The sequence below is a fragment of the Oncorhynchus mykiss genome, chromosome 10 (genome assembly GCF_057628025.1).
Source record: "Oncorhynchus mykiss isolate SJ-2025 chromosome 10, ASM5762802v1, whole genome shotgun sequence".
Taxonomy (NCBI): Eukaryota; Metazoa; Chordata; class Actinopteri; order Salmoniformes; family Salmonidae; genus Oncorhynchus; species Oncorhynchus mykiss.
In genome coordinates this window covers 44,960,251-45,066,114 of record NC_143031.1, presented here as the reverse complement: position 1 = coordinate 45,066,114, position 105,864 = coordinate 44,960,251, and the positions used below count along the sequence as shown (strand labels likewise).

The 105,864-nt window shown below is 45.3% G+C and overlaps 1 protein-coding gene across 6 annotated transcripts; it reads left to right on the top strand.

Annotated features, from left to right (window-relative positions):
- The first annotated feature begins 3,276 nt into the window (after positions 1-3,276).
- LOC110534017 (spectrin beta chain, non-erythrocytic 1) lies at positions 3,277-99,082 on the top strand. 6 transcript variants are annotated; one of them, XM_036990411.2, is made up of 39 exons: positions 3,277-3,961; positions 35,246-35,436; positions 71,345-71,496; positions 71,759-71,932; positions 75,363-75,454; positions 75,866-75,946; positions 77,002-77,117; positions 79,727-79,839; positions 79,914-80,101; positions 80,249-80,366; positions 80,669-80,827; positions 81,200-81,502; positions 82,196-82,349; positions 82,556-82,950; positions 83,069-83,332; positions 83,585-83,796; positions 84,124-84,261; positions 84,607-84,826; positions 84,996-85,532; positions 85,621-85,914; positions 86,077-86,223; positions 86,338-86,601; positions 86,732-86,962; positions 87,060-87,149; positions 87,232-87,522; positions 87,652-87,782; positions 87,938-88,142; positions 89,973-90,347; positions 90,666-90,910; positions 91,022-91,160; positions 92,024-92,108; positions 92,232-92,428; positions 92,566-92,681; positions 92,783-92,858; positions 93,255-93,344; positions 94,199-94,374; positions 94,678-94,851; positions 94,963-95,005; positions 95,097-99,082. In XM_036990411.2, the coding sequence occupies exons 2-39, from the start codon at positions 35,280-35,282 to the stop codon at positions 95,313-95,315; spliced, it is 7,161 nt and encodes a 2,386-aa protein (XP_036846306.1). In that variant the 5' UTR covers positions 3,277-3,961; positions 35,246-35,279; the 3' UTR covers positions 95,316-99,082. The 6 variants fall into 6 exon arrangements, with proteins under 6 accessions (XP_036846306.1, XP_036846304.1, XP_090042918.1 ...); XM_036990409.2 differs by having other exon boundaries at positions 94,657-94,851; XM_090186792.1 differs by lacking the exon at positions 93,255-93,344.
- Positions 99,083-105,864: the final 6,782 nt, after the last annotated feature.

The following is a 105,864-nucleotide window of genomic DNA, read 5'->3' as shown; positions in this document are numbered from 1 at the left end:
TAGAATATGTGGACAACTACAAATATCTAGGTGTCTGGTTAGACTGTAAACTCTCCTTCCAGACTCACATCAAACATCTCCAATCCAAAGTTAAATCTAGAATTGGCTTCCTATTTCGCAACAAAGCATCCTTCACTCATGCTGCCAAACATACCCTTGTAAAACTGACCATCCTACTGATCCTTGACTTCGGCGATGTCATTTACAAAATAGCCTCCAATACCCTACTCAATAAATTGGATGCAGTCTATCACAGTGCCATCCGTTTTGTCACCAAAGCCCCATATACTATCCACCACTGCGACCTGTACGATCTCGTTGGCTGGCCCTCGCTTCATACTCGTCGCCAAACCCACTGGCTCCAGGTCATCTACAAGACCCTGCTAGGTAAAGTCCCCCCTTATCTCAGCTCGCTGGTCACCATAGCAGCACCCACCTGTAGCACACGCTCCAGCAGGTATATCTCTCTGGTCACCCCCAAAACCAACTCTTCCTTTGGCCGCCTCTCCTTCCAGTTCCCTGCTGCCAATGACTGGAACGAACTACAAAAATGGAAACACTTATCTCCCTCACTAGCTTTAAGCACCAGCTGTCAGAGCAGTTCACAGATTACTGCACCTGTACATAGCCCATCTAAAATGTAGCTCAAACAACTACCTATCCCCCTACTTTATTTATTTATTTTGCTCCTTTGCACCCCATTATTTCTATCTCTACCTTGTACATTCTTCCACTGCAAATCTACCATTCCAGTGTTTTACTTGCTATATTGTATTTACTTTGCCACCATGGCCCTTTTTTGCCTTTACCTCCCTTATCTTACCTCACTTGCTCACATCGTATATAGACTTATTTTTCTACCATATTATTGACTGTATGTTTGTTTTACTCCATGTGTAACTCTGTGTTGTTGTACAGTATGTGTCAAACTGCTTTGCTTTATCTTGGCCAAGTCGCAATTGTAAATGAGAACTTGTTCTCAATTTGTCTACCTGGTTAATTAAAGGTGAACAAATATATAATATATATATATATTTGGCCAACATACCACAGCTGTATCCAGGCACTCCGTGTTGAGTCGTGTATAAGAAAAGCCCTTAGCCGTGGTATATTGGCCATATACCACACCCCCTCGGGCGTTATTGCTTAATGCTATAATTTCATAATTTCTACATGAATTAATGTTGAACAATAATAATATCTTTGCATTCCGTGGTTCCGGCCAGGAGCAATCAACCATAGCATTTCAACCATGGAATCCCATTCTGTGAGAGCCCTCAGTTGAGGATGCTCATTCTTCTGGAGTGAATCACGCACCGGAGGTAAGAGCTGAGAGAAAAGGCCAGCACTAAGGAAGACGAGGTGGGACTGATGTTGGAAATTGAGGTAGAGGGCCGTGTGCTTTCTGCCACAGGCTGCAGAGGCCTGTTCTGTTTGATCTCCACCCTCTCTGGGGTATACTCCCTCCCTCCCTAACTCTCACCTCCTGTGTCTCACTCTCTCTATACACATCCACCTCCTCCCCTTTCCCCTCTCCCCTGGGGTTAGCTACAGCAGTCAGGCCCACATCAATGGTAGCAGGGTGGTGGGCCCCGTAATGGAGTCACATGTATCACATACCCTGGCTGAGGATGGGATTATCAACCGCAAACACACATACTCACAAAGGACAGACGCACTCATTATGAGAGCAAACCATGCGCTGTGATCATGGACAACAACATAAAAATGGTGTGTAAAACAAACCGTCAAAGAGACAAACAAATAATGACTGATTTTGACTACCCCGACCCCACACCATCCCTCACACTTGTGATGCCCTCCTCCCCCTCTAGGCCCTGTCCATAGTGAGTGGACAGAGGGGGGTTTAGCTCAAACTGCTGCAATCTGCAGAAAGCACCCCTGTGTAAGCAAATGTGCTGGCCAGAGTCTGGCTGCCAGTAGCACCCTGATATCATGCACTCAGCTCTTTCCCTTTGTCACAGTGGATTGTGGATTGGCCGTCTGTTTAAAAGAGGGGACCAGGTAGGGGCGGGACAGGAGCGGAAATGGAATGGAGGGGCTCTGGGGGGATGGGATGCTCTATTGAACACTGGTAAAATGCTCTAGCTTGTTTCAGTCTACCACAGATAGAGAGCGAGAAACACAGAGTGAAAGAGAGATGAAGTTTGGAGGTAGAACAGCATGGTTGTTCAAAGTGGGTTGGTGAGACATTCCCAAGTTCCCAAGGCAGAGGTATAGACAGTTTGTTAAACATAATCTGCGACACACACCCACACACACCTATTCCCGCTTCAGATAGATGAGTGGACTGGGTCACTCTCTCTGACTCAGTGTCAGAACCGTTAATGTGAAGGGAGAGTCCAGATGGTAAATGTCTAGTCCTGAGGACTTACCCTGGACCGACTGGTAGATTTGACTCTTCACCACCCCCTGTCAGATTTCAGCCCCCTGTCGAGCACGGCACACACGCCAACAGACAACCGTTTGAGCCATCTCTCATCTCCTAATCACTGCACTATATGGCTCATAGAACGGATAAAGGTGGGACAGACACACAGAAATATAGAGTGCTTGGGGGGGCACAGTGACCAACATAGCAACACACAAGAACAATAGCGACGAGTTTGATCATTGTTTTGTTTAGACCATTTTGGCTACACTGACACACACACTCATCTGTAATGTAGGTGTGCTCTGCTTCCTACTAGAGTCATTATAATGTGTTCCTAGTCTATTTGTCAAAAGCATAGGTGTAACATTTCTTATAACTTTCACTGTATAAATGGAGCAAGTTCTGCCCCTCTCTGTCTGCAGTCATTTTAAGACTGTATCATAAAGGTGGATGCTCGTGTTCTGAGTTAAATACAGTGACTATCCTGCCTCATCCCGCATACAGGCTCCTGTGTGACTGAGATTGTTTTCTGTGTGATTGTTTCCCTGTGCAAATAAACTCAACTGGAGAAAAAAAAGTGTTTTACTGAAATGCATAGGCCTTGGAGGGCAACAGGTTTGTGTTTAGGCTACTGTTCATTGACACACTATTGGGGAGTGTGCCGCTATAATCACACTATATTGATCAGTTGCTATTTCTATGGAGGATGGAAGGATAGATAAATAGCCTATGGTCCGATTTAAAGAAAAAAAATCGATTTGCCAGGAGGATCATATCGATGTAGACGCGTCAGAATGACACGTTTTGCGATAGTTCCAACACGTGATTCACATACGTATTTTGATCAATTTAGTCACTGGTATAGGCCTACCTGACTCATTACACACAATGTTCAATATTCATCCGCCCCCATAAAAAAAAATAAAAAAAAACGTTTCTCTGTTCACATTTGCAGAAAGCCGTGTACCGTGTATGCATGGGGTCCACAAAGGAGCCCAATATTGCGACTAATAAACGGAAATTGTTGGGTTGGAATCAGGCTGAAATTATGAACCAGGGACAGCACCACTCTGGAGGCTTTGCGTGTCTCCGCGGTATGAATGTGATTGACTGAGCGTACTCATCCCCCCCCGTATCATTCATTCTTTCTTTCTCCCTCCCTGTTGAACGAACGGAATTAGGGGACGACCGTCGGAGGTTATCTAGGAAACTGCGGACATCTCTCCGATGCTAACTTATCAACGATTTCGTATATCCTTGCGAGTAGCCTACCACCATTGCTTTGCCTTTACTCTGTCAAATGTAGAGGACTGCCTATGTTTCTGTCAAATGTAGAGGACTGCCTATGTTTCGTATCACGCCGTGCTGCACAAGCAGCGTGAAAAGATCTGACTCAAGGATGCGGATTTAAACAGAAATACGCTGCCAACTGGGATTTGAAACATTCACATTGAATTAAGTCACTAATGCCAGTAACCAGATACTCTATGTTAGTTTTATATTTGATCAGTGACGCGGTAAAAATATCGAGAGCCAACCACCAACGAAGATAAACCGCGAGAACGGGTAAGCGTGCTTTTTTTCTTCTCTCTCTCTCTCTCTCTCTCTCCAACACAGCATCACCTCCGCCACCCAGAACCAGCTAGCTAGCAAACGTGGGCTAATCCTAATATTCAGGTAAAGATGTTTTTGGGGGTACCCTTTGTCATTTTAAAAATCGACCATTGTCTAAAAAAAATATGAGCCATACATTAATAAAGCATTTGCTCTCAACTTGGCTATTTAATGTGTATTCTATTGGCTACCTCGCCATGCTGTGTTGCCTTTGTTTGAGTCGATGTTCGCCAGTTAGCTACTAGCTTGATAGCGCCCCTCATCTTCTCGGTCGAGTCCGCCAGCCATCCAACCTGACCATATTGTCCAACCAGGCGCTGTGTGACTACCCGGCGTCCCACTGAACATGACATTAGCGTTGGGCAAGGTATCTCGCCCTCAATTAAACTGTGTATGCATACCCGACTCAAATTATATGAAGCATCTTCATCAAATATTTGTTTGCATAGCTTTGTAAATGTTCTACTGAGCGAGCTTCGTAGGAGTTTTGATATGTCATCGTAGCTATGGGTAAACCTGGCTGTTGCGCTGTCTCACGACGAGACCAAGGAAACGACACGATCGTTCTTCTCTGGGGACACGGAGGTAGCCAGCATCATCTGCTGCTTGCTCACCATTGCAATGTTAATTGCCTGTGGATATAAACTACAACCGTTATAATTTCAGATGGCTGGCCTGTTTTAAGATCATATCTGTAATGCATAGCTAGTTAAGTGGTGTATTGATGTCAACCTCCAAGTGTTTTTTTTTCTTTCTTCCTTGGACAGAGCCCGTGTGGCCTGTACGAGGAGGATCAGTTTAGATAACTTGGATGAAAACACCACGTTGTATATGATTTAGTAGGAAACTAAACCTGTGTTTTGTCAGCTACGGTTTAGTCACCATTTGAGGTATGATTATGACCAGTGGAGACCTGGCATTCAGGGCAGGTTGTGAGCCCTACCCGTTTAGTGTGTGTGTGTATATATATGTGTGTGTGTGTCTTCAAAAGTTTGGAGTCACTTAGAAATGTCCTTGTTTTTGAAAGAAAAGCATTTTTTTTGTCCATTAAAATAACATACAATTGATCAGAAATACAGTGTAGACATTGTTAATGTTGTAAATAACTATTGTATTAGTTATACCCAACTATTGGGTTTGATTACAGGCTAGAAACAAAACTTTCTTCTGAAACTCGTCAGTCTATTCTTGTTCTGAGAAATGAAGGCTAATCCATGCGACAAATTGCCTAGAAACTGAAGATCTGGTACAACGCAGTGTACTACATCCTTCACAGAACAGCGCAAACTGTCTCTAACCAGAATAGAAAGAGGAGTGGGAGGCCCCGATGCAACTCTGAGCAAGAGGACAAGTACATTAGTGTCTAGTTTGAGAAACAGATGCCTCAAGTCCTCAACTGGCAGCTTCATTAAATAGTACCCGCAAAACACCAGTCTCAAAGTCAACAGTGAGGAGGTGACTCCGGGATGGTGGCCTTCTAGACAGGGTTCCTCTGTCAAGTGTCTGTGTTCTTTTGCCCATCTTAATCTTTTCTTTTTATTTGCCAGTCTGAGATATGGCTTTTTCAAAAGCATCCCGGAGTCGCCTCTTCAATGTTTACGTTGAGACTGGTGTTTCTGGCCTTTTTTGAGCCTGTAATCGAACCTACAAATGCTGATGCTCCAGATACTCAACTAGTCTAAAGAAGGGCAGATTTCTTGCTTTAATCAGAACAACAGTTTTCAGCTGTGCTAACATAATTGAAAAAGGGTTTTCTAATGATCCTTTTAAAATGATAAACTTTGATTAGCTAACACAACGTGCCATTGGAACACATGAGTGATGTGATCCAGCCTGGATTCGAACCAGGGACTGTAGTGATGCCACTTGCACTGAGATGCAGTGCCTTAGACCGCTGCACCACTCAGGAGTGAACATTTTAAGAGGAAATTATAGATTAAATGTATTGGTGCGCATTGGACATTAACATTACACAATAAGTCGTAAAATCGCAAATTCACCAATGAGTGGTTTGGAAGGAGTCAGTGGTTAACTGCAATCACTATTTTGCTTCCCCTGCCTGCTATTTGGTGGTGGGGGGGGTGTGTTTGGTCCAAGTCTGGGTTTAAGGATTTAAGATGTCTGTCTGAAAGGGTCTATTTTCCAAGCTTAAAAGGATAAACATTTACACTCGCACACCATGGGCCAGAAAATGTTGAATACATTGGCAATGCTGTCAATCCAGCATGACTTCTGCTGGGTTCAAAACAACTGTGAACTGGGAAATCTCCGGCTTCGGTGCGTTCAACAGAACTGGGAACGAAGGAAAAAAATGAGCTCCGACTGGGAAAATACATTTTGAACAGTCATCCAACTCGGAATTCCAAGTCGGGAACTCTGGCCTCTTTCTAGAGCTCTGACTTCCAACCTGAAGATTGCTGACGTCATGATTCGACCTAGTTTTTTTCTGAGTTCCCAGTTGTCTTGAAAGCACCATAAATCCATAGAATGCCAGACTTTGATGACAAAGTTTGCACACAAGAAGAACCGCCGTGGCACCTTCCTGTTCAAGTATAGCAGTGCTAAAATACGCCTATGTCTTGTAAGCTGCTGTATAAATGATGTAATATGCCAGGGATCGATGTATACTGTAATACTATGTGTATGTTGTGTAGTAAGCTGTTAGTAGCCCATGCCAATTTGGTCTATTTGCACCTCTTAATTTAGCCTATTCTGATTTGGTGGTGCACATGTAGCCTATAGGCAGTCTTGGATTAATGTAATCATTGAATATTGTAAAAGCCTTCTTTGTCTCCTTGTATGCCCCAGTTATTTATCATACGTTTCTAACTTGGTGTACAGGGAGAATACTGTAAGAATCCGCAAATGTTCTGAAATCTGTTGCTGTACATTTCAAAGTGCTGAACAAATAGTTATATTGACTACGTCCGTCTTAGCTCACTCATTAATGTCATAATCGAAATTACGGCTTGCCTCAAATCCCCTCATCGTTCCCATGTGTCGTAGTTTATACTTCTCATGTCAGAGTTCGTCATTATTGAAGGATGCGGTTTTTATCGAGTTACACAAATCCACAAGGAGTCAGTAAAAGCCATATTTATTTAAGCAAGTCAGTCGTATCAGCTATGGTTTTTAAAAAGGCAGTAAATGAGGCTTAATGAACTGTTTCGCTGCCAGACAAGGCTCCGCTGATAGCCAGGTGTAGCGGTGGTAAGGATTCACTTCATGGTGCTGAAAACAAAGCTCTGATGTTGGGACCGCTTTATGTGGGCACCGTTTTCCACCATTATAGTTACATTTATGTATTGTTTAGTGTTGTGTAGTGGCTTTGCTGGCATGCATCTAAAGAAATTGTTACGTTTGCCCCACCAAGATTTACATGCTAAAATCGCCACCGATTATGACTGAATGACCACTTACGGAGAACCTTAATGGGCCAATGACAAAAACGATCCTATCGCAAAGCTGTCTTATATCTTTCAAAACCATACCCACCCTTGTGCTCCCCCAGCCTAGACAGACCCACTATTTTCCACTAACATTTTTATGAGTACAGTATTGCGAGCTCTAGATGGATGTAGTCCAGCCATTGGTGTACTGGTGTGTTAATCAACAGGATTTGTGAAATGTAAATGTTTGCATGGTGCATCAGCCTAATTGCCGATGTTTATTTTGTTTGAATGTCTTACCGTCTTGGACGTAGCCTATTAGTCATGCTGTTGGGAACCTGTTTATCCTTTACATGTACAGTATATGCTGTTGAGAGGGGTATTGACTAAAGGTCGACCTATTAATCGGCATGGCCGATTTCATTGCAATCCACGAGGAGACTGCGTGGCAGGCTGACCACCTGTTACGCGAGTGCAGCAAGGAGCCACGGTAAGTTGCTAGCTAGCATTAAACTTATCATATAAAAAACAATCAATCTTAACATAATCACTAGTTAACTACACATGGTTGATATTACTAGTTTAACTAGCTTGTCCCGCGTTGCATATAATCAATGCGGTGCCTGTTAATTTATCATCGAATCACAGCCTACTTAGCCAAATGGGTGATGATTTAACAAAAGACCATTTCTTCCTAATTAACCGTAATAATTTTTCCAGAATTATACCATTTGAAGGTTGTGCAATGTAACAGCAATATTTAGACTTAGGGTTGCCACCCGTTCGATAAAATACGGAACGGTTCCGATTTTACTGAAAGAATAAATGTTTGTTTTTGAAATTATAGTTTTCGAATTTGACCATATTAATGACCTAAGGCTCGTATTTCTGTGTATTTATTTTCTATAATTAAGTCTATGATTTAATAATTGATAGAGCAGTCTGACAGAGGTGACAGGCAGCAGCAGGCTCGTAAGCATTTATTCGAACATCACTTTCCTGCATTTGCCAGCATCTCTTTGCAATGCTTGAAGCACAGCGCTGTTTATGACTTCAAGCCTATCAACTCCCGAGATTAGGCTGGCAGTACTATAGTGCCTATAAGAAGAACATCCAATAGTCCAAGGTTTATGAAATACAAATGGTACAGAGAGAGATTCCTATAATAACTACAACCTAAAACTTCTTAACTGGGAATATTGAAGACTCATGTTAAAAGGAACCACCAGCTTTCATATGTTCTGAGCAAGGAATTTAAACGTTGGCTTTTTTACATGGCACATATTGCATTTTTACTTCTCCAGCACTGTTTTTGCATTTATTTAAACTAAATTGAACATGTTTCATTATTTTAGACTATATTGATGTTATTATTTATTATATTAAGTTAAAATAAGTGTTCATTCAGTATTGTTGTAATTGTCATTATTACCGATTTTTAAATCGGCCGATTTATATATTTCTATCAGCTTTTTTTGGTCCTCCCAATAATCGATATCGGCATTGAAAAATCATTATCGGTTGACCTCTAGTATGGACTACTTCAGATCTATGGATAGACTATTGGACGGGTTAGCGAGTGTCTTCAGTTGTTGACCCTAGGTGGGTGAGGAATGGATGGATGTTTGGAGAGCGCAAGTTATGGAGGCTGGGGAATGCAATTGTGGGCCCCCCCCCCCATAGTGCTGATGCTCAGAATCCCTTCCATACAAGCTTGTTTCAACTCCGGCCACTCACAGGATCATTGTGCTGCAGTCATCCATGTCAGTTAAGCTAAGTCATGCCATTATCACTAACAGTGTTATTGTTCTTATCAGATGTGCAGGTCCTGATGCAACAACTCATTTAAACTTTATTCTGCCATTGAGATAAAAGGCAAATAGCCTTCAGTTTTTTACCCTTCTGTTTCTGCCTATTCTTTTTTTGGTGGGTGTACAGTATCAACTCGAGCACCTCTTCACATTTCACTATTGCTCTCAGTCTCTTCAGCAGGATTAGTTTGATCTGCCCAATGAAGATTAATGTTATGACATCTCAATATTCACTTTAGAAAAAACATTTTGTTTTTTACAAGGTTGAATACGAAAGTTCCAATGTGTTGTCATTAGTCCACACAGCTAATTGAAACATTGAGATGGACCAAAATGAATGCCATGGTCTACCTGCATGCTTAAGCTACTTGAGGACAGTGATTTCCTCATTGTCTGGGTTTTGTATGGAGTATTTGAATTTCTGGGCTGTTTATAGTGCTTCAATAAATTGTCCTCTGGGCAATTCCACGTTAACGGACTCAGGTTTTTCACTTAAAATGTATTTAAAAAATAAAATAATTTCAAAGTATAACAAACCATAGAACTATGCACGATGGCTATTTTTAACTCGGGGCTCTACAGTGCAGTGCGACCATTTTAAGGATTCTAGCATTAATACCTCAATTTCCTTTGTTATTTTGTGTTCGCCAACGTTTTTCAACTTAGGCGCACTTCAACTTAGGCGTGTTCCTTGTAAAAAATTGTTTAAGAAAAAAGTTAAGCGTAGAGCCCTGTAACAATTTACACTGAACATTTTAAATAAACCGATGCAATGCTTGGTAACTGAATTTCGGTAAAATCTCCCTCAGTTGATGTGACCATGCTTTCCAAAAACTCTTAACCATCTGCTCCGAATTAAGATCCACCGATTTGGCTGAAACTACGGGGTGTCAGCTATGACATGACACCTTTTCAATTTGAAATAAATCTTTTTTGCAGTGTTTTCCACAAGTACATAGAGTAGCCAGCCAAACAGAAAATGCACTCTATTTTGGTGGCCTCTGGAACATTCTAATGACTTGATTCCATCTGTAATACACAGCGAAATGATTGAATAATTATTTTCTTTACCTCCCAGGTTGGAAAAATGTGTTGTATTGTCTAGAAAGACATGCCTTTACCATTTAAATGACTGACCATTTATGAATTCAGTGTATTGTTGTTTTGGATATTGTCTTGGCCTATATTATCTGTGCCGAACCATAAAGCATCTCAGTTTAGGAGTGCTGGTCTAGGATCAGGTCCACATCTGTCCATATAATCGTATTCATTATGATCTAAAATATTAAACTGATCCTCGATCAGCACTCCTATTATGAGACACATTGTGGATATGGGCCCAGGACTTTCTAAGGGACCTTTTTACATTTAGTCATATTTACAGTTTTACTACACAATATGAATTGCTGCTGATGTTTGTTCACATATTTTATTAAAACAGAAAAATGAAGTAAATAGCCCACATCATGGAAAAGAAATGAAAGGTTGTATTGAAACAATGTAAAGGTTTTATCAGTCTTAAGTATTATCTTTCTGATTTTACGTAGCCCCAATTCATGAAAAAGTATTGTTAGGTAGGGCTCTATAAAACCCGTAATAATTTTTGCCTGATTTCGTTTGGTTCTTTCCCAAATTCAATCCATTTTTAAAATAAAACATCCAATCTTGTTGTTTTTCTAAGTCCACACCAATGCTTAAGCCATGTTAGGAGACCACATGAGGTCTGGAAAAAAATCAGAGAAATGTTCATTTTGGTGTGTAATTACCATTTAATTCAAGTACGCACCTAGCAAGAGACAGTTGTTTAGCTGTTTATTTGTAGCGCACTTGTCATTGTAGTTTGCAAAACAAATACCCACTGGATTGATGAAAATAATCATGATATCATTCGGCCAGGTAAGCATAGGCTACTTTGTAGTTCCTATTTAATTGAGAAGGTTTTTGGGAAAGGCTATCCATCTACCAGAAGACTGTTTTCATTAGCATCTTCGCTAACGGCTTCACAAAGTGGAAGACGCGTGCACCGCATGCAGACGGGCATTCTCGTTGCTTCTTCAGAAAGTCGTAGTTCATGCAAATCACTGAGTCATTGGGTTCATGTCTTATGATAAACTTGAGCAATTTCATTACATTAATAAAACATTTTTTTTATGTTTAGTTGATTCCCTAAGGTCAATACATTTTTGAATATTGTTGAATTACGTTTTAATTCCTGGATTTCGTGAAGGCCCTAATTATCATATTTGGACCAGAATGAGGCTCTCCACTGCCTATTGTTTCTGTAGTGGTGATTCACAAACTTCATGGAATGTTATCTGCCTAGGCCTACTTGTAACCTATGCAAATTAGGTAGCCAAATGAACTTCTCTCTCACCGATTCGGTAGTCTACATTGACTGACGAGAGGAGTCACTCACTTGTCATTCATTAAGACACTAACAGCTTACAGACGGTAGGCAATTAAGTCACAGTTACGAAAACTTAGGACACTAAAGAGGCCTTTCTACTGACTCACCAAAAGAAAGGTTCCCAGGGTCCCTGCTCATCTGCGTGAATGTGCCTTAGGCATGCTGCAAGGAGACATGAGGACTGCAGATGTGGCCAGGGCAATAAATTGCAATGTCCGTACTGTGAGATGCACAAGACAGCACAGACAGCTGATCGTCCTCGCAGTGAAAGACCACGTGTAACAACACCGACACAGGATCGGTACATCCGAACATCACACCTGTGGGACAGGTACAGGATGGCAACAACAACTGCCCGAGTTACACCAGGAATGCACAATCCCTCCATCAGTGCTCAGACTGTCCGCAATAGGCTGAGAGAGGCTGTACTGAGGGCTTTGTAGGCCTGTTATAAGGCCGGTCCTCACCAGACATCACCGGCAACAACGTCGCCTATGAGCACAAACTCACCGATGCTGGACCAGACAGGACTTGTAAAGTGCTCTTCACTGACGAGTTGCGGTTTTGCCTCACAAGGGGTGATGGTCGGATTCGCGTTTAAGGTCGAAGGAATAAGCGTTACACCGAGGCCTGTATTCTGGAGTGGAATCAATTTGGAGGTGGAGGTGCCGTCATGGTCTGGGGCGGTGTATCACAGCATCATTGGACTGAGCTTGTTGTCATTGCAGGCAATCTCAACGCGGTGTGTTACAGGGAAGACATCCTCCTCCCTCATGTGGTACCCTTCCTGCAGCCTCATCCTGACATGACCCTTCAGCATGACAATGCCACCAGCCATACTGCTCGTTCCGTACGTCATTTCCTGCAAGACAGGAATGTGAGTGTTCTGCTATGGCCAGCGACGAGCCCTGATCTCTATCCCATTGAGCATGTCTGGGACCTGTTGGATTGGAGGGTGAGGGCTAGGGCCATTCCCCACAAATGTCCAGGAGCTTGCGTGTGACTTGGTGGAAGAGTGGGGTAACATCTCACAGCAAGTACTGGCACATCTGGTGCAGTCCATGAGGAGGAGATGCACTGCAGTACTTAATGCAGCTGGTGGCCACACCAGATACTGACTGTTACTTTTGATTTTGAACCCCCTCCCCTCTGTTCAGGGACACATTATTAAATTTATGTTAGTCACATGTCTGTGGAACTTGTTCAGTTTGTCTGTTGTTGATTATTGTTATGTTCATACAAATATTTACACATGTTAAGTTTGCTGAAAATAAAGGCAGTTGACAGTGAGGGCTTCTTTTTTTGCTGAGTTTAGATAACACAAACACATCGACGCAGCAGTCTAAGGCACTGCATCTCAGTGCAAGAGGCGACACTACAGTCCTTGGTTCCAATCCAGGCTGTATCACATCCGGCCGTGATTGGGAGTCCCATAGGGCACGCAATTGGCCCAGCGTTGTCTGGGTTTGGCCGGGGTAGGCCGTCATTGTAAATAAGAATTTGTTCTTAACTGACTTGCCTAGTTAAAGGTCACACACCACACTGACCAAAAAGGTATTTGATAGGCATTTACGTATGTCCCCATTACCAGTAAAACATAATGAATACCCAATGTTTCAATGTACAGTTGTTCAGTCATTTCATTCTCAACCAGGATTTCTATGGAATGCCGTTTGGGTATTTGCATGTCAAAAAAGACATTGTTATATGACACTATTTAACATGTTAAATAAGCTTGTTGACCAATCAGGACCTGAATACGATTGCACGTCATATTTTAACGCGTTCATAAATTTATTTACGTAGTTATTACACATTGATTGCACATGTCACAACGATTCATCGACACTACTACTATGATGCTGGTAAAGTTGTCTCGCGCACTTAGTGCTGGTCATTTAAAAACAGCTAGCTAGCTCATGGATGCAAACAATGTTCTTCCCCAAAAACATAGCAAAACGGTGTAACGTTTCAGTAGTTTTTACAAATGTATTTTATTTAACCAGGCAAGTCAGTTGAGAACAAACTATTATTTACAATGACAGCCTAGGAACAGTGGGTTAACTGCCTTGTTCAGGGGCAGAACGACAGATTTTTACCTTGTCAGCTCGGGGATTTGATCTAGCAAACTTTCGGTTACTGGGCCAATGGTCTAACCACTAGGCTACCTGCCGTTAGCTAGCTATATAGCTAGGTGTCATCATGTAAAATAACCCTGATTTACAAGAGTTTTTATTTGATTAATGGTGGTCGGACCCATCTATGTGAAGCTAGCCACAATAAGGATTAGCCACAATAGTGGACTTTGCGGTTACCCTTCAAAGTAAAAGTATGTTATTGACAGGGATGCAAATGAATACTAATAGTAGAATTATGCCGTAATTGAATAGATCATGCTAAACGAGGTTGGAATGTTATATCAAATCAACAAAATACAATTTTGTTAATTTGACAAATATGTTGAAGTCACACTATGTATTCTACTTTAGGATTGCATTGGGGTCATACTTATTTCACTGTACCGCCTTACCTATGGATTGTGGATCAATGACATGGGGTATCAGTCTACTCAGTGACACCCAGAGAACATTAGCATTGTAGCTCTTATTGTGGGACTCTGAAACAACTGTGAATTGAGCCACATTTATTGTCAACCTATGTGTATTGAACACTATTCCAGAGGAAAATCAACGCAGTATTGTTTTTCGAGTCTAACTCTGAGGACATTGGTAAAGATGTATAGAGTAGACTGTTACCCCATTTCATTGCTCCACATTCCAACCTTGCTTACCATTATCTAGTCTAAATATGGCATGATTCCACCAATTTGTAACCTTCTGCATCACTTTTAAATAGGTACTTTTATTTTGAAGGCAATCCTCAAATTCCCCTATTGTGCTTAATTGTTATTGTGGCTAGCTTCACAACGCAACCCGGTCAGGTCGAGCCTCACTAGCCAGATGAAGCTAGCTGGCTGCTTATAACATTAGCTTTGGGCGACAGGGTTAACTTGTTATGGCTGCAATCCCACTAACGGGATAAGTGTCATCAACAACCGCTGAATAGCATAAATATTACTACAAATATTTATATTCATGAAATCACAAGTGCAATATAGGAAAACACAGCTTAGCCTTTTGTTTATCCACCTGTCATTTTGAAATTATGCTTTACAGCGAAAGCAATCCAAGCGTTTAAGTTTATCGATCTCACAACAAAACATTAAGTACACTTAGCATCAGGAAGCTTGGTCACTAAAATCAGAAAAGCAATCAAATTAATCGTTTACCTTTGATCTTCGGATGTTTTCACTCACGAGACACCCAGTTACACAACTAATGTTCCTTTTGTTCCATAAAGATTATTTTTATATCCAAAATACCTCCGTTTGTTTGTTGCGTTATGTTCAGAAATCTACAGGAAAGAGTGGTCACGACAACGCAGACAAATTCCAAATAGTTTCCATAATGTCCACAGAAACATGTAAAATGTTTTTTATAATCAATCCTCAGGTTGTTTTTAAAATATATAATCGATAATATATCAACTGCAAATGTCTTTCACAGTAGGAGAGGGAAAGGCAATACCTATCCAAACTGTTGCGCGAGCAAAACTCATGTGACCACTTGACACAATGTTATTGTTCTGGCTCATTTTTCAAAATAAAAGCCTAAAACTATGTCTGAAGACTGACACCTCGAGGAAGCGATAGGAAAAGGAATCTGGTTGATATCCCTTTAAATGGAGCAAAGGGAGGCTATGGAACATGGAGTTTTCAAAATAGAAGCCACTTCCTGTTTTGATTTTCCTCAGTTTCGCCTGCAATATCAGTTCTGTTATACTCACAGACAATATTTTGACAGTTTTGGAAACTTTACTGTTTTCTATCCACTACTAATAATAATATGCATGTATTAGCAACTGAGACTGAGGAGCTGGCCGTTTACAATGGGCACCTTTTCATCCAAGCTACTCAATACTGCCCCTGCAGCCATATGACGTTTTAAATAGCTGACTAGCTATTTATTTTCATGAACTGAAGTTCAATTTCAATAGGCGGGCAACAAGTGCCTACCTAGTTAATACTTACTCACAAGGATTCCTAAATCGTTGCTAAGAATAATGAAAATGACTGCAGTTTCTACTGCTCATTGTTTTCAGGCTGGTTGTATTGGTGCTAGCTAGGTACCAAGCTAAAGCTAGCTACCCCAGAAGTTGCAAATAAAATCAAATTTTATTTGTCACAAATAATGCTTTATTACCAACACGGTATTGTAAACGCATCGTTCGTGGCCAGTGTTTGCTTGTTTGCTGATTTATTATTTTTTTGTATGGCTTTGACAGTGCTACTGATAGCAGTGGTGGCGCTTGCTTGCACAGGCAAGTTCAGAACACACAACATTCTATAATAGAACTGTTATTTGACGTGTCAAATGGTGTTATTTGACGTATCTTTTTTGACACGCAAAGACCCATGCGGCGTTCTATAGTATGTCGTGAAGTGACGCTATAACTCCAGTAGGGCAACATCTGAACAATAGCACACTTGGTAACGTTAATGTGTACCGGTGCTCGACAAGCCGCGAAAGCCAACATCACCCACGACAGAGAACGGTTGATTGTCAAGGGCAATGAATTTCATTATCTTGGAGTTAATGGATTTCGCCTTTGAATTATCTCGCTGAAGTTTTCTTAGTCTTTCAAATGACTGCTCGAATTTTTGACTGCTCAAGCCACACAGCAGACATTGTGGACTAAGTTAGGAATGCTGTGTTGCACGTCGCCATTACGTCAAATACCTACGTTATATAGGTATGCACCTCAGCTTTGACATCGGTTTTTCACATCAGCGTTAATCTAGACATCGGGCCGATACCGATGTTGGCCTTTTTAGCTATTATCGCCCGATTCCGATATGTTCACCGATTTTTATATCGTGCATCCCTAACAAAATGTGGAAAAAGTCAAGGGGTCTGAATACTTTCTGAATACACTATGTTTGGTCTCATAGGCTGTGAGTGAGATCCTCCTTTCTTTAATTAGTAGTGCTGAAACAACTTCTATTGAAGGCTGCTGCCGTAGGGGAGAGAGTAGGAATGGGCTGGTATTATATTAACTGTGTTTTTAGAGATTAAATGGTTAGGTTTAAGCAATTCATAGATGTTGCCCCAAATTAGATTGTATTACGTTGTTGTTTTGCAATGTTTCTCCTGTATTGAGAAATGCAGTTCCCTGGCAATTTGCTCTGTTTTGGAGATGGTGATAAGTTTGTCCCCCACATCATCCGACCAGTTACCCAAGGCAGACAGGAGTTTTGCCGCCCAGGATAGAGGGGGTGGGGGATGTTTTGCAAGTTGTGGAAATATCCATTTGCCCTTACGCCTCCTCTGGCCTTGTGAGTCCAACATTTGAACATGTGTTCCTAATTTTTCCCTGTAGAGTCCATGCTGGGCTTTTGGAATTCTTCCTCACCCCACCACCCCCCACAAGTCCGCCAGAGCTCCTTTTTGAGCCATCTCAAGTAAAGAAGCAACAATTTGTTGAACTGATCGGGCGTCCATCCATTGCCTTAAATGGAGAATGGCCTAAGGTTCAGAGTTTAGGCTGGGAATGATTGACTGTAAGGAAATCTGCTGAAAGAACCCTATGTTGGGATCTGTGAGGTTTTCTGTGACCGTGAGTAGGCTGAAGGTCTCTGTTACCCAAGGGGAGCGCCGACCATGAACTTTCTCCTACGCCTCATGACCCAGGCCCTGTGGGTGGCGTTTGTGCTGCAGGTCATGAGTGCAATGGAGTACATTGGAAGGCTCACTTCTGCCAGTTTGGCTAAATTACAAATTCTAACCGAGCACAATAAAAGGGAGGAGAATTGAGAGGATGAGATCTTCTGCGCTCATAGCTTCATACTAAACTTGACTCTTGTGTTAGAATGTAGCCTAGATGGAGATAACACACAGATGTTGCCCTTATTCCTGGCCAGTCACGCCATAATTAGCCTATTGCACAGTCATGCCATTTCTGTTACCCAGTGTTGAGTAATGAAACCTAGCTTTAGTATAGTGTTCTTATTGCTTGTCCCATGTGGAGAAATGGCTTGTGTGATTATGTCTATGTATAGCCAGGCCCATCCTGTACAGTATCGATTTGCTCCGGTCTCCCTTCTCTGGGCATTTTAATAAATTGCAGTTGATGTTCTGTGGCTGTAGCCGTCATGGTCTTTCACATTTGTGATTCGTTTCAAGAAACTAGGCGTATGTCACGTGTCATTACTTCACACAAATATGCAGACTGAGTCGAAAAGAGAACAAACAATGATTTTGTATAAAACATGCATATTACATCTTCAAACTAAGGGCAACCATGGCATCCATGACAGAGGGAAGAAGCGTCCATCCATGTAAACTGGTAAGAGTCTAGCTAGATACATTTTCAGATATATGTTTAGAATTTTGTCAGAAAGTTGTTTTCATTTCAAGCTAGCGTATTGTTAGCTAGCTACCTAACGTTAGCTGGCTCGCTGTCTAGTTGACGTAACGTGTATGATCAGTGTAGTAATATTATTAGTATCTCAGAGCCATTTGCACTGCTAATTATAGGCTAATGTTAGCTAGCTAACATTTAACCTGTTGACTCTAGGGGGCACTATTTTCATTTTTGGAAAAATAACGTTCCCAAAGTAAACGGGCTATTTTGTCAGGACAAGATGCTAGAATATGCATATAATTGACAGTTTAGGATAGAAAACACTCTAAAGTTTCCAAAACTGTAAAAATATTGTCTGTGAGTATAACATAACTGATATTGCAGGCGAAAGCCTGAGCAAAATCCATTCAGGAAGGGACTCTTATTTAGAAACTTCTGCGTTCCTATGCGTCCCTTTTGAGCAGTAAATGAGATATCAACCAGATTCCTTTTTCTATGGCTTCCCTATGTGTCTAGTGTCACAATACATAGTTTCAGGCTTTTATTTAGAAAAATGAGCCTGAACGTCAACATTGCGTCAGTGGTCAGCTGGAGTCTCTTGAGTGTTTTGTGCGTAAGAGACAAATGCGGCCGTTGTTTCTCTCTTTCCTACTAAGAAGCCATCTGTCCCGGTTGATATATTATTGAATAGATATTTGAAAAACACCTTGAGGATTGATTATAAACAACGTTTGCCATGTTTCTGTCGATATTATGGAGATAATTTGGAGAACTAACGGAGTTATTTCGGCTACAAAAATAATCTTTTTGGAATAAAGGAACATTTGCTAACTAACTGGGAGTCTTGTGAGTGAAAACATCCGAAGCTCATCAAAGATAAACGATTTAATTTGATTGCTTTTCTGATTTTCGTGACCAGGTTGCCTGCTGCTAGTTAGGCATAATGCTATGCTAGGCTATCGATAAACTTACACAAATGTTTGTCTTGCTTTGGTGGTAAAGCATATTTTTCAAAATCTGAGATGACAGGGTGATTAACAAAAGGCTAAGCTGTGTTTCAATAGATTTCACTTGTGATTTCATGAATATGAATATTTTCTAGTAATATTTATGTCCGTTGCGTTATGCTAATTAGTGCCAGTTGATGACAACGCTCCCGGATCCAGGATGGGTAGTTACAAGACCTGGTTGGTTAGCTACTTGCAGATTCATGCAGGGTAGTAACGCTATGAGTTGGGATTATGGTTCATTGATTAGCTAGCTAGCTACCTACATGTCTTAATAAAAGACTCCACTATGCAAGTAACTATTTCAATAGAATGTTTATGATGTCACTGTGACAACGGTCGATAGCCAGAATGAATTTACCAGCTACGTCTATCTACTCAGATTTCAGAGCACTCTGGTCTGAGTGTGCCAGAGCGCAGAATAACTGACAAATTTACAAACACTCAACACCTGCTGAATATGACCGGTGTCAGTAAACGTTGGCAAAAAAGCTGAATAAAATCATTGCCATCTGCACAGTTGCAGTCGCCGGAGCGTCCAGTGTGCGCTCTGAACACTCCGTGAGCGAAACGCTCTTCATTTACGAACGGGCAATCTGACAACGCTCTGAGTTTACGAACGCCCAGAGCACACTCTGGCACTCCATTAAATTTACGACCACAACCATAGTATAAGCCAGCCTTTAGTCTTGAAAACTTAGCCTCGTGTGTGAATCTTTAAAGAGATGGTTGGGGATAAAGCTGAAGAGCGTGCGAGCGATGCTGAATGGGTGTAGACTAAGAAGAGCTTTTCATTAGGTACCAAAACATTTAAGGGCCATTTTTTCAAAAGTGAAGTTAAAAGTTTATCAACTTTCAAAGCAGAATTACTTTCCCATTGTTCCTTGACTGTAGTGCATGATATACCATTTTCTACCTCTGAGTCTCTACTTTTATCCAATGTAAAAAAATAAATAAAATAAAAAACATTCAAATTTTGCTACGTAAGACCGAATCCAACCTGTCGGTCACATTTTTGCTAAAAAGGTGTTCAGTTTTAAACACAACTGAATTTGAGCTAGCCACAAATGAGAGAATAGGCCTAAAAAGTCTCTGGTGTGTCACATTACATTACATGTATGCCTATAAGAAACTGTCTTTAGTTGTCTGTGAGTGTCTGAGTGTTCCACTAGATTAAGCATGTAGTAGATTGTTCCTGTAGAGGTTTATGTGGGTGGTTTTATATGGATAAAAGCCTTGAGCGCCTGGTACGCGTGTTCCGCGGGTGAATGCATGACGTGGGTGAGCGCAGCAATGGCATGATGAGTGTCGTTGTATGAGTGAATCAATCTGGCTAATGAGAGTGGGTTTGAATGGCCACTGATGGGGAAAACGAAACAGACGTTTCTTGGAGAGATGTGGGGGTGGTAGAGGTGTTGAAGTGATGGAGAGAGAAATAGGAGAGTATGTCATGGAGAGGGCGTTCTCTCTCTGGAGGACTCTGTGTTGGTGAGCATTCTGGGGTGGGGAGGGGGGGTGTTTGATGAATGCGACGCTACAGGCTTGACAATGGGCCGCCGCTGCTCTATTCAGAAAAGCATTCAGGGCTGGATCAGCGCCTCTGTGAGTGGCCCTCTGATACATGTGTGTCTCTGGCCACCTAATTTCTGCAAACAGGAAAGGCGTGAGCTGCTGGCCCCTTGTTCTGCTGACTCCTCCATTGTGTCGGGCCACTGGCGAGATGGGCTTTGTGCTGGGCTTTTTGGGGATCTCGCCCCTACCCCATCTGAGCTTGACTGACTGAGCCAGAGAGGGGTTACCCCCCGAGGAGAGGCTGTGGGTAGAGGGGTCTTGTTGCAGTGATTATAATTCCTGATTATTAGCATATAGGCCTAGAACTCAACTCTGGACCTAGAAGCCAGTTTGACTGCATCTTTTCATTGTGCCCCTCTAATCAGGGACTGATTTTAGACCTGGGACACCAGGTGGGTGCAATTAATTATCAGGTCGAACAGAACACCAGCAGGCTCTGGACTTCATAGGGTAAGAGTTGAATACACCTGGCATAGAGAAACATCATCCAGTGCTGTGGGGGGTTTGTCTGGGTGGTCATGCAGCCTCCATCCTTATTTTCCACAGTTCAGCTCTGGGACTGGCAGAACTAAATGATTTGATGAGCGGTGTGTGTGTGGTTCCTATAAGACTGTATTCTCTGTCTGACAAAGCAAGCTTAAGTATTGTTGTGGTGTTGGGGGGATCGGATGCATGGCCAGGCTTACAGCCCGTCTGTCTGTCTGGGTGAGGGAGTGAAGTGTGGCCCCATCCCCCGGGCGTAGTGTGGCGCGTGTGCTCATCTGGCATGTTGTGCGCTGGGGTAATTCCCTCCTGGCGACTGTGCTGGGCTCCATTTCTCCCTGATTAACTGGTGCAGTGAAAAACAGACCAGCTAGCGGAGAGGAAAGAAGGTCAGGGAGGGAGGGAGAGAATGGAGAGCGAGGAAAGAGGGGTGGTGATGCTGCCTGTGATGCTGCTTGCTCTGTCCTGCTTTCCCTCGTTCTTCCAAGCTCCCATCGTTCTCCTGAAGGTGATGCCCTCTCCGTGCCAGAACAGCCACCAACACTAGTCTTCCTTCTAGAGCTGGGCCATGTGGACAAATATCGCGATAAATTGCCTGTATTGATGCGATAATGATAAATACGTTTATAGCATTAATGTGGACCAGTTTTTTTTTTTTTTTACTACTACTAATTTGATGGTTGTAGCCATCGATTGTTAATGACACAATCACCCATATTAGAAAACGTATTTCATTTCAAACATCACATTTCTGTTGAATAGGCTACTTATTGTAATGAACGATATCAAATCAAAATTTGTCATGTCCCGAATACAATAGGTGTAGACCTTACAGTGAAATGCTTACTTACAAGCCCTTAACCAACATTGCAGTTTAAAGAAAATACCCAAACAAAAAAAAGTAAGACAAGAATAAAAAATAATTAAAGAGCAGCAGTAAATAACAATAGTGGGGCTATATACAGGTGGTACCAGTACAGAGTCAATGTGTGTGTGGAGGGGGTGGGCACCGGTGTCGAGGTAATATGTTCATGTAGGTAGAGGTAAAGGGACTATGCATGGATAATAAACAGAGTAGCAGCTGCGTAAAAATGTGGGGTGGGGACAATGCAAATGGTCCGGGTAGCCATTTGATTAACTGTTCAGCAGTGTTATGGCTTGGGGGTAGAAGCTGTTAAGAAGCCTTTTTGACCTAGACTTGCTCCTCCGGTACCGCTTGCCGTGCGGTAGCAGAAAGAACAGTCTTATTACTAGGGTGGCTGGTGTCTTTAACAATTCTTTGGGCCTTCCTCTGACACCGCCTGGTATAGGTGAAAAATAAATAAAAAATAGAGGTCCTGGGTGGCAGGAAGCTTGGCCCCGGTGAAGTACTGGGCCATACGCACTACCCTCTGTAGTGCTTTGCGGTCGGAGGCAGAGCAGTTGTCATACCAGGCAGTGATTCAACCAGTCAGGATGCTTTCGATGGTGCAGCTGTAAAACTTTTTGAGGATCTGAGGACCCTTGCCAAATCTTTTCACTCCTGAGGAGGAATAGGTTTTGTCGTGCCCTCTTCACGACTGTCTTGGTGTGCTTGGACCATGTTAGTTTGTTGGTTACGTGGACGCCAAGGAATTTGAAGCTCTCAACCTGCTCCACTACAGCCCCGTCGATGAGACTGGGTGTGTGCTCGGTCCTCCTTTTACTGTAGTCCACAATCTCTAGAGGTCGACCGATTTTAATTGGAATGGCCGATTTAATTAGGGCCGATTTTCAGGTTTTCATAACAATCGGAAATCAGTATTTTTGGACACCTATTTGGCCGATATTTAAAAAAAATGTTTACACCTTTTATTTAACTAGGAAAGTCAGTTAAGAACATTTTCATTGACAGCCTAGGAACGGTGGGTTAACTGCCTCGTTCAGGGGCAGAACGACAGATTTTTACCTTGTCAGCTCGGGGGATTCAATCTTGCAACCTTAGTTAACTAGTCCAACGCTCTAACCACCTGCCTCACGAGGAGCCTGCCTGTTACGCAAATGCAGTAAGCCAAGGTAAGTTGCTAGCTAGCATTAAACTTATCTTATAAAAAACAATCAATCAATCATAATCACTAGTTAACTACACATGGTTGATGATATTACTAGTTTATCAAGCGTGTCCTGCGTTGCATATAATCGATGCGGTGCGTATCGTTGTTCCAATGTGTACCTAACCATAAACATCAATGCCTTTCTTAAAATCAATACACAGAATTATATATTTTTAAACTTGCATATTTAGCTAAAGGAAATCTAGGTTAGCAGGCAATATTAACCAGGTGAAATTGTCACTTCTCCTGCGTTCATTGCACGCAGAGTCAGTGTATATGCAACAGTTTGGGCCGCCTAATTTGCCAGAATTTTACGTAATTATGACATAACATTGAAGGTTGTGCAATGTAACAGGAATATTTAGACTTATGGATGCCACCCGTTAGATAAAATACGGAGCGGTTCCGTATTTCACTGAAAGAATAAACATCTTCTTTTTGAGATGATAGTTTCCGGATTCGGCCATATTAATGACCCAAGGCTCGTATTTCTGGGTGTTATAATGTTATAACTAAGTCTATGATTTGATAAAGCAGTCTGACTGAGCGATGGTAGGCAGCAGCAGGCTCGTAAGCATTCATTCAAACAGCACTTTTGTGCGTTCGCTAGCAGTTGTTTATGACTTCAAGCCTATCAACTCCCGAGATTAGGCTGGTGTAACCGATGTGAAATGGCTAGCTAGTTAGCGAAGTGCGCGCTAATAGCGTTTCAATCGTTTCTCGCTCTGAGACTTGGAGTGGTTGTTCCGGGCCGCCGCGGCTTTTGTGGAGCGATGGATAATGCTGCTTCGAGGGTGGCTGTTGTCGTTGTGTTCCTGGTTCGAGCCCAGGTAGGAGCGAGGAGAGGGACAGAAGCTATACTGTTACACTGGCAATGCTAAAGTGCCAATAAGAACATCCAATAGTCAAAGGTTAATGAAATACAAATGGTATAGAGGGAAATAGTCCCATAATTCCTATAATAACTACAACCTAAAACTTCTTACCTGGGAATATTGAAGACTCATGTTAAAAGTAACCACCAGCTTTCATATGTTCTGAGCAAGGAACTTAAACGTTAGCTTTCTTACATGGCACATATTGCACTTTTACTTTCTTCTCCAACACTTTGTTTTTGCATTTATTTAAACCAAATTGAACATGTTTCATTATTTGAGGCTAAATTGATTTTATTGATGTATTATATTAAGTTAAAATAAGTGTTAATTCAATATTGTTGTAATTGTCATTATATACCGATCGGTATAAGCTTTTTCTAGTTCTCCAATAATCGGTATCGGTTGGCGTTGGAAAAAAATCATAATCGGTCGACCTCTACTAATCTCCTTTGTCTTGATCACGTTGAGGAAAGTTGCTGTCCTTGCACCACACGGTCAGGTCTCTGACCTCCTCCCTATAGGCCGTTTCATCGTTGTCGGTGATCAGGCCTACCACTGTGGTTTCATCAGAAAACCAATGAGTGAACAGGGAGTACAGGAGGGGACTAAGCACGCACCCCTGAGGGGCCCCCATTTTGAGGATCAGCGTGGCGCATGTGTTATCAGCAAAATGCCTGCGTTAAGTGATCAGTATGGTCGGGGGTGATAATCTTCGGTTTATCGTCCTAGCTCTACCTTCCTCCAATTCTGGAAAGAATAGCCTGTCCTAGATCTAGCTAGTAGCTCATTTAAGAGAACAGGTGTTCTGTCACTTCCCCTTTGCATCACCATAGCATTGCAAAATAGTATCCTCTCCTTCTAACTGTTGAAGCAGGGTTTTAATCTGGGGTTTTTCTTGCTGGCAGCAGAGCAGGATGACCGGTTTGGGAACATTAGGCAATGTAGCTGGCTACTTGTATATTTTTATGATAAATATTCAAAATGTGATGGCCATGCATCATTTTTGCGAAAAAGTTATTTTTAAGCTAATTTGCTTGTGTGGCTGCTAGCCGAATAGCGGTGCCCTTCTGTCTGTTGTTTCTGCCAAATGTATTGCACTAATGTATTTTTTGTCAAGAGAAACTATAGTTGCACGCCCCTTATCGCTTGAAGAGAAAGAACAGACTTTCAATATAAAACACAGGCGAAGTGGTTTAAAATGCAGATTTTGATTGTCTGCGTTTTTGAAAATGCTGATTTCTGAAAGCTAATGCGAACCCTGCATATTTCAGTCAGTTTTTTTTCCATCTCAAGATTAGAAAGCTAAATGTCCCCTTAAAGTAATGTTAATCTGTAGTGACCTGAAGACGCACTGATCTGTTGTGATCTCTCTCTCACACACGCACACTCTTGAGACAAAAGCCCGGTTGACAGTTTTTCATGGTGATGAATGGCGTGTACAGGAAGAGTTCCACAGCGTTCAGTATCTACGCACTCCACCATCTTAGTACCCCATTCTAGCTGTGACATCTTGTTGGTTTATGACCGCCACACTCTTTTTTTTTTTCTCTCTCTCTTTTTTTTCTCTCCTCTGTCTCTGTTAAAGGGTCACAAGGCGATTTTTATCCAGGACAACCTTGGCACATTTAGTACATCATCCATTTTGGGTTGAGGCTCATAGGTTTGTCCCGTAAGTCCACTGCAACAGCTCGGCAGACGTAAACATGCTCTTCCACCATAATGGCTGTCAACACGAGGCAGGCGCACAATGACGAGTAGAGGGGGAATAAAGCTGATATGATTATTACGGGGTCAGCTGCACTGCAGGGAGGAGTGTCACCCAAATTGTCTATACATCATACATTAAGGGTGATTAGGGAGGTGGTAGCGCTTTACACTTGTACCCTTATATACGGGTTGACAAAGCGTCTTAATTGGGACGCAGTGGCTGTACAGTAACGTGCTATACATGACATCAGAGCTCGGGGTCTCCGCTTCACAACGCTGTATGGGATAATGTCTGACAGCCGTTCTGAACTTGAGCACCGTGCGACAAAATGTTGCCCCCATCCCTTCTGCTAATTTAGCAAATTTCTTTTGTCGTCTGAGGTGAGGGGGGAAAAAGCTATAAATTACGAGGACTCGATGTATTTTGAAAGATGAGGCGTTGAGGATTATAATAAATGCTGCTTTGACGGCATATAGAGAAAGTCAAACACCTGTGAGTCTAAAGTTGCACTTCACATTTCCATATGTAATATCGTGTCATCGTTTATGATCACTATGTTTGATGTACAGTTTCAAGAGGACAATGGTGTCATACCCTGGGATGACCTAACCAGAATGAGCCCATTTGTTGTATTGTGAAGAAAATTTGCCATAGGCCACACACCTGAATGTACTCATGACTCATGCTTTTCTGAATTGCCTTGTGAAAGCTTTCGTTAACAACACATGTGGCAAAGTACAGTAAATGTAAAATGCTCATAAAATCAACATTGTAATGTTTGCATTCAGTCTTGTCAGGTGAACTGTCAATTTTCTGAACAGGAACTGAATAATTTCCCCATAATCTACAAACTGTTCCCTTTTAATTGCTACCAGGGTTTTTTGTTTATTTGGATCCCCATTGAGCTTTTACGGAAGCAGCAGCTACTCTTCCTGGGGTCCACTAATTAGGCATTACATATTTCTTCATTAAGAAACATTTCAATTTAGCCCTATCCATATAGGCCGGTTTCCACGAGTGTAAGGGGTTAATTTGCTAAGATGGGGTTGGTTGGTGTGTGAGTCGGAGGACGTGTGTGACGGGAATGAATATGTGCATAAAGGAGGTTATTTGTTGGTATGTAGTTAGTGTATTAAAAGACTGCATGTGTGAGAAAGCTGTAGGCTCTCTATTTCTGGCTTGTGTGTATGGAGCAGACAGTCCCAACAAAGCCCTGTCACCTCATCCCCTGAAGGCAGACACACTCCTCCTGGGTCCTGTGTCTGGCCCTCCCTCCCCAGCTCTAAGCCCTATTGATTTATATCCCCTCCAATTCATCACCTTCATCAGTGACCAGGGGAATATTGTAATTCACTCATTAGATATCAGAGAAGGCCATTTTAAACTGTCATTTTTTAAACTTTATGAATTGCACTTTTCTAAGGTTGATATGACTAGTGTGATGACGCGTTTTGGAGGATAGAGGTGGTGGTGACAGCCAGGTATCATGATGAAACATTTCATCTTTTTGCCTCATTAACTTTGTAGAACAATATTGTGGGATGCTGTTTCGGAGGAGGCTGTGTTCAGAGGTTGTGTGTATTCTAGGCTCAGTGGGGAGGCTGGCTACTTTCGAAGCGGTGTCTATTGGCTAGTTTCGAAGCGGTGTCTATTGGCTAGTTTCGAAGCGGTGTCTATTGGCTAGTTTCGAAGCGGTGTCTATTGGCTAGTTTCGAAGCGGTGTCTATTGGCTAGGTTCAAAGCGGTGTCTATTGGCTAGGTTCAAAGCGGTGTCTATTGGCTAGGTTCGAAGCGGTGTCTATTGGCTAGGTTCGAAGCGGTGTCTATTGGCTAGGTTCGAAGCGGTGTCTATTGGCTAGGTTCGAAGCGGTGTCTATTGGCTAGGTTCGAAGCGGTGTCTATTGGCTAGGTTCGAAGCGGTGTCTATTGGCTAGGTTCGAAGCGGTGTCTATTGGCTAGGTTCGAAGCGGTGTCTATTGGCTAGGTTCGAAGCGGTGTCTATTGGCTAGGTTCGAAGCGGTGTCTATTGGCTAGGTTCGAAGCGGTGTCTATTGGCTAGGTTGTGTCAGACGGAGGCTGTGTGTCGTAGGCTACGTCATAGGCTGGGTGTATCGTAGCATGTGTGTTGTGCCCTGTATTGGAGGCTGTGGAAGTGTGAGGGTCTGTGTCATAGTGGGTCAGGGGATTGTGTGTCTGATCCAATCAGGAGTGATTAGTCCAGACACTGAGCCCCAGCTCTTCCTAGCCATAGCAGGGATACACCCCCAGTCCCCTAGTACCATCTCCTTCCCCCTATTCCCCTCTCCCCCCCCCCACCCACCCATCACCATTCCCGTCATACCCCTGCTCCAAGTACAGGAAGTGGTGGTAGCCATGGCCGCCCGTTCGTCCGGGGAACGCGATGTCCTCCTCTTGTTGCGTTGGTTCCAGGTACCAATGACCAAAGCTCTTCCAGGCTCTAGCAGGGGCCTGGTCAGTCAGTCATCCCCAGAGGGCCCATCATGGCTGCCTGTCTGTGGGGAGGTAACGGGATCGGCGGGTCGCGGGGGTGGACTGGAGGGAGGCGTTGCCGACGGTTCCTCCTGTCTTGCTTTAATCCAAGGATAATGACTGAGTTTCTATTCTGAGCCACTTCCTAATCTGACTAATGGGATTTACCCTGCTTCTTCTTCTCGTTGTTTTGTTAGGAGTGGAGTGCCGCTCGCGCCTGTGTTACGTTATGTGCTGTAGCAAGGCGTCTGTGTTCCGTCCCCCGTCTCCGTTCCGTAGGCTGACTCATTGGGGCGGCAGAGTTGCCTGGTGGTTAGAGCGTTGGACTAGTAACCGGAAGGTTGCAAGTTCAAACCCCGAGCTGACAAGGTACAAATCTGTCGTTCTGCCCCTGAACAGGCAGTTAACCCACTGTTCCTAGGCCGTCATTGAAAATAAGAATTTGTTCTTAACTGACTTGCCTAGTTAAATAAAGGTTAAAAAATGATTTCAAAATGGGATTTCACTGTAAGGCCCTTGATGAAGTATGTTTTAGGCAGTGGAATAGATGGTCCTGTGAGATGTTATTACAGACCGCTTTATTCGGTCCCATCAATCTGTCACAAAGACTCACTGCCCTGGTCCATGTTCATCGAACATATTACATCACTAGCTAAGAGTTCCATGAATGCATAACCGTACACCTCACTAGTGCCGCATTTCCATGGAGACTTACCCCCACATCAGCGTGTTGCCAGTGTTTTAAGTTAATATAAGCTCTATAGTGTTGTTGTGGATCCATTAGGCGTGTGACATGAAACACACTGAGACTCTCGCTGCCGATAGGTATTTATCACAGTGGGAGGCCGTTCCTTTTATTACTAGAACAAAAGCGGTACCTGCTGCGTGCCAACCCGGGTTGCGACGAACTTGCCATTTGTACTTGTAGAAGATCCCAGACATTTTCCATACACACGCACACAAAGCATATTTCTCCCAAATGTTGTGCATACATTTGTTTACATCCCTGTTAGTGAGCATTTCTCCTTTACCAAGATAATCCATCCACCTGACAGGTGTGGCATGTCAAGAAGTTGATTAAACAGCATGATCATTACACATGTGCACCTTGTGCTGGGGGGACAATTAAAGGCCACTCTAAAATGTGCAGTTTTGTCACACAACTCAATGCCACAGATGTCTCATGTTTTGAGGTAGTGTGTCGTTTTTACAAAAGTTTGCAGTACATCCAACTGGACTCACAACCGCAGACCATGTGTAACCACACCAGCCCAGGACCTCCACATCCGGCTTCTTCACCTGCGAGATCGTCTATGGGGGAGGGGTGCTGAGGATTATTTCTGCCTGTAATAAAGCCCTTTTGTGGGGGAAAAACTCATTCTGAGTGGGTGGGCCTGGCTCCCCAGTGGATGGGCCCATGCCCAGTCATGTGAAATCCATAAATTAGGGCCTAATTCATTAATTTCAATTGACTGATTTCCTACTATGACCTGACTCTGTAAAATCTTTGAAATTGTTGCATGTTGGGTTTTATTACTAGCGTTAGCACAATGACTGGAAGTCTATGGGTATCTACTATCATGCTGGCAGATACCCATAGACTTCCAGTCATTGTGCTATCTACTATCATGCTGGCAGATACCCATAGACTTCCAGTCATTGTGCTATCTACTATCATGCTGGCAGATACCCATAGACTTCCAGTCATTGTGCTATCTACTATCATGCTGGCAGATACCCATAGACTTCCAGTCATTGTGCTATCTACTATCATGCTGGCAGATACCCATAGACTTCCAGTCATTGTGCTATCTACTATAATGCTGGCAGATAGCACAATGACTGGAAGTCTATGGGTATCTACTATCATGCTGGCAGATACCCATATACTTCCAGCCACTGCCAGTCACACTTCATATGCAATGTAGGCTATGGGATGGCTAAGTGCACAGACGCAATGCTGTGCACTTAGGATTAGGTGGGGTTTAGCATAATTATGACTTTGTGGCTGTGGGAACTAGTGATGACCCTGATGGGCAAACTTTGATCCTCTCAATCATGTGAGACACATTTGACAGAAGTACCGGACGTAACAAAAATTCTAGTACCAAACTGTTTTTTTTTTTACCGTGCAACACAATAGATTAGATTCCATGAAACAGCTGCCGGATTAGTGCAGTGTCCTTAGCTAGCTAGCTATGTCGCGCTAACTAGAGAATATGCTAATGTTAGCCAAATGTTTAGCTAGCTAGCTATGTGCTGGTACTGGCAGTATTGGATTATGGAGAGTGAATTAAATTGTTTCTTCGTTCTCTTGCTAGGTAGTTATCTAGCTGTGGCCATCTGGCTAGTATCAACAAGGGATTTCTACAAAATAGCAACATTAGCGCAGCTAGCTAGACCGACATTGGAATGTAGACCACTAAGCAACACACACGGACATGCATTGTCAAACAATGCTACTGCCACCTTCTGGTTTGGAGTATTTTAACAATGCTGAGTGGCTGACGACTTCAAGGTCTTGGCTGTGTGAACACAAAAGAGATTCACTGCCGATCCTGTTCAGACGTGCTAAGTACAGTTTGACAATCCTACTCTCTGAGCTATAAGAACTCGGGAGAGTAAAATCAACAACCTCTGCTTCGTCAAGACTGTTGCTTTGTAAGAAGGTGTTAAAGTACCGTTGGCCTGGCTTTGGCCCCAGGTAAAAGCAGGTCCACTGGAGCCATGGACCAGTGAGACACGGATGCCGGACCGCATAGATGGAAACAGACAAATCTCACCCTTTTGGGTAAAACACTGGGGTAAATCCAGAATGGAAATGCGCCGTAGGAGTGTTCTCTGAGCCCCTACAGACATCCTGCCCTGTCTCACATATAATATATCTTGTTTTAACACCCCATCCTCCACAAGGTGTCCCCTTTTATATGAACTATTTCTGTTCTCTCCATTCCTGGCCTCTGTCTATTGTCAGTTTATTTGGACTAGGGACTGGGAATGACAAATGTTCTTTCATTGGAATATGTCCACATTTCTTACCTTGATGCTTCCTGCTTATTAGAGGGAAACCTTTTTTGATATAGCCGAGGGAAGACAGACTCAGGAGAAGAGACAGAATACTCCATGTGAGACTGAATGCTCAATACTGCAGGACATCACATTCTGCTGGATCTGCTGAATATATGAGACTTAAGTTCCTCTGTTTTTCCCAGACGGATCCGTCTGTATTAATGGTGTCATTCTTGGAGTATGGATTTAGGCTAGGCCTAATTGATATGTCTAAATTAGGGGGTGAGTTAGTGTGTGCATACTTGCCTGCATGCATATTTACAACTATTTTGAAAATGACTCTCGTAGCAGGTCAACTCTCCTCTGGCAGGTCTACTCTTCCCTATTTCCCAGTTCATGTGATAGAGTAGTGCTGACACTAACTCAGCGGATGAGTGGTCTCCTATAGCAGAGCATGGAGCAGCAGGAGCTGTCTATCCTGGTGGAGGGAGAGCGGCAGCATGCTCTGCCCCCAGCCTTCTGGATTAAGACAGCCTCCTGCAGGGAGAGATGGAGCCTGGAGCAGAAGGCCTGCCGGTCAGCCTGATTTGAGGACAGGGGAGCAGCCTCGCTATCGCTTTGACATAAAGACCCCAAGCCTTAAGGCGTGCTTCCCATTCGAAACAGTTCGGAACAGTTTGTGCATATATTATGTCGATATTTTGTGACGTTTTTGTTCATTTTGGCCTTAGGCAAGGTATTTAAAAAAAATAACTTTTGGCCTTTCGGGAAGCCGAAGCCGACGCCCTTTTGTCTGATTGGTCAACAGTAGGGATTCTTCAATGTGTTTGTTGTCATTTAACGGTAGACGGCACGTTTTCGTGCACATTTTTCACTTGAGAAATAATGCACCAAACATCTTAGTTTAGATGTCAAGTTGTGCAACTATGATCTCTGCAAAAAACGTAAACATTTGTGACCGACGTCTTGGGTTATTTACGGCATCTCAAGATGGACAAACGGTACTATTGGTGCTTTCGTCTTGGTTTTTAAAGCCCTTTTAAGAGTGTATGCGAGCACACTCGTTCGCTTTGCCTAGCCGAGCTGAACCGAAGCATGTGGACGGCCTTTACCACAGCAGCCCTACTACTCAACCCCCACCCCTAGATCCCACTAAGAGCCTTACGACAGACACAAAGCCAGACACAACAGAACAAACAAACATGGCCTTGATAAACAGACAGATCCGATCTGTTATCTGTCCTCATAAACAAACAGGCCGTGTCTAATGGGCCTTTTTTTCTAATGGGCCTTTTTAGTTAACTGTCTGGGTTTCAATCTGAATAGATTCCCCACGGGGAGGGGAGGCCGTATAGCTGTCAGAGAAGATAGAGGGGGTAGTCACTTTAGCCAGGGAGAAACCTGAACCCACCTACCCCCCCACAGTTAACCCACTGTTCAACGGGCCCCGAATACGTGGATGTCGATTATGGCAGCCCCCCCCCACCCCCCCCACACCTCTCTGATTCAGAGGGGATTGGGTTAATTGCGGAATGCACATTTCAGTTGAATGCATTCAGTTGTGCAACTGACTAGGTATCTCCCTTTCCCCTCTCCATGGTGGGGCTTTAACTCTTACCGTGCCACAGCTTAGTCAGAACACAGGGAAAGGAAGGAGAGGTTCTGGGAAGGAGCAGTGCATGGCTGTGGCACTTCTCTGTCCTCTCCTGGCTCCTGAGTTCAGTCATTACCCAGAGATCTACTTCTGGACAGTACATGGACGAGTTGGTCTAGTGCACCCACCCACCAACTCAGTGCCCTGTGATTAGTGTCCGCCCTGAGATTGAAAGGTTGGGAGTTAGATCCTCGGCCGAGTCATACCAAAGACTGTAGAAATGGGACCTGATGCGACTCTGCTTGACACAGATTTGGGGTAAGGCACTGTGGTAGACTAGCGTCCTGTCCGGGCGAGTGTACTTGTACATCAAGCTGCCTCACGCTACAGAAACAGGAGAGAGACTCCTGCCCCTATGAGCTGTTCCAGCTTGCACAACCCAAGGCTGGTGCAAGGCAACTTACTTACCCACCCATCCCGCTGTATCTAACACCGTATTTGATGTCTGGATTTCAGATCCCTTGTACTTTTTACCCTTTTTTCTCCCCAATTTCATGATATCCAGTTGGTAGTTAGTCTTGTCCCATCGCTGCAACTCCTGTACGGACTCGGGAGAGGCGACAGTCGAGAGCCATGCCTCCACCGAAACACAACCCTGCCAAGCCGCACTGCTTCTTGACACAATGCTCGCTTAACCCGGAAGGCAACCGCACCAATGTGTCGGTGGAAGCACCAACTGGCCACCGTGTCAGCCTGCAAGCCCCGGTCTGCCACAGGAGTCGCTAGAGCGCGACGGGACAAGTCCATCCCGTCCAGTCAAACCCTCCCCTAACCCGGACGACGCTGGGCCAATTGTGCGCCGCCTCATGGGTCTCCCGGTCGCGGGCCGGCTGCGACACAGCCCAGGATCGATAACGGATCTGTAGTGACACCTATAGCACTGTGATGTAGCGCCTTAGACCGCTGTACCACTCGAAGGGCAGTTTTTCCCACTTGGATTCTGAAGCTGTTGGTGATGGTCAATGTTTAACGATCAATCAGAAGTCAATTAGGTTTCGGGGAGGTGCTAGAGCTCGGGCGACATGGATTTTTTTTTATATTGTGATATCTATTTTGCTCGAACAGTAAATACAACCATTTTTATATTTTTTCTGGGCAGTTACTTTACATTCATGGTAGGGCTCTAGAATTTTCTCCAGTGTCAGTAAGACAACTGAGGTGGTAGCCTATGATGAAAAGTAAGCTATTTCATCTAACATATTGAGAGAATGCATGCTTGATATTTTAGGATCCAGAATGATCAGATTTTATTTTTTGGCTCTTCAGAGAATTTGACAACATCTTTGTGCATATCGCCCTATAGTCTATATTATACACCACCTGAGGAAATGGGAACTCAAAACACCTAGCTAGATTGCCTCTAAGAGGGGAGAAATAAATGATCTACTCAGAGAGAGCTGCGACTCTCCCCTCTGTAACTAGAACAGCAACGTTGCTTTGAAAACTGTATTTGTCCCAAAATAGCATTTTTAAGCAACGGTCATATGCTTGTTCTTGTCAGAATGTATCTCTCCCTCTTCCATGTCACAGTGGGGAGAGTGAGTGATGGCTGCTGTGTGAACGAGCCACTAACAGCCAAAAGGGGACAGGCAGATACTTTCATAGCATTAATCAACATAATGCATAGGTTATTACTGTTGACCAAATAATGGTTTTAGAACCATCTACAGGAACGTTGTGTAGCGGAAGGTGGAGCCGGTAATTTTCAGTTTACTGTCCCAGTTCTAGGTGACATTGACCCTTGGCACCAGGCCAGAGTGGCATCAGAAATTGGTGTGTGTGTGTTGTGAGACGTGTGCGTCCTTCAAACGGATTTCACTGAGAGACATCACGGTTATACAGGTATCTGCTCCTCGCTCACGTGTGTACGTTTTTGTGCGCATACGAAAACCATAGGACTTTCTCATGAAGCTGCTCCTCTTGCCAAGTTGAGATAATACAATCAGTTTCTCTGGTATATGAGAGACAATGGCAATTTTAAATATTTATCTTAAGTAAACGGCCGGTTGCATGGCAGTTAAACTACAACAGGTGCCGTTTGTACCAAGCCACCCCTCACCTTTCTCCGTCTCTGCTTGGCTTCATTTTCACTATCTGTCCCAGCTGATATTTGCATCGGCCTTGTCATACCACGCTAGAAAATGTGGCAAATGAAAGTGTGAGACTATCAGTCTGCAGCTTACTGCGGGAGGTGTTAGAGACTGAATTAAGGGTTCTCCAAAGTCGACGAGGGACGGGCAGATCTAAAAACTTGTTCGGGTGGGAAAGTACCTCCACGCGGTTTCAAGGTACCTCGACTGACCTTTCTCCCCCCCTTCTCTGTTCCCCTGCAGGTTGGATGGTTTTCCCCCAGCCCCGGTCACCATCATGAGCACCATCTCTCCCACCGACTTCGACAGCCAGGAGATCCAGCAGCAGTACAATGACATCAACAACCGCTGGGACCTGGCCGCAGAGACCGACTGGGACAATGAGAACAGCTCGGCACGCCTCTTTGAGCGCTCGCGCATCAAAGCTCTGGCAGGTAGGACAAGGCCCCAGGTGTTAGCGCCGGCATCTGCGTGTGTGTGTGTGTGTGTGTGTGATTGTCGGTGTGTATGACTAGTGTGTGTTCCCAGTCCACCGTCCTGTTGTGGAACATGACCAGCCATGCTGGTTGCAGTAATGTGGAGGCCCAGCAGAGGGAAGCACCAGGCAGCCAGAGGCAGCATCGGCCACCTCTGTTCTCACTCTACCATTTACACAGACAAAATCTCTCTGTGGTCACACATACATACACGCACCCCTCCCCACCCCTCAATGCTGGAGGCAGAAACTGACACCACGACTTCCAACTGTGGTATGTGATAGTATAGTGCTGAAGCGAGAGCGCTGTTTAAAAGTTTAGCCTCATCACACATTGAAAAGCAACCATTCTCCTTGTGGTAACAGACTCATTCAGACTGTTGGCTGTTTGTCATCTACAGTAGGTCACACTGAACTGACTAACAAACTAGTGTGACCTGAGTAGTGGATGGGACTTTTCATATAGTATTTGACAACATGTGTGCGTGTGCTCTTTACTCATCTCCTGGGAATGCCACTGATACCATCTCCTTTTGGCAAGTAGGAGCTTGATGTGCACATTCTTTGACATGCTGCAGCAGTTGAGGGAAGGAGGCACTCCTAGGCCATGGCAGGAATCAGACCGGTAACCAGAGTGCTGCTGTCTCTGTCTCTCTCTCTCTCTCTCTCTCTCTCTCTCTCGCTCTCCTTCTACACTTGTGTTCTGTTCTTTCATTCTCTCGCTCCATTCATGGGATTCCCCTCTGTGTTCTTATCTGTTGACTAATCCTCTGCTCCCCCTACACAGCGAAGGAGGTGCTAACATCCCCTGTGCTCAGGATCATTTGCATGGGTTTCTCCCTCGTTTGTGTAGACTCATCTATGCACAGCTAGCTCGAACTGTCACGTCCAGGCCTCCGTAGTCTGAGGATTAGAGTCCTCTATGTCAAGTGTAGTCTGTATCTACGGACTACCAGAGCACAACAGCACTGTGACTCTCATCAGCAGCACTCTGGTTACCGGTCTGATTCCTGCCATGGCCTAGGAGTGCCTCCTTCCCTCAGCTGTTCATTTGAATACTTCCTGCTTGTGTGTTGGTGTGACTCATCCGTGTGTGTGTGTGTGTGTGTGTGTGTGGCCTAGTAAGATCTGACGTCCCGCGACGTCTTCACAAACCTGTCTGGAGTGTGAAATGCCTGGAAGGTAACATGGCAGGTAGGAACCAGGGTACGACACACTGACAGACTCGGGCAGAGAGAGCTGTCAGAGGGACGGGGAGTAGGGAACACAGAGGGTGTAATGAGGCCCTGTGTAATGAGGCCCTGTGTAATGAGGTGCCAGAACACTGATGCCACTGCACCCCTGTCTCACTGGGCCATGGCTCCGGTGGACCCTGCTCTGACTTGGAGCCAAAACCTTAAGTACTTTTCAGTTGGTATTTACAGAACAATGGCTGACTGAACTAGATCACCTTCTCACAAAGCAACAGTCCTGAATGATACTGAGGTTGTTGATTCTGCTCGCCTCAAGTCTTTAGTGTCACACTCCTGATGGAAACAACACTGGAGCTACATTAGCATAAAACACTGCCGGCCCACTGGTGTGGTTGGAAAAGCACCATGACAGCCTCAACTCTAACACCGTGACCTGCGGAGAGAGGCATCTGGTTGTTCTTTCTCTATCTCTTGCCCCCTCCACCACATATCCTCACTGAGAGGAATGTGCAGAAGACGAACAGAATAGACCCTCTAGCAGCATCAGTCTACAGGCCTGTCTGAGTGATACTCTACATCCTCCTCTATCCTCCATTCGGGGGTTTTAGTATGACCTCTGTGTGCCTTTTGCAGGGGCTGAGCTGCGTGTGGGGAATGTTCCCGGGAGCCTCTCCCTGCCTGTGTCTTTGCGGAGGAGTTGCAGGATGTGGAGATGTTTACTCTCAGCTCAGCCCCGCCAGTGGATCGCTCCTCTGCTCCCCCCCCCGCCCCCCCTCACATGGTTCACTCCCCCTCTCCTCTCACTACTCTGCCCCTCCTCACATGGTTCACTCCCCCTCTCCTCTCACTCCTCTGCCCCCCCCTCACATGGTTCACTCCCTCTCTCCCCTCACTCCTCTGCCCCCCCTTACATGGTTCACTCCCCCTCTCCTCTCACTCCTCTGCCCCCCTCACATGGTTCACTCCCCCTCTCCTCTCTGCTCCACTGTCTTGCTCATGTCCGTAGACCGGGCCATTATCTGTAATTGCACCGTGCTTCATACAGGAGCACCTGCCGAATGCTTCCTCGTATACTCCCCCCTCTTTTAGTTTTCACAAGTTGCAGAAAAGGGTTGTTTATCCAGCCCTCTGTACAGCAAGCGGACAAGCTGTTTTCTAGAGGAAGGAAGCTTATTTATCCCGTGGCGTGAGCACAGTTACACACACACACACACACACACACACAGACACACACTCAGAGACCTGCACTCATTACAGGCCTGCATGTTAAGAGGGATGTTTGGTATTTTGTCAGGACAGCAATGAGCGCACCACCGAGCTCTCCTCTCATCACCCCCTGGTGACAGCGACAGAATCCCTCCCCCCCCCCCCCCCCCCCCCCCCCCTCAGTGAGAGGCCTGCGTCTGTTCTCTGGGCCTCATTAAGCTACTTCCTTCTATAAAGTGCTGGTCACTCTGAAAACCCTGGCCCCCTAGATCTTCTAATGAGAGTAGGCCGCAGGGCTCCTGTACTGTACAGCCTTAACCCAACCAAACCCAAAGTAGCCCAAACACAGCTTGTAAAACAACAGATCTGAACACGTGCCCCATGGACAGGGCAGGCTGTACCCTTACCTCACCCTCACACCTTAGCACTCACCCATTCATGCTACACACACACACATCACAACCGCTCTGACCGGACTCTGATTCTGACTTGCTAAATACCACACAGTTATAATCACTTGAACCCCAAATCCCCCCTTTCCCAAAAAAATAAATATTGAACTATAAATTCTACCTTCCTGTGTTATACTTAAGATACAATGTTTTATTCTATTCCACTCAGCCGTTTACTTTGTGTTCATAGTCTTATCGGTTCTCATTTCTTATTGTTGCATTGTCGAGAAGGAACCCGCGTGGAAGCATTTAGTTAGACGGTGTGTACCACGTGTATCCTGTACATGTTTATGACGAATACAAAACTTCAAATTGGTATCCTAGGGGCTCCTGTATGATTTTAGCACAGCCACTTGCTCTGACCTGACTTGTCTGAAAAGGAGAAGGGTTTACCCCCCCCCCCCCCGCCCCCCTCCCCCGACAGTTCATGTAAGAAAGCTCATCTACTTTGCTTCTAGTGAACAACACGGCTCTGGTGTGTCATATCAAGGTCACTGGAGGACAAGCTGCCGCTGGAGCTAAGTGTTGAGCACAGTACCGAGAGCACTGCAAACGGCTGTCATGTCCACTTATTTCTGAGGAATGCATCAACATTTTTATTTTGGTAGCGTTAAGTCGTTGTGTTCATGTGTATGAAGACATGCGGGAAATCGATGCTTAGACTTTTTTGATTGGGTGGGCCTCAGTGGACAGTGATTGAGCGCACACACACACACACATTCTCTCATCACACTCCGCTGCTCAGGCAGGAAAGAGCGTGTTGCTGCTGCTGCCAGTTTCTCAACTACTTCCTTCCTGTCTTAACGCCTTATTTTAGTCCCGTGAAGCAGAAAGAGAAGAGAGTGATCGCGTAAGACTGAGACAGAGGATGGGAGAACAACAACCGTAGACGCTGGCTTGTGTGACACCTCACTGGCTGACCACACCTCCTACACTACCACTGTGGCATTGTGAAGGATTGGAATGATCCATCTTCTGCCTCTCCCTACTGTACCTTACTGAATGGTTAAGTCCACCTCACCACTCCTCCAGCCGCCCCCCACTGATCCAGCCCATCCACCCGCTCTTTTCTCAGGCTCCTCCCTAAAACACACCTTATGCAAATGCCACAGCTTTCCGTGAGCAGCAGGCTCTGTTTACACAGCCATCCGACCACAGCCGGTTCTCCTGTTGTGCTCAAACAAGGTGTGTGTTTTATGTGTGTGTGTGTGTGTGTGTGTATGAGGCGGAATGCGCGCTCAACGTTTTGGAGGGAAGAGCCAGTGTTCATTTGACTCTGAATGTGAAGAGGAGAACTTCTACTGCTCTAAAGGTTTCTACTTTGCTCAGAGAAAAGGAGTGTGGCACAGATTCCAGAAGAGGTGAAAGAGACGAGAACATTCTGCTCTTAGTTTTGTTTAGAAAAACTCCTGCACCTCTGTGAAAAAAGGGGGAGAGAAAACAAAGGAGGATATTTTTTTTGTACGTGGGGGATAGCATGGCGTGCTCTGCTCATAATCTCTGCTAGAGGAGAAGGACTGGGATTTTACGAGGGAAAACGATCCATAGAAAAGCACATTTTGAATCTAACAGAACTTTCCTCAACTAAAGCCTGTAGCTTCTGTAGTAGAATCTACAGGTAGATAGCTAGCTCCTGTCCTGTGGACAGCCCTGCTGGCCCTGTGCTATGCTGGAGAGCCCACTGGCCCAGCCACGCTGCAGCGCTCCATACCTGAGGTTGATTTAGGCTGAGAGGGAGGGAGAGAGCGCTCCAACATGGAGCTGGACCACCAGCGAAACAGGGAGCCCTGTCTCTCCCCGGCGGCGTTTGTTAACCAGGTGCAGTACTCCAACATCCTGGAGGGGAGATTCAAACAGCTGCAAGGTAAGAGCTTACTAATAGTCTGGCTCTTCCCTGGGGCAGGCTGGATTAACACTTATTCTGGTGGCTTCCTAAACCTGCTGGAATAAGAAATGGAAAGTCTGTAGAGCTTTTTGGCTCCTGATGTAATGTATGTTATTCAGGGTTAGAGTGCAGAAAGTCCATCCAAAAGTCCCCAGTTCAGAGAGATGAAGAAATTACTCCCTCAAATCGTTATTCCTGTTGTGCGTGGTCAGCTCTGGCCCCACACCGCGTGTCCGTTTTGTGTGGCCTGTGTTTGAGTATAGCACAGGGGGCAGTGTAGCTCCAGGCTCCTGTCCCAGGTCTGGCCTGTTCCGGGGAGTTAGAAACACTGGCTGGCCCGACAGATCAGCTCCAACTGATCACCAGGCCACCTGGCCCTCCATATCCAATTACAGGCCTCCGTCAGTGGCCTAAGCCATGCGTGGTCATGGGCACGGAAGTCACCGTTGCCATAGTAAGAAACACAATCAGACGAGTACAACCCAATAGCTGGTTCAAATTGTTCAGGGTAAAGGTTTGAAGTGTTTACCCAGCAACGATCCATTCCATGGGGCCTCCCCTTGTGTAGATCTGGTGATCCCCCTTTTCAATAGAGCCATTATAAGGTTGAGGTGCTATAGCAGACTAGCAGTAAGGATCAGTATGGGTTACTGGGTATTTGGTTTGTTTATTTTGTCTATCTGTGTGTGTGTGTGTGACCAGGTGTGCCTGGCTCCTTTTGAGCTGCACACCTCCCTAGCATGGGGCCATTAGGCAGGGTTAGATTAGCAGAAGTGCGATGCAGTCAGTCAATGAAGTTATCACTAAAGAGCATTGTGTTTCATCTGTTTGTTTTTTTTACTCTTAAAGATTTTAAGAAACCCCGTCTGGGATGGAGCATTTTCAAGGAGTTGACTTGTGGTGCAAGTCCACACACCCTACATGTTTGAAATTCTTTGTGCTCGAACGATATTTCACCTCCCGGATTGGGCAATCTGCCCAGTGTCACTAAGGCAGACGCGCAGGGTTTCGTTTTATTTGACTTGAAATCCCCCAGGGTGTCACAACCTCCTTGACCTCCTCCTTCCACTGTTCAGTCTGTTTGAGGTCACCCCCCTTTTTTTTACCAGCCAGTAGGATCTTTCTCCATGATAAACCTGTTTATCTGTTAGCTTCTCGTGTTCAAAGGAAGTGTTCTGTGTCTGTGACACTCAATCCATCTGCTGGTAGGTGCTGGTGTATCCAAGCTAAGCTTTAGGTATAGGGTCTACACAATGGTGGAGATAAGAGTTATGTAGTGCACGGTGGGGGTATACTATCTTACATGCCCCTTCACTTGAAAAGAGGGAGCCTAAATCCCACCAATCGGTGTGAAGTTCAGCGTTAAGGAGTGGTAGCTCTGCGCCTAGCAGGATCCTCCTCTCTTTCAGATGGCTTGTGTAAAGTCTGAAATTAGCCTCTGAGTCTGACCTTTTTTTTGTCAATCATCTCATCTCCAAACAGGAGCTCAGTCTGCTGATGCCAGACGAGATGTACACATCACTCGCATACCGCTCGCATTCACTTCACCCACATACCCAAAGATATGACGTGACCGCATTTAAGTCAACTGTTGACAAACCATTTATTCTCTTAACAGAGCAGCCTGCAGTCTATAGCAAGGCTGATCAGCCCCCCCCCCACGACCCCCGTCTTTCTGACGAAATGTATGAATGGGTTTTCTGCCTTGTCCCGATCCTTCCCACTCTGCCTCCCCATCCCACCTCACCAGTCCTCTGTCTGTCCATGGCATCGCCACCACCCACCCCCTGTAGACACACTTAGGCACCACACTAGTAATTCCGGTCTGACTGCACTTGAGGCTTATGCTTCTTCCTCCCTCTGTTCTTCTCTGACTGGGGACAGGAAAACTGGCCTGTCTGCTGGGAACGCAGCAGTGTGATAAGACACAGCGATATATTTGATTGACATCGGTACACCATAGTTATCGTGTTAATAAAGGCGCCACTGAAGTGATAGGTATGGTATGCTAAAGAAACGGAATGTTTCCTCATTCTTGTTGCGTCACCGTCCCTCAGGCGGTGTGTTTTGCGTTTTAACATGGGGATCAGTAGGCCGTAGGTCACACAGGACAGGAATGTTCGAACCAGTGATAGTCTTTGAGAATTATTTTTGCCACCGTCGTCATTAGCCAATGTAGCAGGGCACATACAGTGCCTTCGGAAAATATTCAGACCCCTTGACTTCTTCCACATTTTGTTACGTTACAGCCTTATTCTGAAATTGATTAAATAAAACATTTTCCTCAAACACAATACCCCATAATTTTACAAATGTATTAAACATAAAAAGCAGAAACCTTATTCACGTAAGTATTCATACCCTTTGCTATGAGACTCGAAATTGAGCTCAGGTGCATCTTGTTTCCATTGATCATCCTTGAGCTGTTTCTACAACTTGATTGGAGTCCACCTGTAGTAAATTCAATGGATTGGACTTGATTTGGAAAGGCACAAACCTGTCTATATAAGGTCCCACAGTTGACAGTGCATGACAGAGCAAAAACCAAGCCACGAGGTCGAGATAGGATTGTGTCGAGACACAGATCTGGGGAAGGGTACCCAAAAGTGTCTGCAGCTTTGAAGGTCCACAAGAACACATTGGCCTCCATTTTTAAATGGAAGAAGTTTGGAACCACCAAGACTCTTCCTAGGGCTGGCTGCCCAGCCAAACTGAGCAATCTGGGGAGAAGGGCCTTGGTGAGGGAGGTGACCAGGAACCCGATGGTCACTGTGACAGAGCTCCAGAGTTCTTCTGTGGAAATTGGAGAACATTCCAGAAGGACAACCATCTCTGCAGCACTCCACCAATCAGGCCTTTATGGTAGTTGCCAGACAGAAGCAACTCTTCAGTAAAAGGCACGTGACAGCCTGCTTGGGGTTTCTCAAAAGGCACTTAGACTCTCAGACCATGAGAAACCAGATTCTCTGGTCTGATAACACAAAGATTGAACTCTTTGGCCTGAATGCCAAGACGCGTCTGGAGGAAAACTGGCACCATCACTATGGTGAAGCATGGTGGTAGCAGCATCATGCTGTGGGGATGTTTTTCTGTGGCAGGGACTGGGAGAGACACGTCAGGCTTGAGGCAAAGATGAACAGAGCAAAGTAGAGATCCTTGATGAAAACCTGCTCAGGACCTGACTGGGGTAAAGATTCACCTTCCAACAGGACAACAACCCTAAACACACAGCCAAGACAATGCAGGAGTGGCTTGTCCTTGAGTGACCCAGGCATAGCCCGGACCTGAACCTGATCGAACATCTCTGGAGAGACCTGAAAATAGCTGTGCAGCTGTGCAGCAACACTCCCCGTGCAACCTGACAGAGCTTGAGACGTTAGGTTAGTGTGTGTGTGTGTGTGTGTCTACACTTTGTGTAGCTGTTAGTGATGATGCTGATGATAACCTTCTTATGGTAGAGATCTGAAGATTTTTCCAAAAACCTTTTTATTTAAACGTTAACTACAAAGTTGCATGAATTTGCATGAATCCAGTGGCTATGTATTCTTTCAAACTCAACAATAACATGAGCGCTACAGAAACATCGCTAACCAAACAACAGTCTCTTGCTGGTGCGCACTTGCATGAACTTCTTTGGGGTACCCCCCTCCTCAATTTCCGCCTAAAGACATACCCTACCCATACCTGTAGCTCAGGCCCAGAGGCAAGGATATGCATATTCTTGGTATCATTTGAAAGGAAAGGAGAATAGGAGAATATAACACAATAGATCTGGTAGAAGAAAATACAAGGGAATAAACATACATTTTCAGTTTTTTATTGTTGCTGCATCATCTTTCAAATGACCAAGAACAGCCAAACATACTGATAGGATCCTGTGGATGATTTGAATGAAGAACATAAGATGGCAACAATAGCTGTGCAAAGTTTTGGACAGAACTTCAAAAATGAGCGAGCTACATGACATTGAGCATGAAGTCCCACACAAATGGGACACAAGTGGCCGAATTGGTACAGTGATACATTTTGAAGGAAATAACTATATACAAAATAAATAAATGCTATTCTAACACCCCCCCCCCCCCCCCAAAAAAAAAAATAGAAATAATAATAAAACAAACAATTAACAAGGGTAACTATTTACATATTTTCTATTTACAATATTGTGAAGACCCTCAGTCCTCTACACAATATTGTGCTGCTGGTGCCATGGCCCATAGCAGTCTCTTTCTGCTGTAAAGCAGAGGCTTATTGAACAGGTGGTGCAGGTGATGGGGCATTTCCTATGACAAAGGGCACAAAGACGTCTCCCCACTGTGCCCTTTTTGCCCTGAGGCACATTCATGCCTGCAGAGATGAATCTGGGCAGGTGAACACCACTGGTTGGAGCAGAAGGGACAGAGGTAGAGGGGACAGAAGGTGCTACAGTGGACTTGCTGTAGCTAGCAAGCTCCTGGATGAGCTGCTCCCTGAAGGCTAGCTGTGAGATGGGGGGGGGGGGGGGGCTGTCCACAGCTCTTAGCCATTTCCTTCTGGAGGATGAAGGCATTCACCACAGCAATGTCAATGAAATGATAGAAAAATGTATTCTACCATTTCATGGTCTTGTGGAGAACATTGTAGTATCCTATCAGCACATCTGACAGGTCTACACCTCACATGCCCTTGTTGTAGTCCTTTACAGCAGCAGGAATGGGGAATTTTTTTGTGGTCCATGCCCCGGCACCGTCCTTCACACGCCTGACTACGTGATCTCCATTGAAGGACTTGTGGATACTGGAGCACATGACCACCTCTCTGGTGTCCATCCACTTCACAAAGAGCAGGCCATCTTCACGAATCCATCGCATGGTACCCCGCTCAGCCCGCTTAGGCATGTCGTTCACCTTTGTCTTTGGAAAGCCCACTCTGTTAGTCCGAATGGTGCCACAAGCCCACACATCCCGCTTCCTCAGCTCTCTAAACAGGGTAGGGCTTGTGTAGAAGTTCTCCACAAACAGTTTGTAGCCCTTTCCCAGCAGTTGAAAATCCAATAACTCCATAACAGAATCATAACTCAGTCCATTACTGGTAGCAAAACTGTTTTTCCCCTCATAAACAAAAAAATTGCAAGTGTAGGCACACACAGAATCAACCAAAACAAACAGTTTTTTAACCCCATTTGGTTGGTTTGTTACGCATGTATTGTTTGAGGCTGATTCTGGCCTTTGAGGCTACCATCCTCTCATCGATGGACAGGTTCTGGGCGGGCTGAAAATAGGTCTTGCAGGCCTCAACGATGTTGGGGTAGAGAGGTTTGATTTTTGCACAGCCTATCAAACCTCGGTGTGCCTCTCTTCTTGTCATTCTCCCCATCAACTTCTGGGTCACTGATGTGAAGCGCCCGTGAGATAGTCAGAATCCTTTTACAAGACATGACAGTCATGGGGAAAGGCAGTTGATAGAGAGCTGACGTTTTCCAGTAGTCCCTTAGAGTTTTCAACTTCACCAGCCCCATGTAAATGACCATTGGAAAGTAGCAGAAAAGGTCTGACATGGAAATGATCTTCCATGCCTCTTTCTTTTCCTGCCTACACCCATACTGGTGTTCGCCACCAGGGAATCAACAACTGACGAGGTGAAAAACAGTTGAAAAAGTTGAAGGGGGCTGTACTTTGCAGTCATGTCTAGTGGAGGTCCTGGCTGCATTTTGGGTCTAAAAACTGGTGGATTTGGTTCCACATCATCTTCTATATATTGGAAATAAAATAAGAATATTTTAAAAAATCTCAAATTAATAATATTTGATATTATTAATTTTAAAAAATTACATTAGCAGTAGAACTTACCAATTCAGCATGGCATCCTCGCCATGCAGCAACATGGGAGTCCGCCTGGGAGTCAAAACTAGCTTCGCTGAAAAATGATTCTTCCTGAAGCAACTCGGTCTCTCTGTATCTATCTATTTCCTCTATAATTTGGGTTAAATCTGTATACCTATACTTTGTTTTAGCTTTTCCTGATTTTATTTGGCATATTTTAAATATAGAAACTTGTTGAAAATACTATTGAATATGTACTGCTATGCATAAAACCCGTGACTCCATCAAGTAGGATTTGCAATGGCGAATGAACCTCTTTTACGCCAGAGTTTACAACAAAGGCTGGTCTTCAAACGTATAACCATTACATATTGCCGTTTACCTCAGCTCATTGGCTATCTTCCAAGCTAGATTTCAAGATGATCATTGGGCCAAAATACAGTCAATCAACGATAGACTGGTCCTACCATTGGTGCGCAATGATGTCATTGATTGGTGTCTTCAAATCGGTTTGTTTTGGTCAATACGTCCCGGGAAAAGAACCATCAAGTATGGTTGTGTTACTAACAACCAGAGGATTGCAATTGAAACCAACCATGACTGGATAAACGTTTGTTTAGTGTGTGTAATTACCACGAACTCATCGTCCAAAGTTGAATGAGACGGAAATCATGACGCAAGCGGTTTACAAATGTTTCGTGTCAGGTTATAAAAATGGATTTTATCAAACAAAACGAACATTCACTGTGTAGTTAGGATACTTGGCATTGCCACCAGAGGAAGATCTTCAATGATAAGCAATTTATTTCATTGATATTTCTAACTTTCATGACGCTAATGCTTGGTTGGAAAATGCTAGTAATACTTGTGTGTGCGGGATGCCATCCTCAGATGTTTGCTTTCGTAGTAACAGCTTTTTGAAATCTGATTAAGACGTTCATCTTTTAAATGACGTAAGATACATATATTTACAAGAATGTTTACTATAACAAATGGTGTATTTGGAATGTAGCTCTCTGCAGTTTCACCGGATGTTGGCCTGGTGGGACGTTAGCGTCTCACCCTTTAACCGCTCTAGGGTAGGTATCTACACTTCTTCTTTTATTATTTTTTTTCTCCCAGATGTCAAAAGTTGTGGACTTAGAACTTCAAATGTTGTTTTTCTATGTATGAGGAGAAAACGGAATTTGGGGAGAAACTCAAACGGAATCGGGTAAAAAAATCAACTGATTTTCTAGGGCCCTATTTGCAGCTGTTTCTCACCACAGTACAACACAAATCTGGTGAACTGTGTGTTCATAATCATAATTTACATGGCAAACACGTCTTCTTTACTTGGCAAACAAAATCATCCAGTTAAAAGCCGTACTGTAACCAGCAGTAAGTCAGCCTTAAGCCCTGTTCAACTGGAGATGCCAGTCTGGGCATCTAATGGTTTCAACGCAAACACACAGGCTAAAGGATACAGTCCATCATCACTGCCTATCTCATGTTGCCATGGTGATAGGCATGGTGAATTTGGTTAGGTAGTGTGTCCGGGTCCAAAGGGTCACTGTCCCTGGTGCCAGTCACCTCTGCCTGCACTTCTGAGTAAACACTGATGTGTGCTTTAGGAGGGACTGCTCAGTAGCCATTAGTAGTGTGCCTCTATTCAACCAAAAGAAAAATAACATATACACTCATTTTAGACACCAAGACACATCTGTTGTTTTTTTTGGGGGGGGGGGGGGGGGGTGACAGATCTGCATATTTCCGTTAGGGGACACCACCTCTGAGGTGGGCGTGTGCAATAACCCAATTTGCCTTCTAAACAACTTTCTTTTTGAAAAACTTTTGTGATGGGTAAAGTTCATACCAGATTTTAGTTTTGGGAACAGAAAACTATTGACATCAAACGTTTCATTGATGAGAAAGTTTGCAGAATCCTGGCCAAAATCCATCTCGTTTCATCTTCTCCGACCCTATTTAGTAGTGAGTTGAAACCCCAAGCGAATGCTTCACATTTATACATCTGGTAAAATGTCTGTCTCATTGTGCTGTCTTTGTATATAGGCTGGATCTGGCCTACCTGATTTTTAAACACACATGAGCCACACGTCAGGCAGATGTTATCGGAGCGCGAGGTCTGATACCAACAGGCTCAGAGAAGGTTTCTATCTACAAGCCATCAGACTGCTGAACACTTGAACTGGACTGACCACCTGCTCTGATTCTCCACACCTTAACACACACACTCATTCATTCATGCTCATTCATTCATGCTACACACACACACAAACTCCTGTTATTATGAGGGCACAATTTAACTTCTTGCTCCTACCTGAGACGCAGATGTCTCAACTAGGCACCTGGAAATGCAAATGCGCTACGCTAAATGCTAAATGTACTCGTTAAAACTCAAACGTTCATTAAAACACACATGCAGGGTATTGAATTAAAGCTACACTCGTTGTGAATCTAGCCAACAAGTCAGATTTTTAAAATACTTTTCGGCGAAAGCATGAGAAGCTATTATCTGATAGCATGCAACGCTCCACGTCTTGAAATCATGTTTGGGAAATCTCTCTTCCAAGACGTCCTGTCGGAGACCGGATGGAATGGAATCTCTCTCCTTTGTTTGACCAAGAAATAACTCTCAGGAAAATGACAAGACTGGCGACATCGTGTGGAAGCTGTAGGAATTGCAATCTCGGCCCTATTTAATTGTCCCTTAAACAATACATGCAAGTGGCTGTTAAGGTCATACCAAGGATCATTTAGCTATTTGATTTTGAATTGTAAGAACCCTTGAAGTATTACAAAAATATATTTGAATAATTATTTGATGAAATATTGAATTTTGGCCTTACTGCTATAAAACCAGAAGAAAAAAATATATTCTCAACTTTTAACAAAATCGGTGATTTGTCACATCCCTAGTTGGTAGGGCAGAGAGAAGCCATTATTGTGGTTCACTTTGTTCACAGGCAGCCTGTTGCACTGTAGTAGTGTTATTCTAATTTAGATACAGGTCACGTGGCTGTCACCCAATAGGGATTGTTCCTATCCGGAGCAGGTGTAAGTGTTGAGGGAATAGAAGACTTGGTCCAGTCTTCCTTCCTCGGGTCATTGACACGCTCCATTTCCTCAGCCTTTTGTTCCTTTACTTTTATTTAAGAAGTGACACTTGAGGAGATCTATTTCCCATTTATCGGTCACATTACAGGTGTAGTATAAGGCTCTATAGTAGGCTTATCTCTGGATTTACTAAACCTAGTCCTAGAGGCTTCCAGCTTAGATTCACATTTCCAAGGTTGGGATTTACCCTACACACACACACACACACACGATACCTTTAACAAGGATGCTTTTGTTGACACAGTTTTTATTTTCAGTTTCCTACTTGGGAAAGCAGCAGAATACTCCAGCGTTGGGGTCTTGAGGGGTTATTAGCTGCTACCTGTTGACGCCCATTCTGTGTCCAGATGTTATGACTGAGGGGTGCCTCTGCTCTGCCTCCATCCCAGGGGACTGGGCCTTAGCTGTCTTCATCTTCTCCCTGCAGCAGCTGCACAGAGAGCGAGAGAGGCCTGGGTAGGGTCCATACCTCCACCTTCCACAGTCAGCGGGGAGACAGGCTTAGAGACCCATCCATACTTTACCGGTTACCCACGGATAGAGGTGTTCTCTAGAAGTCAAAAGTTAGCACTTTTGCTATAAATTGCCCTTTCTGTTTGCCTTTCAGTGTATTTATTGAGGTTTACATGGCCCGAGCTGGCACCAGATCAGGTGACACACTCCATTTGTTTTTATGCCTGTGCCCACAAGCTGTAAAGAACACAAAATAACCGGCGTCACACGTGGCTAGTCTGTGGTTGAGCAGCACTGAGGGTTGGGTCACATCAGCCCTATTCTCTGAAGTCTTCAGCTGTTTGGGCGGTTATGTTATTGTAGAGAAAAGGAAGTTTGCATGTGTGGTTTTGTGCCCTTCTGCATTTTCTCCTTCAGCTTGCTGTCCTTCTGCAGACATGTCAGGAGCAGTCATGTCAGGGAGAGTCCTTGCCCTGGCGCTTGTAGGATAAATATGACAGCAGCACACACTGCACAGCCATTTTGCTGTGCTGTCCTTGGCTAACCCACAGAGGACAGGTGAGCTGTGGCTCACAAAGATGTAGCGTTTTTACTGACGGGCTACTATAAATGGTTGCCGAAGAAACATGCTGTCAGTTGAATTGATTCCCTGTACCAATCCGATTTTGCTTTTGCATTTCTTACAACCAGTCTTGCTCAGATACTCTGTTTTGATGTTGCCTGTGTGGCAGCTGCGTGTTTCCTTCTGAAGCTGTGTGTGGTCTGACCTGCGTTTTGCTCTGACGTCTTTATGGATTAGGGATGCAAATTTCGGTCACTTTTGCTGCCGACTAACCAAATCACATTAACCGGTCTACAAACAGTAAAATGATGTGACCAACAGAAAACATGCATACAACGAACAGACATATTTCATTAAGAGCTTAATGAAAACATTCAACAATAGCAAGCCTATTATTGCACGTGCAACTGCTGTGATGAGGCAGCTAATAAAACATACTTTTAAAGGGGGGTTGCATGGTAGTGGCTGGTCTTAGCGGAACTCTTGGCAGCAGAGACAACATTTTGCTCATTTCCTGCAATTTTACACATTTTGCCATGGGGCAGAGAAAACATTAGTTTTTTTAATGAGTAACTCTCAATTCCAAATTTAGCATAAACTGGCTATGTGAACCAAACTGTTGCTCAACCTAACTTTACATTTTCAAATGTGTTTCCCCTTCACAGCCTTTCTTTTTTTTTGTATTACATTATTATAGGTGTCGGAATTAAAATGGACAAAATATGAGGGTTACATCTGTTAGATAAGGAAGTGAGGGATACAAGACACGTGTGTGTGTCGGTGTCATCATGCATGACGCATTTGTATTTACATTCAGGTACAAAATGATTGTCCCCCTATAAAGCTATTTGGCCTCGCACACCAGTGGTGGATTTGGCATCGACATAAGGATGCATAAGCTGAAAATAACTCCGTACCTGCTGTGAAATATGGTGGTAGATCTGTGATGTTATGGGGCTATTTCGCTTCCACTGGTCCTGGGGCCTTTTGTTGAGGTCAACGGCATCATGAACTTTACCCAGTACAAGGACATTTTAGCCAAAAACATGGTTGCCTCAGTTGGGAGGCTGAAACTTGGCCGCAAGTGGATCTACCAGCAAGACAATAACCCAAAGCACACACAACAATTCATAAAGAAATAGTTAATTGACCACAAAATCATCATCTTGCAATGGCCATCTCAGTCTCCGGACTTGAACCCCGTTGAAAACCTGTGGTTTGAACCGAAGAGGGCAGTCTTCTGTAAATGCGCTAGGGGTGTGCCGAGTAGTCGGACAAAACAAGTAAAGTAACGGATATGGGCAATTGTCCTGATATGATTATGGTCAGAGTCATTTTTTGTTTGATATAATCTTATTTTTTTCGGTGCCAGTGTTCATATTTCAATTAAGTGCGAGGTGTTATGTGGTCTAAGTAACTCAACTTGCTAGTTTGTCTTTATGTATAGAGAAGGGTGGGCTGTACGTTGACCCTGCGGCTCTGATTGGATAGAGCGAAGCCTTATTTCTCCGTTCACTCGCTTTGCTTCATTCACCCAATCACTTATCCTTGCAAGTTTCGGTTGGTTCATTTTAGATTGCTGCTGGCTCCAGTTAGCCTGCTACTTTGATAAATCAAATGCTGAGGACGTTTGCTACAAGGTACACTTGAAGTCGGAAGTTTACATACAGTTTTTCACAATTCCTGACATTTAATCCTAGTAAAAATGTCCTGTCTTAGGTTAGTTAGGATCACACTTTATTTTAAGGATGTGAAATGTCAGAAAAAAAGTAGAGATTTATTTCAGCTTTTATTTCTTTCATAACATTCCCAGTGGGTCAGAAGTTTACATACACTCAATTAGTATTTGTGGTAGCATTGCATTTAAATGGTTTAACTTGGGTCAAACATTTCGGGTAGCCTTCCACAAGCTTCCCACAATAAGTTGGATGAATTTTGGCCCATTTCTCAGGTTTGGAGGCCTCCTTGCTCGCACACGCTTTTTCAGTTCTGCCCACAAATGTTCTATAGGATTGAGATCAGGGCTTTGTAATGGCCACTCAAATACCTCGACTTTGTTGTCCTTAAGCCATTTTGCCACAACTTTGGTAGTATGCTTGGGGTCATTGTCCATTTGGAAGACCCATTTGTGACCAAGCTTTAACTTCCTGACTGATGTCTTGAGATGTTGCTTCAATATACCCACATAATTTTCCTCCCTCATGATGTCATCTATTTTGTGACACAGTCCCTCCTGGTGCACAGTCCCTCCTGCAGCAAAGCACCCCCCACAACAGGATGCTGCCATCCTTGTGCTTCACGGTTGGGATGGTGTTCTTCGGCTTGCAAGCATCCCCCCTTTTCCTCCATACATAACGATGGTCATTATGGCCAAACAGTTATATTTTTGTTTAATCAGACCAGAGGACATTTCTACAAAAAGTACCTTCTTTGTCCCCAAGTGCAGTTACAAACTGCAGTGGCTTCTTCCTTGCTGAGAGGCCTTTCAAGTTATGTTGATATAGGACTTATTTTACTGTGGAAATATATATATATATATATTTGTACCTGTTTCCTCCAGCATCTTCACATGGTCCTTTGCTGTTGTTCTGTGATTGATTTGCACTTTTCACACCAAAGTACGTTCATCTCTAAGAGACAGAACGTGTCTCCTTCCTGAGCGGTATGACGGCTTGTTAGGAATTTTATGAATACTGACTAAACAATATCTACATTTAAAATAGAAATATAACTAATTAAACTTATACTTTGTTTTATGATATCTGATTAACAATATGAATTAACAAGTGAGGGATTGTGGAGCCTGAAACAGGGGGTAATTACATTTAAATGAATACCATTCCAGCCAGGTTGGAGAAGATTGGAAGTGTTTTTTTTTAAGTAAGCAGAAAAGGTCTTTAAACTATGGTTGAACCGACGAAACTTAGCTCTGGGATGTTTTAGATAAGGCAGTGAGGGTTTTCCGTTAACTGGAACTGTCAGCTAAGTGGAGATCGATAATGGTGAGGGGTCAAGAGTTAATTCAGTCATATTGTGTGTCCTGTGTGTGCGCTAGTGGGTCGGAATGAACTTTTAAACTTGCTTTGTCTTGGTCGGGAGGAGGAGATTCATTCTAGACCCAATGACGTCATATTTTGTATACAAATTGTTGTTCGTGGTTACATGGGAGCGTGCTCCGAGAATAAATACTATTATCTAATTTTGATAAGACTGGTCTCTGTCTATTTGTTGCAAATAAGAATCTTACAAATTCTCGTAAAATAGACTAAGTGAATTTAATTATTGAAAACATATTGGAATAATGAAAATATACTAACACGGCTGCGTGGTCCCATGGTGTTTATACTTGTGTACTATTGTTTGTACAGATGAACGTGGTACATTCAGTTGCTTGGAAATTGCTCCCAAGGATGAACCAGACTTGTGGAGGTCTACAATTTCTTTCTGAGGTCTTGGCTGATTTATTTTGATTTTCCCATGATGTCAAGCAAAGAGGCATTGAGTTTGAAGGTAGGCCTTGAAATATATCCACAGGTACACCTCCAATTGACTCAAATTATGTCAATTAGCCTATCAGATGCTTCTAAAGCCACAGCATCATTTTCTGGAATTGTCCAAGCTGTTTAAAGGCACAGTCAACTTTGTATGTAAACTTCGGACCCACTGGACTTGTGATACAGTGAATTATAAGTGTATGTAAACTTCTGACTTCAACTGTATCAATGTGCTTAAAACATCTAACACGCAGTGTTAGTGTAAGGGAAAAATATGAAATGCTGATGCGCATTCTGACTCGGTGACAGCAAACTTCTCTACCCGCTGCAAATTGATGACAGTCTCTCACACACTTTGCGTGCTGCTCCGAATCTGTAGCTTTTTGGGTCTATAAACGTGCAGTATTTTGCCAACAACTAGCCTATTTAGGCATATTAAAACGCTTCCGTGTTTTCCGATTCAATCCAACTGTCAATCTACTGATACAGTTACGAATATGAGTATGGCCCGGTAGGTACTCCCCTAATATGCGCAGATGAAGAATATCAAGGATCTGGATAGATTCTGTATGGAAGAATGGTCTAAGTCAAGAACCCTCCAATTCGATTAAACCCTGTTTTCTCAGGGTTTCAAGTCCTCCGTAACACTGTACAAAACATTAAGAACACCTTCCTAATAGGGCGGCAGGGTAGCCTAGTGGTTAGAACATTGGGTCAGTAACTGAAAGGTGGCAGGTTTGAATATCTGAGTGGATAAGGCTCTGTCAATGTGCCCTTGAGCAAGGCCCTTAACCCTTATTTGCTCCAGGGGCACCGTACTACTATGGCTGACCCTGTAAAACAACACATTTCACTGCACCTACCTGTGACGATGAAAAACATGTTTTGCCCTCGGAACAGCCTGAATTCGTCGGGCATGACCTCTACACGGTGTCAAGCTTCCCACAGTTGTCAAGATGTTTGGATGTCCTTTGGGTGGACCATACACACAGGGAAACTGAGTGTGAAAAACCACAGGAGCGTTGCAGTTCTTGACACAAACCGGTGCGCCTGGCACCTACTACCATAACCCGTTCAAAAATGTTTAATACAAAAAATATGAATCATTCAGGACATCATTAATGTGACAAGGCAATGAGACATTAACAGACATTCAGAGACATGACTTTTCCAACTTTTTAAGTTTCACAAGTTTGAGAGATTTATAAAATTGTAACAGTTGTAAAGAAAACTAGAAAATAATGATTTTTTTCCCCCACCCCATTTACATTTGTGAATATATTATTTGGCTAAGAGAATAATAATGGAAATAAAATAGTTATGATTCTAATTACATGCATAAGCATAATGCCATTTAACATCAAATGTAAACATAGGTAATTCTTATTTCCAAGGTAATCTACAGAATGTCGGCGTTTATCCCTTACTTATACCGTGACCCTGTTGAATACCAGTTTCTGATTGGCTTGAAGGACATTCTAGAGCATGCACAGCATATTTGCATGGTAGAATTCAGTAGCTATAGTTTCTTACATGTTCTATGTTTGGGCTGCTTTTGAAAGAAGTCGTCGAATTGAAGACAACATTGGCATTGTTGAATTCGATTTTCATAAAAGCAAGCCAGGACTGATGGTTTAGTTAGCTAAACTAGCAAGTCTGGTTGGTTACCAAGGGAACTACTGTCACTATCTAGTAAACTTGCTAGCTACTTCAGTGGACGTTGAACACATTTCTAGCGGCAGTGTGTTTTAAGTTATGGCCATGGTATAAAATGGATAGTCAACTTGTGGCTCATTGCGTTCTCTGGAAAATAATGCAACTCCGTGGAAGGTCAGTTCAACTCCGTTAGCGTGTCTTGGAACACACCTTCCACGTCATTCCTTATTTTCCATAGAACGCGTAGCCTCTTTATTATCCCTTACTTATTTTATAGTATTTTTTTTCCTGCGTGTGGGTGGGTGGGTGGCTGGCTGGGCCAGTGTTAATGATTACCCTGGCTCTAGACTCTAATCACAGGCTGTATTGCTTGAGGGAGCTGGCTGAGAAATGGATCCGTAAGCCCAGTTTAGCGTTGAATTACAGAGCTGAAGGAGCAGCGTCTGACTGCACTAGCAGTGCCCTTTTGATGAGGGTATTACTCATGCGCAGTGCAGGCACACACACACTAATAAACAAACCAACATACGGTAGGCCAATTGTCACCTTGCTTACTCCTCTCACACATTCACACTCCTGGCCTAATAAAAACTCTTCCTACGGTAGGTATTGATCACGTTTATGCTCCGTTTACATTACACTGTTATCTAGAGCGGATTACAAGTAAAGGTACATGTTTAATTCCGAGTTGAACATCCACATGAATACAGAATAACAAGCAAACGCATCCGAAAGTAAATGTCACTACGCCGAACGTCATTACAATAAACAGAATTGAAATTCAAATAAATGCAGAATAAAGCCTCTAGCAAACCGATGGCATCAGTGGAACATTATGTTGTGGTCGTATCTGTCTACATAAATAATAGACAGATTCTTTCTCTCTAGGTACTAGAGCTGAATTTATAAGTCTGGCTCAGAGAGGGCTGTCAGGTAGTGGGGGTGTTTGTAGTGCCCTTGGGCCTTGGACAGGATCCCCATAATAATCCTGTATCAGTAGGTGAGTGTGTGACAAAAGGCCGTAAAGGCAGGCAGGCAGAATGACTGACTGATGCCGGTAGTTTCCTCATTCTTTCTCAGGACGAGGTGACTGGAGGCGCTGGTGCTGGTTACTCAAGCAGGCAGCCCAGTGGTGGTGATACGAGGGAGGGCAGACTTTACAGGGTCAGAGGTAGTGCTGTGGCGGTCATGACATTTTGTCAGCCGGTGATTGTCAAGCAAATAACTGTCTCACGGTAATTGACCGTTAATTAACATAAACACATTTAGCATCTCCTGGCTTCCACGCAGCCTACAAGCCACTGATGTTGACTTTTGGAACATCTACATGTTAAGAAATCCATGTAATATAGCCTACACCTTCACAATAAATCATTTATTTATTTTAGACAGGTCTAAAGAAGCATGATGTATTTTTATTTCAGAACAGAATAGCATACTTTTAGTTGTCCTGATCTGGCTATACCAAATGGCTGTGGGCTACACTAGTTCATTTAGCAGATAAGATTTGCTTAGAATGTATTATTATTTTATAGTATGAAGAATACAATTGAACGAACGATTTGAGGGAGTGCGCACGTGTGGCCATTCTTGTGGTGTTCGGTTAACAAATATATATTTTTTTTATGCTTAATTTGGAGTTAATGTAACTTTAGTTCTACAAACGTTGGGCTATATGTTTTTTGATTTTTAATACATTGTAAGGCTGCATGATGCGACCCCTAATGATGATTTGAAAAAGCTCTGCTTTGTTTCTTTGCGCAGGATGTACACACTTTATCAGTCTCGCAATCATTCACAATTTGACAAGCACTTGATAATGCCTTGAATTTCACGGTGGCATCCCCTTTGTGTGACCGTAATGCACCCTAAAAAAGATTGGGCCTTTCTCACAGGCTACAAGTGAAGACAGACACGTCGGGGATGCAACTGCGTGCATCCTTATCCAATTCCAAGGTGCGTATTGAAGATATTGGAAGAGCTGTCCACATTTGACTTTTCATCAGCCAACAAGATGAGTAGGCCTAACGAACAAAAGCAAAAGCACTAGCCTATGTCAATCTACTATCCCCCATAGTACAACAGACTACCTATTTTGTGCAATAAATAAATATTCCAAACATAGTCTGGGACAGTTGTAGGATGGTTTACACCGTTCCAAATGGTCAGAAAAAATATAGTTTTGTGATCTAACAGCAACTGTTGGCACACATAATACTCAAGAAATGCTTGATCCTACAGTATATATCTGCAGTAGTCTCCACAACTAAGTCAAATGTCTTCCACAGAACTGACTTCCCCTTTACCTCCTGAGCAACCAGTAAACATACGCCCATTTTTAGTTTCTTTTTTTCACATCCTGCTTATCCATTTTGCTGTTGACATTATTGTGTTTGGACATTATCATATTATTTTATTATTTATATATATATATATATATATATATATATATATATATATATATATATATATATATTTGGACAATAAACACTTGCTGTGGTGCCTTTTCACTGCAGTAGGGAGGAGAGCGAGACCATGTGCGCCAGCCACACTGTCATTCCTTTTTTTAAGATAGTGTGGCCGTCGGTCTCTTTCTCAAGTCATTTTTGTCTCAATTATTTAATCGAACGGTGTGCTTGATCCAGCATCAGGCAAGCTCAGTGCATATGTAGTTCATTTTATTCAAACACATAGGGTGTGTCTATATATGGAAAAAATAAGTTAACATTTCGAACTCTTCTTTTTTTGTATTTTCGGGAGAGACGAAAGTCGAAAGTCATGCGTTCTCCGAAACACAACCCAACCAAGCCGCACTGCTTCTTAACACAGCGCGCATCCAACCCGGAAGCCAGCCGCACCAATGTGTCTGAGGAAACACCGTGCACCTGGTGACCTTGGTTAGTGCGCACTGTGCCCGGCCCACCACAGGAGTCGCTGTTGCGCGATGAGACAAGGATATCCCTACCGGCCAAACCCTCCCTAACAAGGACGACGCTAGGCCAATTGTGCATCGCCCCACGGACCTCCCAGTCGCGGCCGGCTGCGACAGAGCCTGGGCGCGAACCCAGAGTCTCTGGTGGCACAACTGGCGCTGCGATGCAGTGCCCTAGACCACTGCGCGACCTGGGAGGCCCCATTTCGAACTATCAATTGCTCGAAAGAACAGGATGACTCTCGGTCGACCAAAATTTGTTTTTAGTCAGGGACAGCCCTAACGTAAATCTATTCTACCATGTGGTTCTCCGATTTTTTTCCCTTCTAGTCAGTACTTGTTTTGTTTGTGGAGGAAAAGTAAATGTGGACTGTTCCAGCATTTTCAAATTGCATAAAATTACATGGCTGCAATGAATTTCCCGTGGAATATCGCAACAGCTAAATGACTGCAGCGGAGAAGAGATGACAGGAGGGGGAGTGGAAGGGGGAGAAGAAGACTCGAGAGTAATGATTAGCAGACGGCCAACACCAGGCAGCCTGGCCAGATGCTTGTTCATAAACCCTTGGTTATGTGCGGTGGGGAATGTTGTGAACCAATTCATCTGCAGAGAGCACTGGTCAGTGGTAGGAGGAAAACAGTAAACAGGAATGCATACACACAGGCATTATTCAGTTCTGACGAACTGCTCCTATTGTGTCTAGATATCTATTGCACCACGTTTGTAATCCTATGTCTCCCTCTGGCCAAAGCCCATTCTGTGTCCTGTCCTCAAGTTAGCCCTGTGGGAGCCATGAAGTGGTGGGAGGTGCCAGGTCTGGAGCAACACATCAGTCAGCAGAGATACCTGGCACAGGACTGTACCACTATATGTTCTACTGCACCTGCCGCTGCATGACTGACTGGAGAGACTAGAACTGATAAGCCATGACATGGAGTGGACTGTAGAATACAGGAGGATTACTTGTATGAAGGGGCAAAGGTGGACATGTTCAATTAGAGGCACAAGGGCAAAAAAACACATCAATCATCTCTCTGGTAGATGTGACGTAATCATCACTACTGGCACAGGGCTAAAGGACTGTTCTGACACAGAGAGCGTGTTGTGTATACAGTGCCTCAAGTTTGCTGTCAATATGGTGTGAAGACATTTTTGAAGTGACACCATCTTAGACAGTCATGATAATAGCAGACCCTGAAGTGTATGCCCTTGATGAAGATGCTAGAGATCAGTTAGTTAGTAGAGCTGCTGTCAAGCATCCAGACCCAGCATGTAATTCGCCATGAAGGCGGTCCTAAAGCGAGACCGCTTCATGTTCCATGCCAAGGAACCAGGGGGTAGGGAACTTTTCTCTTTTAAATGATACACCATATCAGTGCAGTCAAGCATCATGTTTTCAAGTGGACCCACTTCCTCAACAAGCCGTCAAAGGACCTGTTGCCCTCATCTATAACTGCCAACTGTCCTTGTCACGGCTTGTCATTATTTCCCCCTTCCACCATTGCTCTGACAGTAGATGACATACAGTAGTGAAAGGTCATGGCATACTCAAAGGGGTCAAACTGTATGTTAGGTAGGCTACATGTTACAATGCCGTCTACTGTAGCTACCTGCCAGGGAGGTTCACTATCTGCCCATCTGACCTGAAGTCTCAAGCCAAGGCTAAGCCTGCATGGGCCTCACAGACACAAGATTAACACTGGCTGCATTTCTGCCGGGATTACCTTCAGATCACCGTTCGTATCAGTGTTTCAGCACAGATACCATCCGATGTTGTTGGGGTTAAATTGGAGGGTAGCAGGTCGGACTCAAGAATGTTGTTTTTGTGTGACAAGATGGTGCTGATAAACAAGGTAGCGCTGTTTCTTTGCAGTACACTGAGTATACTAAACATTAGGAACAACACTGAGTTGCACACGCCCCTTTTCCCCGCAGAACAGCCTCAATTTGTCAGGGCATGGACTCTACAAGGTGTTAAAAGCGTTCCACTGGGATGCTGGCCCATGTTGACTCCAATGCTTCCCACCGTTGTGTCAAGTTGGCTGGATGTCCTTTGGGTGGTGGACCATTCTTGATGAACACAGGAATCTTTGGAGCGTGAGAAACCCAGCAGTGTTGCAGTGCTTGACACCAAACTGGTGCTACTGGCACCTACTACCATACCCCGTTCAAATGCACTTACATCTTTTGTCTTGCCCATTCACCCTCACGTACACAATCCCTGTCTCAAGTCTTAAAAATCCTTCTTCAACCTGTCTCCTCCCCTTCATCTACACTGATTTGAAGTGGGTTTAACAAGTGATATCAATAAGGGATCATTGCTTTAACCTGATCAGTCTGTCATGGAAAGAGCAGGTGTTCTTAAGTTTTGCATACTCAGTGTAAATACACTGAACAAAAATAAACGCAACATTTAAAGTGCTGTTCCCAAGTTTCATGAGTGGAAATAAGAGCCCAGAAATGTTCCAAACTCACAAAAAGTGTATTTCTCTCAAATTTGTTTACATCCCTTTTAGTGAACATTTCTCCTTTGCCAAGATAATCCATCCACCTGACAGGTGTGGCATATCAAGAAGCTGATTAAACAGCATGGTCATTACACATGTGCACCTTGTGCTGGGGACAATAAAAGGCCACTCTAAAATGTGCAGTTTTGTCACACAACACAATTCCACAATGTCTCAAGTTTTGAGGGAGCTTGCAATTGGCATGCTGACTGCAGGAATGTCCACCAGAGCTGTGGTCAGAGTTGAATGTTAATTTCTCTACTGTAAGCCACCTCCAACATCGTTTTAGAGAATTTGGCAGTACGTCCAACCGGCCTCAGTCGCAGACCACGTATTACTGCACTGTTTGTGCTTGAGAAACAACATTTTCACTGCAACTGCGATAACATCTGCAAATCTGTGTACACGCAACTCAAAATTAAGATGTTCTTAATGTTTTGTACATTCAGTTTACATACACACTTTATAATGCGTGTGAATACCATACACACTTTATAATGCGTGTGAATACCATACACACTTTATAGTGCGTGTGAATACCATACACACTTTATAGTGCGTGTGAATACCATACACACTTTATAGTGTGTGTGAATACCATACACACTTTATAGTGCGTGTGAATACCATACACACTTTATAGTGCGTGTGAATACCATACACACTTTATAGTGCGTGTGAATACCATACACACTTTATAGTGCGTGTGAATGCCATACACACTTTATAGTGCGTGTGAATGCCATACACACTTTATAGTGCGTGTGAATACCATACACACTTTATAGTGCGTGTGAATGCCATACACTTTGAATACAGATCATTTTGAGTCATTAAGACAGGACAGTGGTACACAGCTTTTACACAGCTGATGAAGTGCTTGTGTATGATGAGCAAACACAGCAGAGATGTGTGTATCCTCCTGACTGGGTCTGCTATTAGGAGACGTGGGACAGGGAAGGGTTGAGCCTGGTTTCTGTTAGCACCCTGTTACCACCTCCTCCGCAGGGCTGGGTGCTGTCACAACATGACCAGCATCAGGAGGAATGTGCCTCCCCCCCTCACCCTCCCTCCCAGCAGTGTAATCCACCTCAGGTGGCTCATTGACCAGGCTTCCTCTGCAGCGCCCCGGCTTACCTCTGGAAAGGTAACCGCACGCTCAGCTATGAGGGAAAACCACACGCTATTGTCTGGCTCTTGTTGTGTGAGAGAGAAGCAGCAGCGAGAGTGAAGCGGCTATTATTACTGGTTTGTTTTTTGGGAGCGCCAGGGCAGGTATGATCCCCAGAGGAGGTGGGTGGGGTGTATGTGACATGGCAGATGTTCTCACAAAGACCCATGACAAAAAAAGCACTGTCAGCGAGGCTGTGGCGTCCTATGAGGAAGAAATGCTATTTTCTGACATCTCTGAACTGTGGAAGCCATAGAGCCATTATTGTGGTGTAATGCCATATGTTTCTATCCCACCAGTGTTTACCTTGAGTCATTAGGAAGTGTGTGTGTCCATGACAACGGTGAGGGTTAAGAACCTTGTGGCTGGGCCTTGAGGAAGACCTCTCTATTCCTGACTCCAAGTCTCCCAGTACAGCTATTTCTACTCAACCTCATCTGTTTCCTTGAGTCAGGAATAGTGTCGGGAGATACAGTGCCTTGCGAAAGTATTCGGCCCCCTTGAACTTTGCAACCTTTTGCCACATTTCAGGCTTCAAACATAAACATATAAAACTGTATTTTTTTGTGAAGAATCAACAAGTGGGACACAATCATGAAGTGGAACGACATTTATTGGATATTTCAAACTTTTTTAACAAATCAAAAACTGAAAAATTGGGCGTGCAAAATTATTCAGCCCCTTTACTTTCAGTGCAGCAAACTCTCTCCAGAAGTTCAGTGAGGATCTCTGAATGATCCAATGTTGACCTAAATGACTAATGATGATAAATACAATCCACCTGTGTGTAATCAAGTCTCTGTATAAATGCACCTGCACTGTGATAGTCTCAGAGGTCCGTTAAAAGCGCAGAGAGCATCATGAAGAACAAGGAACACACCAGGCAGGTCCGAGATACTGTTGTGAAGAAGTTTAAAGCCGGATTTGGATACAAAAAGATTTCCCAAGCTTTAAACATCCCAAGGAGCACTGTGCAAGCGATAATATTGAAATGGAAGGAGTATCAGACCACTGCAAATCTACAAAGACCTGGCCGTCCCTCTAAACTTTCAGCTCATACAAGGAGAAGACTGATCATAGATGCAGCCAAGAGGCCCATGATCACTCTGGATGAACTGCAGAGATCTACAGCTGAGGTGGGAGACTCTGTCCATAGGACAACAATCAGTCGTATATTGCACAAATCTGGCCTTTATGGAAGAGTGGCAAGAAGAAAGCCATTTCTTAAAGATATCCATAAAAAGTGTCGTTTAAAGTTTGCCACAAGCCACCTGGGAGACACACCAAACATGTGGAAGAAGGTGCTCTGGTCAGATGAAACAAAAATTGAACTTTTTTGGCAACAATGCAAAACGTTATGTTTGGCGTAAAAGCAACACAGCTGAACACACCATCCCCACTGTCAAACATGGTGGTGGCAGCATCATGGTTTGGGCCTGCTTTTCTTCAGCAGGGACAGGGAAGATGGTTAAAATTGATGGGAAGATGGATGGAGCCAAATACAGGACCATTCTGGAAGAAAACCTGATGGAGTCTGCAAAAGACCTGAGACTGGGATGGAGATTTGTCTTCCAACAAGACAATGATCCAAAACATAAAGCAAAATCTACAATGGAATGGTTCAAAAATAAACATATCCAGGTGTTAGACTGGCCAAGTCAAAGTCCAGACCTGAATCCAATCTAGAATCTGTGGAAAGAACTGAAAACTGCTGTTCACAAATGCTCTCCATCCAACCTCACTGAGCTCGAGCTGTTTTGCAAGGAGGAATGGGAAAACATTTCAGTCTCTCGATGTGCAAAACTGATAGAGACATACCCCAAGCGACTTACAGCTGTAATCGCAGCAAAAGGTGGCGCTACAAAGTATTAACTTAAGGGGGCTGAATAATTTTGCACGCCCAATTATTCAGTTTTTGATTTGTTAAAAAAGTTTGAAATATCCAATAAATGTCGTTCCACTTCATGATTGTGTCCCACTTGTTGTTGATTCTTCACAAAAAAATACAGTTTTATATATTTTTGTTTGAAGCCTGAAATGTGGCAAAAGGTCGCAAAGTTCAAGGGGGCCGAATACTTTCGCAAGGCACTGTAAGTCTTTCTGTTTCTAATGTTAATATGTGACTTTCCAGATTCTCTCTCTTTTGTGCTCTTCAGGATTTCAATCCTATGTGTCTTGATTTGATTAAGTTGTTGGGTGACTTATCCCCTGAGTTCAGAGGAGTTTCTTTGACTCCTGGCTCTGTTCAGAGAACACTGGGTTTTGGTTAAGTACAAGCAGTGGTGGGAAAAGTAAAGATACATTTTTTTAATAGAAAATGACTCAAGTGAAAGTAAAAGTCACCCAGTAAAATTATACTTGAGTGGAAGTCTAAAAAGTATTTGGTTTAAAATATACTTAAGTATCAAAAGTAAAAGTATAAATAATTTCAAATTCCTTATATTAAGCAAGCCAGATGGCACCATTTTCTTGTTTTTTATTTCCACTCCAACATTCAGACATCATTTACAAATGAAGCATGCGTGTTTTTAATGAGTCTGCCAGATCAGAGGCAGTAGGGATGACCAGGGATGTTCTCTGTTTAGTGAGTCCACCAGATCAGAGGCAGTAGGGATGACCAGGGATGTTCTCTGTTTAGTGAGTCCACCAGATCAGAGGCAGTAGGGATGACCAGGGAAGTTCTCTTGATAAGTGTGTGAATTTGACTATTTTCCTGTCCTGCTAAGCATTCAAAAGGTAACGAGCACGGTTGGGTGTCAAGGAAAATGTATGGAGTAAAAAGTACAATATTTTCTTAAGGAAAGTAGTCAAAAATATGAATAGTTAAGTACAGATACTCCCCAAAAAAGACTTTAGTTCTGTAAAGTATTTTTACTTTACACCACTGAGTACAAGGGTGGGTCTGTGACTGTTTTTCTATTCCATTCAAGTTCTGTGTTTGTGCGTAGATGCATACGTGTGTGCATACGTGTGTAAGTGCACTCAAATGCTTGTTTGTGTGTCAAGTCCAGGCCATAATCGTCCTTAAGCCGCAGATATTCGATCTGTGTGTTTTGATGGGCTTCTGCTGACTGACAATCACACAGCCAAGCCTATCTTTTATTTAACCTTCATTTAACTAGGTAAGTCTGTTTTAGAACAAATTATTATTTAACTAGGTAAGTCTGTTTTAGAACAAATTATTATTTAACTAGGTAAGTCTGTTTTAGAACAAATTATTATTTAACTAGGTAAGTCTGTTTTAGAACAAATGTATTATTTAACTTGGTAAGTCTGTTTTAGAACAAATTATTATTTAACTAGGTAAGTCTGTTTTAGAACAAATTATTATTTACAATGACAGCCTACCCCGACCAAACCCTAATCCGGGCGACGCTGGGCTAATTGTGTGCCGCCCTGTGGGACTCCCAATCGAGGCCGGTTGTGATACAGCCTAGAATCGAACCAGGGTCTGTAGTGACGCCTCTAGCACTGACCTACAGTGCCTTAGACCGGTGTTCCACTCGGTAGCCCACTGTCCTACTCCTCTCAATCTTTGTCAAGCCTTCAGACACGCAGAAGACGGTGGGGAGACCGAGCAGGAGAGTAAGTTGTACCTCCATTGTTACACAAGCCTATGAAACCCAACACTCATTCACCTAAGCCAGGGGCTTCTCAAGGGTACTAACTTAGGAGAGGAAAGAAGATGCTTTTGCGGCTGGAAAATGTCACCTCGAACTGTCATTATTCACACCTGAATTAGAGTGAGTTATAGCAGCCGGAGGGTTTTTAGACTGATGTGTGGACATGTCTCATAGTCTGTCATTCCTGTGTCTTTGCTTCTGGTGCCCCGGGAGATGAGGAGGCAGTGGACTAGCATTTCTAATGCTTTTTATCCAGATTCAATCCCAAACGTATCACACTCCTGTTACTCATCCTTGTCATTTAGTTTTTCTGGCTGAAAAGTCATTCAACAATAGAGATGCTTTTACCACCAATTTGTTTTAGTTTTTAGGGGGGGGGGGGTGCTCACGAGACACTAATTTGTTCCATGGCTATCTGTCTCTGCAATCTAGCTGAAGGGTGTGGTTGCCACTGTCATCTTCTTTCCACAGTCATGAGCTCCTTGGAGGAACACTGTGTTTGTTGGGAGATGGTGATGATGAAACATTTATTTCTGTCGTTGTCCCTTCGGCTTGTTTATTGCAAAGTCTGTAACGCAGGAAAAGGTGCAGTTTTCCTTTCACAACAGCAACGGTCTCGCTTCATTCAGTATAGAGCCTTGACAAGAACCTACTCAGTCTGTCCAGGATTCTACGATATAATTTTTATTTTGTAATTCCCCGCATATTATGCAAGAGCTTGCAAATTTGACCAATCACCGCATAAAACGGTCAAATCATCAATGTTATCGCATAAAACGCGCCCATCACCACAGTACAAAAAGAAGGCTCGCAATTTCAATCACTGCAATTTTCCCCCTCAGGTGACTGAAAAGATTTGGCATGGGTCCCCGGATCCTCAAAAAGTTCTACAGCTGCACCATCGAGAGCATCCTGGCTCTCGATGAAACCTGAAACCTAGAGAGGAACCAGGCTATGAGGGGTGGCCAGTCCTCTTCTGGCTGTGCCGGGTAGAGATTATAACAGAACGTGACCAAGTTGTTCAAATGTTCATAGATGACCAGCAGTGGTTGTAGAGGGTGAAACAGGTCAGCACCTCAGGAGTAAATGTTAGTTGGCTTTTCATAGCCGATCATTCAGAGTATCTCTACCGCTCCTGCTGTCTCTAGTTGAAAACAGCAGGTTTGGGACATGTAGCACGTCCGGTGAACAGGTCAGGGTTCCATAGCCGCAGGCAGAACAGTTGAAACTGGAGCAGCAGCACGACCAGGTGGACTGGGGACAGCAAGGGGTCATCAGGCCAGGTAGTCCTGAGGCATGGTCCTAGGGCTCAGGTCCTCCAAGAGAGAGAGAAAGAGAGCATTAGAGAGAGCATACTTAAATTCACACAGGACACCGGATAAGACAGGAGAAATACTCCAGATATAACAGACTGACCCTAGCCCCCCGACACACAAACTATTGCAACATAAATACTGAGACTCCAGTCGCCCAAGTCATAGACTGTTCTCTCTGCTACCACACAGCAAGCAGTACCAGTGCCAAGTCTAGGACCAAAAGGCTCCTTAACAGCTTCTACCCCCAAGCCATAAGACTGCTGAACAATTAATCAAATGGCCACCTGACTATTTACATTGCCCCCCTTAACTGGCCAGCAGTGTACCGAGTCCAGATGGAGTGGCCATCCTCTGTTTTGATATTCAGACAGTCGTTGTTTCTGACCCATCCCCCTGAGAGAGGCTGTAATGCTGTTGGCTGGAATGATTCATGTTTTTAATTTCCTTCTTTCTAGGACACTTTATAACATTCATTTACCACTCACTCTACTGCAGCACACCTCTGGGCAACACCTTTAGTATGTTTTAGCTGTTTGGATATGACTTCTGTATCAGTATCACAGTTAGACAGTAATATATTATCCACCCAGACCATGGAACATATTAATTTATGATGGCCATTCTACTGGAACACTCCTGTGAATAATTCAATTTTGAAAGTGGTCTAAGGCACGACATCTCGGTGCTTGAGGCGTCACTGCAGACCCAGGTTCAATCCCAGGCTGTGTCACATCCGGCTGTGACTGGGAATCCCATAGGGTGGCGCACAATTGGCCCAGTGTCATTGGGGGAGGGTTTGGCCGGGGCGGGGGGGGCTTTACTTGGCTCATCGCGCTCTAGCGACTCCTTGTGGCTGGCCAGGCGCCTGCAGTCTGATTTCAACAAGATCGAAATTGGGGAGAAAAAGGGGGTGAAATACCAACAAAATAGAAATGTGAAGAAAGACTCTTCCTCACTTTGTTTGAAGGTGATTAGCTCACAAGGAGCATTTATTTGAACTGATTGTTCCCATTTGAGTGTGTGTATAGTACTGTGCCCAGTTTCTAGCTGTTGACAGCTGCACACCATTTTGCATTGCAAAGCAGCCCTTTCCTGACAAAACAGGTCACCACTGGCACTGCATTGCATTGCACACGTGGCCCTTCTCTCGCTCTGTGCTCTGACTCTGAGTGTTTTCGGCCCCAACCTGACCGTTGTATTTCACAGTGACCTTGTTTAGATCTCTCTGCAGAGTACATTCATGTCCACCATTTCAAGTTTTCACCTTCTGAGCTGTGGATAGTTTGTTCTATCAACACGCAGGGGATTTATAGGAATGGCACTTGGAACAGCCGATCATCATGTACTGAGGTGAAGTGAAGGCCACTGTCTGTCTGTTCCACTCCAGCCAGGCTTGGCCCAGGACCCTGAAGCTGTCAAGTTTGCCAGGCACAGACTCAGTCCGGGAGGGAGAGGTTATCCTCTCCTTTTTGTGCTAGATAACAACCACTGGTTCTGGTCACACACACGCAGGCACGCACACTCGAGCCCCCCGAAGATCTCTTCCCAAGTCCCAGATAACTTGAGCAAGTGTTCTGTTGCATGAGCAGCCAGATTCACAGCCGTGGAATTCCATTTATTTGTTAATTGCTCTCTTTATCTCGTGTTTAACAATTTATGGACGTCAAACATCCCATTATAATCCCAGCCCGTCAAACAGTGACATACTGCTGCGCTTCCCCTGTACCCCCTAGCCATGTTTCTAGAGGGAGAAGTAACATTTCAGTCCTTGTCAGGTGTAGTAGAGGGGTACAGGGGAGGTCAGAGCTGCTTCACAGGGGTCACAGGTCAAGCTCAGAGGGGTTTAAGGGAATTTATTTGGGGCGAGCTGGAGCAGATTTCCTCGTCAACAACCAGAAGGGCAGAGGGTCACGCTGGGGATATTTGGTTATTACTTTGTAGCGAAAGAAAAATAGAGAGAGACATTCCAGAATGGGTCCATTTTTATTTGGTGTCCTGGGATCAAGTTGACATGGGACAGTCAACGTTTCAGTTGTGTTTTGTCTCGTGTGGCTCCAGGGCGGCGACTCGCTGAACTGGTTTCTTACTAAGCTCTCCCCCCTCAGATAAGACGTTTAGCACGTCGCCATGGGACGCGCTCATTAAATAGGGGTTCCGTTAGATGGAATGGTCCGCCATTATCGCTTGGGCTTTCCTGTATCTGGTCTGATGAGAGCAAACCTCAGTCTGTCTCATTAGAAGTAATCCTGCTTACTGTAGAACCCAACAATTACATCCAACAATAGGCTGCTGCTTAGACTGGCGAGGAGCTTCTATTACACTCCGCAGCAGAGCCTTTGGGCATATTAATTATATATCTACTATGACATGGTTTAAAAGATACGTTTGGAGTATTTGACGTGTGGTTTTTCTTGAAGTTTGTTTTGTAAGAGTGTAGAGTCATGTTTATCGAGTTAGCCAGGCCTAACTCATTATGCCAACCTCCTTCTACCCTCCATAAATAAAACCGCTGCCACGGCCAGACTCTCTGAGATGGTATTTGATGAGTACATGTAGAGCGTTTCAAGTTGAAAACTTGCCTCCTTCCCTAAACGGGTACACCCATGCCTCACTCCATCCTACTGTCACCCAAACGGAGCTGGCAAGTCTGCAGGCTGTCATCTCGGAGTGACCTGCTGCTGCCTGCCTTTCAATGTCCCTCCCTCTCGCCGCCACCCTCCTCCTCTCCTGAAAAAAACCCATTAGCGTTTGATTGAAAGGATCCTCAGCAGGGATAGGGGGGCTTCCTTAAACCTTGTAAAGTGGCCACCTAATCCTTCAAGTACTGCCATAAATCAGCTCAGGAAAACCATCACTCTGCCATGCAGCCAGCTGCTCCCCGGCCCGGTCGCTGTGCCTGTCATCGGGCAGGGCACCAGCTGGCCACTGGCAACGTGGTGCTGCCTATCTCTGACCCTCGCCCCAGTGTAGGGAGCTGTTAGCCTGGACCCAGGTGGGGCACAGCTCAGCCTAATGGACCTCCTGCTCCAGGGGTGGGTGAGGCGTGAGACAGCAGGGTAGCGTCCTGGCCAGATGGAGAACTAGCTTCCTCGTCATTTAGCCCCTAGTCACAATGTGACATAACTTTGCCTTGAGGAGAGGTTTTCTGCCAGACAACCTGAGCCTAGGTCACAAGGAACATGGTCAATTAGCATGAGGAGTGTATATCACACATGAGACATCTCACCCGGAGCTTTCCCTTCTGTGTCTCACACAAATTCTCTCTCACATGGACATCCATTTCACTGGGTCTTGGAGATGGTTTCCGTAACAACGTGAAACGCAGCAGCGTGGCTTTGGTTTTTATACACATAGTGAATTTTAAGATTGTGAAGCCATTACTTTTTTCCTGTTAGGATTTGAAGAGGCTTTCATCTTCACCTTAATTACTACAGTCAATTTCACACGACTTCAGAAGTCATCTGCTTTTTTACCTCGCAGCCGCAGGATAGATAGTCTGATTTTATTCCGTTGTGTCTACATTTTATAGTTTTTGTTTGGACAGTTAATTGTGTCCCATGATGAAATCGTAAAAGGGATTGTGGATCTGTCTCCGTCTGTTCGTTTCTTACATAAGTCACCTGCGATATCTCAGACACAGCTGGCCCAATTTTGACAAAACTTGGATGAATTATGCATCTTTCCATAGAGATCTGGCATTTATTTGCCCTAGGCGGAAGCTATAGTAATTGCCAGAAATGTGTTACACGCAATATCTGTTGACCCAAGGGGGGGGGGGTTTGCCTTGTTTATTACGTGTGTGGGGTCCCATAGCTACTAGATCTAGCTCACACAGACCATGTGACCTAGAATTGAGGTCACCTTGTTTTGGAGGCAGGTTCGGAGTTTTACTCCTCCTGCTCCATATCTCTGCCACTGCTTCATGGCTTCCCCTTTATCTTCCTGGAACGTTCTAGTGACGTGTTCTCCTTTTTTAAAACCCAACGCATTTCATCCCGTCTTCCTTGACCCTCCTTCACCCAGGGTCTGTGTTTGTTTTAGCCACATTGTGAGCCGTTAGCGTGGCTGTTCAAGGCCGGTCTCCCATCCAGACTGTCCCAGGCCGCGTCAGCAGCCCAGTCACGTAGGTTCAGTTAGGGGCCTAAAGAACCTTCTGCTAAAGCTGTCTGTCAACTCGACGATCCCAATGACCTAGTGGCATAGCTTATCTGTGAAATGAAGTGCTGCGTACCGGAGCTCAGGTACCCATGAGTTACTGACCCTGTCACCAGTCTCGGGTGATTCAGGCTTTTGAATGGCCTTATACGACTACATCAGTGTTTGTCTTGCGAAAAATTGCATCCCCTCTATGCATTTGCCTGACAGTATTGGACGTAGGTTATTACAAAGCAATGAATGACTTCACACTTGCTTCCCAGTCACTATGAGCTGGCTTAGGATTGGTTTACCCCCCCCCCCCCCGCTGTAACCCACCGTTCCCCTCTGCTCTCCTCTCCAGATGAGCGCGAAGCGGTGCAGAAGAAAACCTTCACTAAGTGGGTGAACTCTCACCTGGGCCGTGTGACGTGCCGCATCGGGGACCTGTACACTGACCTGAGAGATGGACGCATGCTCATCCGCCTGCTGGAGGTGCTGTCAGGAGAACAGCTGGTCAGTAACTCCCTCCGTCCTCCTAACTCTGACTCCTGACCCTAAGCCTGACCTTAACCCTGACCCATCACTCATGACTCACCTTGTTGGTCCTGAACAAACCCCTCTCTCATTCCTTCATTCTTTTCCTCATTTGAGCCATCCACCCTGCTTAACATGACATCTGTCTTCATTCCTGTACGCCCTTCCTCTCCCTCTCTGTTATCCATGTCTCTTTCCAGCACTCTCTCACACAACCTGACTCTCCCCCGTTTCTCTCCAGCCGAAGCCCACCAAGGGGCGTATGCGTATCCACTGCCTGGAGAATGTGGACAAGGCCCTGCAGTTCCTCAAGGAGCAGAAGGTCCACCTGGAGAACATGGGCTCTCACGACATCGTGGACGGGAACCACCGCCTCACCCTGGGTCTCATCTGGACCATCATCCTCCGCTTCCAGGTACCGTGTGAATCCTTGTAATGTTCTATACAATGCCTTTCTGTATGCCTTTCTAGAGAGTAGAAGGTGCATGTGAATATTACCCCCCCCACCCCCCCCTCGGCCAGTACTGCCCTGTTCCTCACCTCCACCACTCTTCCTAGTCCTATCATGTTCCTTACCCCCACCTTGGGCACCCCACCCTGCCAAGTCCTGTCCTATTCCTCTACCCCACCTGGGTCACCTCACCCAGTCCTGTCCTATTCCTCTACCCCACCCTGCCCAGTCCTGTCCTATTCCTCTACCCCACCTGGGTCACCCCACCCTGCCCAGTCCTGTCCTATTCCTCTACCCCACCTGGGTCACCTCGTCCTGTCCTATTCCTCTACCCCACCTGGGTCACCTCGTCCTGTCCTATTCCTCTACCCCACCTGGGTCACCTCGCCCAGTCCTGTCCTATTCCTCTACCCCACCTGGGTCACCCCACCCTGCCCAGTCCTGTCCTATTCCTCTACCCCACCTGGGTCACCTCGCCCAGTCCTGTCCTATTCCTCTACCCCACCTGGGTCACCCCACCCTGCCCAGTCCTGTCCTATTCCTCTACCCCAGCTGGGTCACCTCGTCCTGTCCTATTCCTCTACCCCACCTGGGTCACCTCGTCCTGTCCTATTCCTCTACCCCACCTGGGTCACCTCGTCCTGTCCTATTCCTCTACCCCACCTGGGTCACCTCTCCCAGTCCTGTCCTATTCCTCTACCCCACCTGGGTCACCTCTCCCAGTCCTGTCCTATTCCTCTACCCCACCTGGGTCACCTCGCCCAGTCCTGTCCTATTCCTCTACCCCACCTGGGTCACCTCGCCCAGTCCTGTCCTATTCCTCTACCTCACCTGGGTCACCCCACCCTGTCCTATTCCTCTACCCCACCTGGGTCACCTCGTCATGTCCTATTCCTCTACCTCACCTGGGTCACCCCACCCTGCCCAGTCATGTCCTATTCCTCTACCCCACCTGGGTCACCTCGCCCAGCCCTGTCCTATTCCTCTACCTCACCTGGGTCACCCCACCCTGCCCAGTCCTGTCCTATTCCTCTACCTCACCTGGGTCACCCCACCCTGCCCAGTCCTGTCCTATTCCTCTACCCCACCTGGGTCACCCCACCCTGCCCAGTCCTGTCCTATTCCTCTACCCCACCTGGGTCACCCCACCCTGCCCAGTCCTGTCCTATTCCTCTACCTCACCTGGGTCACCCCACCCTGCCCAGTCCTGTCCTATTCCTCTACCCCACCTGGGTCACCCCACCCTGCCCAGTCCTGTTTTATTCCTCAACCCCAACTGTTATGGAATGCTCTTCCACCAAAGGTTACTCAGGCAAAATATATTATTATGTATACAGTTGAAGTCGGAAGTTTTACATACACTTAGGTTGGAGTCATTAAAACTAGTTTTTCCACAAATTTCTTGTTAACAAACTATAGTTTTGGCAAGTTGGTTAGGACATCCACTTTGTGCATGACACAAGTCATTTTTCCAACAGTTGTTTACAGACAGATTATTTCACTTATAATTCACAGTATCACAATTCCAGTGGATCAGCAGTTTACATACACTAGGTTGACTGCCTTTAAACAGCTTGGAACATTCCGGAAAATGATGTCATGACTTTAGAAGCTTCTGATAAGCTAATTGACATCATTTGAGTCAATTGGAGGTGTACCTGTGGATGTATTTCAAGGCCTACCTTCAAACTCAGTGCCTCTTTGCTTGACATCATGGGGAAATCAAAAGAAATCAGCCAAGACCTCAGAAAGAAATTGTAGACCTCCACAAGTCTGGTTCATCCTTGGGAGCAATTTCCAAATGCCTGAAGGTACGACGTTCAGCTGTACAAACAATAGTACGCAAGTATAAACACCATGGGACCACACAGCCTTCATACCGGTCAGGAAGGAGACTTGTTCTGTCTTCTAGAGATGAACGTACTTTGGTGCGAAAAGTGCAAATCAATCCCAGAACAACAGCAAAGGACCTTGTGAATATGCTGGAGGAAACGAGCCACTGCTCCAAAACCGACATAAAAAAACAAAGCTACAGTTTGCAACTGCACATGGGGACAAACATCATACTTTTGGAGAAATGTCCTCTAGTTGGATAAAACAAAAATAGAACTGTTTGGCCATAATGACCATCGTTATGTTTAGAGGAAAAGGGGGAGGCTTGCAAGCCGAAGAACACCATCCCAACCGTGAAGCATGGGGGTGGCAGCTTCATGTTGTGGGGGTGCTTTGCTGCAGGAGGGACTGGTGCACTTCACAAAATAGATGGCATTATGAGGTAGGAAAATTATGTGGATATGTTGAAGCAACATCTCAAGACATCAGTCAGGAAGTTAAAGCTTGGTTGCAAATGGGTCTTCCAAATGGATAATGACCCCAATTATACTTCCAAAGTTGTGGCAAAATGGCTTAAGGACAACAAGGTCAATGTATTGCAGAGGCCATCACAAAGCCTGACCTCAATCCTATAGAACATTTGTGGGCAGAACTGAAAAAAAGTGTGTGCGAGCAAGGAGGCCTACAAACCTGACTCAGTTACACCAGCTCTGTCAGAAGGGAATGGGCCAAAATTCACCCAACTTATTGTGGGAAGCTTGTGAAAGGCTACCTGAAACGTTTGACCCAAGTTAAACAATTTAAAGGCAATTCTACCAAATACTAATTGAGTGTATGTAAACTTCTGACCCACTGGGAATGTAATGAAGGAAATGAAAGCTGAAATAAATAATTCTCTCTACTATTATTCTGACATTAAACATTCTTAAAATAAAGTGGTGATCCTAACTGACCTAAACAGGGAATTATTACTAGGATTAAATGTCAGGGATTGTGAAAAACTGAGTTTAAATGTATTTGGCAAAGGTGTATGTAAACGTCTGACTTCAACTGTATGTGAATAATGTGTAAATCGTATTTTTGTTGTCTCTTGGTGTCTTTCCTTTATTACTCTGTTTAATTTAACGGAATCCTATATTTTGTCTTCCTCTTCCGTACTTTGTCATGTATTTGTACAATTTATGTGGAGTTAATGGGGTCCCTAAGAAACGTAACTAAACCTCCATTCTGTTGTATTCTGGGACGACTGTGGTTTCAGATTATGTAAATATTCGAATTAAATTTCAGAGTTCAATTTCTTTCCTCTTCTTTAAAAAAAAAAAAGACATAATTACAAAAAAAAACTCAAATGAATCGGCCCTAATCTCTGCTCTCTTGTTAGACTGATTGGATTGTGATTTATCATCAAACCTAATACAAAGCTGCATGTAAGACTGATTTCAGTGAAGTCTTAATTTCCCAGAGAGCGAGAGAGAGAGAGAGAGAGAGAGAGAGAGAGCGAGAGCTGGCTGAAGTGTTAAGCAGGCAGTGTGTCTAAGAGAGTACTCTGCTCTGCTAACAGATCCAGGACATCAGTGTGGAGACTGAAGATAACAAGGAGAAGAAGTCTGCCAAAGAGGCCCTGCTTCTCTGGTGCCAGATGAAGACCGCTGGGTGAGAAGGGAGAGAGAAACTGGGGAGAGGGAGAGGGGGGAGCGAGACATGTTCAAGGATGTGCAAGCAATGTGAATGTATGATAGAAGTGAAATGATTTGAAGAACGTTGGGTTTCGAGAGCTTGGGACTATAAGGTTCAAAATGTAGATATTGACATAGCCTTGTTTTGTTCAGTGTTGTCCACTCTATATAGTACTTGAACTACCACGATTTATGTTCAGTTCAAAAGAACACAAGAAACATTTCTGACACCATTCAAACCAATTAGGGTTCGGCGATTGAAAGCCAATTATCTCAGAATCATATTTTTGCAGATGGAACCTTATCGTCCCAAGTCCTTGGTTTGTCAACATCAAAATAGCCTAGGTTCTGTGTCGATGATTAATGAGCTGTGACCTTGTCCCTGCAGGTACCCCAACGTCAACGTTCACAACTTCACCACCAGCTGGAGAGACGGCCTGGCGTTCAACGCCATCGTGCACAAACACAGGTCAACGCCCTTCCCCTCTGTCAATGTGGCCTGTCACACTGTATAAAATGCTTCAGTCACTCATTTCAACAGTAGGCGCTGACATTGTCCATCACCTGACACGCTTTCTGTGTGTTGTGATATAAATCAGTCTGTCCAATACCGTACGTAGCCTGTTGTACTTGCAGTGCGTTTGAGAAATGGGCTACCTGTTATGACACACAACCTCCCTGGGGTGACTGTATCCCCGTTCTCTATTTTGGGTTTGACCCTCTTTTCAAACCCTCTACAGTTTGGATAAGTGGATACAAATGAATTGGAATAAGTTGACCTAGATAACAGAAATAAAACCCACTGGTTTAGCATGCAAGGCAATGCCTGTTGACTCAACGCTGCCCACTGCTGGTGGCTCCTGCGTTACAGTGGGAGACGGGCCCCTAGAGCGACGGGCCTTTTAACATGACTACAACTCTAACAAATGGAAGACCATGTATTATTCTCATCATTGGCTCTTTATTTCTCAACTGAGGCTCAAAGTACGAGCAGATTTGAAATATGCTCTGAATGTGCTACAAGACAATCATGTCAGTTCTGTCACTGCCCTTTTTTTCTTATCTCATCCTATTCAAAGTGGAGCTGAGGGAGTGGAAGGGATGATTTAGAACTGCTCTGAAGAAACGTCGTCGTCGTCGACATGGTCCACAGTTACCGTAGAACTCACAGAATCATGGTGGCATGTTGATGAAGATGCTATCTGTCAGTCAATTGAAATACATTCATTAGGCCCTAGTCTATAGATTTCATATGACTGGGCAGAGGCGCAGCCATGCGTGGGCGTTGGAGGGCATAGGCCCACTGACTTGGCAGCTAGGCCCAGCCAATCAGATTGAGTTATTCCCCACAAAATGGCTTTATTACAGACAGATACTCCTCAGCACCCGTTACGTGGTAGTGAGGCCGGTTGGACGTACTGGCAAATTCTCTAAAATGACATGAGACCAACACTTGTTGGGTTTTATATTTTTGTTCAGTGTGCGATTCCTTTCATTAAAAGCGACACCTGTGTTCCCTTCCAGACCGGACGTGATTGAGTTTGACAGCCTGAAGCGTTCCAACGCCCACTACAACCTCCAGAATGCCTTCAACACGGCAGAGAATAAGCTGGGCCTCACCAAACTCCTGGACCCAGAAGGTGAGTAACGTCAGAGCTCTGAGACAGGACATGGGTTGAGCTGTGTGTGCCCTCTGCCTTCCCCCAATGGCTTATGGCCACCAAGACTGTGCTCCTGTCCTGTACTGGGATAGCTGGATGTGGTGTGTGGCGAGGGAGGATTACTGGAATGAATTAAAGCTTAAGTGAGAATAGGTGCCGTGTGGTCTGGCTGGACACGGGGCAGGGCTTAATGATGCCCTCTGACATCACAGAGGAAGTCCATACATGGTGAGGTGTTGGCAACGCTCCAGGGCCATCAATCAGGGCAGATTTAGAGAAGAGCACCGTGTGTTTAAGTTTTTAATTGACTGGGTTGAGATGGGAGTTTGTGTGGGCGACTGTGTGTGGGCGCGTCTGTCTGTGCGTGGGCGCGTCTGTCTGTGTGTGGGCTAGAGGTCGACCGATTATGATTTTTCGACGCCAGTACCGATTATTGGAGGACCAAAAAAAGCAGATACCGATTAATCGGCCGATTTTTAAAAACTTATATATATATATATATAAGTGGGAGAACTTGCACAATTGGTGGCTGACTAAATACTTTTTTGCCCCACTGTATATATTCACACACACACAATTTTGTAATGATGTCAATTTCAACAATACTGAATGAACAATTAACACTTTTATTTTAACTTAATACAATACATATGGGCTTTTGGATGGGTGTTCTTAAGATGATTCCACAGGTTGGTGGTATTTTTTGATTTAGCCGTTGCTGACCCCATGCTTACATCTTTATCACAAATAAGACACCTTGCTTTCCCTGGTGCCAATTCCATGTAATAGTCCCACACGGGTGCTCTGCTTTTCTCTGCCATCTGTAAAACACACACACACAGCTCTGAAGTGGCAATGATACTGGAGAGTCTGCTTAGGAGACAAATACTCTGCCATCTGTAAAACACACACACAGCTCTGAAGTGACAATGATACTGGAGAGTCTGCTTAGGGGACAAATACTCTCAACTGTTTGAATAAAAATAGAGTTTAAGTTACCTGTGATGAATGTTGAAAACAAAAACTGTAATTTCTATATGGAGGAAATCCTATTTTAATAATGGACATGGTAAGAATTGACGACCAAAGTGCTAGTCATAATTCCCATGACACCTTCTAGCAAAATCTGAAAAGCGGTTCTTTCATTAATTTATTCCATAGGATATTTTTAGATTCACTTAAAATAAGGTCTGTGTTTCGTGTAGGCTTACACCACCGTGACAATTGTATAACTGTGTAGATATCCATAGGACAAGGTAACTCTGATCAATATTGGTTAAATATAAGCGAAGATCTTTTTTTTTGTAGAGTGGATTTATGAAAATATGTTGACAAACGTTACTTTATCCTAGTGAGATTTACACGGGTATCAAAACGCAGAGGCGGTTTAAGCCTGAACGAAACACAGACCTTAAAGTAGATCAAGACATTCTCTATGGAAGACATGAACGGTAAAATAACGAAGGAACCCCTTTCAAGTTCAGCCGCAGGTTATTACAGGAATTATAACGTGTCGACTATTTCTCTCTAAACCATATACCTTTGACTATTACGAGCCGGCTGCTGCCTACTAGCCACCCCTCAGTCAGACTGCTCTATCAAATATCAAGTCATAGACTTGACTATAATAAACACACAGAAATACGAGCCTTAGGTCAAATCCGGAAACTATCACCTCGAAAACAAAAGGTTTATTCCGTTCCGTATTTTATCTAACGGGTGGCATCCCTAAGTCTAAATATTGCTGTTACATTGCACAACCTTTAATGTTATGTCGTAATTACGTAAAATTCTGGCAAATTAGTTCGCAACGAGCCAGGCTGCCCAAACTGTTGCATATACCCTGACTGCTTGCAATGAACGCAAGAGAAGTGACACAATTTCACCTGGTTAATATTGCCTGCTAACCTTTCTTTTAGCTAAATATGCAGGTTTAAAAATATATACTTGTGTATTGATTTTAAGAAAGGCATTGATTTTTATTGTTAAGTACACATTGGAGCAACGACAGTCATTGATTGATTGATTTTATAAGATAAGTTTAATGCTAGCTAGCAACTTACCTTGGCTTACTGCATTCGCGTAACAGGCAGGCTCCTCGTGAGGCAGGTGGTTAGAGCGTTGGACAAGTTAACTGTAAGGTTGCAAGATTTGCCTAGTTAAATAAAGATTAAATTACGGTGTAAAAAAAAAAAAAAAAAAAATTGGCACCCAAAAATACCGATTTCCGATTGTTGAAATCGGCCCTAATTAATCGGTCGCCCTCTAGTGTGGGCACGTCTGTCTGTCTGTCTGTGTGTGTCGTGTGTCTGTCTGTGTCTCTGTGTATGTCTGTCTGTGCGTGTGTCTGTGTGTGTGTCTCTGTGTGCGTGTGTATCTGTGTGTATGTGTGTGTCTCTGTGTATGTCTGTCTGTGCGTGTGTCTGTGTGTGTGTGTCTGTGCGTGTGTATCTGTGTGTATGTGTGTCTGTGTCTGTCTGTCTGTCTGTCTGCATGCAGAAGTGTGTGGAGAGGAAATGTGGAGCACAGTGAAAGGATCAAGTGTAAATTAACTTCAGTGCTGAAGTAGTGCATGTCTCTCTTTCCAGATGTCAACGTTGACCAGCCGGATGAGAAGTCCATTATCACCTACGTGGCCACCTACTACCACTACTTCTCCAAGATGAAGGCCCTGGCTGTGGAGGGCAAGAGGGTTGGAAAGGTGGGGTACAACGGCTGTGTGTGTGGGCTTGTTACTGTTCTTGGGGCCCATCTTACCCCTTCTCTCCCTCCCAGGTGCTGGACTATGCCATTGAGGCTGACCAGCTGGTTGGGAACTATGAGAGTCTGGCGTCAGAGCTGCTGCAGTGGATCGAGCAGACCATTCTGACCCTGAACGACCGGCAGCTGGCCAACTCCCTGAGCGCCGTGCAGAACCAGCTGCAAGCCTTCAACACCTACCGCACCGTGGAGAAACCCCCTAAGTAAGACGGGGATACACCGCTGGGGGGGAATTTAAGAACTGGGATGATGTTCTAGATTAGAACATAAATCTCAGCAGGTTGGAATCATAACTGCACGTATTCCATGGTAGGTTAGGTGTCTGACCTGGCTGTGTTGGTGTTCCTCAGGTTCACAGAGAAAGGCAACCTGGAGGTGCTGCTGTTCACCATTCAGAGCAAGATGAGAGCCAACAACCAGAAGGTGTACATGCCCAGAGAGGGCAAGCTCATCTCTGACATCAACAAGGTATCACTGTCACTCTGTTGTCCACCCAATGGCAAGAAGTTTCAACAGAACAAATTTTTAGGCCCCTCCCCGTTTGTTCCATTTGCTTCCGTTTGGGGTTCTGTTTGGTTCCTAATGAATACACCCCTCCGGTGACACTGATGCCTTGTAACAAGGTGCAGTTACTCCCTGTTTAAATGCATGACTAGAGTAGAACGTTTAATAAACACCAGTTGACCCTACAGCCAGCCGTCTAGGATCATGAATAACACCCCTGGTTTAAGAGACACCCCCGACTTGCTGTGTTCTGATTGGCTCTGCAGGCGTGGGAGCGCCTAGAGAAGGCGGAGCACGAGCGGGAGCTGGCGCTGAGGAACGAGCTGATTCGCCAGGAGAAGCTGGAGATGCTCGCCGCTCGTTTCGACCGCAAGGCCGCCATGAGGGAGACCTGGCTGAGCGAGAACCAGCGGCTCGTCTCTCAGGTAACACACACACACACACACACATATTCACTCCCCTGACCTTGAACTGGCAATGTGTTCCAACTGGGAAGGCAGGTGAGGAAGGATGGCGGTTATATTGTCTGTCTCTCAGTTGTCCACAGCCCAGAGTTAACTGTAATCGGAGGTGATGGTTGTGATGACTTTATTTTGATGGAGTGGACAGACGTCCTGCAGACAAGCCACTGTAATTATCTCAGTGAGGCAGGGGGGAGGGATTATATACGCTTGTTCAGTAGCTTTATCATAATTGCTACTGTCATAAGGTTATTCAACAGGCTACAGTTGTATGTACAGTACCAATGCACACGCTGACCACCTCTTCTCACCTCAAACTGTCCTCTTGTCCCTCAGGACAACTTTGGCGTGGACCTGGGAGCGGTGGACGCCGCGACTCGTAAACATGAGGCCATCGAGACGGACATCGGGGCGTACGGGGAGCGCGTGGCGGCCGTGGAGGCGGTGGCCAGGGAGCTGGAGGCGGAGAATTACCACGACGTGCGCCGTGTGCTGGCGAGGAGGGACAACGTGCTGCGACTGTGGGAGTATCTGAAGGAGCTGTTAGCCGCTCGCAGGGAGAGACTCAACGCACACCGTGACCTGCAGAGACTGCTGCAGGAGATGAGATCCATCATGGACTGGATGGGAGAGATGAAGGTACTGGAACATATCAACACACCCGATATTCTCCCAGTGTAGAAAATGCACACTTGGTCATGGTCATGCTGTACATCTCACACTATCAACCCTGCATGCCAGTCCAAACTCAAATGACTCCTTTCAAAAATGGCGGCTACTCCTGGGTGTGATGGGTTACAGAGGTCGACTGAGGTGGTCCTGACTGGGACAGTCTGACAGTGTATTCTTAGCTCTTCCCTTTCCCCTGCCTACCTTAAAGGGGATACTTCGGAATTTGGGCAATGAAGCCCTTTATCTACTTCCCCAGAGTCAGACAAACTCGCGGATACAATTTCTATGTCTCTGTGTCTGGTTTGAAGGAAGTTAGAGGTAGTATCGCGAGCCAAGGCTAACTGGCGTTACCCATAGACTTGGTCATTGCGCCTCAGAGAGATGGTATTGAGATTCAGAGAGCCTCACCTCATCAAAACCAAGTGAGCGCTCTGTTTTCTAAAGATAAAGTCTCACTTATCAGTCAGCACAAAAGCTGGCCCCTCATTTACAATATTGACGCTGTGACTTAATCTATATCTCTTAGTGACTGCTGCAGCTATGTCTTTTACTAATGCCCCCTGCCGTTCACATCTCATTAGCGCCATTTATTAACTACAGGCAATCCCGACTTAGTGAGTGAGTGTGTTTCTAACCTCTTCCTGCTCTGTGCTCTCTCAGGGTCGTCTGCAGTCCCAGGACAGTGGGAAGCACCTGCATGATGTGGAGGACCTGCTGCAGACTCACAACCTGGTGGAGGCAGACATCTCAGCCCAGGCAGAGGGGGTCCGTGGGGTCCAGGGAGCTGCTCAGCGCTTCACCTCGGACCAACAGGGTGAGACTACAGATCTGCGCCCCCTCACTAATATACACTTGACAGTCAGTTACTGTGTACGTGTGATTATGGTAACGATGGCGTTCAACGACTGCACTGTGCAGCTTTCATCCGTCACGTAACTTTTGCTGAGGATGGAATTTCTGAATTTATTTGGATGCCTCTTCGCCGATAACCATTTAGCTAATTCTCCTTATCTCTCTCAGTCTACAAACCGTGTGAGCCGGCGCTGGTGGGAGAGAAGGTGTCTCTGCTGGGCCGGGCCTATGAGGAGCTGGGCCAGCTGGCCGGGGAGCGGAGGGTGCGCCTCGAGGATTCACGGCGCCTCTGGCAGTTCCTGTGGGAGCTGGGAGAGGAGGCGGCCTGGATCAGAGAGCAGGAGCAGATCCTGGCTGGAGGAGACTGTGGCCGCGACCTCACCTCCGCCCTGCACCTCCTCAGCAAGCACGAGGCCTTCAGGGACGAGATGGCAGCCCGCTACGGCCCTCTGGGCAACAGCATCGCCGCCGGACAGACCCTGGTGGAGGAGGGACACATTGGAGCCCCAGAGTGCACTGAGAGGATCAGGGACGTCCGCGCTCAGTGGGCACACCTGGAGGAGGTGAGCAGGCAGGGGAAAGGAGGTTGACCGGTCTGGAGAGAGAAAATGAATTGATCGATTTCAGAAGGGGTTCCTCTTGTTTATATACTGATTCCTTCTCTCCCCCCTCCGTCCCCAGACGTCCCAGCTGAGGGAGCAGCAGCTGAAGGAGGCAGTGGCCCTGCACCAGTTCCAGACGGACGCCAACGACATGGAGGCCTGGATCCTGGAGACGCTGCGCCAGGTGTCCAGCCAGGAGGTGGGCCACGACGAGTTCTCCACCCAGACCTTGGCCCGCAAGCAGAGGGAGGTGGAGGAGGAGATCCAGAGCCACCGCACCCTCATCGACTCCCTGCACGAGCAGGCCCTCACCCTGCCCCCGGTCCATGCAAACTCCCCTCAGGTCAGTTACCCCTGGAACAGCATATCAACCCACGCTCACTAGGCTAGTGCACCGTGCTGTTTCTCCCTCTCTCTCTCTCTCTGACACACACAAACACTGGCCCATACACATTACAGAAAGACTCCATGTCTCCCATTTTAAGTGAGACATATTTTATTTATCGCTCCCATTTTGTGTTCCTTGACTTGTTATTGACTCTGCTCGGAGGGGTGTCCTCTGACTGAGTGGTTGTTGCCGTCTGGCTGTGTGTAGGTAGAGGGCCGTCTGCCTGCCATAGAGCAGCGTTACCACGAGCTGGAGGCCCTGTCTGCGTCGCGGCGTCAGGCCCTGGAGGGGGCGCTGGCCCTCTACCGCATGTACAGCGAGGCGGGCGCCTGCCAGCTGTGGGTGGGGGAGAAGGAACAGTGGCTGGACGGCATGCAGATCCCCACCAAACTGGAAGACCTGGAGGTGGTGCAGCAGAGGTGAGCTGGGGAAGGGAGGAGTGTTCCAATGATGGGATAAGAAGGAAGAGGTGGTCTTTAGGCTGTGATTTGAATAGCCTTTATAATGATTTGGTATTGATCTGTGTACGCTGATCATTGTGCTTCGTTGAGTGGATATCAAACTGCTCCTTTTTACAGTACAGATGTAAAATCGGGTCTTTTTTTTTGTGTGGAATGGCAGAGCAACGTTTGGGGGATAGAAGCTCTTCCTATGATAATATTTCCCTTCTAATCTCCATTGTTGAGGCAAAGCAATGGGAACATGAGACCGAGTGTTGAATGTACATCCCTGTGTGTGGGCTGCAGGTTTGAGACCCTGGAGCCTGAGATGAACAACCTGGGGACTCGTATCTCTGATGTCAACCAGGTGGCTCAACAGCTGCTGGGATCAGACAACCTCAGCAAAGAGCAGATCCACCAGACACAAGACCAGCTCAACAACAGGTGAGTAGTTCTCAACGTGATGCCTCTCAGACATGCAAATAACACAGCCCAAAACAACTACTTTTATTTGAATGGTTATTTGTGAGACCCAAATAGTCTACCAAATTGTATTTGAGAGTATTTTCAAATACCTGGGTTAAATGCATGGGACTGTATTCAACTGCTTTTCTTTTCAAATAAAATATATCTGAATAATTACATCCAAGATCTTTGAAATAGTATTTGAACCCAAGTCTGATACACTCACATGAAAAACACATATACCCTCTGATGCATAGCCAATACACTGTATAAAGTGAGCACTGGAAACAGGTGATTGAGACTTCCCCTTGCTCTGGTCCCCAGGTGGAAGGAGTTCCAGCGTCTGGCGGACCAGAGGAAACAGGCCCTGGAGTCGGCCCTCAACATCCAGAACTACCACCTGGAGTGTAACGAGATCCAGAGCTGGATGAGAGAGAAGACCAAGGTGATCGAGTCCACCGAGAGCCTGGGCAACGACCTGGCTGGTGTCATGGCCCTGCAGCGCAAACTCACCGGCATGGAGAGAGACCTGGAGGCCATTCAGGTACGGTGACAGGGTCAAAGGTTATGGAGGTAGACAGTTAAACCACTGCATCAGATCATGTTTAATAGCGATCGGTTGAGTCATTAACTGGTTCACGTCAATCCTTTTGTATCATTTTATACCATATGATGTTGGTGACACCATTTGTTTATTTTCCATATCTTTTCAGGGTAAGTTGGACGACCTGAAGAAGGAGGCAGAGACGCTGGCTGAGGAGCACCCGGACCAGGCAGAGGAGATCCATGCCCACCTGGGGGAGATCCAGGAGGTGTGGCAGGAGCTCAACGCCACCATGAAGCGGCGCGAGGAGTCTCTGGGCGAGGCCAGCAAGCTGCAGGGCTTCCTCCGGGACCTGGATGACTTCCAGTCCTGGCTGTCCCGCACGCAGACCGCCGTGGCGTCCGAGGACATCCCCACCTCGCTGCCAGAGGCTGAGCGCCTGCTCTCCCAGCACGAGAGCATCAAGAACGAGGTGGACAACTACAAGGAGGACTATGAGAAGATGCGGGCGGTGGGTGACGAGGTGACCCAGGGCCAGACGGACGCCCAGTACATGTTCCTGGCCCAGAGGCTGCAGGCGCTGGACACCGGCTGGCACGAGCTGCGCCGGATGTGGGAGAACCGCCACAGCCTTCTGGCCCAAGCCTTTGACTTCCAGAGCTTCCTGAGGGAAGTCAAGCAGGCTGAGGGCTTCCTCAACAGCCAGGTGAGGACCAGGACACCAGTGGAGAAGAATCAAACACGTCTATTGTCTATCTCGATGATGTTACTAATAGTTCTCTCTCCTTCTGTAGGAGTATGTGCTGTCCCACACTGAGATGCCCTCCAGCCTGCAGGGGGCAGAGGAGGCCATCAAGAAGCACGAGGACTTCCTGACCACCATGGAGGCCAGTGAGGAGAAGATCACGGGCGTGGTGGAGGCCGGACGCCGCCTGGTCAACGACCTTAACGCCAACTCTGACAAGATCCAGGAGAAGGCCGACTCCATCCAGGAGAGACATCAGAAGAATAGGGAAGCTGCAAATGAACTCCTGTCTAAACTGAAGGACAACCGCGAACTTCAGCACTTCCTGCAGGACGGACAGGAGGTACGAATCGCAAAACTGTTACAATAATAACGGTGGTGTGATACATTTTATTGACACTGTTTGTCTTGTAGTAAATTTTTTAAAATAAAACCGCAGTCAAAGGAATTATCCTGAGGCACATGCATTGAGTAATATCATTCTCCTCTCTCTTTCTCTCTGCAGCTGACTCTGTGGATCAATGAGAAGATGCTGACAGCTCAGGACATGTCGTACGACGAGGCCAGGAACCTCCACAGCAAGTGGCAGAAACACCAGGCCTTCATGGCTGAGCTGGCCTCCAACAAAGACTGGCTGGATAAGATCGATAAGGTATGATCATAAAACTATTATACGATGAAAATAATAAGTGGGAAAAGCAGTGCGAAAGATGTGGGTGCCAGTATATATGCTTTTTCTGACCCCTTTCCCCCATGCCCCTGTTAGGAGGGCCAGGCCCTGGTGACAGAGAAACCGGAGCTACAGCCTGTAGTCCAGCAAACTCTGGAGGGCCTGCAGAGCCAATGGGAAGAGCTAGAGAACACTACACGCACCAAGGCTCAGTGCCTCTTCGATGCCAACAGGGCAGAGCTCTTCACCCAGAGCTGCTCTGCTCTGGACGTGTGGCTGAAGAACCTGTCAGGGCAGCTTCAGAGCGACGACTTCGGCAAGGACCTGACCTCCGTCAACATCCTGCTCAAGAAGCACCAGGTGGGTGACATTACACCGTCGAAGCCCGTTCTCAGTTGTCGTACTCCTTTGTGACCATTTGCGTGGAGAAGTGTCCATATCTAAATGAAAGAGTAATAACAAACATCTGTGTGTGTGTGTGTGTGTGTAGATGCTGGAGCACCAGATGGAGGTGCGTGAGAAGGAGGTGCAGTCGCTGCAGTCCCAGGCGCTGGCGCTGTCCCAGGAAGATGCTGGTGGGGCCGTGGTGGAGGTGGACGGCCAGCAGAGACGTGTCACTGACAGCTTCTCCCAGCTCCAGGACCCCCTCAACCAGAGGCGGCAGCAACTGCTGGCTTCCAAGGAGGCCCACCAGTTCAACAGAGACCTGGAGGATGAGATTGTGAGTGGGACCACCTGACTCGAAATACAGAGATGTTGTACAGAATCATCATCGTCGTCTTTTTTAATGCACTTCCTCCTGTCTGTTGGTCAATTAGCTATGGGTGAAGGAGAGGATGCCCCTGGCCACATCCACCGACCATGGGAAGGACCTGTCCAGTGTGCAGCTGCTCATCAAGAAGAACCAGGTACACAGACAAGAGAGGAATTTTAGGGAAGAGTCTGGACAGTAGGAGGGAAAAAACACAGCAACACCGTTTTGTTTTCCAGACTTTGCAGAAGGAGATCCAGGGCCACCAGCCCCGTATTGATGACATCCAGACCCACCGCAGGGGGATGTCCCCAGGGCAGGAGGAGATGGACGGGGAGAGGCGGTCTGCTCTGGAGGGCCGCCTGGCGGAGCTCCGGGACTCCTGGGCCCAGCTCATCGCTGAGACGGACGAGCGCCACGCCCGGCTGGTGGAGGCTAACCGCGCCCAGCAGTTCTACACCGACGCTGCCGAGGCCGAGGCCTGGATGGGAGAGCAGGAGCTACACATGATGTCAGAGGAGAAGGCCAAGGTGAGAGGAGAGGCAGGCGGAAGTTAAGCTCCGTCTGTCCTAATGGCGTCTATTGTGCGCTCTCTAGTGCTGTGTCCCTGGCTTAATGGTGCGAACTCCATCTCTGTAACGTGTGTGTGTGTGACCCAGGATGAGCAGAGCGCTCTGGTGATGGTGAAGAAGCACCAGACGTTAGAACAGACCTTGGAGGACTACGCCCAGCCCATCCACCAGCTGGCCAACAGCAGCCGCACCATGATGACCAGCGAACACCCAGAGAGGTGAAGGGCACCGGGGTTAACGGGGGGGGGGGGGGGGGCAGTTAAAAGCTAAGTAATGCCACTTCACAATAGGATTTAACTACAGCCACAATGTCTCAGTCATTACAACTGGCCTGACTCACTCACTCACATATATATATATTCCCTGCTGTTAGCGAGCGTATCAACCTACGGCAAGCCCAGGTAGACAAGCTGTATGCAGGGCTGAAGGACCTGGCTGAGGAGCGTCGTGGGCGTCTGCAGGAGAGGCTGAGGCTGACCCAGCTGAAGAGAGAGGTGGACGACCTGGAGCAGTGGATCGCTGAGAGGGAGGTGGTGGCCGGATCCCATGAGCTGGGACAGGACTACGAACATGTCACCGTGAGTGGCTTTCCTTTCACTTCCTCATACGTTCAATTACGTACTAACACACACACACGCTTAGTAACACAACACACACACACGCTTAGTAACACAACACACACACACACGCTTAGTAACACAACACACACACACGCTTAGTAACACAACACACACACACGCTTAGTAACACAACACACACACACACGCTTAGTAACACAACACGCACACACGCTTAGCAACACAACACACACACACACGCTTAGCAACACAACACAACACACACACACACGCTTAGCAACACAACACACACATACGCTTAGTAACACAACACACACACACACACACGCTTAGCAACACAACACACACACACGCTTAGTAACACAACACGCACACACGCTTAGTAACACAACACGCACACGCGCTTAGTAACACAACACGCACACGCGCTTAGCAACACAACACGCACACGCGCTTAGCAACACAACACGCACACGCGCTTAGCAACACAACACGCACACGCGCTTAGCAACACAACACGCACACGCGCTTAGCAACACAACACAACACGCACACGCGCTACACAACACGCACACGCGCTTAGCAACACAACACGCACACGCGCTTAGCAACACCACACGCGCTTAGCAACACCACACGCACACGCGCTTAGCAACACAACACGCACGCGCGCTTAGCAACACAACACGCACACGCGCTTAGCAACACAACACGCGCTTAGCAACACAACACGCACACGCGCTTAGCAACACAACACGCACACGCGCTTAGCAACACAACACGCACACACGCTTAGCAACACAACACGCACACGCGCTTAGCAACACAACACGCACACGCGCTTAGCAACACAACACGCGCTTAGCAACACAACACGCGCTTAGCAACACAACACGCGCACACACACGCTTAGCAACACAACACGCGCACACACGCGCTTAGCAACGCACACACGCACACGCGCTTAGCAACGCACACACGCGCTTAGCAACACAACACGCACACACGCGCTTAGCAACACAACACACACGCGCTTAGCAACACAACACGCACACACGCGCTTAGCAACACAACACGCACACGCGCTTAGCAACACAACACGCACACACGCGCTTAGCAACACAACACGCACACGCGCTTAGCAACACAACACGCACACACGCGCTTAGCAACACAACACGCACACACGCGCTTAGCAACACAACACGCACACACGCGCTTAGCAACACAACACGCACACGCGCTTAGCAACACAACACGCACACACGCGCTTAGCAACACAACACGCACACGCGCTTAGCAACGCACACGCGCTTAGCAACACAACACGCGCTTAGCAACACAACACGCGCTTAGCAACACAACACGCGCACACACACGCTTAGCAACACAACACGCGCACACACGCGCTTAGCAACGCACACACGCACACGCGCTTAGCAACGCACACACGCGCTTAGCAACACAACACGCACACACGCGCTTAGCAACACAACACGCACACACGCGCTTAGCAACACAACACGCACACACGCGCTTAGCAACACAACACGCACACACGCGCTTAGCAACACAACACGCACACACGCGCTTAGCAACACAACACGCACACACGCGCTTAGCAACACAACACGCACACACGCGCTTAGCAACACAACACGCACACACGCGCTTAGCAACACAACACGCACACGCGCTTAGCAACACAACACGCACACAGGCACTAATTGCTCACCGACAACTCTTTTTTTTTTCTCTGTCAGCTACCTTTTAAGAAGTATGGCGATAACCTGGGATTGTTATCCATATTTAAACCTCTGCTCCTCTCAGATGCTGCGGGACAAGTTCCGCGAGTTTGCTCGGGACACCAGCACCATCGGCCAGGAGCGCGTGGACGGCGTTAACGGGCTGGCCGATGACCTCATCGAGTCGGGTCACCCTGAGAACGCCAGCGTGGCAGAGTGGAAGGACGGGCTGAACGAGGCGTGGGCCGACCTGCTGGAGCTGATCGACACGCGCACCCAGATGCTGTCCGCCTCCTACGAGCTGCACCGCTTCCACCAGGACGCCCGCGAGGCGCTGGGGAGGGTCCGGGAGAAGAAGGAGGCGCTGCCCTCTGACCTGGGCCGTGACCTCAACACCGTCCAGCACCTCCACCGACAGCACACCGCCTACGAGCACGACATCCAGGCCCTCAGCGGACAGGTAGGCTGCTGCTCTTTTAAACTCCTGGCTGCACAATGAATTTCCCTTCGGGACAATAAAGATATTGAATTCAATTGGATGAACTCTGCACCATACCACCAGTGTACAGGGATACTTACAGGAACACTAGTGGGAGAAATAATGTAATTACACACACTTTTACACACCATCCCACAGTAGAATATTAGATTTAATGCATTGTGAGGGCTGCTTTTCAGACTCGTACTGGGGGCTATCAGAAATGTGTCAGAGCACATGAGGGGGCAGGTTAATGGTTTTCAGGATCCCTTCTGAGCCGGCTGCCTCCTCCAACCCCAGGTGAACCAGGTGCAGGACGACGCGGCGCGGCTGCAGAAGGCCTACGCCGGGGAGAAGGCCGAGGAGATCCACCGGAGCGAGCGCTCTGTCACTGAGGCCTGGGAGGGTCTGCTGGGGGCCGGCCAGGCTCGCCGTCACCTCCTGCTGGACACCGTGGAGAAGTTCCGCTTCGTCAACATGGTGCGTGACCTCATGTTGTGGATGGACGGGGTCAACCTGCAGATCGACGCCCACGACAGCCCCAGGTGAGACCTGACCTTACCTCTGTTCAGTCATCGTTGTTCTCAATGTTTTTAATTAAGGTTTTACGCTGAATTTCTGTCGTCCGTCCGTCCCCCATCCTCTCTCTCTGTCAGGGACGTGTCCTCTGCAGGGTTGGTCATAGCCAACCATCAGGACATCAAGTCTGAGATCGAGACCCGGGCAGACAGCTTCACCACCTGCAATGAGATGGGACACTCTCTCATCAACAACAACCACTATGCAGCTGATGAGGTATGGGCCATGTCACCGTTACGTCACATACTGGACACCCACATTTGGATTTAGTCACGGGATTAGGACAAAAGCAAATGTAAAAGGTGTGTTTATGCAAATCAAATCAAATTTATTTAGTCACATGCCACGTAAACAACAGGTGTAGGCTAACGGTGAAATGTCCACTTGCGGACCGGACCGTTCCCAATGATGCAGAAATAAGAATATAGGAAAATGATAACACGGAATAAATACCAGTACCGAGTGGATGTGCAGGGGTACGTGGTAATTGGGGTAGATGTGTACATATAGGGAGGGGTAAAGTGATGACTAGGCAACAGGATAGATAATAAACCGTAGCAGCAGTGTATGTGAGGAGTAAAACGAGTTAGGGCAAAAAGGGGTACCGCTTTCCGGGCGGAATCCGAGAGAACGGTCTATGGCTTGGGTGGTTGGAGTCTTTTTCCGGGCCTTCCTTTCACACCGCCTGATATAGAGGTCCTGGATGGCAGGGAGCTTGGTCCCAGTGATGTACTGGACTGGCCGCACCACCCTCTGTAGCGCCATGTAATCGAGGGCGGTGATATTGCCACACCAAGCAGTGATGCAGCCAGTCAAGATGCTCTCAATGGTACCGCTGTAGAACCTTTTTGAGGATTTGAGGGCCCATGCCAAACCTGTTCAACCTCCTGAGGTTTCTTCACAACTGCGCGCAGACCATTTTAAAGTTGTTAGTCTTACTGACGTTGAGGGAGCGGTTGTTCCGGCCCCACGCTGACCAGGGACCTACCGCCGTCGTGTCGGCGTTAGCCCTGAGTGTGTAGTGCGGCGTGCTGCTTGTTCATGTAATGTTACTGACATACCTGTTGGCTTTCCCATAGATCCTGGAGAAACTGGACCAGCTCCAGGGTAAGAGGGATGAGATCAGCAACAAGTGGCAGGACAAGATGGACCACCTCCTGATAGGTATGTGGACTTCAGGGTGTTTTTTCAATTGAATTAATGAATTCATTTTGCGTTTGTCTGTTTTAACACGTTTTGCTCGTGATCTTTTCATGGATGCTCATTATTTTCTGGTTTCTGTCTCAGTTCTGGAGGTGCTGCAGTTTGGCCGGGATGCGTGCGTGGCAGAGACGTGGCTGGCAGGCCAGGAGCCCCTGGTGCGGGGGGCCGAGCTGGGCTCTAACGTGGACGAGGTGGAGAGCCTGATCAAACGCCACGAGGCCTTCGAGAAGCTGGCCGCCGGCTGGGAGGAACGCTTCACCCTGCTGGAGAAACTCACCACGGTGAGGAGGACGGGGGTGGTTTGCAAATGGGAAGACGGTGGGTTAGCAGGAGTTGGGAGAATGCATGTACTTGGTGTTGTTAGGAAGGTAGGGTAACGTCTCCTCTGAACAGCCACTAACCTGGGCTTCCATTTCAGCTGGAGGAGCAGGAGATCCAGAGGAGGAGGGAGGAGGAGGAGAGGGCGAGGCGAACCCCCACACCACCCCCGACAGAAGAGGTGGCCCCGTCTGAGGCTGAAACACATGATGCCAGGTAAGACTGAAGGAACTCCTAGTAATCAGAGATATTTGATGCCCGCCCCCCCCCTCCCCTCCCCTCGTTCTCATGCTCATTTCCCCTTCTGTGTAACCCAGGACCAGCCTGGACCAAACCACACTCAACCAGTCAGTATCAGTCAATGGAGTCCACAGCTACCAGGACACCTCCCAGGTGAGAGGACATTGAGACATACTGTATCTAATCAAAGCTTCTAACCTCCTGTTTCATGCACTCAAATTAAACTACTGACTGAAATAGTTCCAGATTTTCACTGCAGTATAAAGTGTGGGTTTTTTTTCATGTTTTTGTCTTTTTCCTCTTGTTGTCCTGTTCATATGTTTGAGGAGATTTGAATGAAAGGTTTTAAATGTTCTAAGTGCGAGTCTTTGACATAACTGTAACCAAGCCTGTATATGTTCGACGCGAGTCCGTTTCCCCATTTCTGATGTCATTGTGTCCCTTTGTCGTGCGTGTGTCAGGCTGTTTCAAACGCGTTAGCACAGGGTAGCATGCTATCTCCTAGCACAAGGACTTCTTAACAATGACTTGTTGCGTCTTTACCTGCAGTCGTTATCAGTATCATCAGTGTCAGTGGAAAAGAAAGAGAAGTGTGAACCTGTCTCTAAACCCGTGTCTAAGCCAAAGCATCCTCTGCGCGTGAGTACCTATCCTAGCCTAGCTTCCTCATCCCATCCCCCCCCCATCACCGCCTGCGCTCAGCTCCCGCAGTACCTCAGCATGACCTACTAGAGGGCGCCATCGTCCTCTGTCACTGGGCCATTGCTTTATTTGATTTTGAAGATCTACAGTCCCCGCAGCTGTTGAGCCAATCATGCCTCACACAGATTCATGATATCATTTGGTGTCACCAGAAGCATCAGAGACTCTTAAGCCTTTCTTGGGTGCTGTTCCATTTGTAACCATCTTCAAAATGACCAGCACATGAGGGTAGTTTCAGTTCCAAGCTATTGTTAGTATGAGGTGATGAGGGTTGTCCCTAGCTGGCAGGTCCCTGGGTGGGCTGTGCCTAGCTTGGTGGGGTTGTTTTGAATGGGGTGTTAGTAGGGAAAGTTTTTTTTTTTTAAGAGAGGAAATGTTGATTTCCTTTCAAATTGAGTTTGATGTTTTGCCAGGAAACAAAGATAATGCCACACCCCCTCTATAAAAAGCAAAGTGTATCTTAGCAACAGTATGACAATGCTTTCTGCTGCGTTTGCCATGTTCCAGTAAGGCTGTGAGTGACATTCAGATGAGGGTTGACCCTCCTCCTGCGTGGTTGGAGCTGTTCTCCATGTGTCTGTCGTCTGTTAACGTGTGTCTGTGTAGTCCTGTATGTGTTTTTTGTCCATCCTTTTCAAAGCTACCATCTAGTGCATGTGTGGATATGGACATTCAGCTGTTGTCTCGTTTTGTCAAGTTCCGACAGACAGTCAATGACTGGTATTACGCCGCATGGCTTCTAGGAATCGTTGTGGCCATGTGTCCTGACTGCCGTGTGTCTTGGATGACAGGGTTCTGAGTCCGACTCTGTGAATGGTCCGGGGAGGGACAGCGGGCTGGCGTCTTCACGCCTGGACCCGTCTGCCACGCTACCCAGCAAGGGAGATAACGCTGGCACAGACGCCATGGAAGGCCTGCTCTACCGCAAGCAGGAGATGGAGACCCACGCCAAGAGGGCAGCTAGCAGGTGAGATACCGCGACGGGAGTTGGGCAGGGGGCATGGAGGGGCGTCTTGGAGTGAGCGTCGGAGTGCCATGAAGGGTAAATGGAGAGCCCTAGGTTATATAGACTCCGTCTGTTGAAGGATGGGATTAATACAAGCAAAAACAACACCAGCATAAGAAGTTAGATGTAGGATTTTGGAGTGTCTATTCTTTTGATGAAGAAAATAGCCTTTTGTGTGTCGCCATGAACTCTTTGATGTCCCTAACCTTTTCAGGCGCATGCCTGCATGCCTTCCGCCAACAGCTTCTCTCTCTCTTCCCATAGGTCCTGGCAGAATGTCTACTGCGTTCTGCGTAAGGGCAGCCTTGGCTTCTACAAGGACCAGAAGAGCGCCTCCAGCGGGATCCCCTACCACGGAGAAGTCCCCATCAGCCTGGGAGAGGCTGTGTGTGAGGTGGCGCACGACTACAAGAAGAGGAAACACGTCTTCAAGCTACGGTGAGAGAGCGGGAACGTGACGGTTTGAAAAGAGAATAGTCTTGTAAACTCAATTAAATTGTGATAAATTGTGATGTGCATCTATACTGACCCGGCGTTTCTCTTGTGCAGGCTAGGGGATGGTAAGGAGTTCCTGTTCCAAGCTAAAGATGAGGTGAGTGTCACATTTGAACCCAAACAAGATTCTGATGCTCCTCTGGTGTTTTCCCCCTACTGAGGACTAACCCTGCGTTTGTCTGTCCCAGCCGGAGATGGCCTCGTGGATCCACTCCATTCATAGCTGCATCCCAGCAGGGGGGTCAGGAGACCGCTCCCCCGGAGGCCCCAGGGCCCTGAGCCGAGCCATGACTATGCCCCCCATCTCCCCTAGCTCAGCAGAGGCTGCAGGGGTCACCATGCGCAACAAGGAGGGCAAGGAGAAGGACCGCGAAAAGAGGTTCAGCTTCTTTGGCAAGAAGAAATAAAACGTCTGGAGAATAACAACATCAAGGAAAATGGTATTTGTCGAAATTCCACCAAACTGAAACGGGCAGAAAGGAAAACAGTCTTGTGGCATAAACACATCGCTCTCAGCCTTGGTCCTAAGGAGTTTGTCAACAACTATGTGGCACACACAGAGCTTGCTCTTCCTCCCTCTCTTCTCCCTCCCTCCCTCTCCATTTGTCTTCTCTTTCCCTCTCATATCGCTCTTTTCCTTTCCATTTCTCACATTAGATTCATCCTACCAATGTAAGCCCTTGTCTTTTTGCTTCAATGGCATTTTCAGACAAGAAGCTGTGTTTGTTGATCAGTCACTAATAAGAACTCTTTGACCTCATCGCTGGGGGGGAACCAAGGTGTTTGTGGGGAGATGAGAGGCAGGGGTGGTTAGCATTGGCAGAGCCAAGAGGCTATGAGGCCTGTAAGAGTCCATTCTCTTCCATTCACCCACATTGGATTCTGTTTCAAATGAGTTCTTCCTCGACCAGTTTTTAGATGGCTAATCTGCTCTAATGCTGTTTTACCACTAAAAGAGAACCCATGGACCACGGTAGAGAGTGCTGTCCCCTCACGTCCCCTCTCCCAGTCTCTCTCTCTCCCTCCTTGGGAAGGACCACATCATTTTTGGGACGTTGGCGTAATTAACGTTACCAATAATTATTGCTGTTATTATAATTAATATTTATCTTTTTGCTGTTGCAAGCTTGAGGGGGGGGGGGGGGAGAAGTTATTTAAAGAGTACGTCAGTGGATGTATTGAGTCATGTTGTGAAACAACAATTTGGTTTAATTCACGGGACCACGTTGGTCTTGTTTCTGTTTGTATCGTTTTCAGTTTGAGGTGGGGTTTTGTTTCTTTTTAAGAAAGCTCAGTAAATTTTAGCAGTGTGCAGTTAAGTGATTTTCACCAGTGCAGAATGATAGATATATTTAAAGTGGTTTTATTTTAACTTGGAAATTGTACCTGTTTGATTTTGTTCTTCGATGGGATTATTTCTCCTTTGATTGTGAGTTTCCTTGTTTCTTTTTGAAGCAGAGAGATTTAGTTTTCTAGTGAGAGTTGTGGTGCTGTGGGTTCTGCACGTTTCTGTTCTACATCAGACGTGTCCGGTTGGATGCTGCTTTTCTGACTTAACACACACACACACACGCATATAAACACACACTTAAAGAAGTTGTTGGGATGGCTTTCTAGAAGTATTCTTAAAATGTAGATGACAATGTGCTAATGAATGAATTAAACGTTCCTCCTAGATGATTTTCAGACTTCCGTTTCACTCTTCCCTCACCACCTCCTCCTTTGTCTGTTGTTTTGCTATGTGATGGCAGAGGGGTACGTTAACACTGTTTCTAACACTGCCAGTGCCCAACACTAGAGAGGATTGTAAGCAAAAGCACATCAATGTGGCATGGGGTGGTCTAGTAGGTAGGTGGGTTGGGGGGGGGTGGGTAATTACAGGTGGGTTAGGTTCGGGGTGCTGAGGGGGGATGATGAGAGTAGAGAATCAGAAGGTAGTGTGCTGGACGAGGGAGAGGAGGAGTACTGAGCCTTACTGCAGTCCACAGACTTAAGAACCCTTTATTAGCCCAGTCGTTCCTTGAATAGCGCTTAATCACAAAGGGAGCGCTTTCGCTCACGGAACAAATCTCTGAATGTGCCCCTTGGCGTTGACGCGGCATATGTCTATGGATTCTGTACCCAGGTACCACAGGGCGCATGGAGACAGGCCCAGCCGCAACAACGATTTGAAGGAAGTGAAATGCAGGCACAGCTCGGTTGGATTGGAAGAGGCGTAACCATGGATCACTTTCCTCACTTGATGGTAAATGATAGAGAGAATAGTCTTCCGGTGTTTTGCCGGAGAGCTTTGAGCTCCTCCGCCCGCGTGTGGCATGACCTCATGTAGGATTGTACCTGTGTGTGTCTCATTTTTCTCTCCAATTCTCACCTAGTCAGATTTTCTAGGTACATGAGATTTCCCCCGTAAGCCATGTATGGCATGATACCATGAAGCCCATGCTGTGGAGGGTGTAGTATTACACAGGTGTATCATTAGCAGTTTGGAAAGAATTCACAAACGGGCAAAAAGAAAATGGTTAAATGATATTAAATGACAGTAAAGGTGACATTGATACGTAGATGGCGAGTCCTGGCACAGTGGGTGATTTTTATTTCCTTGTCTGAGACGAGTGGAAGTTTTTCCTGTATAAGACGGCTCTAAACATGGCAGAATCCTGGAGCCTCAATTCTTGCAGGCAAAATGGTATCTGTTACTCAACGATAGGCTTATCTGGGGTGAGGGTGTGGGCGTATCAAAGCCCTGTTAGGTTATTGTATGACCGATGGCTCACCCTCAACCAGAGAAGGAAAGAACAAGTGGCTGGCTAAGTGTCAGAAATGTGCAGCTTTCCAACAGGCAAGACTATTGAACTATTGGCCTTTCATTCCAATTCAGTTGGTGTGATTTGGGGTAAATAAGCAAGAGTTGACCCATAATACCTGAGGCTGTAGAATATGCAGTTGGCTGCTTTGTCTGCCTTGATTTGTATCCCAGCTGTGAGCCTGAGCGATTGGTCCCAGCCGAATGTACCGAGCTGAGCCTCTGGCTCCTGAGTCACAGTTCAAAGCCCGCTGACCTGTTCAATGAGGCAACAACAACAAAGACGTCAACGACGCTCAGAGTAGAACAGAGTGAGCCTTGCTGTGTCAATATTCACTGTGACAAACTACTACCAGGGCAGCCAGTGCTGGATCGGCCACAGCACTTCAACAAGTAGCTTGTGTAGCCCTCTACTGGGCGTACTGCTCCAACAGTGACCCAGTTGTAGACACGAGCAGGTTCCCCAGGCCCATTTGAAGTCTCTGAAGATGAGTCTAGCGCTGTATGTTCTAGTATAACTTCTTATGAATGTTTATGGCTCAGAAGGTGAGTTGGCCAAATTGGTCATGTGATGCAAAAGGACATGTTACTTGGAGCCACTATTTCACATACTTTACATACATACACACTACCTTTCTCTCTGTCTCACTCTCTCACACACACACACACACACACACTCACTCTGATATACTAAGGTAGAATGACTCTGGCCTTCCAGCCAAGCAGAAATATGTGGAGCTGGTTGTGATTTGGTTCCAGACTTGTTGTTGTTCAGTCTCTGTGTGTTACTGGTGAGCTTTGACCAGAAAAGGATTGTATTAATTGAGGGTGTTGAGATAGGGTTTTTATGGGGTTTTAAAAGTTAAAGTGGAACACCTGAAAAGGTATCTTGGTCTCTTATTTGAAGAGGAAAATAAATACAGTATACATTAACCAGAGGGCTGATGGCAAATTTGAGCTTCCTTTTTCTAGAGTTAGACAGCAGATGTGCTGTCTCGCGGGGTTCTTGTATTTTCTCATCCAGTGGTCTGATCTGTTCTGCAGCGTTTGATAAGCCTGTTCACCCACTCTCATTTCTAATTTCTTTGATGAATCTAAGTTCCTTCTTCTGTGACTTAACTAATTCCAAGTTAATACCACTGCTATGATGTATTATTATTGCTACTGTTATTACTACTACTGTTACTCCTGTTACTTATTACTTTAACTAGAACTGCTGTCCATTTTTCAGGTATGTGTCTGTAATACCAGACCCTTCCACAAGATGTCAGTGTGCTGTGGAGCATTTTCATTACAGATTGAAAATAATGTTTGTTGACTTGTATCTTCATATTAGGAATAATAAAACCTGGTTTAAAAGAAAACAACGAAGTACAGCTGTGGTGTTATTTCTTATTTCTGTCATTCTGTTGTCGGTGATCGTCACTGTTTTGATGCTAGTCGATTTCGCTAAAGTTATTCACGTGTAAAAAAAGTGAATGTATTCTATACAATTGTGTTCGAGGAGTTCTAGTCCCTGACCTCTTCCGTGACCAGCCTGTGTGGAAAGGGGACTCTTGTGAACAGGGAGATGTGGAGATGCATAGTGCCCAGGTGAGGCTGACAACTTCTGTAACCGAAATAGCAGTCATTTTTGATTGGGTGCGCATTCTGTGCTATATACAAGCTCAAAGTATTGGGACAGTGACCTATTTAATTTTTTTATTTTTTTTTGTGGCTCTGTACTTCAGCACAAATATCATACCCACAAGACATGCTAACCTCTCATCATTACATAACGGGAGGTTAGCATTTTTGGCGGGGGTATGATATTTGTGCATCTAACTTTCTCACTCAACATTATTCACTATTCGTTCAGGATTATCCATATTCATGGTAGCATCCACATTAATGTAGAAGTGTTTAGAAACACGATATTCTTATTTAGAATAAAAGTCACTACAAAATGACACTACATTATTTACCATTCATTTATTTTGGCCACAATAATCTGAAACACAACCAAAACAAACAGCAAATGCATCAAGTCACAAGCTTGATGTAGTTATTGTTTGCTTTGAATATGGGACCAAATTCTTAACTTTTTACTACTTTAATACACATATAACTGAATTTGTCCCCTAAAATGGGGGGGGGGGGGGGGGGGTGGTGTCTATGTACAAAAAGTGTGGTAATTTGTAAACAGTACACCTCAAATTAAATCTGACATTCTACACTTTAACCTCCTAGTCATTGTATCATTTAAAATCCAAAGTACTGGAGTAGAAAGCCAAATCTACTGTAAAAAAAATAATAATAAATGGGTCACTGTCCCAATACTTTTGCAGCTAACCATGTATTTATTCTGATTGGACATTGGTAAAACCAAAGTTGTCCGTGTGCTTTTAAGGAAAAATAGTCATATCCTTCAAGCGTATGACGCAGACAGCAGAGAGAGGAAAGGGATTTGGGATATATCCTGTTTTGCGTTGGCTGGACTGGAACAAACAGCTCTGTAAAAAAAAAAAAGTACTTATTATTCTTGATTTTCTTTAACTTGGCTGCACATACCCTGCTCTGTGTACATTTGTAGTGGTGTCTGAAGCACTCAGATCATTTTCAATGCACGTCAAAGTCCCAGGTTACAGGACTTTATCAACTGAACTGTTGCTCATCGCGGGCTTCTCCACAACCTCCAGTAGAAACGTCCTACTGCAGTCTGCAGGTGTTTGTGGGGAAGAGCAGGAACTGAGTTGGTTTGATTATAGTAATAGTAAGGGTCTGTATAATATTTCAGCTTGCTCAGTTTATATCTTTATTTAACTCTACCAATAGATCAGTGTTCATTAATTAGTTATTGTTTGCTTTGAATATGGGACCAAATTCTTAACTTAAAGTGTAGAATGTCAGATTTAATTTGAGGTGTACTGTTTACAAATTACCACACTTTTTGTACATAGACCCCCCCCCCCCCCCCCCCCTCCCCCATTTTAATGAAGACCCCTCATTCTCTGCTTCATAACTCTAATGCGAAGAGGAGGCTTAAACGGCGTGTACATGGTTTTGTAAGAGCCTACAGGCATGATATAAGCTCATTTAAATAGTCGCATTTCCATCTTCATTCATTCTGTTAAAGACGTGTCAATGGCCATAACGACCTCAAATAATCAAGTGCCTTGGATACCTTGGAAACTAGCTACAATATATTGAAGGACATTTAAAAGAGCACAGCCCTCTTTCATTTAGCTCCCCACTGGATTCACCTATCAATAGCCTGTTACCCAGCGACCGTTAAAGCTCCTAGTGAAAAGACAAGGAGGTCGTCACAGTGCTGTCGAAGCATTCAGCGCTCCCAAGAAAATTGTCTTTGGCATGGTAGCTTACCGATCAGCCTAAAATCAACATTTAAAAACTTGAACCTGATTACAAAAGAAAACATGACACATGTTGTCTAACGGAGCTTAAAAAATAAAATAAAAAAGGAATAAGTTCAGTAAGTTGTCTAACTCTTGTTTTTCATACCTTCGTGAAATGTTGACGATATGACTGCGTCAACCGTGACTGCCTGGTTTTGAACTCAGGATCCTATTCAATCAAACTGGTAGCCAAGTTCATCAAGTGAATCATACATAATGTTCCTTGAGTGCTTAGAGAAAGCATATGTGATTTAAGCAGTTCGTTTTTATTTATTTATTATTATCTCACTGAAAACATTGTTTTCTTGAGTATAAATGGATTTATGCATTCTTGCAGTGAAAAAACATGTGTTTTTGATTTATCAGAAACCTAGTGAATAACTTGGGTTGAATTGGGTCCTTAATCACTCATACTTTATCTCTAGTAAGCAAAAAAGCTGTGGGCATGTGTTGCAAGACTCTTTTTCGTAAGCCCTCTTGCATTATGCATGACAAGAACTGGGTTGGGGGCCTGAGCAGTCTGAAGACAGGGGAGCTGAAAGTGCACTTGTCTTTTTTCGGCTTAACAAACCGAAGGACATGGTGGGAAAGGGACTGAAAGATAGACCCTTAGAGGACTAAAGCTCAGGCTACCTCATGAACACAGATTGGTGAACATGCCTAACATCTGGGCTGTATTTAGAGCTGTATGGAAAGGAGGAAGGGGAAAATACAATAGGTAGTCTGCCCTTTTCCGGAACAGAGCTGTTCCCTCTCTACAGCCTTGTTAGTAGGCTTCTTCTCAGACTCTTTAACTAAACCATGTGTAGGCTTCCCTCACATTGTATGGCCAGCTTTGTATTTACAAGTTATGAAATCTTTCAAAAATGGCCTGCACATGCTTTGGTAGAAGTTCAGATGTCATTCAGGGCTCCCGAGTGGCGCTGCGGTCTAAGTTACTGCATCTCAGCGCAAGAGGCGTCACTACAGTCCCTGTTTCGAATCCAGGGTGTATCACATCCGGTCGTGATTGAGAGTCCCATAGGGCGGCGCACAATTGGCCCAGTGTCGTCCGGGTTTGGCCGGGGTAGGCCGTCATTGTAAACAAGAATTTGTTCTTAACCGACTTGCCTAGTTAAATAATTTTAAAAAATGAATGAGTTGTTGCATTTTTTAAAATGCTGCCGTCATTGCACTATGCGCCTCTTATGTTCACCACGTTTGCTGTCCCTTCTAGAAGAGTACAGAGTATTGATCACTTTTATTTTCTCATGTCACGGACAATGTTTTGTTTACCCACATGCAGATAGCACCTACCCCCGGGTGAGACGTTTTAAATACGTCTATAATTGGCTGTTATCGATGTATTCACATGACCATAACCAATCGTTGGGTTGCATACTGTAGGCCTACATCGGGTCGAGATTCAATGGGAGCAGGTAGTTTACTCCGGTGGGAGCCTAGATGTTGGCATAATCAGCTGCATTATAATCAAAGAAATGTGATTATTGTAGGCCTGTGGGACTAAATGTTACCTTGTGTTAATAATAGAAGTGCCAATGCAGACATTTTGACTGTATTAGAATTGCATTATCTCTGCCAATTATTAAAGTAATGCCCCCACACCCCCCTGTCCTTTACTTGCCCTAAATAAGTCTATTTAACACACATCTTGCTGGGCACACACTGGTTGAATCAACATTGTTTCCATGTCATTTCATCTGTGCCCAGTGGGATATGTTGTTAGAATTTCGATATCATAAACAGAATTTGAGTTATAAGCAGTTTGACAAGGGCATGTCATTCCACCTTCTGCCCCTCATTCACTGTACAGCTGATGATGGCCCATCAAATTGCAACTAGTTTCCATACACTTAGGTTGGAGTCATTAAAACGTGTTTTTCCACCACTCCACAAATTTCTTGTTAACAAACTATAGTTTTGGCAAGTCGGTTAGGACATCTAATTTGTGTATGACACAAGTAATTTTTCCAACAATTGTTTACAGACAGATTATTTCACTTATAATTCACTGTATCACAATTCCAGTGGGTCAGAAGTTTACATACACAAAGTTGACTGTGCCTTTAAACAGCCAGAAAATGAAGTCATGGCTTTAGAAGCTTCTGAGAGGCTAATTTATATAATTTGAGTCAATTGGAGGTGTACCTTGTGGATGTATTTCAAGGCCTACCTTCAAACTCAGTGCCTCTTTGCTTGACATCATGGGAAAATCAAAAGAAATCAGCCAAGACCTCAGAAATAAATTGTAGACCTCCACAAGTCTGGTTCATCCTTGGGAGCAATTTCCAAACGCCTGAATGTACCATGTTCATCAAACAATAGTACGCAAGTATAAACACCATAGGACCATGCAGCCGTCATACCGCTCAGGAAGGAGACGCGTTCTGTATCCTAGAGATGAACGTACTTTGGTGCGAAAAGTGCAAATCAATCCCAAAACAACAGCAAAGGACCTTGTGAAGATGCTGGAGGAAACAGGTACACATGTATCTATATCCACAGTAAAACGAGTCTCATATTGACATAACCTGAAAGGCCACTCAGCAAGAAAGAAGCTACTGCTCCAAAACTGCCATAAAAAAAGACAGATTACGGGTTGGAACTGCACATGGGGACAAAGATTGTACTTTTTGTCCTCTGGTCTGATGAAACCAAAATAGAACTGTTTGGCCATAATGACCATCGTTATGTTTGGAGGAAAAAGGGGGAGGCTTGCAAGCTGAAGAACACCATCCCAACCGTGAAGCACTGGGGTGGCAGCATCATGTGCTTTGCTGCAGGAGGGACTGGTGCACTTCACAAAATAGATGGCATTATGAGGAAGGGAAATGTGGAAATATTGAAGCAACATCTCAAGACATCAGTCAGGAAGTTAAAGCTTGGTCTCAAATGGGTCTTCCAAATGGACAATGACCCCAAGCATACTTCCAAAGTTGTGGCAAAATGGCTGAAGGACAACAAAGTCAAGGTATTGAAGTGGCCATCACAAAACCCTGACCTCAATCCTATAGAATATATGTGGGCAGAACTGAATAAGCTCAGTTACACCAGCTCTGTCAGGAGGAATGGGCTGAAATTCACCCAACTTATTGTCGGAAGCTTGTGGAAGGCTACCCGAAATGTTTGACCCAAGTTAAACCATTTAAAGGCAATGCTACCAAATACTAATTGAGTGTATGTAAACTTCTGACCCCACTGGGAATGTGAATAAATAAATATTTCTACTATTATTCTGACATTTCACATTCTTAAAATAAAGTGGTGTTCCTAACTGACCTAAAACCGGTAATTTTACTAGGATTAAATGTCAGGAATTGTGATAAACTGAGTTTAAATATATTTGGCTAAGATGTATGTAAACTTCCGGCTTCAACTGTATGAAGAGATGGGCCAGCGCAGCTTGGAATTGACACAGAGGATGGGGAAACAGATCACCAAAAAGTGACTTTTTCAAATCTTCCTACAGTCAGATGCAGGTAAGACGTTTAGATATTTATATAGTATCAGTAGATTCTGAGGTTTCCAAAACACTTCCCTTTTGCCAAACAGACCTAACTCTCAAAATTCAAGAGATGATTTCAAAATATAACTTTCTACAAGAATAACTGCTGTTCCATGTGCCCCACAAGTGATGAGCACACAGCACTATATACCCCTGTCTACTACGCACAAGACTAGTAAGATAATACAAAAAAAAAGTGTTTTCTAATGTTACCCATGACCTTCATAAACACAACCAAATTATTATGAAATGTTGGCTGTTAGAATGTCAAAATGATTGGTCACCGGCTCAGAACGGGATGGCTCGAGGCCGGGCTTTTCTAGGAACATCTTAGCTGCTGACCACATCAGATTTTAGAATGACACAGTATAGACTGATGCCCTTCGTGGGGGTTGCATGGCAGTCTTTTATGGTTTCATGTGTGATTGGCACAGGCAGTGCCGTTTCTAGGTATAAGCGACATAAGCAGCTGCTAAGTGCCCTGCGGCTGCTAGGGGCCCCCCAACCCCCTATATATTTAAGTCAGTCGGGGTCTCAACTTACTGTCAGTGAGGGTAGTAGAATACACAATTTTGAAATGTGGTAGTCCATCAGCAGTTATCCTCTTGTTATGTCAGTCACTGACAGTCACTTGATTAGCCCATGTCAGTTAACATTTTGTAGATAGCTGGCTAGACTAACTTACCTAGCAATGTAAACCTTGTAGAATTCATGACCCCATTACTAACCGGGCACACAGGGCATGTGCCCAGGGACCCTGATCTCTAGAGAGTGCCGGTTGATTGTGTTATTCACTCCCACTCAGACTCAGATATCATATTAACATGGCATAAGTTATGGCAAAATGTGTACAATTGCAGGAAATTAGTTTTAAAACTGCAAAAATCTCTCTGGCCCATGGAAAAATTGGTAGAATTCCAGAAAAATTGCTTTAAAACTCAACATTTTCTGTACGGCCCATGGCAAGTATGTATAATTGCAGGACATTAAATATGCAGTCCGTGATCTTAAGCACTTACAAATTCATAAAATATTGCCATCACAATTGTGCACAATTTTCAGGGACCTGTTTGGCTCTGGAGCACTACTTTCAGAACTAATGGCTGAAATTATACAAAACCTCTAGCATCAATCACTAACTTTAAAGCTGCACATTTTTCTCTCCACAGTCAAGAGGGGTGCCACTCAAATGTTTTTTGGGGGCCCCCCAACCAAATCTCTCTTAGGGACTGGTCCCAAAAAAGCTAGAAACG

Excerpts from the sequence above, each read along its gene's own strand:
- LOC110534017 (XM_036990409.2), top strand. The coding sequence starts at position 35,280 with ATGAGCACCATCTCTCCCACCGACTTCGACAGCCAGGAGATCCAGCAG. Across the intron at positions 35,437-71,344 it reads GCGCATCAAAGCTCTGGCAG|ATGAGCGCGAAGCGGTGCAG; the intron begins GTAGGACAAGGC and ends TCTCCTCTCCAG. Across the intron at positions 77,118-79,726 it reads CAAACTCCTGGACCCAGAAG|ATGTCAACGTTGACCAGCCG; the intron begins GTGAGTAACGTC and ends CTCTCTTTCCAG.